The sequence below is a fragment of the Hibiscus syriacus genome, unplaced genomic scaffold, assembly GCF_006381635.1.
Source record: "Hibiscus syriacus cultivar Baekdansim isolate YM2019G1 unplaced genomic scaffold, ASM638163v2 tig00111504_pilon, whole genome shotgun sequence".
Classification (NCBI taxonomy): Eukaryota; Viridiplantae; Streptophyta; class Magnoliopsida; order Malvales; family Malvaceae; genus Hibiscus; species Hibiscus syriacus.
Genome location: NW_024063107.1, coordinates 176234 through 312632, shown reverse-complemented (window position 1 = coordinate 312632; position 136399 = coordinate 176234). Strand labels below are relative to the sequence as shown.

General features: G+C 34.1%; 8 protein-coding genes and 7 pseudogenes across 14 annotated transcripts; 6 read left to right on the top strand and 9 right to left on the bottom strand.

Moving 5' to 3' along the window:
- Positions 1-1452: 1452 nt before the first annotated feature.
- On the top strand, positions 1453-6391 carry LOC120164052 (pre-mRNA-processing factor 19 homolog 1-like). 2 transcript variants are annotated; one of them, XM_039173816.1, is made up of 18 exons: positions 1453-1564; positions 1678-1763; positions 1977-2048; positions 2136-2198; positions 2540-2626; positions 3183-3315; positions 3408-3523; positions 3628-3744; positions 4146-4241; positions 4336-4395; positions 4598-4672; positions 4759-4863; positions 5181-5297; positions 5395-5472; positions 5551-5647; positions 5888-5939; positions 6115-6185; positions 6271-6391. In XM_039173816.1, the coding sequence occupies exons 1-18, from the start codon at positions 1552-1554 to the stop codon at positions 6384-6386; spliced, it is 1554 nt and encodes a 517-aa protein (XP_039029747.1). In that variant the 5' UTR covers positions 1453-1551; the 3' UTR covers positions 6387-6391. The 2 variants fall into 2 exon arrangements, with proteins under 2 accessions (XP_039029747.1, XP_039029746.1); XM_039173815.1 differs by having other exon boundaries at positions 1454-1564; positions 3402-3523.
- A 429-nt stretch (positions 6392-6820) lies between these two features.
- Positions 6821-9179, bottom strand: LOC120164038. 4 transcript variants are annotated; one of them, XR_005519702.1, is made up of 6 exons: positions 8883-9179; positions 7906-8387; positions 7765-7837; positions 7332-7635; positions 6953-7040; positions 6821-6871 (listed from the first exon to the last, which is right to left on the bottom strand). XR_005519702.1 is itself a non-coding variant. In XM_039173807.1 (5 exons), exons 1-3 carry the CDS (start codon positions 8966-8968, stop codon positions 7830-7832), a joined length of 576 nt encoding a protein of 191 aa, XP_039029738.1. In that variant the 5' UTR covers positions 8969-9179; the 3' UTR covers positions 6839-7040; positions 7332-7635; positions 7765-7829. The 4 variants fall into 4 exon arrangements, 2 of the variants coding, with proteins under 2 accessions (XP_039029738.1, XP_039029737.1); XR_005519701.1 differs by having other exon boundaries at positions 6839-7040; XM_039173807.1 differs by having other exon boundaries at positions 6839-7040; positions 7765-7842; positions 7906-8382.
- Positions 9180-29359: 20180 nt separating this feature from the next.
- LOC120163982 (nuclear transport factor 2-like) lies at positions 29360-32567 on the top strand. The gene is made up of 10 exons (XM_039173764.1): positions 29360-29424; positions 29607-29657; positions 29810-29944; positions 30332-30638; positions 30790-31055; positions 31205-31388; positions 31584-31705; positions 31782-31847; positions 31936-32017; positions 32293-32567. The coding sequence occupies exons 1-10, from the start codon at positions 29413-29415 to the stop codon at positions 32493-32495; spliced, it is 1428 nt and encodes a 475-aa protein (XP_039029695.1). The 5' UTR covers positions 29360-29412; the 3' UTR covers positions 32496-32567.
- Positions 32568-33771: 1204 nt separating this feature from the next.
- On the top strand, positions 33772-34983 carry LOC120163997. The gene has a single exon (XM_039173773.1). It carries the CDS (start codon positions 33772-33774, stop codon positions 34981-34983), a length of 1212 nt encoding a protein of 403 aa, XP_039029704.1.
- A 2978-nt stretch (positions 34984-37961) lies between these two features.
- LOC120164050 (calcium-binding protein 39-like) lies at positions 37962-42648 on the bottom strand. The gene is made up of 11 exons (XM_039173814.1): positions 42416-42648; positions 41883-42047; positions 41684-41802; positions 41388-41462; positions 40579-40672; positions 40412-40471; positions 40073-40138; positions 39891-39989; positions 39242-39286; positions 38514-38613; positions 37962-38383 (listed from the first exon to the last, which is right to left on the bottom strand). Exons 1-11 carry the CDS (start codon positions 42536-42538, stop codon positions 38295-38297), a joined length of 1035 nt encoding a protein of 344 aa, XP_039029745.1. The 5' UTR covers positions 42539-42648; the 3' UTR covers positions 37962-38294.
- Positions 42600-43996, top strand: LOC120163996 (annotated as a pseudogene).
- A 5128-nt stretch (positions 43997-49124) lies between these two features.
- Positions 49125-53316, top strand: LOC120164078 (annotated as a pseudogene).
- A 6211-nt stretch (positions 53317-59527) lies between these two features.
- Positions 59528-82906, bottom strand: LOC120164085 (annotated as a pseudogene).
- LOC120164087 lies at positions 74163-75883 on the bottom strand. The gene is made up of 3 exons (XM_039173848.1): positions 75705-75883; positions 75436-75543; positions 74163-74531 (listed from the first exon to the last, which is right to left on the bottom strand). Exons 2-3 carry the CDS (start codon positions 75530-75532, stop codon positions 74407-74409), a joined length of 222 nt encoding a protein of 73 aa, XP_039029779.1. The 5' UTR covers positions 75533-75543; positions 75705-75883; the 3' UTR covers positions 74163-74406.
- Positions 77135-83335, bottom strand: LOC120164084. 3 transcript variants are annotated; one of them, XR_005519706.1, is made up of 12 exons: positions 83153-83335; positions 82920-83033; positions 82690-82803; positions 82181-82577; positions 81991-82047; positions 78839-81210; positions 78484-78753; positions 78325-78405; positions 78107-78218; positions 77955-78021; positions 77323-77529; positions 77135-77266 (listed from the first exon to the last, which is right to left on the bottom strand). XR_005519706.1 is itself a non-coding variant. In XM_039173846.1 (11 exons), the coding sequence occupies exons 3-11, from the start codon at positions 82750-82752 to the stop codon at positions 77373-77375; spliced, it is 3576 nt and encodes a 1191-aa protein (XP_039029777.1). In that variant the 5' UTR covers positions 82753-82803; positions 82920-83033; positions 83153-83335; the 3' UTR covers positions 77135-77372. The 3 variants fall into 3 exon arrangements, 2 of the variants coding, with proteins under 2 accessions (XP_039029777.1, XP_039029778.1); XM_039173846.1 differs by having other exon boundaries at positions 77135-77529; XM_039173847.1 differs by lacking the exons at positions 82690-82803; positions 82920-83033 and having other exon boundaries at positions 77135-77529.
- A 7395-nt stretch (positions 83336-90730) lies between these two features.
- Positions 90731-93869, bottom strand: LOC120164089 (annotated as a pseudogene).
- Positions 93870-98332: 4463 nt separating this feature from the next.
- LOC120163995 lies at positions 98333-100887 on the bottom strand (annotated as a pseudogene).
- Positions 100888-103069: 2182 nt separating this feature from the next.
- On the bottom strand, positions 103070-106224 carry LOC120164065 (zinc finger CCCH domain-containing protein 34-like). The gene is made up of 7 exons (XM_039173829.1): positions 106155-106224; positions 105927-106075; positions 105609-105674; positions 105323-105442; positions 104921-105238; positions 104515-104820; positions 103070-104029 (listed from the first exon to the last, which is right to left on the bottom strand). Exons 1-7 carry the CDS (start codon positions 106222-106224, stop codon positions 103643-103645), a joined length of 1416 nt encoding a protein of 471 aa, XP_039029760.1. The 3' UTR covers positions 103070-103642.
- Positions 106225-114008: 7784 nt separating this feature from the next.
- Positions 114009-123668, top strand: LOC120164088 (annotated as a pseudogene).
- Positions 123669-125382: 1714 nt separating this feature from the next.
- On the bottom strand, positions 125383-129912 carry LOC120164062 (annotated as a pseudogene).
- Positions 129913-136399: the final 6487 nt, after the last annotated feature.

The following is a 136399-nucleotide window of genomic DNA, read 5'->3' as shown; positions in this document are numbered from 1 at the left end:
CACATCCGGGTAACAAGTTTCAAAAAAATATTTTTTTATTAAAACTTGTCATACTCATATGACGAGTTCCAAGACACTATAATAAACCTCGTAGATTGCTAATTAATTTTTGAATCGCCCGAAAAACCTAAATAATTATTGCACCAGCATTATTGGACCAACTTTGCCTCATATTTTAATATTTTGTTATAATTTTATTTTTATAAATTATATAAAATCTATAACGATATAAATATCATAATATAAATACCTGAAATATGTTAAATTATTTTTGTCAAAAAGTTTAATAAAAAGTAGGAAATATTAAATTAACATAATATTTTTTAGAAAATATTCAAAGGAGTTTAAAAATAAAATTCAACAAATCATTTTGATTGAATAAAATTTGAGATATATATTTTGAATCAAATTTTAAAAAAAATATTTTTATTTTTTATTTATATGAAGTGATTATATGATAATATATGTTAAAAAAATTCTCAATCATTTTACAATAAATGTTTAAACATGTCTACATTGTACTCGAACTCGATACCTCTAAAAATAACAATCATTCCTTAATCATTCAAGTCGTTTGGTTTGTACGTATTTCGACTATTCAGATAAATAGTGTCTCGTATCGATATATATTAATCTAATATAATATTTCCTTTTTTGTATAATTAGGGTGCATTTGGTTCACATAATGTAAGATTACTAGTGAGAATAAAAGATTATCAGGGAATATGATTACTGGGAATATTGTATTTTGTGTTTGATTGGTTTAGCAGGATTATAAGATTAACGTGTTTGGTTAAAGAAATAAAAGATTATTAGAATGTATATTTGACCAAATTGTCTTTATTATATATTTATTTTTTTAACAAGTTAGAAAATATTTCTATATTTTCTTTAAAAAATTTAAATTTATAAAATTTATATAATTTTTTTTACAAAATTATTAAAAATATAAAAATGTTTAATAAAATGGTAAAATTTTATTTTAACCCTTGAACTTCATATAAAATTTTAATTATAGATTTTTTTGTAAATCTAAAATAGTTTAAGGATAAATTTGTAATTTAACCTTCGTAAAAATTTTATTATTCAATGACAGAATAAGGATATTTTTAGAAAAAAAATTATTTTAAGGGCAATTTAGTCCAAAAAGTCAGTAATCTAACGATACCTAAGGAAATAGAGGTAATGACATTTCCGGTAATATACACAAAAAAATCCACTATTAGTAATGTAAAATTACTGGAAATGACATTCTTGACCAATCAAACGGGAAATATGAATTCCATTCCCATGGGAATCTCATATTTCCCAACCAAACACACTCTTACATTTAAAAATAAAGTAAAATGATTTATTTGACCCGGCCATGACGACATTGACCCGACCCGAATTGTACCTCTCACATGGCTCCTCATTTTCTATCGGTCTAATTCTCCAGCTGCAGCTTAGTTTCGTCCATTCGATAAAATTTTCAGTTTTCGTTCTTTTTTTGTAGCGTTCACTTCCCAAACATAAGCAAAAATCAAAAACCCTAAATCGTTATTTTTCACCATGAACTGTTCGAGTAAGCTCTCTTCTTTTCTCTATCTCTTATTTCTTTATTTTTTTCTCTAAAATTTGTTGAACTCTGTCGGGTTTTTTTTATTATCTGAGACGAGAATTTGGTTCTCCGTGCAGTCTCCGGCGAGGTTCCGGAAGAGCCCGTCGTCTCCAAGAAATCCGGTTTGCTTTATGAGAAACGCTTAATCGAGAGACATATTGTGGTTCATCTCTTTTTATCTGCCCCTTTAGAAAACAGTTTCTAGCTTTTATGTTTTGTTTCTCACAAATTTCACATTCAAATTTATTTTATAGCAAAAAGAAGGATAGTTATGAAACTGGAAATCTGAAATTTCATTTTTTAAAAAAGATTTTAAAGTAATTTTGACGGAATTAGCTGCGTTTTGATAGAATGCTTGTTTTTCTGTTTTTATTAGGATTATGGCAAGTGTCCGGTTACAGGGGAGCCACTTACTATGGAGGACATCGTACCAGTCAAAACCGGCAAGGTGATTCTACTACTTGTGGTTTCATTTCTTGTTTTCTTTGCTTCTTTGTGAGCTGATCTGTTAGTTTTTTATTTTTGTTTGGTGCAGATTGTGAAGCCCAGATCGTTAACAGCTGCTAGCATTCCAGGGATGCTTGGAATGTTTCAGAATGTATGTTCTGATATGTAGTACCTACCATTCTTGTGCTGCTTTCTAAATGTCTAAAATCTTAATTAGTTCAAATAATTGCATGCTTAAAATTTGAATGTCATCACTTCCTGTTTTTTATCTGTGAGTCTGTGGTGGGGAGGTAGAGTTCACTTTTCATGTGTAATTTGTAATAGTCCCCGATGTATTTTACCATTGGAGTCTTACTATTTACTTTTATATATCTAGCAATGACTGTCTCTTTGCAATTCATTTTATCTTTTTATGGAGTAGTTTTTACTATGTTTACGTCGAATTCTCTTCAGTATTTTGTATCTAATGTTACATTGCTTCCGTCATTGCAGGAATGGGATGCTCTTATGCTATCTAATTTTGCATTGGAGCAACAGCTACATACAGCTAGGCAAGAGCTAAGTCATGCACTCTACCAGGTAACAATAATTGGGATATCGTTTAATTTTCTTTTTGACAGTTATGTAATGCATTTTTGTTTTTACTTGTTGGCTTTTGTATGTTGTGCCATATCACTGCACCAGAATGAACATAGCATTTTATATGTTAGTTTCCTTTTGTCTAGGTTGAAGCAAAAACTCTTCTTGATAATCTGGTGTGAGCTTGTTTTGTCAAAATCTATTTACTTTCTTACAAGTGATTATATTCCTTTTACCATTCACAACGAAGCTGAGTAATTTAGCATGATGGTTGTGTAAGGGCTTTTCTTTTGAGTTCTGAATTTTTCTTGTTTTATGTAAAAACTTTGTTGCATTTTTTTTTCTAATTGGGGATGCTTTGTTTTAAAATGTTTACCTTCTAACATAAAGTGAACGAACTCAAAAAATCTCTTCTAAAGATCCATGTGATTATGAAATCTGATAATAAAAGGATATTGAGTTTTAACTAACCCATTAGCTTTTGGTGTTCTATCTTTCCGATTCTTTACTTTTATTCGAAATATAAGCAATTCATTATATTATCCTTTATTTACAGCATGATGCTGCCTGCCGTGTTATTGCAAGACTTAAGAAGGAAAGGGATGAAGCTAGGTCATTCCTTGCACAGGCTGAGAGGCAGGCGCCTTTGCCTGCTTCGGCTGTTCCTGCTGTGAGCAATGGAAAGAGAGGTTCTTTCTCAGTATGCTTTTCATTAATGTTTATTTGTCTTTAATTAATTATGCATTTTATTTGAGATTTGTTTTCGTAATCATAGCTTCAGAGGAAGAAGATATGGGCACTGATGCGAAGAGAATGCGTCCTGGGGTTTCTGATAGTATTATCGCTGAGTTAACCGAGTGTAATGCTGCTCTGTCACAGCAGCGTAAAAAGCGCCAGGTACTTGTATATCTTTATTAATACCAACTGCTTCTTTGTAGATAACATCTTTGTATTGTCTTCTTGGCCCCTACTTCCAATCTTCGCATGTGTGTCCTTTTCAGATACCTCCAACACTGGCTCCCATTGATGCTTTGGAGAGGTATACCCAGCTTTCTAGTCATCCCCTTCACAAGACAAACAGACCAGGCATCCTTTCAATTGACATCAATCTTTCAAAGGTTTGGTGCTCCTTTTAGTTACCCCTTTAAAGAAATTATAGTTTTGCATGAACTTGTCAATACAGGAGGCGATTTTGATTAGGATTTTGCATGTGGACTTGCTACATAGCAGCCAAAATTAAGGAAACAAGAAATAGATCTGTTAGAAACAAGATTTGGATCTTAAAATTTGAAATTATGTAATAATTATTGCTAAGGTGATGGCTTAGTTCGTTTTTTTTTGTGCAACATTTGATGCTACAATTAGTAGTTTCAAATCTTTGCTTTCTATTCTAAGCCCATGTGGATCCAGCCTGTGGAACCAAAAGCCTGTCCACGTTTCAGTCTGTTGAATGCAATTATTTTGTTTTCACTTGGCTTCAAAGCTTGTCAATTTATTTGCTTTTACTTGTGGTTATCAGGACATTGTTGCCACAGGTGGGATTGATTCAAATGCCGTACTCTTTGGTCGAACATCTGGAGAGATCTTATCAACACTTAGTGGTCACTCTAAGAAGGTTTATTCAGTTTCCTCTTCTATATTCAAAAGGGAAGCTGTTGTCTACCTTTTGCTTCTGAAATTTACTGTTTGGTTCCCTTCTTCTTTGGTAGGTTACAAGTGTAAAATTTGTAGCTCAGAATGATGTTTTTTTAAGTGGTTCAGCAGATAAGGTAAGCCAATATTTTTCTTCTCAAGTTCCAGTTTTGTTCCTTTTTCATGGTCCTGATTTTAAATTTAAATTTATGCCCTATAAGAGTTGCTTTTAAAAGGGATCTAATATTCACATTTTAATCAGTCAACTGTAACCATACTGCACGCTCACATATTTATGATTTAGCTTGCCTCAGTAGGATTGATTTTTGAATGTTGCAGACTGTTCGCATTTGGCAAGGTTCTGAAGATGGAAACTATGATTGTCGGCATATTTTGAAAGATCATACAGCAGAGGTACTGACTGTTGCAATTATCAAGTTCTGGTTCTGTTTCATTTTTTGGATCTTGTAAACACTTAAATGTACCTTCTACTCTTTCAGGTGCAAGCTGTCACCGTCCATGCCACGAACAAATATTTTGTAACTGCTTCACTTGATGCAACATGGTGCTTTTATGATCTTGCCTCTGGCTTATGCTTGACACAGGTTCTAATCCATCTTTCTCTCTCCCTTTTCTTTACAATTCGTGTGCATCGTTGCGGTCACTTATTAGTTAACAGTAGCTTATATTAGTACTTGATCGTCTTTAATTGATCCTGAGTTCTGGGTTCTGACTTCTGGCAATAAATATAATCAGAGTTTAACTGTTTTGTAGCATTTTTTTTCAAATTTTAAAGTATGTATTGTAGGCACCATTTCTCTACTGGTAGAGGCCATTGTGAAATGATATTCTTTCTTCTTTGAACCAAATTTCTATTGCATTTACATTTCGGAGGAAACGAGTTAGATTTCTTTTTCTGCAGGTTGAAGACCCTTCAAATTCTGCGGGCTATACATCTGCTGCTTTTCATCCTGATGGTCTCATCCTTGGAACAGGCACCGCTGGAGCTACTGTTAGAATTTGGGATGTGAAGAGCCGGGTATTTAGAATCAAATTTTTTAGAGCGAAACTTTTGTTTCTAGATATTTTTTAGTTTTCCATTTCTTAAAACCACCATATATTCAATTATCCTGCAGGGAAATGTTGCCAACTTCGATGGACACACCGGAGCAGTGACAGCCATATCATTCTCGGAAAATGGTTACTTCCTTGCAGTAAGTACTTTACCAAAATTTCACATTAGGTTGGTGGTCATGAATTCAATGATCTGATTTAAGAAATTTTAACTACAGACTGCTGCTCATGATGGTGTTAAGTTGTGGGATCTGCGCAAATTGAAGAATTTCCGTTCTTTTGAATTATACGATCAAGACACACCAACTAACTCTGGTATGTAATATCTTGACAATAGGCATACTTCTATATTAGCTTGTCTCGTATCAACTCTTTTCAGGAGCAAGCAATATGCGTTGTTTTGTCAATGTAAACTAGTTCCGGAAACATTCTCGTTTTTTTAGTTAGAGCTAGGAATCAAAACAATAAGAAATATTTCATTTCTTGTGATCAGAGCTGTTTACCATATAGAGCTATGTTCATCAGCTGTTTTAATTCTGTTCTTTCTCCTTTCAGTGGATTTCGACCATAGTGGGAGTTACCTTGCAATTGCAGGCTCAGATATACGGTAGGTGCTCTTGACGTCTCATATTCGGTCTTGGCATAGGATAATTCCCTGAACTAAAACTAATGTAATCCCTTTCTTATGGTCACACACAAGCGCATAATCTCCAGAACATTATATGAAAATTTCCTTTTCCATATGATACTTGGTTGCTGCTCATTTAATTTTTGACTCCCAGAGTTTTCCAAGTAGGCAGCGTGAAAGCGGAATGGAATTGTATCAAAACTTTACCCGATTTGTCTGGCACAGGTTCATGTTCTCTTCCTGTTCCCCTAAGTAGATTTTTATTTCGATATCCGGCTGGATCCAAAGTGCCATATTCTCTTATCTGCAGGTAGAGCAACTTGTGTCAAATTTGGACCAGATGCAAGGTACTTGGCAGTCGGTTCAATGGATCGCAACCTCCGGATATTCGGACTTCCCGATGACGATGCTTCAACAGAATCATAAAAAAAGAAAGACCCCCTTCTGCTTATCATCCATGTGATGATAAGTTTATCTCAGAAAACTCCTGCAATTTTCTAATCAGACTGTTCTCTGTTTTTAGCCGTATGTTGAGTAACGATTAAATCATAGTTTTATGCGTCGTCAAAGATACTTTCGAGTCTAGGGCATGAATCCATACCGGTTTTGTTCATTCCTCTATTGATGTGCTACTGTATCATCTAAAAGCGTTTGAAGCATTGAAAAGACAATTCTTCCAGATTTGAATCCTACTTTCATAAATCTTACACCAATATCTAGTTTTATACGAAGATGGTACGGATTAACGAATAGAGAATGTCAACTTCGAATAAAAGATACAATCGATGTCTACTCGAACTTACTGAACACGTCCGAACATATGTACCTCGATGTTCTTCAGTTCAAACTCTTCGTCATGAGCCAAACATAAGTTCCCAAACGTTTCACAAGGTCCGCTTGTTCCACTTAAACTATTGTAAAGAGAATAAAATCTCAATGAAGGGAACTATTTTGGTAGACTAGAAAGAGAAATCGTCAAATGAGCAACTTACAGATCTCCGTCGAAGCTCAAAGCAAAGCTGCCACCGCCTCCGACTGCCAACATGTCATTCATACATATAAAATAATAACGATTTGCACCTGTTTAGATATAAATGATACAAGATCAGAACTCATAATGCAAGAAAAGTGAATTGGGTCAAAAGAACAGAGAATGAAATCACATCTTCCATCAGCATGCATGCAATAAATATATGTTGATACAAATATGACCAGAGATGCATGAAAAAACTTCAAGAAAATCGAACACGTTCGTGTTAGACATATCGATATCCTTCTCTTTATGTACCTCACTATTATGTGTAGGCATTAAACTTTGTCTAAATAATCTAAGAAATAAAGTAAACTAACTAATTCAACAAAATTGCAGACCGGTGGGTCTAAATAACCTTGGTTCACCATATTTGGTTGTGAATACAAACGTCTGGTTAAATTCTCTATCATAAAAACAAAGAGAAATAAAGCTAAAAATGGTAAAACTAAGGAAAGAAAGGGCATGGGAAAGCATAGTGCAAACATGCGACAAATCCAAAAGTGAAATCGTGTCATCATGTAAACAAAACAAGTTCAAAGCTTAAACAAGCCGGTCGCGTACTTGATATTTTCTCTTCGGTGTAGTTTTCAGAGGGCATTCTAACATCGCACCAAAGACGGCTCCTTGCTTATCTCCAATAATCTATTATTTAAACAACATGATGCAAACAATTCCAAGTATTAAAAACTAATCAATAGTTGTAAGATTCAGATAGATTTGTAGACCGATCCTAATGACAATTGCATTCTTTAACATACAACATAAACTTACCAGCAAACAAGGGCCAGGAAGCTCAGCACTCTTACGAACTAGTGTTCAAAGTGATATACCGTGCTTCAACGTACTGCCCTTCATTTGAAAGAGTTAATACCGAATCGAGATTAAAAACTGAAAGCAAACTGCAAAGCTTACCTATACAACAACATCCATCGACAGCCTTTAACGATATTGGGAAGGGAACACATTAAGAACTCGTACAAATCATAATTAATGAATACATATTCATCAGAAAGTTTTGGTGCAGCCTTCACTGGACTCTGTTCTTCTCTTGCTACCTGAAATTCTTCAGAATCAGTACTGCCGTTTGCAGAAAAGTGAACCTTACTAAGCTTAACAACCATTAGCTTATCGTCATCATGAATCCGAATTTTCTTCTTATCTTCATAAGCTTTTCTTGATTCTTCGGTCGCACAAGTAGTGGTGTATTCGTTACCGCTATTCGGAACTTCATGAAGCTTCTCGAATCTGTAATTTTTCCATCCAACGGGATGCGACTGAACCGGCTTTAGATTAGTTCCATCATAGTTCAATTTAGACTCTACACAGCTTAGTGAAGGGATGATGTAAGAAACAATTGAAGACAAAGATTTTGACCCTTTGGTGTACCATTTGGCCTACACATCCAAAAATTTCAACTCATGAAATCATTCAACTAAAATTCATAACTTTCAAAGCTTAAGACAATCAAGGTATTGTTTCTTTCATACAAAAAACCCCAAAACCATATATATCCTACATTGAGTAAAACTCTAGTTTATGATCATTTGATGAATGTAAATGGATGATTGAGATACACAATTGAAAACAAGCAGATTTAGTTTCACATTCATCCTATGAAATCAGTATAGAGAAAAATTACATACATTTTTATTATCTAAGCTATCAGAAACAGAATTATTCGTTATGATTATGAATCAAATTTAAAGAAAAAACATAAAACAAAGCCAGCAAATTTCAGTTATCTTTCAAATATCCCAAATAAAACAAAAAAAATGTATATATCACTGCCCAGTTTGAAAGAAGAAACCCACGAAAAATCAATAAATAAAAAACTAGCTACATTTCCAGATTGTTAACTACAAATATATTAGAGAAAATACATGAATTACCTGAGAAAGATCTGGTGGAGAAGACGGTGAATCTGCAAATAAACGTGAAAGATTTCCCGCAAACTTTTATCCTTCAGCGTGTGCATTTTCACCCCAAATATCCTTTTCTGGGATATACATATATATTCAGATTCTAACCCATAAATGGAGTTTTTTGTGTAGAATTGAAGGTTAAAAATTTAAAATTTTCAGGGTTTGAACATAGACGAGGAAGATGACAAAGGAAAATTGTCGGTGACGAAGCTAAGGGAAATTTGGAATGGAGAAAAACAACAAAGAGCGAAGTTGCGGCATTGATGATGATCGCTAAGCATTTTTTTGGGACTAAATTGAATTTGTATCCTTCTATTTGTGTATTTCTTGTGAGGTAAATTACGCGTCTAGTTATTAAATTATTAGTCTTGATCCGTTTTAATATTAACTTTTTTAGTTTTTTTCTTGTTGAGTTTTTAACGATGATTATTAAAATAAAATAAAAACTAAAATTTAAGTATGTTTTTAAAAAAAATTAAAAGTTTAAGTACTAAAACGGATAAAAACTAATAGTTTACCCTTTTATTATATGTATATGGGTAAAATACACAATGATCCCTGACTATAGGGTAAAGTACAAAAAAAATGACGAGTTTAAAATATAATGAATAGTCAACGAAATCGAGTGATCGTTTTATAACTTTTAATAGTGTTGAGATTTAATAAAACACTACTCTATAGTTAACAATATATAGACACTCAAATATATGTTTTAAAGACTACATCTATTTAACAATAAACACTCAAATATCTTACATTTATCGGTACTCGAACCTGAAATCTTTAAGGAATCAACCCTTTAATAAATATTTAAATTGACGTAACATGATGAAATTAATTGTGCATAAATACTATAATCCTCGTTCCTTTCTATGAAAATTAACAATAGTTCAATCAAACCTACCAATTACAATGATTTACCTATAAGCATAGTACATGAGTGTCTGTCTAGTTGAGTTGGTAGAGCGCAATAATTTTGATCTTATGATTATAGGATCGAGTCTCACTGAAGGTAATTTATAACAGAGATCCTTCACGGAAGCTGCTCTCAGCCTGACGTTGGGAGCAATCTATTATCATACCTCCCCTTACCCTATTTCAAAGTTTTTTTTAAAAAATTAAATCCGTATTAGATATATACTCGTATTTAATATTTAAATTCGAGTTCAAGTACGAGTCGAAAATACTAACTCAGCTGCACTTCTAGGGATCTTGCCAGCTTGGTCTTTCAGTTAAAAGTTTTTTCTTCTTCTCCGAGTTGAAACAGTCGGTCCCGATCCTTTCTTCCCTCTGATTTCGACATCACGGCGTCATCATTCTTGGACTTGGTCGTTCTTCCCGGTCCGGTAAAGACGTGTGTTCGGGTCGTGTGTCGGTTCTGAACCGTGCCATGATCCTTCGAAACTCTCCGTTGTCTCCCTTCGATCTTGTTTTTATATCCTATCACCGCATCGTTGTCTAAACATAGAAGAAAAATGCATAAACATCAATGAGCTCTAGACCCTTTTTTCGTGCACCTAATTATTCGTGTTTGACGAATGTTCGAATATAGATATGATCGTTCACGAACCCTCTGCTTATACGAGAAAGCTTTAAATCGAATTCGAATAACACGAGATAATTACCGGGACCAGAAATGACGGCCCGGGGACGTGGGGTTGAACTCACTCTAATATTTGGTCTAGCCTGCTCCTCTTCGGACTTTGTCTTGCTTTTCTCTGAACCTGCATATCAACTACATTGCGTTAAACCATAGCACATATTCGAATTCGATATGATCCTCTGAATATACGAAAAACTACGAAAAAGAAATTGCCTACGATAACAGACGCTTGAGGTGCCCGCGGCTGTTGCTCAACAGGAGACGGCGGAAGAAACCGCGCCGGTGGAAGAAAGTTCGGCGGAGGAGAAAGGAGAAGGTGAAGTTGAAGTTGAGAGTGTTGTGAACACTAAGCTTTACTTCGGGAACTTGCCTTGCAATGTTGACAGTGCTCAACTTGCAGCGATTATACAAGATTATGGCAGCCGACCCAACCTGGTCGGAGAATAATAGTATAATTAATCTTTGGGTAGATTACACATTTAATACATAAACTATTAGTTTTGGTTTGTTTTTAGTACATAAACTTTCAATTTGTTCAAAACCATACCTAACGATTAGTTTTTGTTTCATTTTAGTATCTAAATATTCAATGTTTAGATACTAATAGTACATATCTAAACATTCAATGTCTAGTTTTTATTACCTAAACTTTTAATTTTTTTCAAAACTTAATGTTAAATTTTGAACAGAGATACTAAAATGAAACAAAAACTAAATTTTAGGTATGATTTTAAAAAATTAAAAATTAAGGTACTAAATGAATCAAAATTGATAGTTCATGTGCTAAACATGTAATTTATCCTTAATCTTTATATATTTAAAGATAATTACTATAATATCTGTTTATCTATATATATTTTTAAATTAAGATCTTATTTTATCTAGTGAAAAAGAATTATATATATATATATATATATATATATATATGTCGGATTAGATTTCGATTCGAACGGAACTTTTTAAAATCTAGATGAAGAGCAATCTATCTTATTTTCGAGTGAGTCAAAACTTAAGTTGATTCGATTTATGATAATATCTATAAATAAGAAGAAATTTATATATAAATATTATATCAAATTTGTATAAAGAAGCCAAAATTTGATAGGGACCTAAATGTTATGAAACCAAAAATTTTGGGTCTAATTGCAGACATTATATAACACCATCCTTCTTCAACGTATACTTTCTTGACATTCATGTGTGCCATTTTAGGTTTAATTGTTTTTAGCCTCTCTTAGTTTTGAATTAGACAAATTAAGCCTCTCCCAATTATTTATCTGGATTTAATTGCTTTTCAGGAACTCTTAGTTTTGGAACCTCGTAAATTAAATATTAATTAACCCTAAGCCTAATGGTCCAATTGCTTTTTTAGCCCCTCTTAGTTTGAAACTAGGAAAATTAAGTTCTTGTATGAAGAAATAAATCACTCATTTTTGTTTATTGAAGTGCTAGGGACCGGAAGGAAGGGCATTGCGAGTGAGTCTGGCTCAAGGAAGTCGATCATAAACAAACTGAAGTTATGAATTTCGATTAACGTTCAGTTCACGGAATGTAAAATTATTTAAAATATAATTGATTAAACATTTTATAATATAAATTTTTGAGTATTATTTATCTCATGTTTTTTTGTCATCCAATTAATCCCCCTAAAATCATAGTTAACGTTATATTTTTTGGATAAACTACGTATTTTATCACATCCTGAATTTTTTGATTAATATCAGTAATTTTAATTAGCTTATTTGAGGGACTCAAACCATAATTGTCCCACCACTATTTGACTATTAGAATTAAAATTAAAAAAAATGTGTGGGTTTGGTGAGGTTTGAACCCACATTTTCCAAAACCATCATCCTAAATCTCAACCAACCAGACTAGGTTACTCTTCTCGATTAATTATGGAGAAATATTAATTAAAGAGACTAGTTTACTCAGTCCAACCTTTTCTTTCAACTGTCCCCGTGAAAATCAATTTACAAGAAAACATGCGACTTTTATCTACCAAAGCCGTTGCCCCACGGTTCACCCCACCTATGGCCAATGGTGGTGTACTCCATCGCCATGGACAGCTCCGAAGATCCGTCGCAAGTAAACCCCAACCGTCCGATCATCGTCATCGTCTATCATTCGTTAAAACCGTTAGAAAGACCGTTCGTACTCCTCAACTCTGATCGCCCGACAGTGTCGTGTACCGCCTACACTGGTGTGCTCACTGACACCTCGCGAGCAAAACCTTGGTGGCCGATTGAAGAGGCTCGTTTTCATCCGTCGTGAATGACTTCTCAAAGCCTCACCGAAGAACCAAACTATCACCCTTGATTTTCTTTGATTCGGGCCACCACATGTGTCCATTCATGTCACCGCCTCCACCTTTAGACTCCCCGACACCTTACGATCATAACCCAACTGGTGGGTCACTTCACTGTTGTCATTTTCATCATCCGACGTGCGTAAGCTCTTCAAACACATTTTTCGATCAGTTTACGTTATTTTGGTTGAAGTTTCAAGTGAATTTGGATTGTTACTGATGAATGGTTGTTTTCTGGTCAATCGACTGCCTTCAACCAACCCCATCGCCGCCACACGCGCCGCCCATGCGCATGGGACTTTATCTGCAGTACTAATTTTTTTATAAATAATCTGGTCAAACCGAACTGACCCAAACTGTTCTGCTACGGGTCTGCCCAAACCGGTCGGTCTGACTGAATTGACTTGTTGACTTTCTTAGACCATTGACTCGACTAAACTTTTGACTTTTGATATGATCGTTGACTTGACCAGAGTTGACTTTGACATTTGATCACGTTAACGGTTGGTTTAGATCAAAAAGTCAAAATTTTCTGAAAAATCATATTTTATGTTTTTCAACGTTTTGAGTTCGAATATAAAGTTCATTTCCCCAAATTCAAACTTGGTAAGCTAATTTTCAGGGTTTAATTTTTAGTTTCGATCCGTTTCACTCGATGAAGTTTCGTTACTGACTTAATTTGTTTTGTTATGTATCGGAAACTTTATGGGACATTGAATTCAAGCTCTAGGGCGATCAAATGGAGTTTAAATGATCGATATAGATTAGAAATCAAGGTAATACTCTACTACCTTTTGTATGTTTTATGGTACACATTGGTAGTTGGTAAATGCATGAATGAATTTGATTGATCTTATGGATACCGTTAATCAAGGTAAACCCAATATGATTATGATAAGAAGTTAGTAAACTGTATAAGACTCAGATGACTCACGTAAGAATTTAGAAGACTGATAAGAAATACAAAAATACCCTTAAGGTGTAAGAATGATATGTATTGACCCTGATAGTAGAATTACCCTGAGAATCTGTATTTTGACCCAATAAAATTATTGATGCACCTGTTAATTCCTGGTCTATTAAAAAAAATCTCTAATAATTAGTTCCTAATCTTAGAAAAAGCACAAGTCATATAATTTCTGATTTCTTGAGTTTACACCAAAATATTAATTCACTGAAAGTAATGCACATGGTTGAATGGAATGAAACTAATACCCTTGAATTCTGAAATGACGAGAGTACCCGTAAGTATCAAAATGACCTAAATACTTTCATGATCTGGATTTAGAGAATGCACATGGATAAGTTTTGAAAGTATGATAAAACTTTAAATGTTGTAATGCCCCTATAGATGTCGGTGTACAGTATGATGGCCATCCATATTACTATTACAATATCGAAAAGAAATATCGTTCATCTCCTCAAGATCCGTTCAATGATGATTTTAAAGGTGATCAATTCAACTAGTGCAGTTAGCATTAAGAGGTGAATATTTGTGAAATATCTTAGTTCGTATGATTGACAAGTATAACAGTGTTGGGATTTGTTTAGTTCAATTTGACTATGAATCTTGATAATTCGATATAAATCCTAAATATTGTAGATTACTGTTTTACCTTTATTGGGTAAAATTACTAAGAATTCTTCAAGAATTGAAATGTCAAAAATTATCTTTATGGGCTTGATCTATGGATTCACTCCCAATATATATTAATCCTAAATAATTCTGATATAAAGGTTCCCAAATATCTTTCCAATGCCCCTGAAATCCTAAATGCTCCTGAAGAATTAATTTTTGAATGTCTTATGCACATAAATATTTTCTCTAATTTTTAAAAAGTATAACTCTGATATTTGAAATAGCACATGGTTTATGATCTTTGATTTATGAGCTCTAGTTTTTGATATCTGGTTTCTAATCTCTAGCTCTTGATTATGATATTATTGTTTTATATGTTTTATAATGAGGTACTATTTGGGATTTGTTATGAAGTTATGCATGTTCAGCTCCAATCAAACTGGTAAATCCTTATGAATCTAAGGTGGCCCTTAGGTGGGTTCCTAAGCTCAATGGGCTTAGTGGTAAGACCTTATGGACCCTAAGGCAAGCCCTTAAGGTGGCTCATTTGCTTTGTGCTTAGGATAAATCCTTATAGACTTAGGGGATACTCCCCTCAGGTAGCTCCTATGCTTCGAATAGGGTAAGTCCTTATGAACCCAAGGTGTTCCCTTAGGTTGGCTCCTTCGTCCAATGGGCATATGATAATTCCTTATGGATGCAGTTATGAGGAACTATATATGGAGTATTCAGGTGGAGGGTATTACTGTTTTAAAAAAAAATATATTTTACTAATATAAACTACTATTTCTGGTTTTGTTGAAACACACTAGACTCCCAACTCCAACTTCTGAATCTGTCCCTTCCTATGAACTGTAAGCTTCCTGACTATTACCTGAAGAATTACTTAGAGAAACCTCAACTCATCACTATGTCCTATATATGCCTGTATAACTAAGGAAAGTTCATGCTTCCATATATTTGTTTGTCCTTTAGCATCATCTTTTATTATTGAGCTTCCTAAAACTCACTCTGTTACCTGTCATTTCAAGTTAAAGAAATTGATTATGTGCAGTTATCGACATCACTATTGGGAGTTCCTTCGGTGTTGCTTGTGGTGTACAATACATGTATAATTAGGGGGCATATATGTCATATTTGTTTATATAATGAGTCTGAAACTTGTATGGTACGATGTATAATTGAATTCTATTTTTGATATATATAAATGATTTTCTGAACTTGTGTTTTTATTTATAAATTATTTTATTTTTTATGGTTTATCAAAAAATTTAGTTTTCTCGTATTTTTACTCTGGGTCGTTATGGTGGCCCTAATGTGACACCTTAGATCGGATCGAGTCACTTGTATCGATCTAAGGGTGTTATATATTTAGTACCTAAATTATTAATTTTGGTATGTTTTAGTACCTAAACTTTCAATTTTTCACAACCATACATGACATTTATTTTTTGTTTCATTTTAGTACCTTAACCATTAAAAATTTAAACATTTAGTATCTAAACTATCAATTTTTGTCCATTTTAGTACCTAAATTAAAAAAAATTAACATTAAAATTTGAACATTAGTATTAAAATGAAATAAAAACTAAACTTTAGGTATGATTTTGAAAAAATTGAAAATTTAGATACTAAAATGGAATTTAGTTACTAGACACATAATTTACCCATTTTTTTACAATAATGTGACATGATATAATAGTAATAGTTTTGATCTTTAAAATTACATATTTTATTAAAATAATTGTAATTCAAAATAATTTAATAATTTTTTAATATTTAAAAATCCTATGACTTTATTTTTTTAATTTGAAATAATTAATAATTGATTGTTTATTTAATAATTTAACAAAAAAACGATAATATTTAGATATTAAAAATCTATTAAATCATTTTGAATTAGGACTAATACTATAAAATGATACTAAAAATGTTTGTCTTTTAAGGTTGCCGGACATGATGTATGTACAAACAATAATTAGATTTTTTTTATAGAAATCTGTTAGTTTTATTAAAAATAAAAAATATTTAAAATTATAATGAAAATATACAAGGATAAACATAAACGTAAATTAAATTATAATTATGATATTTTCTTATAACTATTGATACAAAAACTATCCACATAAATCACACAAGACCAAAGAAGGAAAATGTTAAAAAACCTAATCAAAGCTCAAACAAAATGAAGTTACGAATAAATCTGACTGCATCGGCAAATGAACCACAAAAGGGGATGGAACTATTGAAAGACCACCAAAAAATCGCAAATCAGAGTCAAATGACATGAGAAAACTATCAACGAAATATTAATTCTCAATATAAAATTATAACAAATAAGAGTATTTCACATAAATAAATTGTAAAAAAATATTTGGTCACAATAACATATTAAATTTAGTCAAAATAAGAAATTGTGTAAAATTTATTTCACCACGAAATAAAAGTAGCGAGAAATTAAATTTTGTTGTAATATATCTTTTTGTCATGAATTTTTTTATTCTATAAGTTAATTGTGAAAAAAATCATTTTTGTGATAAAATAAATATTTTAATTTAACAAATATTTTGTCTCTATAAATTACATATACTGACGAAATAGAAATTGTGAGAAATTATTTTTTATTGCAATATGTATTTTTGTAAAAAAAATCTTCTATATTTGATGATAAAATACAAGTTAACTATAACAAAATATATTTCTCGTGACAAAATAGTTAATTGATTGTGACAAATATTTTGTCGTTATAAGTTAATTATAGTAACAAAATTTCATTGTTACGATAACTAATATAAAATGGTAACAAACACAATTTCGTCACAGTATACTTTACATAACGAAGTTGTTCTAACAAATATTATAACAAATGAAATTCATCAAAATAAAATATATCGTGATAAATTTAGTACTAAAAGTGATAAATGATTTTGTTACACAATAGAAATTTCTTGTAGTGTATACAAATCAATCTGAGAATCCAAATCAGGGAAGACCAACATGATAACAAATAAGCGCCATTTTGATCAGTTATGGCAATGTCAAATCCAACCGTGACAAAAAAGATAAACGAAAACAACGACCAAACGACTGAAAATTACCAAAAGATAGATAAAAACGTGCCACAAAGACAGAGATAAATATGTCACAAAAGCATAATTATTCTTATTAAAAATTTAAAAAAGAAAGAAAGAAAGAAAAGACAACCAACGATCTACAATCAACATCAAAATCGATGTTGTCGTCTGTTAAACAAAATCAAAAGAAAAAAAATTAATTTAATCTATAGAAATTAACATAAATTATAAAGAGAAAAAGAGAGAGAGAGAGAGGAGGAGAGGGAGAAAATGACTAGGATTTAAACAATGATTAGAATTAGGGTAAATTGCACTTGATCACTTAACTATTGTCAAAAATTATTTTGATCATCGATGTTTTAATTTGATCAAACAGACCATCCAACTATCTAAATGCTTAAATCAAGCCACCCACCGTTAACAGTAAACAAAACAGGTGACGGGGAAGTTAAAAACATTTCGGTATAGTTACATAATCAGTCCATGTTATTTATATATTCTTTCAATTTGGTCCTCATTTTAATAAATTAAAATTAATGACACATGTCATCATTCGATTAGAGAAAAGTAAATCTATTAAATTATAAAATAAAATAAATTTAATCCTCCAATGGAATGATGACACATGCCTTTATTTTTAATTTATTAAAATAAGGACCAAATTGAAAGAATATATAAGTAACATGGACCGATGTGTAATTATACCAAAATGTTTTTAACTGCCACGTCACCTGTTTTGTTTACTGTTAATGGCGAGTGACTTGATTGAAGCATTTAGATAGTTAAGTGGTTTGTTTGATCAAATTGAAACATCATTGGTCAAATTAATTTTTGACTATAGTTAAGTGGTCACCCGTGTAGTTTACCCTTAGAATTATATACTCATGGACATGAGACAATAATTATTATCAGTTTCATATTTAGCATAATTTAAGGAATACAAACAATCATAATTTTGAATTTAATATAAAAAGAACATTACGAATCTATTAGGGAGACCCTATAATGATTAAAAACACTTTTTATTTTTGTTTTTGGTATACTTAACTTTTATTTAGTGTAATTAGATACTTAACATTATATATATATATATTCAACTATGAGTTCATACTTTTATTTTTTAAGGTCATATAGTTAAAGTGATATTTACTCATTATAATACAAAAATTAGACCCAAAAAGTTATTTTACTTATTTAGTTATTGTAATATAAACATAAAATAATTAAAACTACATATGACAAATAAAAATTAAATATAAAATTTTTACATTTAAAACGACGTTCTAAAACGATTGAGTATTAGTTTAATTGACATTGTTATTATTGTTTTAGGTAGGAAGATGTGAATTCGATTATATCTAAGTATATAATATTCTTTAATTTATAGATGGTTAAAGATGAATCCATCAAGTGATCTTAGTAGTAGAAGAGAGTATTGTTTTTCTCAGAGGTCTCGAGTTTGAATAGATGTGTTTACATGGTATGTGTTCATTGTTAATGACTATGAAAAAATTTAAACCGATAATGACTAAATTAAGAAAATTTGTCAAGTTCATGTATCAAAAGTTACTTAACCCCAAGAAAGAAAACTGCAAAACGTGTGGAATAACAGTATCATACAGATAACAAACTGCGCGTGTTTGCAATATGGGCTGTGTTCAGTGATAAAGTTCATATTTTTTCCCCAAAAAGTTGTTCTTTTTGCTTTTAAGAGAGCCCACAAGTAATTCACAGTGACGGCTACCAAAATTTGGTAATATATATTACAATGTAAACCCCAAGAATCCCCAGTAGACATCTGAGCCAAAAATACAGCAAAGCACACCCAACACTGTAGAAAAAAGCTTCCCTCAAATCTATGTTTTTAAAGGTGATCACTTTTCTTCTCTGATTTCTTCATATCCTTGCTGTTTTTTCTGGGTTTTAGTTGTCTTCTTCATGGTTGGATTATTCAAATGTGCGAGCTTTTCTCTTTTTAGTGGTGCAGATCTTGAGGCAGTGTTCGAATCTATATAAAAAAAGGGTTTATTTTTATATTTTTTTGTGGTTTTAGGGGGTTTCAGCAATGTCATCTCCTTATCCCATTCTGGTTACTGCTACTCAGGTACATTAAAAACCCCTTTTTTCTTCATTGCCTTTTCTCTTTTGTTCTTTAAAAAATTGTGTTTTGTTGTTTTTTTGAAATTGTATGGTTGAAATGAAGATAAATAAAATCTGGGTTTTTGTTGCTGTTGCTCGTTATGTTGTTGTTTTTAGGTTGGAACATATTTTGTTGGGCAATATTATCAGGTACTTCAGCATCAGCCACACTTGGTGCACCAGTTTTATAGTGCTTCCAGTACCTTGGTTCGCCTCGATGGCAATAACAGGGATACCGTCACCGGATTGCTGGTATTTCTCTAGTTTATCGAGTTTGCGTCGCGAAGTCTTTATGAGAAAACTAAGCTACTTTGATGCCCTTCTGTTGCAATTTTTATGGAGTATAGTACATGAGTGTCTGTCTAGCTGAGTTGGTAGAGCGCAATAATTTTGATCTTATGATTATAGGATCGAATCTCACTGAAAGCAATTTATAACAGAGATTTTTCACGGAAGTTGCTCTCAGCCTGACGTTGGGAGCAATCTATTATCAATTTATCATACCTCCCCTTACCCTATTTCAAAGTTTTTTTTAAAAAAAATTAAATCCGTATTAAATATATACTCGTATTTAATATTTAAATTCGAGTTCAAGTACGAGTCGAAAATACTAACTCAGCTGCACTTCTAGGGATCTTGCCAGCTTGGTCTTTCAGTTAAAAGTTTTTTCTTCTTCTCCGAGTTGAAACAGTCGGTCCCGATCCTTTCTTCCCTCTGATTTCGACATCACGGCGTCATCATTCTTGGACTTGGTCGTTCTTACCGGACTTCCGGTAAAGACGTGTGTTCGGGTCGTGTGTCGGTTCTGAACCGTGCCATGATCCTTCGAAACTCTCCGTTGTCTACCTTCGATCTTGTTTTTATATCCTATCACCGCATCGTTGTCTAAACATAGAAGAAAAATGCATAAACATCAATGAGCTCTAGACCCTTTTTTCGTGCACCTAATTATTCGTGTTTGACGAATGTTCGAATATAGATATGATCGTTCACGAACCCTCTGCTTATACGAGAAAGCTTTAAATCGAATTCGAATAACACGAGATAATTACCGGGACCAGAAATGACGGCCCGGGGACGTGGGGTTGAACTCACTCTAATATTTGGTCTAGCCTGCTCCTCTTCGGACTTTGTCTTGCTTTTCTCTGAACCTGCATATCAACTACATTGCGTTAAACCATAGCACATATTCGAATTCGATATGATCCTCTGAATATACGAAAAACTACGAAAAAGAAATTGCCTACGATAACAGACGCTTGAGGTGCCCGCGGCTGTTGCTCAACAGGAGACGGCGGAAGAAACCGCGCCGGTGGAAGAAAGTTCGGCGGAGGAGAAAGGAGAAGGTGAAGTTGAAGTTGAGAGTGTTGTGAACACTAAGCTTTACTTCGGGAACTTGCCTTGCAATGTTGACAGTGCTCAACTTGCAGCGATTATACAAGATTATGGCAGTCGACCCAACCTGGTCGGAGAATAATAGTATAATTAATCTTTGGGTAGATTACACATTTAATACATAAACTATTAGTTTTGGTTTGTTTTAGTACATAAACTTTCAATTTGTTCAAAACCATACCTAACGATTAGTTTTTGTTTCATTTTAGTATCTAAATATTCAATGTTTAGATACTAATAGTACATATCTAAACATTCAATGTCTAGTTTTTATTACCTAAACTTTTAATTTTTTTCAAAACTTAATGTTAAATTTTGAACAGAGATACTAAAATGAAACAAAAACTAAACTTTAGGTATGATTTTAAAAAATTGAAAATTAAGGTACTAAATGAATCAAAATTGATAGTTCATGTGCTAAACATGTAATTTATCCTTAATCTTTATATATTTAAAGATAATTACTATAATATCTGTTTATCTATATATATTTTTAAATTAAGATCTTATTTTATCTAGTGAAAAAGAATTATATATATATATATATATGTCGGATTAGATTTCAATTCGAACGGAACTTTTTAAAATCTAGATGAAGAGCAATCTATCTTATTTTCGAGTGAGTCAAAACTTAAGTTGATTCGATTTATGATAATATCTATAAATAAGAAGAAATTTATATATAAATATTATATCAAATTTGTATAAAGAAGCCAAAAATTGATAGGGACCTAAATGTTATGAAACCAAAAATTTTGGGTCTAATTGCAGACATTATATAACACCATCCTTCTTCAACGTATACTTTCTTGACATTCATGTGTGCCATTTTAGGTTTAATTGTTTTTAGCCTCTCTTAGTTTTGAATTAGACAAATTAAGCCTCTCCCAATTATTTATCTGGATTTAATTGCTTTTCAGGAACTCTTAGTTTTGGAACCTCGTAAATCAAATATTAATTAACCCTAAGCCTAATGGTCCAATTTCTTTTTTAGCCCCTCTTAGTTTGAAACTAGGAAAATTAAGTTCTTGTATGAAGAAATAAATCACTCATTTTTGTTTATTGAAGTGCTAGGGACCGGAAGGAAGGGCATTGCGAGTGAGTCTGGCTCAAGGAAGTCGATCATAAACAAACTGAAGTTATGAATTTCGATTAACGTTCAGTTCACGGAATGTAAAATTATTTAAAATATAATTGATTAAACATTTATAATATAAATTTTTGAGTATTATTTATCTCATGTTTTTTTGTCATCCAATTAATCCCCCTAAAATCATAGTTAACGTTATATTTTTTGGATAAACTACGTATTTTATCACATCCTGAATTTTTTGATTAATATCAGTAATTTTAATTAGCTTATTTGAGGGACTCAAACCATAATTGTCCCACCACTATTTGACTATTAGAATTAAAATTAAAAAAAAATGTGTGGGTTTGGTGAGGTTTGAACCCACATTTTCCAAAACCATCATCCTAAATCTCAACCAACCAGACTAGGTTACTCTTCTCGATTAATTATGGAGAAATATTAATTAAAGAGACTAGTTTACTCAGTCCAACCTTTTCTTTCATCTGTCCCCGTGAAAATCAATTTACAAGAAAACATGCAACTTTTATCTACCAAAGCCGTTGCCCCACGGTTCACCCCACCTATGGCCAATGGTGGTGTACTCCATCGCCATGGACAGCTCCGACGATCCGTCGCAAGTAAACCCCAACCGTCCGATCATCGTCATCGTCTATCATTCGTTAAAACCGTTAGAAAGACCGTTCGTACTCCTCAACTCTGATCGCCCGACAGTGTCGTGTACCGCCTACACTGGTGTGCTCACTGACACCTCGCGAGCAAAACCTTGGTGGCCGATTGAAGAGGCTCGTTTTCATCCGTCGTGAATGACTTCTCAAAGCCTCACCGAAGAACCAAACTATCACCCTTGATTTTCTTTGATTCCGGCCACCACATGTGTCCATTCATGTCACCGCCTCCACCTTACGATCATAACCCAACTGGTGGGTGCTTCACTGTTGTCATTTTCATCATCCGACGTGCGTAAGCTCTTCAAACACATTTTTCGATCAGTTTACGTTATTTTGGTTGAAGTTTCAAGTGAATTTGGGTTGTTAATGATGAATGGTTGTTTTCTGGTTAATCGACTGCCTTCAACCGACCCCATAGCCGCCGCACGCGCCGCCCATGCGCATGGGACTTGATCTCCAGCACTAATTTTTTTATAAATAATCTGGTCAAACCGAACAGACCCAAACTGTTCTGATACGGGTCTACCCAAACCGGTCGGTCTGACTGAATTGACTTGTTGACTTTCTTAAACCATTGACTCGACTAAACTTTTGACTTTTGATATGACCGTTGACTTGACCAGAGTTAACTTTGACATTTGATCATGTTAACTGTTGGTTTCAATCAAAAGTCAAATTTTTTTGAAAAATCATATTTTTTGTTTTTCAATGTTTTGAGTTTGAATCTGAAGTTCATTTCCCCAAATTCAAACCTGGTAAGCTAATTTTCAGCGTTTAATTTTTAGTTTCGATCCGTTTCACTCGATGAAGTTCTGTTACTGACTTAATTTGTTTTGTTATGTATCTGAAACTTTATGGGACATCGAATTCAAGCTCTAGGGCGATCAAATGGAGTTTAAATGATCGATATAGATTATAAATAAAGGTAATACTCTACTACCTTTTGTATGTTTTATGGTACACATTGATAGTTGGTAAATGCATGAATGAATTTGATTGATCTTATGGATACCGTTAATCAAGGTAAACCCAATATGATTATGATAAGAAGTTAGTAAACTGTATAAGACTCAGATGACTCACGTAAGAATTTAGAAGACTGATAAGAAATACAAAAATACCCTTAAGGTGTAAAAATGATATGTATTGACCCTGATAGTGAAATTAACCTGAGAATCTGTATTTTGACCCAATAAAATTATTGATGCACCTGTTAATTCCTGATCTATTAAAAAAATCTCTAATAATTAGTTCCTAATCTTAGAAAAAGCACAAGTCATATAATTTCTGATTTCTTGAGTTTACACCATAATATTAATTCACTGAAAGTAATGCACATGGTGGAATGGAATAAAACTAATACCCTTGAATTCTGAAATGACGAGAGTACCCTTAAGTATCAAAATGACCTAAATACCTTCATGATCTGGATTTAGAGAATGCACATGGATAAGTTTTGAAAGTATGATAAAACTTTAAATGTTGTAATGCCCCTATAGATGTCGATGTACAGTATGATGGCCATCCATATTACTATTACAATATCAAAAAGGAATATCGTTCGTCTTCTCAATATCCGTTCAATGATGATTTTAAAGGTGATCAATTCAACTAGTGCAGTCAACATTAAGAGGTGAATATTTGTGAAATATCTTAGTTCGTATGATTGACAAGTATAACAGTGTTGGGATTTGTTTAGTTCAATTTGACTCTGAACTTGATAATTCGATATAATCTTAAATATTGTAGATTAATGCTTTACCTTTATTGGGTAAAATTACTAAGAATTCTTCAAGAATTGAAATGTCAAAAATTATCTTTATGGGCTTGATCTATGGATTCACTCCCAATATATATTAATCCTAAATAATTCTGATATAAAGGTTCCCAAATATCTTTCCAATGCCCCTGAAATCTTAAATGCTCCTGAAGAATTAATTTTTGAATGTCTTATGCACATAAATATTTTCTCTAATTTTTAAAAAGTATAACTTTGATATTTGAAATAGCACATGGTTTATGATCTTTGATTTATGAGCTCTAATTTTTGATATCTGGTTTCTAATCTCTAGCTCTTGATTATGATATTATTGTTTTATATGTTTTATAATGAGGTACTATTCGGGATTTGTTATGAAGTTATGCAGGTTCAACTCCAATCAAACTGGTAAATCCTTATGAATCTAAGGTGGCCCTTAGGTGGGTTCCTAAGCTCAATGGACTTAGTGGTAAGACCTTATGGACCCTAAGGCAAGCCCTTAGGGTGGCTTATTTGCTTTGCTTAGGGGGTACTCCCCTCAGGTAGCTCTTATGCTTCGAATAGGGTAAGTCCTTATGAACCCAAGATGTTCCCTTAGGTTGGCTCCTACGTCCAATGGGCAAATGATAATTCCTTATGGATGCAGTTATGAGGAACTATATATGGAGTATTCAGGTGGAGGGTATTACTGTTTTAAAAAATATATATTTTATTAATATAAATTACTATTTCTGGTTTTGTTGAAACACACTAGACTCCCAACTCCAACTTCTGAATCTGTCCCTCTAAACGTTTCCTATGAACTGTAAGCTTCCTGACTATTACCTGAAGAATTACTTAGAGAAACCTCAACTCATCACTATGACCTATATATGCCTGTGTAACTAAGGAAAGTTCATGCTTCTATATATTTGCTTGTCCTTTAGCATCATCTTGTATTAATGAGCTTCCTAAAACTCACTCTGTTACCTGCCATTTCAAGTTAAAGGAATTGATTATGTGTAGTTATCGACATCAGTATTGAGAGTTCCTTCGGCGTTGCTTGTGGTGTACAATACATGTATAATTAGGGGGCATATATGTCATATTTGTTTATATACTGAGTCTGAAACTTGTATGGTACGATGTATAATTGAATTATGTTTTTAATATATATAAATGATTTTCTGAACTTGTGTTTTTATTTATAAATTATTTTATTTTTTATGGTTTATCAAAAAATTTAGTTTTCTCGTATTTTTACTCTGGGTCGTTATGGTGGCCCTAATGTGACACCTTAGATCGGATCGAGTCACTTGTATCGATCTAAGGGTGTTATATATTTAGTACCTAAATTATTAATTTTGGTATGTTTTAGTACCTAAACTTTCAATTTTTCACAACCATACATGACATTTATTTTTTGTTTCATTTTAGTACCTTAACCATTAAAAATTTAAACATTTAGTATCTAAACTATCAATTTTTGTCCATTTTAGTACCTAAATTAAAAAAAATTAACATTAAAATTTGAACATTAGTATTAAAATGAAATAAAAACTAAACTTTAGGTATGATTTTGAAAAAATTGAAAATTTAGATACTAAAATGGAATTTAGGTACTAGACACATAATTTACCCATTTTTGTTACAATAATGTGACATGATATAATAGTAATAGTTTTGATCTTTAAAATTACATATTTTATTAAAATAATTGTAATTCAAAATAATTTAATAATTTATTAATATTTAAAAATCCTATGACTTTATTTTTTTAATTTGAAATAATTAATAATTGATTGTTTATTTAATAATTTAACAATCAAACGATAATATTTAGATATTAAAAATCTATTAAATCATTTTGAATTAGGACTAATACTATAAAATGATACTAAAAATGTTTGTCTTTTAAGGTTGCCGGACATGATGTATGTACAAACAATAATTAGATTTTTTTTTATAGAAATCTGTTAGTTTTATTAAAAATAAAAAATATTTAAAATTATAATGAAAATATACAAGGATAATCATAAACGTAAATTAAATTATAATTATGATATTTTCTTATAACTATTGATACAAAAACTATCCACATAAATCACACAAGACCAAAGAAGGAAAATGTCAAAAAACCTAATCAAAGCTCAAACAAAATAAAGTTACGAATAAATCTGACTGCATCGGCAAATGAATCACAAAAGGGAATGAAACTATTGAAAGACCACCAAAAAATCGCAAATCAGAGTCAATTGACATGAGAAAACTATCCACGAAATATTAATTCTCAATATAAAATTATAACAAATAAGAGTATTTCACATTAATAAATTGTAAAAAATTATTTGGTCACAATAACATATTAAATTTAGTCAAAATAAGAAATTGTGTAAAATTTATTTCACCACGAAATAAAAATAGCGAGGAATTAAATTTTGTTGTAATATATCTTTTTGTCATGAATTTTTTTATTCTATAAGTTAATTGTGAAAAAATCATTTTTGTGATAAAATAAATATTTTAATTTAACAAATATTTTGTCTCTATAAATTACATATACTGACGAAATAGAAATTGTGAGAAATTATTTTTTATTGCAATATGTATTTTTGTAAAAAAAATCTTCTATATTTGATGATAAAATACAAGTTAACTATAACAAAATATATTTCTCGTGACAAAATAGTTAATTGATTGTGACAAATATTTTGTCGTTATAAGTTAATTATAGTAACAAAATTTCATTGTTACGATAACTAATATAAAATGGTAACAAACACAATTTCGTCACAGTATACTTTACATAACGAAGTTGTTCTAACAAATATTATAACAAATGAAATTCATCAAAATAAAATATATCGTGATAAATTTAGTACTAAAAGTGATAAATGATTTTGTTACACAATAGAAATTTCTTGTAGTGTATACAAATCAATCTGAGAATCCAAATCAGGGAAGACCAACATGATAACAAATAAGCGCCATTTTGATCAGTTGTGGCAATGTCAAATCCAACCGTGACAAAAAGATAAACGAAAACAACGACCAAACGACTGAAAATTACCAAAAGATAGATAAAAACGTGCCACAAAGACAGAGATAAACATGTCACAAAAGCATAATTATTCTTATTAAAAATTTAAAAAAGAAAAAAAGAAAGAAAAGACAACCGACGATCTACAATCAACATCAAAATTGATGTTGTCGTCTGTTAAACAAAATCAAAAGAAAAAAAATTAATTTAATCTATAGAAATTAACATAAATTATAAAGAGAAAAGAGAGAGAGGGAGGAGGAGAGGGAGAAAATGACTAGGATTTAAACAATGATTAGAATTAGGGTAAATTGCACTTGATCACTTAACTATTGTCAAAAATTATTTTGATCATCGATGTTTTAATTTGATCAAACAGACCATCCAACTATCTAAATGCTTAAATCAAGCCACCCACCGTTAACAGTAAACAAAACAGGTGACGGGGAAGTTAAAAACATTTCGGTATAGTTACATAATCAGTCCATGTTATTTATATATTCTTTCAATTTGGTCCTCATTTTAATAAATTAAAATTAATGACACATGTCATCATTCGATTAGAGAAAAGTAAATCTATTAAATTAAAAAATAAAATAAATTTAATCCTCCAATGGAATGATGACACATGCCTTTATTTTTAATTTATTAAAATAAGGACCAAATTGAAAGAATATATAAGTAACATGGACCGATGTGTAATTATACCAAAATGTTTTTAACTGCCACGTCACCTGTTTTGTTTACTGTTAATGGCGAGTGACTTGATTGAAGCATTTAGATAGTTAAGTGGTTTGTTTGATCAAATTGAAACATCAATGGTCAAAATGATTTTTGACCATAGTTGAGTGGTTACCCGAGTAGTTTACCCTTAGAATTATATACTCATCGACATGATACAATAATTATTATCAGTTTCAAATTTAGCATAATTTAAGGAATAAAAACAATCATAATTTTGAATTTAATATAAAAAGAACATTACGAATCTATTAGGGAGACCCTATAATGATTAAAAACACTTTTTATTTTTGTTTTTGGTATACTTAACTTTTATTTAGTGTAATTAGATACTTAACATTATATATATATATATTCAACTATGAGTTCATACTTTTATTTTTTAAGGTCATCTAGTTAAAGTGATATTTACTATTATAATACAAAAATTAGACCCAAAAAGTTATTTTACTTATTTAGTTATTGTAATATAAACATAAAATAATTAAAACTACATATGACAAATAAAAATTAAATATAAAATTTTTACATTTAAAACGACGTTCTAAAACGATTGAGTATTAGTTTAATTGACATTGTTATTATTGTTTTAGGTAGGAAGATGTGAATTCGATTATATCTAAGTATATAATATTCTTTAATTTATAGATGGTTAAAGATGAATCCATCAAGTGATCTTAGTAGTAGAAGAGAGTATTGTTTTTCTCAGAGGTCTCGAGTTTGAATAGATGTGTTTACATGGTATGTGTTCATTGTTAATGACTATGAAAAAATTTAAATCGATAATGACTAAATTAAGAAAATTTGTCAAGTTCATGTATCAAAAGTTACTTAACCCCAAGAAAGAAAACTGCAAAACGTGTGGAATAACAGTATCATACAGATAACAAACTGCGCGTGTTTGCAATATGGGCTGTGTTCAGTGATAAAGTTCATATTTTTTTTCCAAAAAGTTGTTCTTTTTGCTTTTAAGAGAGCCCACAAGTAATTCACAGTGACGGCTACCAAAATTTGGTAATATATATTACAATGTAAACCCCAAGAATCCCCAGTAGACAACTGAGCCAAAAATACAGCAAAGCACACCCAACACTGTAGAAAAAAGCTTCCCTCAAATCTATGTTTTTAAAGGTGATCACTTTTCTTCTCTGATTTCTTCATATCCTTGCTGTTTTTTCTGGGTTTTATTTGTCTTCTTCATGGTTGGATTATTCAAATGTGCGAGCTTTTCTCTTTTTAGTGGTGCAGATCTTGAGGCAGTGTTCGAATCTATATAAAAAAAGGGTTTATTTTTATATTTTTTGTGGTTTTAGGGGGTTTCAGCAATGTCATCTCCTTATCCCATTCTGGTTACTGCTACTCAGGTACATTAAAAACCCCTTTTTTCTTCATTGCCTTTTCTCTTTTGTTCTTTAAAAAATTGTGTTTTGTTGTTTTTTTGAAATTGTATGGTTGAAATGAAGATAAATAAAATCTGGGTTTTTGTTGCTGTTGCTCGTTATGTTGTTGTTTTTAGGTTGGAACATATTTTGTTGGGCAATATTATCAGGTACTTCAGCATCAGCCACACTTGGTGCACCAGTTTTATAGTGCTTCCAGTACCTTGGTTCGCCTCGATGGCAATAACAGGGATACCGTCACCGGATTGCTGGTATTTCTCTAGTTTATCGAGTTTGCGTCGCGAAGTCTTTATGAGAAAACTAAGCTACTTTGATGCCCTTCTGTTGCAATTTTTATGGAGTATGGTCATGTGGCATTATGAACTTACAAATCCTAATTGATACACTTATATGCAAGCTGTGATAGGGGATAGTGCTTTCATTCTTGTTCGGTGTTGTCTTCTTCGTGATATATGCGCTTAGCTATTTGAAATTCGTTTTTCGGTTCTCGATTGCGTACTTAAGCTTACTTTCATTGTTCATAACAACCAATTGTCATTCATGGTCTATTTCCCCATTTTAATGGCGGTTTTTATTGTTTATTTATGCATTGAATGAATGGAACTATATGCTTATTCTTTCCTGTTTTCATTTGGAAGCAAATTCATGCTCTTGTTATGTCGCTTAACATCACCGGGATTGAGATAAAGACGGCATGCTCCCTAGAATCGTGGAATGGAGGTGTTCTGGTGATGGTTTCCGGTGCGGTGCGAGTGAAGGATTTCAATTCCAGGAGGAAATTTGTGCAAACATTCTTCCTTGCACCGCAAGATAAAGGCTATTTTGTTCTAAATGATGTCTTTCACTACATTGAAGAGGAACAAATTCACCAACATCCTGCCGTCCTATTAGCCCAGCACAATCTTGATCTCAAACTCAATGCTTTCGTGACAAATCCCGAACCAGGTATTTCTCGTCTAGCTCATAATCTGAAATTTATGGTACCTCATCACTCAACCTGATATGAGTTTTGGTTCTGAAATTTATTGAAAACTTACATTTCTTTAAATGTACTTACCATCTTAGAGGAAGTACTGATCTGAAATTCTCGTCGTAGTTCCAAGCTATATGCTGGGAGGAGATATCCGCGGACAGGAACTTTTGGCTTCCGTCAATGCCAAAGAAAATGGTCTCATTGACAAGTATAGCTTCCCGGAGCAGCAACTACGACAAGCTGTGGAATCTGAAAGTATTGTGGAGAACAGTTGCGGGCATGAGTCCAACGGTTCACTTCTACATACGGTGAATACTGTCCTAGAGCATATGCCGCCTCCTGTTGAAGAACCTGTTGTGGAACCCCCAAAACAAACCTATGCCTCTATTGTATGTTCTACGTGTGGTGGTTAATTTCTTGTAATTCGTATGTTCATACACGAAATTTGTGTTTGTTGAGTTAGAATATTGCCTTCTTTTTGCGTTACTGATTTTGTTTTTTAATTTTTGTTTTGTGTGTGTGATTGTCTAAGTTACGGGTTGCTAAAGGACAACCTGCACCATCAGTTGTTTCTCAGGTTTCTGTTAACATGAAGACACCACCCGCTTCCGACTCGGATCATGATACTAATCACACTGCTCAGCAACCCGTTATCTCCTCTAATGCAGTTGAAGTGCCCAGCACTGATATCGTTGATGAAATTTCACCTGCAGAATATGAGGGTAAAAAAGCATATGTTTAATCGTTTTACTATAGGGGACGGTGGCGTGTATGAAATGTAAAGTCCGTCGAATCTCTACGAGATTTTGTTGCAAATCTCGAAACATTCCTCGTGTTTGCAACTTTAGAAAGGCACTTGTTGGCTAGAATTTTGAAGCTAAAATATATGTTGTTAACTTGCTGTTCATTTGTCTTAGGTGAAATAAAATCTGTTTATGTAAGGAACTTGCCTACCACTGTATCCAAGTCTGAAATTATGGAGGAATTCAAGAAGTTTGGTGAGATCAGTCCCGATGGAGTGGTGATCCGTATTCGCAAGGTTAACTTTCTATCTTCTTCGTCGGTCCGGTTATCGTATCTTGCTTTTAATGCTAAAATATTCCGTTTGTGTGCAGGACGTTGGCATCTGTTATGCATTTGTTGAATTTGAAGACATGGCTAGTGTTCATAACGCCGTCAAGGTCCGAATTTACTTCCAGGAAAAAAAATAAAACATTGGACTTTAATCTCGATAGATATTATATGCTAATTTAGTCAAGTCTTATGTAGGCTGGAAGTGCGGTGGTTGCCGGACAACAAGTGTACATCGAAGAGCGGAGACCGAACAGCTATATACCGTCTCGAGGAGGAAGTATGTATATCTTTCCCTTTTCTTTTAATGGATGTAATTCTTTCCTATCGGTACACGTTTTAGGCATCGTACAACCTCCGGTATAGCTTTCTAACAGGACCGGCAGTTGTGTCACCGGGTCAGCATCCGTGTGGTATACATACACACACATATCGTACAACCCCTGTATTGCCGTGAAAATAACCGATACGATTTGTTTCATAAATGACGAATGTGACATCAAGAACATCTGTTTTTGTACTCTTATCGAAGCCTCGTTAAAATGTTCCGGACAGGGAGAGGTAGAGGCCGAGGTGGCTATCCAATGGAAGCTTCAAGGGGGCGTTTCAGCAGTCGAAGTTACGGCAGGGGCAGTTCCTACGACGGGAACAACCAAGACTACACTCGATCACGAGGAAACGGATTTTACAGGCCGACTCCCCGTCAAGATCGAGCCCTGTCCGGGAATCAAGTATCTAGAAATGGACAAACTTCATAGATTCACAGCATCTTCTGCATCTTCTATTAAAGGATGAAAACTTCATACTTCAAATTTTGTTCTTTCAATATTTAATAGGCAAATATATTTGCAGTTTTGGGGCTCAGTTTTGCTCTTCTTGTACTTTGGCATGCCTTGAAACATTTTGGTCTATTTTCCAATATAGTATTGAAGGTTTGATCTTTTCTCTTTTTAGCCCCTATATTCGTCTCTTTTTGACTTTTTATTATTAATTGGAAGTATATTGTAAACTATTTAATATTGCGTTTTGTAGGAGTATTATTTATTTCTAAAATGTGTTTGGTTCAAGGAAAAATAATATTTTTTATCTATCCAAAAGAATATATTTTAAATTAATTCATTTTTTTATTAATTCCTTTAACAAAATATTATTAGCTAACATGATAAAAGGAATAAAATTTCAAGGGGTGAAATGAGAATTTTACTATAATATGTGGGTCAAAATAGGTATTGAATCTAATATTAATTATTCTTTTAGTAAATGATTTGTTAATAAGTTTTTTTTTACTAATATGAGATTATTTTAAAGTAGAATTTGTTCATTATCTTTATTAGTCATTTGATAACATATATCTTACACACGCAGTTAATTAGGAGATTAAAAACTTGAAAATATTCTCATCCTCGTAAAATTAATCATATTTTAACATAATTAATTTTTGGGTAAACTACATATTTAGTATTTAAATTATTAGTTTTGATCCGTTTCAATACCTAAATTTTTAATTTTTTCAAAATCATACGTAACATTTAGTTTTCATATCATTTTAGTACCAACCATTAAAAACCTAACGCTTTTAGTACCTAAACTATCAGTTTTGATTCATTTTAGTATCTAATCTTTTAATCTTTTCAAAATTTAATTTTAAATTTTGAACAAGGTACTAAAATGAAACAAAAACTAAACTTTAGGTGTGGTTTTAAAAAAATGAAAGTTTAAGTATTAAAATGGATCAAACTGATAGTTTAGGTACTAAACACATAATTTACCTCTAAATTATTCTCTCCAACGGTCCACATTTTAATTCAAGAAGCAACGGTTTCGTCTCTATCACCACAAATCTCGCACAATTTTCCCTATATTTTCTCGTTACCGATTCATTTTCCCCTGCCAGTTTTTGTCGTCGTAAATGGCTTACGACGGCAAAGGGCCGGCCTTTCATCATCAATAACGACCAAACGTCACCGTCAACATACAAAAACGGAACAGAAACATTAACTTACTAGGTTTTTGTCTTTCTTTTTAGACCAAGTTATGACTGTTTTGCCACCGCAATTCCACCTATTGGAACTCAATATCATCTCCGCCCAAGATTTGCAGCCGGTATGTCGTCGGAATATGCGAACCTACGCGGTGGCTTGGGTCCATTCGAAGCGGAAACTCTCAACTCGAATCGACACACAAGGCCACACCGATCCTACATGGAACGATAAGTTCGTTTTTCGGGTTGACGATGAGTTCCTCGACAGCGAGACCTCCACTTTAATGATTGAAATCTACGCCGTGCATTGGTTCCGCGACATCCATGTAGGGAGCGTTCGAGTCATTGTTAAGAATCTTATCCCGCCGGTTTCTCCTTCACGCGGCGGCCGCCAAGAACTCCCACTAGGGATGAGTTTCGTGGCGTTTCAGGTCTGGCGACCGTCGGGTCGTCCCCAAGGGATTTTGAACATCGGGGTGGCGTTGCTCGATAATTCGATGAGGAGCATGCCGTTGTATTTTCAGATCGGGTCGTCGGCGGTGGGTTACCGGCATTTGATGGGGGAAGAAGACGCGTTTCAAAGCTCTAATAATCTCAAGATCCTTTCGAGCACTAAAAGCAATGCCAATAACAATCACCTTTTGCTTCGTGACTCGATCAAACCCGAATTTCGACGAACGAAGAGCGATTCGAGTTCGATTTTAGGACCCAGGCCTAGACAATCGATGAAAGAATCGTCGATTGTCAATGGCGGGCCGATCGTTAATGATTTTGACCTATGGAAAAACAACTACAAAGTTAATTTAAGAGGAAATTCGTTGGTCAATTATGTGTTCGATAAAAGTAACGGGATAGAGATGAAATCAAGTTCGATTCTTAACGGTTCTAAAAAAAGGCCGAAAATTTGGACCGATTCCGAAATCGGTCCCTCGCCATCGGAAGTGGCCGCGGCGGTGGCGAGAAACATGAACCATAATAAAATGGGAGAGCTGGAGAGTTCGGTAGGTGAAGGGTGGAGTTTAGATGGAAGCATGGAAGGGCTCGATTCGAGACTAGAACGGTGGAGAACGGAGCTCCCGCCGGTTTATGACCGGAGTAATGAAATGTCGAGTTTACTTTCCGATGAGGTTCCGACGCCGACGAGTAAAAGGTCGAGGCATTCTAGAAAACGGGCTCACAAGAACAAGAAGGGATTGTTTTCATGTTTTGGCACCATTTGTGGATGTGAGATTTCCGTTACTTGTGGGCGTGGCCAAATTTGTTGAAAGTCGGATTAGTTATTCGATGAATTTGATTTGGTTAAAAATATAAATAATATTTTGATATATTTAAGTAAAAAATAATATATTTTAAATTAATTTAATCAAATTTTAGATAAATAATTTTTAATAATCTAAATCTTATATTTATGTAAAATTATAAATATATTTATCCCGTTTATTCGCAGCGAGAAAATATTTTATAAATAAATTTGTATTTTATCATGTTTTGTTTAAGATTTAAATATATAATTTTTATAATTTAAGAATTAAATGTATTATTGTAGATGAGATGACCCTATTGTGAGTTGTTCGAATTTGACTCGGCCAAAAGCTTGACTAATATTTAAATTGAATGGACTCGATTTGATTTGAGCTCGAACTCAACTCAAAATCTTAATGAGTCGAAACAAACTACTTGATACTCAATTCGAAAATTTCGCGAGCAACTCAAAAAGTAATATACTAAAATGTTAACTTTTAAATTAAATTATTAATAATATTAACATTTATATGTTTTTTCAAATGTAATATGAAACTTTCATGCACTTAAGGTTCAGGTTTGAACTTGAGTCGAGTTCGAGTTTTAGCTTCAATTGAAATAAGTATGAGAATGTTTCAAGTTCAAGTTATTCGGGCTCGAGTCGACCTTCGATTTTTGATTTCGAGTCAACCTTGAAAATTTTAAAGCTCACGAGCTTTCGAGTCGAGTCAAGCTTCAATTTCAGATTTTGAGTTTGATTCAAGTTTGATAATTTTAAGCTCACAAATTTTCTAGTTGAATTAAATTTAATTTTAATATTTTTGAGTCGAGTCAAACTCAATAATACTTGAACTTGACTCGGCTCACATTACTATTTTGATTTTAAAAAGAAAATACACTTATATATATATATATATATATATATATATATTATACTCAGAACTTTATGATTATGAGTATTTTATTAGGAGTTTAATATGTATCATTATTATATTTAATATTTATTAAATTAGTGATTTAATAATCATAGTAACTAAAATGCTTATTGAGTGAGTCAATTATGAGTTGGACAGTGCTCGACTCATGCTCGTTAAAGAAATTCATTGCTCGACATGTTGTTCGTTAAACTCGTTAAAGTTTTGCTCAACTCGTACTCGTTAAAAAAAATTTGTTGTTTGACTCGTTGCTCGTTAAGCTCGATGCTCGTTAAGCTCAATTCGAATTTAAGGTATCATTAGATAAGACCGCGAGGGATATTGGATTAATTTATTTATTGCAGATAATTTGTATATTTGTGTGGCATTTATAAATGTTTTTTAATATTTATAAATATTATGGATGAATAATTTGAATAAATATTATTTTGAATTCATTGTGATTTTATGATTTTTCAAGAGAAATTATGGCTTTTTTTATATAAACATTGAAAAACACTACGTGATCGGCCAAAATTAAAATTAATGACAATGAGTGTTGGTATAAGTGGTTGATATTTAGGAATTTGAGCTTGTAAGGCAAAGTTCGAATCCTACCACCGTCACTCTTGGTGAACAGTCTGTATATTCCTATATAAATCCTAATTGACTCTTCGGTATTCACTGGCCCTGTACTAGAGAAGCCACCTCTGACCTAAACTTTAGTATTAGCAATATATATATATATATCAAAATCAATCAATAATTAATCACATCAATCAGACTCGTCAACTTATAAGTAGTCAAAATGATCATACACTTAACACTAACACAAAGGGTTTACTAGAAAATATATCGACCAAAATCAAGAGAATAAGGATTATATATCTCCAAAATCCATTTTCTCCCCCGTATCTTAAACGCTAACATCATCAACAGGGATGAATCAAGAGGTGTTGAGAGTGCGGTCACACTCTTTAAAAATTTTGAATTCCTTTATATTTTAGATATTTTTCTTATATTTTATATAAATTATTTAATTTTGTACCTCTAAATTTTTAATATAATTTTTTGAGTTTACACTCGTGACTTAAATTTATACGTCCGTTCCTAATCATCACTGGATAATCACTTTTCCATCAATAATGACTCCCACTTAAATCAGAAACGACTTTAAAACCTAATTGTATATTGATGAATTAAGTTGAAAAAAAAAATTAACGTGTTCAAGAGAAACATTATACATTTTTGTAGTGTCGTCAACGTGTTTTGCCTGGATGAGAAAAAACCAGCACGACTTAGGATTTGGTGGCACAGCTATTGCTGACCACCTTGGTCTATGTCGTCGTCGTATTGTTGCCTCCGATCAACGACGTCCTCCGTGGAAACTCCGGCCTCTTGGTCTTCCTCTGTTTAATCCCCTCATTTGTATATTCCTTTCCCATTTCCTTCTCATCAAAGATAATTAATCCTGGTATTTTTCGTGAAATAATTAACTATTAGGTCCTTTGAATATCATAAAACTTAATTTTATATAGATTAGATAAATAAAAATAGAAAACTGAAATTAATGATAAAATTGAGAAAAATATTCGGTGAAAAAGAGACGAAGAGTTAATCTCATGTATATCTATATATAATCGATTTTTTATAATCATATACAATACATACATATATATATATATATATATATTCATACGCCATATATATATCATGAAGACTTGAAATGTTCGAATCAAATTAAAAATTAATTCATTAATTAATGAAAATTTTGAATTTTGTTTAAGGAGTTCCTTTACTATATGATGCTAATGTTCATCGTCAATGGATATCTAGAAATGCTCTTAGAAATTAAAATATCAATAATCACTTTTAACTCTTGTTTTTATTATTTTGATCCTTAATATTTTAATTTAAAACAAAAAGGTCCCTTCATAAGTGTAGTCAACAAAATATCAACGCTCTAGAATATAAGTTTTTTTTATCCTTTGTTAAGGAAATAATGTTTCAATTATACTTGAATACCTGGATCCGAGTATCGAGTACGACCAATCGACACTTATTATGAAAGCACAGAGACCGGTAGCTAAATGACTCGTACAATCATCTCACACCCCGATCCAGTTATCGGATTCGGACACACAATACTCGAATATATAAGTAAAGTACGAAGAACAGTAGCTGGATGACTCGGGGAATCGCCTTCGACGACTTGAAAATCAAATAATACCAGACTTCATTGACATTCCTAAACAAGATACTAGAAGGGCTTACCTTTTTATTATATAACTCTCTTATATCAAAGGTCAGATAATCCTCGATTGAAACTCTACTTTCCTTGGCAATCAGTTTCCACACCGCGGATGATCAATGCTCGGAACTAGCATTCGATAGAAGTAGAGCCAACAAGGAGAAGAAAATTAGCGTTTAAGATTATGCAACCGGGCTACTCGTTCGATTTCCTTGATAATTAGTTCTTTTTCCTCTTCGAATTCCTCATCTTCACCACCTGTGACAGATAATTGTTTCTTAACAGACGAGCATGACGACAATTGAAGAAATGGTTATGAATGGAAAGTTTTTAACCAAACCATATATCCAGTGTCATTCGTACAAAAAATATATGGCCAAAAGAGTACCTTTTACAGAGAGATTTTGAAGAAGATCTACCAATTTCTCATGGTTTTTTGCCAGAATAATCTTTATTTCTTTTGGCTTGTTCGGATTAGCAACAAAAACCTGCACGTTAATAGCAAAAATGAAAAAAAAAATAGAACTTAGAACAATTTTAATAAATTCTGAAATGGTTTTTCCCCCGCTTTCGTTTAGATCACATAAGTAGGCTAATAGTCCAAGTAATATGTTGAAAATGCAGCAGAATAATACCCTAATTCGTAATAGCCTGAGGTTAAATTTCAATCTCAATAGTCAAAATCGAACATTAGTATCTGAAGAGATGTCGGGCAGGACATCTTATCACCATCATGGGATGCAAGTGAGTTCACATTTACCACGACATATTAAAGTGAGAGAAAGAGTTGAGACATGGAGAACCATAGCCGAGTGGAAGGTGGTTAGCTTGAAATGATTTGGCTCGCCTCTTTAAGTTACTATGGTTAACAAAGTTTAGTGTGGTGCATAAGAGTGCTGTCACTATCAGTTTCAAACTCATATTTATCATCGGTCATCTTTTCGTGTCCGATTATTAACAAATAACACTTCCACGAGGCTTTCTTTATGAAGAGGCTTTCTAGAATTCGTGACTTAACATATTCATGGCCACGGGTAGGCCTGTGATGGGGACTTGCGAAAATGATGTGCAAGTGTGAGTGAGAGAGAGGCTGAAACAAGGGAGGTAAAATATCACCTTGAAAATGTGGAAAGCTGAAATCTGAATGTTTCTGCTTGAATCCTGCTTTGGAAAAAAAAGTACGAAAATAAAAATTCAAAGCATATAACCGACAATTGCAAACAAGTTACTCTCAACAGTTAAGATACTTAATGCTATATATGACACTTATGTCTGAGAAATTTTTAGATAAGTGTATGTGAATATGATCCTCCAAATACATGGAAAACTTTTGAAAGAATTGACGATACTCGTGTGCCACACCCGTATTTGACACTCATTCCCAAGTCCGAGCAACATTGATTTAGTAATGTAAACAAGGAAGCGGACTAGGACAATATTATCAAACATAGAAGTAAAACCAGAGAGCTTCAATGGTTAAACTAACTAGGTCCTATTTATTCAAAGTTGAATATCAAAATAATATATAATAAGTTCAAGTTATTTCTATAAAACATAAATACCAACTGACAATACTAGCTTTCACTCTTGCATCGCTAGTCTTTTATGTCTTTTCAGGCCCAGTAATCGAAAATGAAGCATATGGTGGTTGAACATAAGTGTAATAAGTCATTCCAACAAGACATCAGAACGGCCAGAGGATGAGTCAACCCAATTAACACTAAAAGAGTCATAAAGGAGCAAAAGTATAGTTAGTAAGAAGTACCCTCAGCAATGTCATCATGACTTTCAAATATCGAACTTCTAAAACATAGCGCTTCATTATATTGGAATTTGCTGGCTCCAAAATAAAGTCCGATAGAAGCTAAACAGAAAACATTGCAGCATTACCAATCAAAACATAGCAATAGAGAAAAAACTGGAAGAGAAAAAGAGCTTAGAACCTACCTTTAAAGACTGCCTTCTCGTGACATAGTTAGAAGATGTCAAGAGCTTTTCATACATATCGAAGAACTGAACAATGTTACCTCATTAGCAAGCCAAAAGAGAACATGGAAAAATCAATATTCCAACAAACTTAAGAAAAAAGATATCTTTACAGCTCTACACATCATATGCAGATTCATCCGGGGCAGTTTGGTGCCCTTTACCAAAAGGTATATATATATATATATATATTCTCAAAGAAATATGTTAGTTCAGCAGGTTATCTAGTGAAACCTTTGATCAGCATACAATTTTAAAGCAGAAACAGGCTATATGAGATAAAGCACTATGTAAGTGTACCTCATCATAGTGAGCAGTCAAATATTCAGATACCACTGTTCCATGTTTTGTAAGCAGATCCTGAAAAAAGTCGGTCAAAGATGTATAAGAGGAAGAAAGCATGGAGCCCAAAATGTATATACTTAACACAAAAGTACCATTAAGACTAAAAAACTAAACCATCTAACCTTAAATGTTGAAAATGAATCAGAAGCAACATCAAAGGTGGGCAGCTCCACATATTTGAAGAACAACACAAAGCTAGCGGAATTTAACATGTATCTGAAAAATCACTACAAAATTTAACTGGTGAAAAACTGAAACTTTCGTTTCAGTAAAACATTAAAAAGAAAAGACATGAGCTTAAAATGAAGAAAGTGATCTAGTAGCTAAATTTCCTCCTTTAGTTTACTTAGACTAGTTTGTAGAAATAAATCAGCGAATACATCCAATAAAAGCAGAAACTGGCACTTCTAAAATAAGTAAGTGTCACCAATCTCTTAACTTATCCAGTTCCTGAATTTTCCTATATGCAAGGTGATTTTACATTTGATCTTTTAAAGCATCCCAGTTTGTAACATGAAAAAGAAGTTTATGTGCAGTAATCTAATCTTCAATTAGAATCAACATAAGATATTGGAAGCCGTGATTACCCAGTATACTAAGAACTAGGCTTGTATCTGAATGTTAAACTTAAAGATCATATTTCATGCACGTTTTGCTTCCTCACTGCCTCACCTAAAATAAGTACATAAAATTGCACTTGTAAAAGTGCATACAAAAACCTTTAAAAAACAGAGTACAAATGAATGTGATAATTGGTAACATGCAAGTTTAGATGATATAAAACATAATTAAAAAAAATATCTCCTCCAATATCCTTAACAATTATCATTGGAGAAGAAGCAACTTCTATAACCATTGATAGCATCATTTCAGCAACATCATTAAGTATTTCAATCATGTGAAAGAAGGTCATAAAGATCATATGTCTTACTTTGCAAGCGTGGGAAACTTGATGCACTCCCTCAACATATTTCCGCAATGTAAAGCAATTTCCTTGTGATCATAGCTGCTTGCAAAAGATAGAAATCACTCTTTTACACCCAACTTTAATTAATTTTAAATGTTATTTCGGTATACAAACTGATCAATGCCATCCTATGAAGATAAACGACCCACTCTAAATAAAACAAATAGAGAAGAGAGAAAACAAATTATAGAGGTTTTCAAGTTGAAAAGGGAGACAAAAAGGACAAAGATGAACGCTAAAAATGGCATTCATAACCTTACCAAGCTACAAGAAAGTCGAGTAACTCCATATGGTTCTCAATGTACTCCACACAGCAATATCTGGAGTCAACTTGTTGCTTCAACAATATGGACCAGCAGTGTACTAAATCTTTTCTTGCCTGTAAACACACATATCATATTGTCACGCTCGTTAAATAACCATATATGATTTGAAATGGTAAAAATATGAAGAACTTACTTCCCATCCCAGAGAGGGTAACTCGTGAACAAGAAGAGAAAGGACATCCTCTTTAGAAATTTCAAGTGTCAACTGTAAGACTTGATCCACATCCGGTCCAACCTCCCCATCTCCGGAAAGCATGCATCTCATTGTCACGAAATTCTTTTCAACTTCTTCCATAGCCTAATACTTAAACAAAACTATCAATATACAAATTCTAATTCATTCTTCATGTATTTCCATTTGGAGGTCTCAGGTTCAAATCAAGTGGATTTCATTAGATGGAGAGCTACCTCAATTTCAATAGTTCATAGGGCAATGAAGTTTCTAATTTACAGAAACAAAAGGGGGGATTAACCATTTCTTCATTCCCAAAACCGCTACCAAATGAGATGATTCATGAAATCCATTTCATTATTTCAATATTAAACAAATCTAAGATTCACCCACTTCGTCCTAATCCAAAAAAAACGAAACAATGCATGAAATTAAACCAGCGAAAGAAGAAAAAAATAACCCAGATTAAAAAATAAAAAGAAGAGACGAAAGACCTTTTCATGAGATTTAACTTCAGAAATGGTTTTGATGTCGAGTGCCATGAGACTGTCCTTGATCGCCTTGGTTACCTCTTGCGGGGTTTTGGGCCGTGACGGCTTGAAGAATGAGAAGGACATGATGGATCACAAGCTCTGATGAATATACGATTCAATATTCAATCCCGTCGATTCCGTTCCGATGAAGGATTTGCAGATTGAGGAGGAAAAAAATCGTAATGGATCCGTTGATCACTACGAATTATGGGAATTAGAAAGAAAAAAAAATTGCTAAACAAAAGAAAAAAGAGAGTAAACTACTCCAATGGTCACTAATATTTGGATAAGTTTTCTTTCTGACCACTTATGTTTCAAAGTTATAAATATCTCACTAATGTTATCGTTTGTTACAAATTAATCAATTACCATTAACAAGCGTAACGAATACACACGTGACTTATTAACAACAGTTAACAGACTTACCTAATAGTATAATTATATAAATAATCTATGTTATTTATATATTCTTTCAATTTGATCATAATTTTAATAGATTAAATATATTTATTTTTAATTCTTATAAATAATGATATCAGTGGCAATCAAAACCCATGTTTTGTCATCTTCACTTTTGATTAACAGAATCAGAGGCTGTATTCGCCCAATGTGACGTTGTTTTGACCGTCGGAAATCATTTCTTCGATGCTTACGAGTTATCGGAATCGAGTTTGTTTGTGTACCCTACCAAGATCATCATCAAGACCTGCGGGACCATTCAGGCATTCAGCTTCTCAAATCGATCCGGCCGTTGACTTTCTTGGCGAACTATCTCGGCCTCACGTTATGCGGGTGTAGGTACACTCGCGGCAGCTTCATCTTTCCTAAATCACAGCCGTTCCCTCACGTTAACTTCAAGCAAGCAGTGGTTTACATTGAAGAGAATTTACCGGACAATCTTTGCTTCAGGAAAGCCTCCGTTATGCCCTCAAAACCCCCTTCGTGTTCGTGGCATGTTTTCTCCGCCGGATACGGTGGTCATTTCCTTTCCGGTGACACTTTCACTGTCGAAGTTTGCATGACGGAAGTCGAACGAGTCATGGCTCGGAAGTTCTTCAAAACAAGCCATGACTACTCGTCGGCTGCAAAGAGAATGACCGAGTTGGCTGTAATCGACGACATTAATCCACGAGTATTCGTTTGTGATTTCGATTTATATCCTTGTGGGTATACGATGAATGGGGTCGACGGTGATCGTTACTCGACGATCCGTGTTACGCCTGAAGAAGGGTTCAGTTACGCTATTTTCGAGTGCGTCGGGTCCGTTTACGATCACCCAGGACGACATTGTCCAGACCTTGAAGAAAGCGGTTCAGGTCTTCAAGCAGGCGGTGGTTTCGGTCTCGACGACGAGTCATCGACGTGAAGTTTGGAAGAGGGTGGCTCGTGCCATGGAACCGTTGGGACTCAGATGCCGAGCTTTGCTATGGACGAGTTTCCTGCCGCCGGTACGATTTTCAGACGTTCACGGCGGCTCGCAGGAAAATATACCGGAAAAAGGACGGCATCATCAACAACAACAAAAGGTGGATAAGATGTTAAAGGCTAAATTATGAGTTTAGTACCTAAACTATTAATTTTAGTCATTATATTATCTAAACTTTCAATTTTTTCATAATCATACCAAAAGTTTCGTTTTTGTTTCATTTTAGTATCACGCCGTTAAAAACTTTAGTTTTTAATTTTATTTTAGTACTCTCATTTAAAATTTAACATTAAGTTTTAAAATTGAAAGTTTATGTATTAAACGAGTCAAAATTGATAGCTAGGTAATAAACGCATTAAATTTTTAATGGTAGATACTAAAATGAAATGAAAACTAAACGTTAGATATAATTTTAAAAAATTAAAAATTTAAGTACTAAGGGTATGAGTTTGGGGTTGACACAAGTAGAAGGTAAGTGAAAAAGAATGATGGATGGTTTGGGATGATGACGTGGCAGCATTTGAAAGTTGGGGAATATTGGGATCACCATGATAATGCACCCCACTTAGGATTATGGATGCGCATGAGTCTGGTTTGGGTTGGGTTTTAGTTAATTTGATCTGATTCGAAAATTTTATATCCTTCACTTGATTGATTAGACTCGAAAAATATATATTCTCTACCAACTGAATTCAACCCGATTTTTGAGATAAAATCCGAACCCGACCAGACTCAACCTGAAATAATAATAAATATTATTTTTATTTAATAAAAAAATTATTTAATTGAAAAGTTAATATATAGATGAGTATTATTGTAATTATTTTTCAGACGGATCGAGTCGAATAATTTTCATCATAAATTCGAATCCGATTTTTTTTAAAACCGTCCTGATCAGGTAGGTTGAGTCTACGCCCATCACTACTTAGGATCGTCACGCCTAAGGGATTCTGAAGTCATATGCAGGGGAATATGCTCGTGGTTTAATTTTATTTTCTATTTATTGGTAAACAAATTAAAAACAAGATCGATATGTATGATGTTTTATCTCTAATGACCAAAAAAATATAATATATTTTACATAAAATCATAAAAACATAAATATATGATATCTTTAAGTATCAAAATTATATATAGAAATAGATATATAAGATTAAGATCCACCTATACTATGTAAAATTATTAAACTATTCATAACTATTAAATTTAAATAAATAAACAATTTAAATTAATTAAAGCATATAGCACATTAATATATATTTCTTTAATTCACTAAAATAATATTTCTTTCTTTCTAGGTTAAGGTTTAAGATTTAAACTTTAACATTTAGGGTTTAATATTTGAGATTTGAGGTTAGGGTTTATGATATAAGATTTAAGGGTTAAGATTTTAAATCGAGATAAAAAGAGAGATTATTTTACTGTGGCTTAAAACATATTTAACTGTGGATTTTAGAATTTAAAAGTAAGAACTCCTTTATTTGTTTATTTGGTGTAATTACTTGAGTTGGATGAGAGGAAACTCTCCTATTCGATTTTAAGGGGATCGTGTAGAACCATATCCTAATTTTTCTTTTGCTAGGTCCATTGTTAAAAAAACCTAATTTGTTAAACCCTAAACTTATTACGAAGTTCATTCGACTATGAAATTCAATCATGGAAACACAATATTTCACCTTTTTTTACTATTCAGTGTTTCGATACATTTTGAAATCACAAAATTTCTATTGGAGCAAGTGCTATTCAAGAACAATTAGCCGACTTAGATTCACAAATTCTTATCGATTATTCGGTGGTAGAATGGAAAGAATTAGGAGAAGAATACCTCACAAATAATAAACGGGAAGATCGAAAAATTGAAAGAAGAAAGGATTTTTTGGTTAGACGCATGGAATTGGCTAAGCATTTTTCGAACAAATCTAGAATCAAAATGAATGATTTTATGTCTATTATTGGTTCTTCCTCCTGAGTGAGACCGATCATTCATATAGTTGGGGTAAACTAATCAGTTCATATATTAATGAATTCTATAGAAGTGTTATTTGTCGAAATAACACTCTTACGGATCTATTAACAACAAGTAGATCTACGTCATGAGAATTGGTAATATGTCAGGAAAAGTTAGTACAAGAAGTCGTGGATACACTTCTTGATAATAGAATCCGCAGACAACCAATGAGGGACAGTCATAATAAGGTTTACAAGTCGTTTTCAGATGTAATGAAGGTAAAGAGGGAAGATTTCATGAAACTTTGCTTGACAAATGAGTCGATTATTTGAAAGATTCTGTCATTGTTGTTGGCCCCTCACTTTCATTACATCGCTATGAATTGCCTCGCGAAATAGCAATAGAATCTTTCCAGACATTTATAATTCGTTGTCTAATTAGACAACATCTTGCTCCAAACATAGGAGTTGCTAAAAGTAAAATTCGAGAAAAAGAAACGATTGTATGAGAAATATTGCAAGAAGTTATGCAGGGACATTTTGTATTGCTGAATAGAGCACCTACTCTGCATAGATTAGGTATACAGGCATTCCAACCTATTTTAGTAGAAGGTCGCGCACTTCTTTACATCTATTAGTTTGTAAGGTACTCAATGCAAACTTTGATGGGGATCAAATGACTGTTTATGTACGTATCAGATAATAAATTTAGTTGATAATGTGATTAATAGTGATCATGTTGAGGGATTGTAAATAAATGGAGCGAATGATGAAATTATCTCCGGGTGAATATTTAAATATCTTGAAAAAAAGCTTATATCACAAATAAGTACTTATAGTATATATTTTTTCATTTAAGTGCCTAAAGTATTTTATGCCAAAATAGGTACCTAAACTATTCTAACTTATTCATCTAAGTTCTAAATTTTTTTGACATGTTACAATAGTTAAAGAATACTTTAAGTACTTAGAAGAAAAATTGAACTCTTTAAGTGCTTATTTTGATTAAAAAATACTTTGGATACCTTTTCCGACTAATAGTATAACTTTAAATATTTATTTTGATAAAAAAATATTTTATATACTTAAATAATAATACGATGATTTAAATATTTTGATTATTTGATAATTTGGTAAAATGTTAGTGAGGAAAGCTATATCTATAGGTCGAACTAATTAAGTTGGGCGTGACACTTCTCCATTAATTATATTCACAAATATTATTTTAATAATAATAATAATGGAAACAATATTGAAAAATAGTAATGAACTTATCTAACCTCAATTAATTATATTAAAAAAGTGGCCTAAAAATATTTATGACTTTAGTAAACACAACAATGAAAGAGTATTTAATATTATAATTAAATACTTTTTATTTATCTAAATTAATTATACGATAATATACGTTTAAAAATTCTTAATTCATTTAATAATGAATGTTTAAACACACGTGACATACAATATGCTCAAACCCGCAAGTTCTAAGAATAACAATATTTCCCTTAACCACCGATGTAACTTGATTCATTATAATTAAATTTTTTATGAGTTAATGCAAAAATAAGTGCCTAAATTGTACCCAAATTGACTTAACAATCTTTCTCTTAACCACCGATGTAACTTGATTCATTATAATTAAACTTTTTTATGAGTTAATGCAAAAATAAGTGCCTAAACTGTACCACAAATTAACTTTTGATGCCTAAAGAATATTTATGTGTATAATGTTTTCTCCGCTACACTTTTAGGTGTCTATCGTTAAAAAAACTGTTAATTGACACATGTCATGTTTATAGCTTTTTGATTTTTTAAATAAAATATTATTTAAAAATATATTTTAAAAATCTAAATGTAGCACATGTCATATATCGAGTTTTTTAAAGGTGGGTATCTAAAATTATAACGAAAACGTATTAGACATTTATTTTTAAATAAAAATTCTTTATGCATCAAAAAGTTAATTATACATATAATTTAGATACTAAAAAGTATATTAAGCACCTTTTTATTAGATATATAATGGAGCACAATATATTAATTATTGGTAGCTTAAAAATGAAAAAGATGATAAATTGTCCAAGTCAATTCGTCATTAATGTTTCAAATTTTCCACAACAAAAAAGAATTAATTGCATCACATGTCCCTATATTATAACCTTTATTATTTCTCTTTAAACTTTTAAATATTTCAATTTCATCATCAAATTATGACTTCCATTTTAAATTAATTCTTAAACTTTTGAACATTTTAAATTACGATTTTATTAACGTGCAACATGATTAGCATATACTATTAGTTTCAGATGAAATTAAAATGTTCAAAAATTTAGAGACCAATTTAGAATAAGTGTTATAGTTTGCGATGAAATTGAAATGCTTAAAATTTTAGAGATCAATTTAAAACATGAATCATTTTGAGAATGGATTTAGAATACTTAAAGTTTAAGAGTCATAGCTAAGGATGGGCATGAGACCGAACTCGACGGGTTTCGACTTGACCCGACCCGTTTTTAAATGTGATGTTCGGGTTGGGTCGGGTTCGGGTTTCCGGTTTATTGAATAATTTTTTTTTTATTATTATTTCGGGTCGGATCGGGTCAGTAAAATCTTATTTTGGTCGGGTCGGATCAGATTTCAAGTGGAAGATTCCTTATTTTCGAGTCAGGTTGAATGGACTAATAATCTACCCATGCCCATCCCTAATCATAGTTGTTGTTGTTAGATAGTAGGAGTGAGAGAGATAACTGAAGTTGAAGAGGTAACTATTATTTTTTATGGCAATATTTTGGTTGAGTTTTGGTAAGTGGAAAAATTAAAATTGTAGAGGTGGGTGATTGATTTGATTAGTTATCAGACTCTCCAGTCTGATAATTAACGATCCAGTTAAGTGATTAACGGACAGGTAAGTTTTTGTCACTTACATTAACGGTGACCTTTAACGTCAAGTAATCAATTTGTTATAAATAGATAATGTTAATGATCAATTCGTTAATTTAAAACTTCAATGGAAAAAACGATAACCTATTTCAAACGTTAGTGACAATTTGTATATTTTACGTTATAAAAATTATTTCTTACATAATTGTAATATTCTGATATTTAATAAAAAAACCAAATATTCTATAAAGCCAAAAATAATTTTCTAGGGAGTGTCTGGGAAACATTCAATGCACAAAATATAATAATAATAATAATAATAATAATAATAATAATAATAATAATAATAATAATAATAATAATAATAAAGCTTCAGGAAAACAAATCGTCGCTTATATATATGATATGTATTTTCTTCCTTTTTACACCGATGCTATGAGATAGGCGAATTTTCTCAAACAAATAAGCTTTCAATCGGGTATGTTTTCGGGTCATCGGAATCTGATCGTTAATCTAATGATACGGTTCTATGTGTTACCTCTTCAGTGACTCAAATTATAATTATTTTGTAATATTTCGTTGATCTATTGATTTTTTTTAAATAGATTATAATTTTGGATACTGGTAGATTGAATTCAAGTTTTGTGGTTAGACTCGCTGGGTATGTTGTTTATGCCTCGATTAATTAGTTTTTGAATCTGAGCTATTTTATTTTTTGTTGATTTTTTTTTTTTTGCAGAATTTTGATTGTTGCTGTTGTCAATTTTGATAGTTGAGATTAAAAGGTACGATTTCGATTTTTAATATATAATATGAAATTAGCAGTACTTTTAGTTTGATAGTGAATGATCTAATGAGCTTATCATGTAATCCTTTCAAATTTGGAATTTGGATTCAGGATTGTGTTTTTGATTAAGTTTGGCGAAGGGGTAATTGGATAGTTTAGTTTTTGCATTGAGGATTGATTGATAGTTTGATATTGTTGTTCGTTCTTGATGCAGCTTAAAAATGGCATCAATGGTTCTTAAAGGTAGTAGCTGTAGTAGTCATGTATCTCCGTTGATGTCTGTTCAAGAAAAAGGTAGCCGGAATAAGCGAAAATTCCAGGCTGATCCACCATTAGGTGATCAGAATAAGATTATAACCTCGCCTCAAAATGGTTGCCCAAGTTATGAGTTTTGTGCTGAGAAGTTCGAAATCACCCCAGTCCATCATCAAGCTAGTGCGTGCGACATGTGTGGTGTTAGCCAAGACCATTATGACGGAGCAAAACTCGACCTGAGATTGTCTAGCACATTAGTTTCTTCTGAGGTTGGGCCAAGTCGGCCTAAAGAGGAACTTGAGGCAGATGAATTCCAAGATGCTGATTGGAGTGATCTCACAGAATCTCAGCTAGAGGAACTTGTTTTAAGCAATTTGGATGCAATATTCAAGAGTGCAATAAAGAAAATAGTTACTTTTGGCTACACGGAAGAAATTGCTACGAAGGCAGTTTTGAGATCAGGCCTTTGTTATGGTAGTAAAGACACTGTCTCGAATATAGTGGACAATACCTTAGCATTTCTTAAAAGTGGCCACGATTATCGTCCTTCAAGAGACCACTGTTTTGAGGATCTGCAGCCGTTGGAGAAGTATATATTAACGGAACTGGTTTGTGTTCTTCGAGAAGTTCGGCCTTTCTTCAGCACTGGGGATGCTATGTGGTGCTTATTGATCTGTGATATGAATTTGTCGCATGCTTGTGCTATGGATGGTGATCCATTGAATGGTTTTGTTGGGGATGGAGTTTCCAATGGGTTTTCTATTGCTTCGAAGCAGCCCCAGTTGAAGCCTGAAGCCAAAACCTCTGAATTGAATCTTCCAAATCCATGTAGACTGGTTCCGTCCTTTCCTTGTTCTCATAGTTCCCCACCTGAGGTACCGTCTATCGGACCTAACAACACTGAAAAATTCAAGAATTCCGTTGTTTCAAGTGGTGATGTCTCAGAGAAAGTGGGAACAAACTCCTTTGCTGGTGGCCCAGATAAAACTTTCAGTGCGGCAGGAACATCTCAATTTTCGACAATGGAAGAAAAGTTAGTGGGTAGTAGAAAGACTCACTCTACCAAGAGAGAATATCTTTTCCGGAAGAAATCGCTTCATCTGGATAAAAACTACAAGACATACGGATCTAAAGGGTCATCAAGAGGTAAACTGAGCAGCTTGGGAGGTTTAATCTTGGACAAGAAAGTAAAATCTGTCTCTGATCCTGCTGCTTTTAATATAAAAGGTTCTTTGAAAATTAAGGCAATGGGAGTCGATGTCCCTCAAGATAATGGGAGTCATCTTTTGGTTAATTCGGAGCCCTCATCTTCCACAACATTTTGCTTAGATAATGATAACAATATTTCTCCAGCGCCTAAGTCCGATGTAGCAACTATTTCTTCCCCGGTAAACATGCTACCTGAATTTCCACCTATGAATAACCCATCTGCATTATCAACTGCTGATACCGAGCTTTCCCTTTCACTTCCTACCCAAAGCAATTCACTTGTGGTGCCTTCTGTTTCTTGTTCAGAGGCTGCTAATCCAAGCTATGTTGGGATGCCATTTGGTAATTCCTTGGGGAATTGGGTCCCTCAGGATAAGAAGGATGAGATGATTTTGAAGCTGGTGCCACGGGTACAAGAACTACAAAATCAGCTCCAGGAATGGACTGAGTGGACTAATCAAAAGGTTATGCAAGCTGCTCGTCGGTTAAGTAAGGACAAAGCTGAACTTAAGACTTTGAGGCAGGAGAAAGAAGAAGTTGAACGGCTTAAGAAAGAGAAGTTGAGTTTGGAGGGAAACACTAGAAAGAAGCTCGTCGAGATGGATGTTGCTTTGTCCAAGGCTAGTGGGCAGGTGGAACGTGCTAATGCTACTGTCCGCAGGCTTGAGGTGGAAAATGCGGCAATAAGGCAGGAAATGGAGGCTGCAAAATTGCGAGCAGTGGAGTCGGCAGCTAGCTGTCAAGAGATATCAAAGAGGGAGAAGAAAACTCTGATGAAAGTCCAGTCCTGGGAAAGGCAAAGAACCTTGTTCCAGGAAGAGCTCATGACCGAAAAATGCAAGGTCACCCAACATCTAAAGGAACTAAAGCTGGCTAAGGTTATCCAAGAACAACTTGAGGTATGTCTTAAAGAATGTTTAATTTAGAATTTAGAAGCATTTCTTTTTCTTTTGTCCTTTCCCAGTTCTCTTATAGAAAACAGTAGTAATCCTTGATATATTTGATAAAAACTTACCAGCTGTTTTTACAAGTTCTGAAAAATAAGACTTGGCGAGGAAGGTATCCATTGCATGATGGATACTATAAAGTTGCCGTGTGACGTATTTTGAATGGTTAAAAGAAGTTACCAAACAACTCAAAGCAGAAATGTTGATCTAAAATCTTTCGTATGGAAGTTTTTAGGTGTCGTGTTTCATGTGGTCCTTTTGACATTTACATCATATAAGCACATCAAAGACAATAGGTAATCTCTTCTGATATGGCCGATGGATATGGTGAACACATGTACATGGTGCTTGTAATGGCCGATGGATATGGTGACATTTACGTAGTTTATCTGAATTTTGATGCAAAATCGATCAGAAACTAATATTTTCTATTCCCTATCTCCCATCTAATATTAGGTCTTAATGTTTGGTGGTTGTTGGAGTTGTCCTATAGCATATTCATTTCACCTTGTGCTTTTGTTCACCGTTTTTCTAGTTTTTCCGGTAAATATGTTTTTCGGACTGATTGTGTATATAAAAGTATGTATTGTATGATATCAACCCACCAATCATATCGGTATTTTCCGCTACGCTATAAGTTCGATAAAAACCGTCAGATTGTAATTGTGGCTTATGCTATGATGACTTTGTTCTCATTGAAAATTGAAAAACCATGGCAGGTTAAATGGCAACAGGAACAGAAGGCAAAGGAAGAAGTGCTTACTCAGGCTAGTTTGATAAGAAAGGAACGAGAACAAATCGAGGCTTCAGCAAAACTAAAAGAGGACATGATTAAGTTGAAAGCGGAAACCAGTTTGCAAAATACAAAGAGGATATTCAGAAACTTGAACAAGAAATCTCTCGATTGAGACTGAAGATGGACTCTTCAAAAATTGCTGCACTTCGAAGGGGAATCGATGGAAGCTACGTTGGAAAATTTATGGATAGCAAATATATCACGAACCAGACGGAATCTCGAACCCCTTTAATCTCAGAAGTCGTGAGGGATTTCCAGGACATCTCCGGGAAAGGAGACTTGAAACGCGAACGTGAGTGCGTGATGTGCTTGTCAGAGGAGAGGTCTGTGGTTTTCGTCCCCTGCGCGCATCAGATCGTTTGCACAATGTGCAATGAGCTCCATGAGAAGCAAGGGATGAAGGACTGCCCTTCTTGTCGGAGTCTGATCCAGCGCCGTATTCCCGTCCGGTATGCTCGGTCTTAATTTTAACATTCGAAGCGAGTCGAGTGAGTGTTCTGAATAATGTTTGTGGGAACTCTTTGAATTGAATAAATGCAATTTGAGCTGCATTTTTTGAGAGTTGAAAACCATAAAGAAGTTGCATTTACAGTGCAAGATGCTTCATTTCATTTTCATCCTCAATTTAACGAAATTAATGATCTATTTAAAAGTTGAGATTAGACCCACTGACCAAAATGGCCAACGGATCCCCCTTAACAGCAATCACATTCAATATTATAAACGAACAGAGGAATTGGGTATCGGGAAAGCAAGTGACATGTATTCAATGAAAAACAAAAGACTAAAAAAAAATCTACACCGATAGTCTAAAACACCAATATTCATGATACCCTTTATTAGAAAAAATATCAAGAGAAATTATTATTGAAAATACGATAAAAAAGAACTAAAAATGACAGGGTGGTGGTCGGAGACCGACCACCTGTCATGAAACAAAAAAAATTAAAAATTGTCCAGTAAACTATATAACTTCTGCATAACACTTTGTGGAAGAGAGTAAAAAAATATCTTTGATAGCATTACATAGGAAAAAATACAGTTTTAATTTGGAAAATTATGTCTATAGTCTCTTTGTTTTTAGTGATCTTTTATGGTATTAGTTCGTTCAGTTTAAATTCCTCAACTGTTAACTTATGTTAACCCATTAACGAAGTTTAAATTGACAGTTTAAAAAATATTTAAAAAAAACCCACGTGTAAATTCAAAACAAGTCACATATCTTCTTCTTCTTCAGCCCATTTTCTTCAACACCCTCCTCCATCCTCCTCCTCCTCCTCCTCCTCCTTATCCTTAAAAGAGTCCCACAACCCATTCTCTTCAATCTGATTGTTTCTTTTACAACAATGGGTTTGATTGTTTCAGTCGGATAATCCTTCTAACTACCCATCCCGTATCCCTTTCTCTCACAACTTCATAGATAATTACGCAGACAATGATGGAAGCCGATACAAGAGATGGGAAGAACGATGAAGAAGAATGGAGGGAGTTCGTGAGAAAGAATCCGTCGATCATAAAGATTATGACACTGTTTATGTTTTTCATGCATGATTCAGTCAAATGCTTTTTATGTTGAACTTGTATACCTATGATTCACATCGGAAGATATTACAAAAATCGATGGAAACTCGATCCGGACAACCGGAACGAACTTATACAATTGTCCCATATCGAAGTAATCATGTTGGCTGTAACACATGCATGAAACATACTGTTTCGCCACCGTTGAAGCAGTATCATAGCTTTACAGATCTGGTAACAAATCTCATTCAGACTGTAATGTATCTAGTTTCGATCTTTGTTTGTCGGTAACAAATTCCGGTAGCTAGCAGAGGAACTGAATGTTTTCCGAGCTTCATCGAAGATTTTATACGAGGTTGTTCGGGTTTTGGCTAAAGACCAATTTTTTTCCAGGTTCATAGGATACCACATTTCAGTGTGGCGGCTGCTCCACACATTGTCTGCTAGGATGGCATTCACTGCATCAGTGGGATGGAAATGCTCCCACCAGATGTGATCGGAAGCAATATGTATGGCATGCCATTTGCGTCGACATGCACATGATCCATCCGTTATGTCTCTCTAACCCACAGCAAGCATTGGCAGTTTCTTCAAAACCTGAATCAGAATCCACAAAAACCATCTAAAGATTCAGTGGTAATCAAGGAGGGACAAGAGGGAAGAAGAAACTAGTGGGCTTGCTGGGGAGGAAGAAGGTGGCGTTAAAGGACTATCGAAAATAAAGATTTGATTTGAGGAAAGATTGCAGAGTTCTTGAGGGAATAGAAGGGCTTTGGACTGTGAAACAATGGTTGAAATGATGAGAAAGATGGCAAGAAGGTGAGTGGTCACCATTTCTTTAGTTTCGATAGCCAATTTAGTACCTGCTTTGATTGTTCTTGTTGCTCTTCAAGTTCATGGATTTGTTCCATTTGATTTTGATTCTGAATTTCCTCATGATTCTACCGCTTCCAAATTTTCTTACGAACCTGAGTATTTTTCTGGATCAAAACCTTTGATTTTAGAATCTGGATTTACTCAAGATTCCCCAGAAACCCAATATTTTCCCCACTCGAACTATGATGCAACTTCTCTGTTTTCAGAACCTGGAAATCTTCCTAAGGGTTTACTAGAAACCCAAAATTTTCCCGAGAAAAGTTACCAGTCTTTGAAATATGGATTTGAATATCCCATTGAATCTTTTGAAACTGAACAAATTCCTTACGAAACAGATGCAGGTCACAGAATCAAATCTCCATCACCGTCGCCATCGCCGTCGCCATCAATTCCAGAAAACCCTTGTAAATACAAGTGTTCGACGAAATGTCTCAAAGAAAAATTCCCTCTTCTTCGCGAGTTATGCAACAGTCTCTGCAAGACGAAATGTTCCCTCCGTGTCGCGGAGCTGATCTACAAATGTACTAGTCTCTGCGCAGATTCCATGCCCGGTATCTTCAAATCTGGTAAACTAACATTCTCAGTTATAATGCCAATTTTCGTTTACATTTCTTCTCTTACGAGAGTTGTTTTCTTTCTTCTTTTTTCTTTTCTGCAGATAAGAAGTCATCCCGTTACGTTGAATACTGCTACAATAAGTGTTCCAAAAATTCTACAATTTATTAGTTTGCTGTTTTTCATATATTTATAAATGTATTAATTTTTATTTTCAAATATAAAATAAAATCCTAATGGGTCTATGAAACACTATCGACGTTCACTAATACTCTGGAGGCTTGGAATAAGAATATTTCTGGAAATATTATGCACGAGAAGAAAAGCTTAAGCAACATCTTTCAAGGGTGCAAGCTGCCATGGATTACCACGACAATGACAACTTAAAAGCTGTAGAGATGGACATCAAGGCTAAATTGGAGGACATTCTTGATAATGAAGAGCTCCTTTGGAAGCAGAAGTTCAAGAGCATTTGACTGCCGCAATACAAAATATTTCCATGGTCACGCTCTCATCTGCAGGAAAAAGAATCGTATCCAAGCTTTACGTATTAGCAATGAGAATTGGTGCTATGATGAAGAAATCCTTAGAGAGGAAGCTTCTAAATTCTTTGAAGCCCTTTATCGGGAAGACGGCTAGAGTTCGAATCAGTTTTCGATTAGAAATCATTTCCCTCGCCTCTCGTCTTCAGATTTCCATCTTTTTAACGGAGATGTTTCGAACGACGAAATCAAACGAGTTCTTTTTGACATGAACCCTTTGAGGTCTCCTGGGATTGATGGTTTGCATGCCTTGTTCTTTCAAAATCAATGAGACACTATTGGCAGCTTGGTATGTAGTTGGATTAAAGATATTTTTTCCGGAAATTCCCTAGAGCTTGACCTTAATAAAACCATCTTGGTCCTCTTTCCAAAAGTGGAAGGTCTCGAATCTTTTTTCGGGTTTCCGACCAATCAGTTTATGCTCGGTCATCTACAAGCTGCTCATGAAAATTATTGCCAACAGATTCAAGTTGATCTTTCCTAAGATAATTTCTCATAATCAAGTCAGTTTCATCGCTGGCCGAAGCATCAATGATAATATCCTTATTGCTTAGGAGGTTATTCACTCTATGAGGAAAAAGGAATGTAAGACTAAATGGATAACCCTGAAAATTGATCTTGAGAAGGCTTATGATCGATTCAGCTGGGCCTTTTTGTTTGATTCCTTAAAAGACATGAGATGTCTGGAGAATATTCATCACATTATTTTGGAGTCGGTTACTTCTTCCTCCTTTCAAATCCTTTGGAATAAGTCTCTCTCGGATGAGTTCACAGCATCTAGGGGCATTAGACAAGGGTGTCCTCTCTCCCCTTACATGTTCGTCCTTTGTATGGAGAGATAGACAGAGTATCCACTATGCATTAGATATGGGTATCTGGGATCCGATGATTCTTTCGTGATGGGGGCCTTCTCTTACTCATTTTTTGCAGATGACCTGATCCTTCTAAGCAAGGCGATATAAAACCAAGCTAATCTTGACCAGTTTAGTAGATTCTCTGAACATAAAGTGAATCCAAACAAAACTAAAGTTTATTTTTCCATCAACGTTGAAGGTGACATTGCTGACAAGTGTGCTTCTATCTAGGATGTCAACGCTCCAAGGAAATGGGCACTTATCTAGGTATGCCTTTGTTCATAGTAGAGTGACTAAGAGAACGTTTCAGTTTATTATTGACAAGGACCGAAACAAACTAAATAATTGGGTGGCGACTGATCTGTCTTTGGTTGGGAGGGTTACTCTCGCTAAAGCTACTTTTATGGCTATTCCGAAGTATTTTATGTAAACCGTGGTTATACTATAGGTGTCTGCGACCAAATTGCACGGATAACTCACCATTTCATTTGGAGAGGGACTAAAGACAAATCTAAGATGACCCTCATTAATTGGAAAAGCTGTTGTCAACCCACTACCCATGGAGGGCTTGGCTTAAGGCTGCTCCAATCCCAAAACGAGGCTTTCCTTTTGAAATTGGGTTACAATTGATTAATGCGTTCGGAGGCTCTGTGGGTCAAAGTCCTTAGCTCCAAATAGAAGGTGAATGGAACGCTCCCTCCTAGCATTGAGACTCGTTGCAGTTCTTTTATTTGAAGGTCTTTAGCTCGGGTTTGGGACTTCATAAAGGGAAAGAAGTGCTGCTCCATTGGAGATGGAAGAAGATCCAACTTTTGGTTTGATGCTTGGGTTCCAAGAATCGAGCAATTTATTTATGTCACCAAGCCTTCTCCCACGCTTGTTACTGACGTTGTAGTGTGTGATTTTGCTGATGGCCATGGAGATTGGAATACCGGCCTTTTGCGCTGTCATCTTGATGAAGAAACGATGCGACAAATCATAGCCATCCCTGCCCCCAATGATGATATGGGTGAGGACATACCCCATGTGGAGATGGAACCATAAGGAGGTCAGCACGGTTAGCTTGTCTTTCTGATTAATTTTTCGTCAAAAACTTTAAACATTTTTGAAACAATAGTAACAATGATGAAGTCAGATTTGATAGCCAATTTAGTACCTGCATTGCTTGTTCTTGTTGCTCTTCAAGTCCGCGGATTTATCCCATTTGATTTTGATCTGAATTTCTTCAGGTGTCTATAGCTTCCGAATTTTCTTATGAACCATAGTATTTTTCTGAACCAAATCTTGGAAAACCTTTGCTTTTAGAATCTGGATTTACTCAGGATTCCCCAAAAACTCAATTTTTTCCCGATTCAAACGATGAAGCATCATTTCTGTTTTCAGAACCTGGAAATCTTCCTCAGGATTCACTAGAAACCCAAAATTTACCCGAGAAAACTTATCAGTGTTTGGAATATGGATTTGAATATCCCATTGAATCTTTTGAAACTGAACAGGTTCCTTATGAAACAGATTAGCCCTCTAAAACCAAATCTTCTTCACCATCGCCATCGTATTCACCATCACCATCGCCGTCGTATTCACCATCTCCATCGTATTCACCATTACTATCGTATCAATTCCAGAAAACGCTTGTAAATACAAGTGTTCGATGAAATGCCACGAGGTAGAGTTCCCTCTTCTTCGCGAGTTATGCAATCATGTCTGCAAGACGAAATTTTTACTCTGCTACTCAGAGCTGAATTACAAATGTACTGGTCTCTACGTAGATTCCATTCCCGGAATCTTCAAATCTGGTAAAGTAGAGTTCTCTTTTTTTTTTTTGGCAGATAAGAAGAAAGCTGACGAATACGCTGATTCCTCCTATAAAATGTGTTCCAACAAATTTTACACTGTAGTAATTTGATGTTTTTAATTTATCAATAACTGTGTGAAATTTTTTGTTAATATATTAAATAAAATATTAGATTTATGTTCTTATTTTTTTTTATAAAAAAATATTTATGTTCTTATTTATATACTATAAAAATAGTTAAAATATATGTTAAAAATGATAATAAGAAATAATAAAAATAAAAATATTATAATTATTTTATTATGAATGGAAGTGAACTTTTCTTTAATAAGAGAAATAGATACAAAAAGTCCAACAAATAAGAAAATGTTTGTCAACAGTGTTGGCACAAATGGTTAAGATTTAAGAATTTAAGTTGGTAAGACCAAGTACAAATCTTATTACTGTCACTCTTGATGGACAATCTGTAAATTTCTATGTAAATCTCAATTGGGTCTTAGGTATACCTGACCCTTGACTAAAGGAGCTACCCTTGACCTAAACTTTTTTTTTACAAAAAATAAAACAGGAAAATGTTTGGCACTGAGTCCTTCAAAAATAAAAAAATAAAAAAAATAAGATTCTAAATAAAGAATATCGATAAAACATTCTATTATAAATTTTTAATTCAAGATTTACCAGCATGTAAATTTAGGGGCAATTGTTTTACATTTTATTTTTGAGAACATTGAGTAAATTTCAAGATATAATACACGTAAGCACAAACACCTAAAATAGCTTAACAATGTTCAAATTCAAGATTTACAATGCATATATAAAAGGGTACGTCATTGATACTGCATTCCACAACCTTAAAATTGCCATTCATGCTTGTGACTTACCAGCTCCGGATTCCCGAATTCATCGGATGCACTTGTCGACAGTGTTACTCGAAAGCCTCTTTCGATGCGAACTTCTGAAACTTCAGAACCAAGGGAAGCAGAGTACAATCACATGCTGAAAGCCTGATTTTATCAAACCTAACATGCATTCAATTATTTACAGATGAGATCGGTAGCACTCCGTTCCATTCGAGACCTTGCAGATTTAAGAGCGTATTCAACACCTACGACCTGTCGGCAAACATCTTCGTATCGTTACTGCAAACTCACCGACGGTGGTAGGGTGAAACAAGATTGCACAGATCGCTAAGCAAATAGCAGCAGTAGCAAATACAAATATAGCGAGATAAGATCTCAATGTTGTGGTGGCGAAAATGGGACTACATGATTTTCTCGGGCACTCTTTACTAAGATTCACATTCATGATAACTTCTTTGTTTAAAAGCGGAACGGCCTCGCTTCTAGTCAAAGTGGTCGATGCTATCGTTGTTCGGAAACTATCACTAATTCTTTCATCCAAATCCTGCAAATAAAACATCGCTGTAAGTACCACAACATGTTCTAATGTACAGTTATGAACTTATATAAATGACATCAGAGGTTTTCAAAACCTCTCATACTATCCTCAATGGTATCGTTCGAAATGAAACATATTAATTACTCGGTAACCAATAAGACAAAGCTTCACATTCCATGCATTAAAAATCAGATTTTGCATGGCGAACACCGTCAGAAATTTCTAAAGACATATAGATATGTAAAATACGATGCTACACAATATACACGATATATTCCAATACTTGTATCATAATAAAAGTTGAACATGGCTTTCGAACACGATGCTTCAAGAAAAACGAAAAGTCAAAGTAACATAAAAGCTTTTCTGCAGACGTATGGATATAACATGGATCATATAAAAACCTTGTGCATAATTTAGAAGCAAGAAATCAACATTGGTGTATTCAACAAAATTTTCAATCCTCACCTGAGAACCATTTGGAACAACCGATAAGCCATCATGTGTGAAGCTGCTTCGAGAAAACCATTTTCCCTCTCGCTCTATGTTTTCTGAAAGAAGCATTTGTCTTTCACCTTTTTGAACTTTGCTATCAAGTATATCTCTAGCACAATCCATATATTTCCTTAGTAACATTATGTCAGAATTGTTGGTTTCGTTAAACCCAAGCTTGTCCATCACAATCATCAGATTTTGTAATACTTCCTTCAAAATGACTGTTGATTCGATTTGTATGAGAAAGCTCAATAAACAATTGAATCTTTGAATTTGAGAAGAGGCCATAGTTTCTTGAAAAATCTCAGATTCAGGCTCTCTCAGTAACCATGCTATATCTAAAACAAGTTCAGAAGATGCTTTTTGTTGCGAAGTTGATGTTTCACATGACAAAACATTGGAAGAAATCTTTGATCCTCCCCGAAAAAGAGAGGCATCAAACTTCTGTTGAATTGCCTTCATCTCAGAACAAACCTCCTTTCCCCCAATTAGGACAGGAATAAAATTTGATAATCCAGACTGATTCTCAACCTACAAAGAAATCCATAATTGGAAGGAAAGAAAAAGTCACATTAAGTTAATTTATTAAACATATTATGTCAAAACCTCATTCAAATCGATATTAATTTGTTAGTCTGCAAACCATTTAATAGGATTGACAAGCATGGGTAGTAAAAAGTGTAACGCTTAGTTGATATTCTATTTAAGATGAGAAAACAACCGAAACATTTAGATAGAACTTTCACAGTACCTACCTCAATGAATACAGGACCAAAGAGATCTGGTTCAGTTTTTGGGACGTATATTTTGAATAATTGATGATCACAACTAGGAGAATCCTCTTTACCGTGGACATGTGTGGATGCAACACAATAATCATCCAGCAGATACCTTCCAGCAAAAGATACTAGAAACCTGGGATAATTATCATCTTTCTTAAGCATTAAATTAAAACAGTTGACCGTAATAAATATATATATAGGTCCAATAAGACCTTCAATCTCCCCCTGGCGGAAATATATATATGACAAAGGTAATATCTGTACCGAAATTTGGGCTGCAGCAAATTACTCCCGCAAGCAACAAACTCCATTGGCTTGCCCGCCTCAAAACATAAAGGATGGACATAATGAAGTCTAGGGGCCTGCACCTCCCCATCAATTTTCACCAAAGAAGTTCCACCTGCAAACAAAAGAGATCTTAATCACACTTCGAGTGCCAGGAGGACTAACTATATCAAATGCACCCACCTAGAAGCCTGAAGAATTTAAACCAGGAAGAAGGCACAGTAGAACAAATATGAAATCAAGCCTAGTCAATTGTAAAGAATATTAAATCCTGCAACTAGTATACAGGTTAGTTGATGGTAAAGACCCCGCACGGGGATAAAATTAACCCACTCTACAATACCTTCCAGAAATCTTAATCATCCACTTAAAGGCTTTTCAAAGGGAGGTATCAAATTTTAAAATAAAGTGGAAATCATGTGTTAAATTGTTAGTGAAATTATCATTTTTTTTCTTACCTTTCCTGGTACGAAAAATCATGTTATTAAGATGAATAGTCATGAAGCCTCTCCCATATAGCATCCTTCCAGGCGTAAAGACAAAGTCATGCATGTAGGTCATTGGATTTTCAGATAACTGTTTGGAAGAAAAAATGAGTTTAATTTCCTATGAAACATGCCAAAATCATGAAAGAGAAGAACAGAACTGTAAGTGCAAGAACATATTTTTTGACGAAATAAAATAATCAAAATGTTTGCCTGATTTGACATTGATTACTTACATTTAACAAAATACAAGCCAGGACATAAAAAATAGAGAACATGAAATATTTCTTAAATGTCTAAAGTAAATTTTCATGGGGTCATTTCCTGCTTCACATCCACAGTAAGCATCAAATTTCCACCATTACAACAAATTGCATTCTTATATACTTTCTAAGTTATTAGTGCATATACCATATAATAAATAATAATTATTGCTGGTAAATAAATGCAGGTTACAAATATAAATTAAAAACTCAAGACTTCTAGAAATCATGTAGTTAAGGAAATGAAAGTAAAATATATTTTTTGTCGAATGTTATTGGCTTCAAAATCAATTATTGATATGTGTGAGGACAAGTCTGCATAGTCAATATTATGACCTGATATAAGCTAAAATGATATTACATAAAAGCCATCTGATTGAACCATTACCTTTATCCACATATTCTTTGGCATTGAAATAAACACAGTCAAGATTGTGCAACCAGGGCGGATGTAGCCTTCCAACTCAACAGGCATATTGGCCAACCATTGAAAAATCTGCAAATTAATGAACCATATGTCAATCAATTCCTCAGATCTCTAGCCATGAAGATGACTCCATTTATTGAAATACTAAACTGTAAGATAATTCTTTAAAATACTTGGTGCCGAAGTCTTCGTGGGAATTCTGTCGGATTCCAATCATAAAGCTTGAATGAGATCCTGCCTGTAGGGCACTATAATGAAGCACAAAATCAATATATAATCATATGCATATTACTGGCAAGTTTCCTCCTATGAATAAAACTGAATACACAGCACAGCTAACTTGAACAATCAAAGAACCCACCATGGATGAGTAATCGATCTTATTGTCACAGTAAGAAGTAGAAATGGAAAACTTGGGGTTCTCTTTCCCTGCATCCATTTCAGGGTCAACAAGTGCTACAATGCTATCATTATTAACACTCTGCAACATGGGAGCAGAACAATGAGCAGAAACAAGCCCATCTTCAGACTCAACGGCAGGTTCCTCTTCAGCTATCTGGCCACTCAAGCTTAAATCATCTATATATCGCAAATAACCTATTATTTTCAACAAGGAAAACTTAAAGGAGCTACAAGAAAGGATCATTCAAGCCACAACAAGCTGTCTTAAATCAATTTATCAAACCTTTTCCTGCTTCACCATCACAAGCAATATATTCACTTTGCAAAGCTCCTCGACATTCATTATTGACTGCAGTCTTAGAACCGGCAGGTTTCCTTCGCCGTCTATTGTTGTGCCGCTCCAATTTCCTTCGACAACTCCTTTTTCCTTCATCAAATCCTTCAACAGGTGAAACCTGGCAAGTAATTGATAGGTAAAACAAACAGTTATAAACGATAATCCCCCCCAACATAAAAAAAAATAACTTCTAGTTCTATAGTCATCCATTGATCAAAAACAACAATGCAATGTTTGGGAACATGAATTTGAAGATTTGGATTTGGAATTCATTTACTGTAATAAATTCTGCGAAAGATATGCATGCATTATGCATTAATTAGGATTCAATATCATTAAATTTTTGAAAGTTAAACATGAATTTCAGAATCCAAATATCTATAAGAAGTTCAAATTCACTACTATATAACATCCAAAAAATCCATGGTTTTAAAATATAATCATGAATACTACCTTATTACACAACTTATACTATTTTTGAAGTCCAAATCCAATCCAAGTTCCCAAATACTACCTTATTACACTAAGCAAATTCCGGTGAATTCAACTTCATGGCTACATTCAATTGTTATGTTTTCAATTTATTTTTGCCAAAACCAAAATGTAACTGTAGATTTTTGCCTTCAATTATATGAAAAAAGCCTTAAATCAACAATTAAGCATAATTCATAAATCATAACCAAATAAACTTAAGTATAGCCTAATAAACAAAAGAAAAGCTTACTTGCCACACTGTTGGCAATATCTCTTGGTTTCACCATCGATCAAAACGGTTCTCGAGTTCGCACATTGGAGACAAACTCTGTGCCTCTTATGGTAACCTTTAAGTTCCGTAATATCAGCTCCGCAACCCGGAACTTGGCACCGAAACGTCCCTGACCGGACACGTCCGGTTCGGGCTCGCTTCTTTCCAGCTACCCCCGCCTCTTCTTCTTCAAGCTTCTCCATTTGCGCGTCGATCTCGGGGCATGCACACGGGACCTGACCAGCTAGAAAATTCGAACAAGTCATCCTCGGGTCCCGCTTCCTCACACGATCGGGTCTGGGAACTGGTTCCGGATCCGGATTCGGACCATGATCTGGAGCTGGAGTTGAATGTTCTAATGGAGGAGGAGATATGTTTTGGACGTCAAAGGCGATAGAGAAGTGATCGTCTACGGTGAGGTCCAGGAGATCATCCCAGTCCCAAACGGAGGAAGTCGGGTCGGCTTCGGTCGCCGGAATATACACGTCCATTTCGGGATCCTTAGACCGGTGAGAGACACGTGGCGTGTTGTTGGCAGGAGATGCGGGTGGTTCCATTACAACGGAAACCCTAAAAATCGAGATGATTAGGTTCGGTTGGTGGTTCGATTAGTTGACGGAGAAGCTACGATATAAGCGGAAAGGTCAAATCCAAGTAATTAGGTAATTTTTTTTATTAAAAAATAAAAAAAAATTCCTTCTTATTTCAACGTTTTTTAATTATATTTTTATTACAAAGAATAATAAATATATAATCTGATACTTGAATCTGACCTTAAAAGTAATTTGATATTTTTCCTAATCCAATTAGGTATATAAATTTGAGTTTTAGATTTAAATTCGTAACAAAATTTAGTTTTTAAGCTCAAATTGATATCCACTATTTTGGTATTTATAAAAAAAATAAACATTTATATTTTCAAATCACAATTACTCGATTCATATTTATATTTTTTTCTTTAAATTTTATTACTTTTTCAAAAAAAATCAAGTGAAAAAAAACTTAAAATTTTATAATTTAATTGAACAGTGAAATTATAATTTTTAAGGAAAACAATTTGTTTATAATCAAACATTAATATATTCTATTAATTTAATTTTAGTTTTAAATAGATCTAATTCTTATATTTAAAAATATTATTAATTTGATCTTAAATTTTAAATTTTAATATATATGTATATATAACTATAAAAGATTTTATCTTTTTTTTATCTTATTACAAATTCTACAACTTTATAACAAACATTAAATAATGTCTGGATAAACAAGATAGTTCCACATATTAAGACACATTCTTGAGAAACTTCACTCCAAGGCCTGGCCGGACATGAGTCCAATGCCAATTTTGAGGAGGCTGCGATTTCTTCCTCCTGCAAAAGCATGGATCTTGGTGTCGTACTCACGCATGATTAAACTGTTAAAATTTATAAAACGGAAGAGCAAGGTGAACTTACCGAATCGAGCGAATAACTAGTGTGAGCAACGAATATTCCCCATCAACCTTTGAATATTCACTCATGGATTTGGCACAATAAGCATGGAGATACAGATCAGACTGCACGCAGCCATGGCCTATTTCTGCTTCTAAATAACCTTTGCAGGCGGGACAATCCCCCTATGGTGGGTTGAAAAGAGGGTGAAAAGTGTGTAGCAGATGAAATTGGATTTGCATCGATCTCCCTTTGGATTCCAACACACCTTTCATGAAGATAATATCCACACTCATTGCATGCGAAGGCCGGACCCGAAAGCTTTAGACCAAAAAAACTACAACGTGGATTGTGTTTCCATATCCTTTAGCCTTTGAACCTCATTTTTAGGCACCCATGATGACGTAGCACATGTCACATCCAGTTCGAAATCACACGAATAACATACGTAAGCGAACCTTCCATTCGCGTCTCGACATCCTTGGCATATGACAAAAGGGCTCCAAGGGATCAACTTTAGAGAATGTTGGGAGTGAAGAGGACTTAGCACTTGAGAGGGTAATCTAATGCATGTTTTGTGTATGTAGGTCCTGCAGCTTTTACATGATAAGCTTCATCTGAGATGCAGGGCCGTGGCTGAGGCGGCGCGAACTACGCGACCGCACAGGGGCTCCAAAAAAAAGTATATATATAGTGGCGTTTTTCCAATAAACGCCACTATAGATGGACCTATTGCGACGTTTTTAAAAAAACGCCACTATTATTGTGGCTTTATTGGTAAAACGCCATTATAGATGGATCTATCGCGGCGTTTGTCAAAAAAACGCCACTATTGTTGCCCCGAAATCGAATATATCTAAAAAATAGAGGCCCTTTATAATAATTTGTACAGGACCCCCAAAAACCCAACCACGACCCTGCAGAGATATCAAGCCAACAAACAGAGCCACTAGCTCCCCATCTAATATCCTCATAAAAGGTCAGCTCATGTCCTTCCTTACACGATATATATAATCAAACTTTGAAAATCACACTTTTGTTTTTGAAACACTTTAAAATAAATTTAGTTTAAAAAACAAAAATAATATAATAGTTATATATTATATAATTATTTTAAATTACATGACACTTTAAACATTTTGTTATTTTGAATTGATATCCTAATATATATATATATATATATATATATATATATATATATTAAAATATAATACTTGTCTCAAACATGACATAAATTATTACATTAATATTAACAATTGATACTAAGTATTTTCGGTCTAACAGGCTCGATCAGGGGCTTTCGCGTTAGAATTTGGAAAAAATGGGTCACAAAATTAGAGTTAGGACGTCGAAAAACGTCAAGAGGCAGGTTTTCAAAAAAGTTAACGGTCAATGTCGGCAGTCAATGGTTAATGATCAACAATCAATTGTCAAAGGTCAACAGTCAACTGTCAATGGTTCATTTCAGTTGGACCAGTTTGTTTGGGCTGGCCTGGTTGGGTCGGTTTAGATTTGGGCCGGTTTGGATTTTGGGCTGGATGGGTCAACGGGTCGGGTCAGACGGGTCAGTGGGTCGGTTTGACTCGCTTCTAGAAGCCTACTAGAGTGGTGGACGAGCCCACGTGCAACAACGACGCGTGGGGGCGTGGTCGGGGCCTCAAGGTGTGGGAAAATTTACGAAAATTTTCTATAATCATCCAGGTCAGTGGCTCGATTCACAACGATGAACGGCAGAGAGCTCGGTTCTATAACATCGAAAAATTTATACTGTCTCAGCCCTCCACACATCAACGACGAAGACAACAAGACGACTATCATTAGACTTAGGATAACGCAAGGAACACGATGATATGAAAGGTGTCAAAACGGAGTAAGAATCAACGATGATTTTAAGTTTTCCCGGGATAGGTTTCTTAAAAAGGAAAGCTTGAAGAGAGATATAGTTATAGTTTCCGGAAATGAAAAATAAAAATTCCAGTTAGGGAAGCTTTTAAACTACCAAAAAGGAAAATGGTAAAATCATGCCATAGGTGCTTCAAGTTTTATTATTTTTTATTTGGACCCAAATTTGATTAAAAATTCATTTTGGTCCCTAAATTAAACTGAAATTTCAATTTAGTCCTCAAAATAAAATAAAAATTAAAAAAATTTAAACCGTATTTTGGGGTGTGACACATACTTGTTTTTAATTACATTTTCCCCTTTTATATATCTTAATTGATACGTATTTTAAAGGGTGAATCATGTGTTTAGTACCTAAACTATCATTCTTGGTCCATTTTAGTACCTAAACTTTCAAAATTTTCAAAATCATATGTAAAGTTTACTTTTTTTTCATTTAACAACGGCGTTAAAAACTTTAGTTATTGCTTCACTTTAGTACCTCTGTTAAAATCTTAACGTCAAGTTTTGAAAAATTAAAAGTTTATGTACTAAGATAGACCAAAACTGATAGTGTCAATACTAAACGCGTTAAGTTTTTAACAGCGGGGTAATAAAACGAAATAAAAATTGATAGTTTAGGTACTAAGTGCGTAGTTTACCCTATTTTAAAATGAATTCAATTAAAAGATAAAAAATGTTAATTTTATGTTATATAAATAATTTAAGTTATATGATGATCTCTGTCGCTTTACAAACTACAGTAATTTTGTTCGTTACATAGAATTCATTATTTTAAATTTACGTATTAATATTCATTATTCTAAATTTACGTATTAATATGTGTATTAAATTATAATACTTGTACTAACCTTTTTTTAAGGAATTGTACTAAACATAGTATAAATTATTACATTAATATTCTTTTATAGTACTATCAATATTCGATTTATATCAAATTTTAAACTGAGATGATTATAAAGTAGTATTTATTCCAAATACTCTCAATTATTTGACGATGAATGCTCAGTCACCTTGTTGCAGTTGTCGGTGTTAAAACTCGTGACCTTTAAGAACAACAACAATTCCTTTTAAGTTTTCTTTTTATAGTATTAAAATGGTATAAAATTTATATGTTGAGGACTAAATTTTTGAAACTAATGAACAAATTATAATAATGTATAAAAATAATGACCAAATTTATTATCATGTCAAATTTTTACCTAAAAATTAACGATCAATAATTCAAGTGATCAATTTGTAATATTTTATACTCGGTGACTTAATTAAAAAGCATCTTATAGTAAAAGGACTGTTTGTGTAGTTTACCCAAAATTTACTTATAGGCATTTCCCCCCAAAAATATACTTAACAGTAAATTATATTTTATAGAGCTAGAAATATGAATTTATTGAATAAAGCCGGGGGAAACTGATGATTCATCCTTACAAATATCTTTAGGGTAAACTATTTTGATGGTCACTTAACTAAAGGTAAATTTTCAGTTAGAATAGTTTACTTTAACCAATTATAAATTTATCACTAGAATTTTCAGTTAGATAAGTTATAAAAAAATCATGGACAAATTTATAAAATGGGTATATCATCGTATAGTCCAATAAAATATATTTATTACATATCTCAACACAAATTTAATACGGATGGAAACGGGCCTGTTTGGAAAGAAAGAAAATCAAGAAGGAAAAATTTTCAAACCCAAGGGTATCCAACTGCCATGCAAGTCTCCCAGAACAGCCTATCTTCCATTCTATCCATTGCTTCTCCACACAAATCGATACCCGAATCGGGTTCTTCCTCGACTCGATCTTCATCGTTGCAACCAATCAAATCTTCATCACCGTCATCATCGAGAAGTCGAAGGATTGCTCCGTAAAAGTCGTCGTGTCTCTCGGTACCGATCATGTCGCAGCTACATGATTCCGCATCATCTTCGTCGCCGCCGATAACCGCCGTAGCCATAGTTATATCCATCGGTGATTCGGAATCGAGCTCGGAGTCGCCGCTATGCTCGAAGAGGAAGAAACGAGAAACATCGACTAATCCATTCTTGTGGTCCATGTATGTAGTACTGTTGTATTGAGAGTTATAAGTTATGGTGTTTCAGACCGTTTAATCCATTTAGTATTTATAATAAGCATACTTGAAACTACACTTTTGTTGAGGTAAAATTCTTTTATTAGTAGTTGTACTATACGTAAATTGCGAATTCAGTCCATGTATTTTTCAAAATTTAAAATTCTATTCTTAAACAATAACTGTTATAGTTTTATTTTATACATACTTTGTCAAATTTTATCCATTTGGGATGAGTACATGGTACTATCTGTTTAAGATATTTTTAATCGTTAGACAATAAATATTTAAATATCTTTGCATAAGTTGTGCTCAAACCTGGAACATCCGGGATTAACAATTATATTTTTAATCACTAAGATCACCCGATTCGTATTTTATTAAGAAATAATTGAAGATCGAATCATTGACCAAAAAAAAAAATTAATGAGTGAAGAAATGACATCAAATTAAAGATAAGATATTGGATTGACTATGTCCATAAACAAGATTAAGTCACTAATTAATCACATTGAAACGTGTCAATTTCTCTGCTTAATCTTCTAATTCATCTGGAACCTTGTAGTAATAAGACCTGGGTATGATGCTAGGATGACTCAAGCATGAATGCTCACGAGTGAACAAAGGGTTAATTTTTTGGTTGATTTAATTAATTATTTTATATAAGAATTGAATTAAACATTTTTCATGGTCATAATCAAATTAAAATAAAAATAAATAATGTTAACATGTGAATGAAGTTCTTAAACTTTTGAAAAATTAATTAAGTCTTTTAACTCTCGAACTAAGAAACCAAATCGTTAAATCACCGATGTGAAAAATTAAATTAACTATGTCTTTTAACCAATTTTGAAAGTTATGTACTAAAACGGATAAAATTGATAGTTTAAACACTAAATACGTAATTTATCCTAAAATTTAATTATTTTAGAAATATCACCGGAAATTATCGTGATATGACATGTTACATGTGATATAGATCGATTTAAAAACCTATTAGATTTAATAATCAAATGGTGAATTAATAAAATTTTGAAGTAAAAAATTAAAAAAATATACTTTAAATAAATAAAATTAATATATATTAAGTTGATTGAGATAATTAATTCTACGGATAATAAAATAAATTGATTGAACCAATATTATTATCGATTTAATCAAAAAAATGGAATTAACCGAAACCAACTCCTAATTTGGAGACCTGATTAAGACCACTAACTAAGGTTTACCAACCTAGTTATCTTCGAACGGTTATCATCTTGTATTCTTAGGGTGTGTTTGGTTGGAGGAATGTGAGATTCCCATGGGAATGAAATTCACATTCCTCCGTTTGGTTGGCCGGGAATGTTATTCCCGGTAATCTTACATTACCAATAGTAGATTTTTTAGGTATATTACTGGGAATGTCATTACCTCCCTTTCCTTAGGTATTGTTGGATTACCGGCGTTTTGGACTAAAATGTCCTTAATTTTTTTTCCTTTCAAAAATATCATTATTCTGTCATTGAATAATAAAAATTCTACGAAGGTTAAATTACAAATTTATCCTTAAACTATTTTAGATTTACAAAAAAATCTATAATTAAAATTTTATATGAAGTTCAGGGGTAAAATAAAATTTTACCCTTTCATTAAACCTTTTTATATTTTCAATTTTATAAAAAAATTATATAAATTTTATGAATTTAAATTTTTTAAAGAAAATATATAAATATTTTTCAACTTGTTAAAAAAACAAATATATAATAAGGATAATTTGATCAAATATACATTATAATAATCTTTTATTCCTTTAACCAAACACGGTAATCTTACATTCCTGCTAAACCAACCAAACACAAAATACAATATTCCCAGTAATCCTATTCTCTGGTAATCTTACATTCCCACTAGTAATCTTACATTCCGTGAACCAAACGCACCCTTAGGGGTGGCAGACAGAGCAAGGACGGTTTTGCATTACTCAATCCGTGCAAACACTTGCGGGTATAGTTTTGGAGAATCTCTATAATAAGTTTCAGAGATTTTTTGTCTCATGCCTATCCCTTATGGATCCCTGCAGGTTTCGTTTAATCCTCATCCCAAAATATAAACAATTTTTTTTAAATCAATGTAACACTTAAAACTTATAAGATATATCAGATTGTCTCAAATTGGTATCTATCTATACTATGAAAGTTTCAAACGTCAATATTCATCTAATACACAATGTATATGTACAATCTTAATCATTTTCAATCTAAACAAATCAATATATATTAAATGAGAAAATATCTAAACTTCAATTTTAGTTCATTTGAAATGTAACGACAACACGTAATCTCACAATTTTATTGTATATATTTTTTATTAAAATATATATTAAATGTATATAGGTAAATGATTATAAATATATTTTTAAAATTTTGTAAAATATCAGGGATTCTTACGGAAATTTTTCGGGGATCCTCACGGTTATTCATACAGGTATAGTTTGGTTATTCCCATGGTTCGGATATAACAATCCTCGTCCCTATCTCCATTTGAGCTTCGGAGATAAAACTTCCTCTATCCCTGTATGTAAAGATTTTAATTATTCATCATTCCCGTCAGTTCGAATCCTAATAGTTTTAGTTTTTTCCCCCACACGATTGTCACCCCTATGTATTCCAGATTAATCAAATATATATATATATATATATATATATATATATATAGAAATACAAGAATAAAAGTGGCCTTAAATACCAACATATCAGCTTCTGGGTTCGACCGACGAACAGGACAACCATAATGTTCAGAGAGTTTATTTTAATTCCCTATTTGAAATGTATTTTGTGATTAAATTTTCGTTTACATTATGTCGTCAAATTAATACTTTAAATATTATGTCATTAAGTCAATATTAAAAAGTAACAACTATATCAATAGACACTATTAATATATATATTTATTAATTTCCTAATTAATAGATTAACGTCCAGCTCAAACGACTATCATTTTTTTAACAAAAAATGAGTTTGAAATATATAAATAATCAAGTGATTATTTTATAATTTTTAATAATCGATAGACTCAAAAAAATAATATCAGATAATTTGAAAACCAGTTTATAACTTTGAAAGATTCAACAAAACAATATCTATAATCAAGAGACAATTTGTATACTTTACCTTATAAATTATAACCATCCAAAATAATAGTATGATCTAATAATAAAGCGTATTTTATAAAATGTATTTTTTATTTCTCAATTAAAATATAACGACATATTAAATAAATATATGGTAAACTGCACTTTTAATACTTTAATTATTACTTTTGTTTATTCTGATCACCCAACTATTTTTTTCAAAATCATATCTAATATATTACATTTTGATTTCATTTTAGTCACCCAACTATTTTGATTTTTTTCAGTGATAACATAGCATTACCTTATTGTAACACATGGGCATTACTATTTTTTTTAACGACGGGTGGTCAAAATGAAACAAAACTAAACGTTATGTATGATTTTTTTTTTAAATTAGTTGGATGACCAAATCAGAACAAAAGTGATAATTGAGTACTAAAAGTGTAGATGAGTATGGCAATTCATGTTGAGAAATGACAAGTGGTAGATGAGTATGAACAAATGAAACAAATTGAATTACTTATGAAAAAACTCAGCCTTGAAGCAATTCTTGCTCAACACTATAACATGATCATGTTGCCATTGTCAGTCACTGGCCGGTAACTATTAATGCTGGACTATCTAACTAGGCTGCTAGAAAGTAGAGGTAGTAGATTTTGTCTTCTAAGACCTTCTAGAATATTCACGATAATTCGAGAAACTTCATGTAACTCGCGAGCCTCAAGGATCGGACGAGCAACTATGAACATAAACCGTGAAACGGATATGAACCAAATGGAGCACAGAAATCTATCATAAACTGTCTCATAGTAAATGAATGGCATTGTAAACTCACTTGCTCAAAGTATTGTTCTTGAATATAGTAATGCTCTAATGCTCTTTCTTTCCGTTGATGCTCTTCAGTCTTCACTAGAAAACCTATGTTACTCGGACTTATGGGTGAGTTCTGATGAGCTAAATGTTTCAGTCTACCTTTGATGAGAATACCGATAAATGGAAGGCAATTGCTTCCAAAGTACCTTTAATTGTCCAGTGACACGATCGCAAATAAGGGATCACAGCAGTGTCCAACACAGATATGTTCAAATTTTACAAGTTTCATGTATCTTTGGAAGTTCATATTCCTATACCCATGTTCAAATATGAGTGAGGAATGTGCCTCTTAGGATGCTGATCACATGAACAAAGATGAAGAAAATGAAACATAAATCAAGTTTCATGACTGTATTCATTCCGAAATTCGGCCTATCAATAAATAATCTACAAGACAGGTGGCAAGAAAGTATCTAACCGGAATAATGTCCAACCAGGCCTCGAAGCTCGGAAGGATCGGTTAGTTCTTGATGCCAGAAAATGTAATTAGTTACTCACCGAACTTCGTGCCGCGACGACTACTATTCAAAACAAATCATATGTGACTCCATTAGGAACTTTTTCTTTCTTGTGCATCGTGATTTTTCCAAGGATTAAGAGCTTCTCTCATCGCCTGAGCTTCAGGGGAATTCTCCCAAGCTCGCTTCTCAGACTCTAGAACAGTCACTTTGTCATCTACAACATAAAAATGGCAACGGTTCAATCAAGAGCTACATGCAAAAACGTGGTGACTGACTCGACGAACATTAGAAATCGTAAATACAACTATATCATAGCTATACTTGGGCTATAATCTTTCCTCGAAATAGTTAGATATCTTACTCATCTCCCTTTGCATTTACCAAGGATTGCAGATAACAGATCAAACCAAATCTCTTTCAACCCATCATTAAGCATCCATTGAAACTAACTTTCACCAATGTTTTTTTGTCACTAATCATACAGTCATAGACTAATAGCAGTAAGACATTACTTTAAATTATTAAGACTGAAATTAACCTACTCTTAACATAAATATGGGAAATTAGCACTTAGAAACAAGAATATCAGATCCTGTGTATGCAACCGGCTTTCGTATCCATTATATGACCTAGATTTTAAAACTAACAGTACATAACAACGAGAAAATTTTGAAAATGTTGAAAATAAAATCACCCTAGAGCTTAAAAGTTTAATTTGATTAGCATTAAGACTTGAGACAATCAAAATAACTCCAAGAAAAATCCAGCAATTAACAACAATAATATGGTACTAATATACAACTTTGCTCCATCATTTTTCTTTAAGTACGGTATCCGAATGGGGATAAAATTCTCTAAATATACGAAAGAAACTTGAAAGAGACGAATTGAACATACTCGAGTTGGATACATACTCGTATCTGTCACACATATCGCTAAGTATCAGTAACATAACTAATATCTTATGAAATTTAAAGATATGTATCAAATTAACAGGCAACCAAAGAAAGGGAAAATCAATGACTACAATTTTTAGGTTTTGAAGAATAAAATCATAAAATGCTGAAATGAATCAATTTAAATAAACGATAGGGAGAGAAAATGGAGAGTTCTCACACAGAAGCCAGTCTTGATCATGAATAACTCCATGGAACCTCCAATTAGAGCCGACCCAAATGCAATCTTTAAGTACCAATCAAGAAACTTTATTGCCATTTTTCTTTTAGCTGCAAATATATATATATATATTGCTTAGTTAGAACATTAACGATAGAATCAAAACTCTGATCAAGCTAAAATGTACTAAGTAGAGAAATATAAACTATGAGCACTGATATTTATTACTTAGCTAAAACTTCAAAAAAAACAAAGAAAAAAATGAAGTTACCTCGAGTAGCTTGAGAAAGAGGATAAAACAGGAGTGAGGCCGGAAACCAGGAATTGCGAACTGAGGTTTCCCTTCAACCGGACAAGTCGTCTCGCTAGCCTCCGGCGGCGACGATTGAGCCCTTTTCGGCGATACAAAATGAACTGATGGGTGGGCGGCTGGCTCTTGGATTCGCAGTGTAGAGAACGGAAAGAGAAACGAAAAAAAAAGGTTTTCAAGTTTTACATATTGAAAAAATAAATGTATTAATTTTTTGGGTGAAGTATACAAATGATCTCTCGACTATATGATATTATTTTTTTAGTTTCTCAAATTGTTAAAAGTTACAAAATGATAATCTAACTATTCATATGTTTCAGACTTGTCATTTTGTGTTAAAAGTTAACGATCGTCCGAACTGAACGTTAACCTATTAGCTGTGATATGATAAAATATGATCTCAAAATCTCAAACGACTATACAATATAAACGATTCTAAGATTAGATTTTATCATATCTCAGTTAACAAATTAACATCCAACTCATATGACCGTCGTTCTTGAATGAAAAAGGACGCGTTTAAAACATATAAATAGTTAGATGATTATTTTATAACTTTTAATAGTCAAATGACTCAACAAAGCAATAACCTATAATCATGGGATCATATCACAGTCAACAGGTGATCGTCAACTCTAGGACATTACTAGATCTCAAAGACTATACAATATAAATAATTCTAGGATCAGATTTTATCATATCTTAATCAACATGTTAACATCCAACTCAAATGACCGTCATTTTTTTGAACAAAAGAGGATGAATTTAAAACATATGAATAGTTAGGTGATTATTTTGTAACTTTTAATAGTCAAAGGACTCAACAAAGTACTACCTATAGTCATGGGATCATTTTATAACTTTTTATTAGTAAGATGACTCAATAAAGTAATGCCCTAGAGTTGAAGGACCATTTATGTACTTTACCCTAATTTCTTTAAAAAAACATGGCAGATTTTACCACATGAATAAAAAGATTATGTTAAAAATGTATTAAAAAAAAGAAAAGAAAGATTAATACATTTTTCATTTTAAAAAATAATGGATAACCAACTGTATTAAGTCACTTGAATTAAGTGGCAATGATAATGAGTTAGATTTTTTAAAGATATAAATGTTAATTTAATTATTTATTGTCAATTTTTAATAGTTATTGATATTGTTGATGAATTTAAATATTATTTTAACCATTGTACTTTGTTAAGATTTAAAATTTAATCTATTTTAATAATCGGTAATATTATTAGTAGATACAAATTGATAATATAATTTCTTATCGTAAAAAATAATAGCTAATTACGGGCAGTGGGGGGGGGGGGTAGAGAGTGAAACAAGCATTTACCATATACAGCTAACTGATTCCAAGACAGCAGATCAGGATTTAAATTGTGATTATGGTCGTATTTTCAGTAGTATTGCATGTGCTATTGCAGTCAATATGGGTATCGCGATCGTGAAATAATAGTTTTGGGCGGTATTTTTACCATTATATAGTGGCTGCTATTCCGATAGCGAATCACTATCTAAATCCCTACTGCAGATAACCATGTTCCAAATTCAATGCCTACCAAAACTGTACCGGAGAAAAATTCAGATGAAACTTAAAAAGAAGAAAACAGGAACCTTCATTTACACTTCTGTCACGAGGAGGAACTTATTGTCTTTGTCACACCCTTGGAACTTCGACGCCTCGGAACGTGCGGCCGTGGGCTCTTGGTGTGTGACATCTTTCTTCAGCCATACGGTTGATCGGGTTCGTCGAACATGATCTTCAAAGAGACGATGCCTACAAGTATATACATATATATATATATATATATATGATAGGAAAGCAAATTGTTCATCATATCTTAGCCAATGCAGAAAAATGAAGAACCAATCATCTGATAAAATAACCAACACAATGGTACAAAATTTTGGGTCTGCATAAAGAACTTTTCATCCAATGTGCATGGTTGACATATGTTGCTCGGAGTAAATTGAGTTTCAGACATGGTACACATGTATGTTTTTTTTCAAAAAGAAGTTTTTTCGTGAATTTGAAAGGTTTTCAAAGGGTTCAAATCCTCGTACCCATGTCTAGATTTATAAATTGAACACGAGTACTTTAAAGAAGAAAAAAAGAAAAATCGGAGCAATATAGTCGAGTCGTGCTCCGTTGTAACAAAAGCAACCGGGAGAATGATGTTTTCATGATGATATGGTACGAACCTTTCATAATCCAGCTTCTGAGTAACTATTCCATTTAATAGCAACTCTGAACTGTAAATCTCTGCCCCTGAAAGCGTAACGGCAAAACGTTCGAATAAAAACTGAATTTTGCCGAAAAGCCATGAAGGAGCTCATTTACAAACTCTTATTACCTATTTCGAGGAAACAAACAGAAAATTCAAAATCTTCTTCACACGATAGAACCAACAAATCATCTGGGAATTTGTCATCCTCCATAGCAGATCTGCCAATTCTCTCAACTACCTGGAATTGTTGATCCAGATAACATAAAAAGGGAAATGATTTTTCATGACAAAACATCCATACATATGTATTTTAGAGAGAATTTTGAAGGGAACCAACCATATACCTGACCGTGAACTGCAGTCACCAAACGTGAGATTGTTTCTTTACCAGGCTTCGTATTTGGGGTGATTAAAACTCTTTGACCCTGCATAACTTCTACTATATTGTGAAAATCGAGATGGAACAAGCGGCCAAGGCAATAGGTAAATATAAAAAAATTTACCTGTAGTAACGGTCGCTTGCGTGCACGTGCTAAAGAAACTAGCATGCAAAAGCCAAGCTCTTTCTCTTTTTTGATATCCCTCAATACATAAGCTTCTTCATCGATGTGATTATTAACTTGTCCGATGCTTTCAAGCCATAAATGTGTGACAACTGGTTTGCCAGAAGCAATTGCTTCCAACATATTCCTGGTGCGCACAAAATTATCAGTTACAAAATGTGTCGCATCCGAAATAGATGATGCCTCGGAGATACTTAGGCGAGCCAAGATCTGCTTAAAAAATCGAGGAATAAGATTTAGCTAAACAAGCTTTTATACCTTTAGAGAGCGATTGAAATTACAAAATAACTAATACCTTTTTCTGCTGTTTAAGTATGTCCTCGTCTAGGTGGTTACTGAACAAGACTCGAACATCAGCTAAATCCTTTCTCTTCCTCGTATCTTTCAAAGGGGAAATAGGTTCAGGCTCGATCGGGCATAAGCTTCTGAGTTCTTTAATAAGTGAAGATTTTAATAGGTTCTTCCGGCATGGCTGTTTAAAGTATTCTTCACCCATACAAACAGGCGATGTGGTATTGATTGGTGTTGAACGGTTAGCTGGCGTAGTGCATAGAGAACCAGGTGACCTTAATTTCTCTTTTGGTGATTTATCAGAAGCAACATCCACAGCTAAATTTTCAGCATCTGACGAAGATATTGTATCAGGATTTCCACCAGCGTGCTTGATTGGTTTAGCTGCCTCGGGCCCAATTTTTCTCTTAGATATCACCCTGCCATTCTTCTTGGTAAGATTAAAATTGATATCATCATCACCTGAAACCTGTTTATCGGAACTTTGATTAGAGAATTTTCCTTCGAAATTCTGGTTTGCAAAATGCGAAAGCCAACAAGTATTAACAAATGATTGTGTAGTCCTCCTAGTGGATGATGGAATGCATGTGTTTTTATTGCTTCCTCTCGACCTTTTCGGCACAGCAATCAGACGTCCATTGTCATCTGACTGAACAGGTTTTCGGGACTGTTCCTCCCTTTTGTCAGACACACCAAGATCAACAGGCTTTTTCTGGGAGGATCTTCTTCGTTTCGGATAGCAAGTTACATGATAGCCAGTACTTCTCGCAATCAGCTCCAGATGAACATCAATACTTAATTTAACATTTCCATTTCCATGTCCTTCGGATTGATTGGAATGCAATATAGAAAGTCGACCTGTAGCATTTGACACTTCAGAAAGCTCAACATCCGTAGTCCCAGATCTATTTTCTTGAAGGAAACCAGCTTCTTTGATCCATTTTCTACCTTTCCTACTATCACTTACTAGAGTCTCATCCATTTGCATGTTTTTGACTGACTGCCCAGTTCTATGAGCAATGGATGTAGCAGTATGAACCTCTTCAGGATGTTGCCTCCTTATTGATCCACCACCACGAAGTTTAGCTTTCTTCGATTTTGGCAGAAGCAACTCCATGTCACAATCCTTCCCTACACTCTTGGAGTGTTTCTCCATCAAATCTGAAGACTCTTCGCTTGGCTTAGTTCTCTTGGATCGTTTCGTAAGTCGAGCTACAACAGAACAAGAAACACCCTTTCTTGACTTGGAAGAAATTTTCTTCCCAGTTTTTCCCCTAAATGAACGTTTAGAGGAGCCGCCCTTGGATATGCTTTGGACACCTTGATTAGCTTTCGGGTCAGTAGCGGCCTCCCCATAGAATAAGGCTTCTATAGCTTCAGCAGCCATCTGCGTGTCAAAACCTACATCATTTAGTTCTTCAGCAGCACCTATCTTTGTCCCGGTGGCTTCCAATTGCCCTCTTGAGGAATCCGAATTAAACTGTTCATCTAACTCATTGGAAAGATTTTTTCTAAAATTCATTTGACCTTCTCGTTCTTTCTTGTCATTATCTTTCGACTTGCACAAAAGTAATTTTGAATCAGAATGAACTGTCATTTTATCAGCAGACTTCGGTTGGTCTCCATTACAAGATTCATCTAGTTTCCTTCCTTTATGCTTCTGGGGGCGGGTAGAAGATTTCCATGAATGGCTTCTATTACCATAGAATTCTTCCTTCATTCTACGATAAATATCACCCCCTCCATCATCCTCCAGAAAGTTATCCCATTCAAAATTCCCCGCATCACCAGCATTGCTTCTTTCGATAGTTTTCTTGGCCAAACTTTGTGGCCCTTTTGCACATGAGATAAGTTTCGAGTTCCGCCCCATATTCTTTCCCAAATCAATTTCATCATCAAGTTCCATCAAATTATCATTTACAAATCTTTCCACGAAATTAAGTGCATTAGCTTGTGATAGCTCCCCAGGTTCTTGAGAGTCAATATAACTTAAACCTGCTGATGGACCATCGCAATTGGGAACCTCAAGCAAGTCTTCTCTTGCATCTGTGTTTTCATTGTTCCCAGAAATTCCTGGATTTTCAGTAAAACAATCCTCGACAAAAAGTTTTCTTGCAGTTGCACAACCAACCCTGGAATCGATTCCATAACTTGAATTGATAGAGTTCTTATCACAATTACCCTGATCTTGTGCTTGACTAATGTTTTCTATGACTTCCGGATTTAAACTATCGACTTTGCACTGGTCCGAAAACTGACTACCAGTCAGGATAAAACAAGACTCACTGTTCATTTGCCGTAATGCCACACTGAGAGCTGCAAGACCAGAGGCCCGCATGGACGCTGCACGGACTGAAGTAAACCTTCGGACAGATCCTACACAAAACAAGCAGTGTTAATAGAGAAATTGAGGGACTGTATTTAATAAAATTGACAAGCCGATAGTTCCCAACATCCTACGATATTTGAAGATGAAATGATAATGCTTCCAAATGAGAGTTAAGTTAGAAAATAAATTGCTTTAATATGACTCACCATCACATTCGATCTAGATTAAAAGAGGAATAACGTGCAACCATTGATGAAAAACATAACTTATCAAGTAATTTTCTCGCCATTGACTAATGAGGATAGCTTAATCTTGCAATAAGTTTGCGGAAACAGATGCAGGATGAACACAAAGGATAAGCAAAAGTTCTTCAGTGTTTATCAAACCGCTAATCAAAATCAACTGATCTTGCAAATAAGTTTTACGGCAACAGATGCCGGATGAACACAAAGGATAGGAAAAAACGCTTCAAAGTTTATCTTTTTTTTTTGATAAGAATGGAAGGCCTCGTTAAAAACCTCCCTCTTGATTAATGGAGCTTGAAATCGCTTCAAAGTTTATCAAACCACTAATCAAATTCAATTGATCCCCTAAGACATTAAATAGTAGTTGAATCAAATAGAGCCACAACGTATCAAGAAAGTCGAGCATTCCCTACCATGAACAATTGAACATGCCATAGAAAATTACCAGGTTCAAAGTTTATCAAACCGCAAACCAAAATCAATTAATCCCCTAAGACATTAAATAGTAGTTGATTCAAATAGAGCCACAACGTATCAAGAAAATCAATCATTCCCGACCATGAACAAGTGATAGAAAATTACCAGGTTCCTGTTCCAACACAGCTTTGACATCCGGTGTTGTTGTAGAAACATGGATTCCTGAAGAAACATGCAGCACAAATATGATAACTTCAGTTGAGACAACAGGATCAACTTCCTGGCATACAAAACATACTTATATTCGTAGCCAATACTACAACATTTGCCCAAAAAAACTAAGAATAAAACATACCCGAACTCCTCTGCTGGTTGGTAGGTGTATGAAATTGCTCTGAAGATTCCTTCTTCTCCTCCTGACCAAACGATTGATCACGATCACTAGTTACTACCCCATTGTCCCAGACCTCATCACCATCATCCAAAACCTCAGTTCCATCTGTCCCTTCAGCTTCACTATCAAGAGCAACTCCAAAATTGAATTCATCCAACAATTGGGTCTCCATATTCTCATCGCAATCTAAATCATCCAACACCTGTGTTTTGTCGCTGATGTTCACCATTTGAGTTTCCTCACCAAGGTTCAGACATCGAATCTCAAATTCATCCTCAATTGAAACATTGTTATCATCTACAGGAACCGTATCTTGTAGAAAGTTTAATTCAACACCATCCTCGTTATCATCTGTCACCTATATGTATTTTTTTCAATCCCATAATTCATATAAATTGCAAATGATTTAAAAGCATAAACAACCAATACTAAAATATTAAGTGAAAAAACAAAGATTGAGATAAACATACCACGAAAAGGAGAATCGGGAAACTGAGAATCAAATTCATCTTCAATTGGAACATTGTTATCATCTACAGGAACCGTATCTTGAAGAAAATTCAATTCGTTATCACAACCGTCACCTATATGTATTTTTTTCAAACTCGTAATTCACATAAATTTCAAATAATTTAAAGCGTCAATAACTAATAATACTACAATATTAAGCCAAAAAAATCAAAGATCGCGATAAACATACCACGACATGGAGAATCGGGTAACTGATAGTCAAATTCATCTTCAGTTGGAACATTGTTATCATCCACAGGAACCGTATCTTGTAGAAAGCTTAATTCATTATCACAACCGTCACCTATATGCATTCTTTTTAAAACTCGTAATTCACATAAAATTCAAATGATTTGAAGCGAACATAACTAATAATACTAAAATATTAAGCGGGAAAAGAATCAAAGATTGAGATAAACGTACCAGGAAAAGGAGAATCGGGAAACTGAGAATCAAATTCAAAGGGCTGGGTCTCGGCATGTGCAGAATCGGTGCTTGGGCTCATTTCAGAGGGTTTGGTTTCGCCATCGATGTCTCCGATACTGCCCATTTTTCACTTCAATTCATCTGCAAATTCAACTCAAGCTTTTTTATGGTTTTGGGTGATGCACTGAGTGACAGAATATTCTGCTGCTTTCAGGTGGTTTGTAAAAAAGGTATATGAAAATAGGAATACCTTCATTTTAGGAAATTCAATGGAATTTGCTTTAATTTAATAATTGCTTGTAATTAACATAGTATAATTAAATATAAATTGTATATTGTATATTTTTAATATTTATATTCAACTTTTTAATTACTTTTTATATTTAAAATTTATGACCACCCTTACCAATAAAATAAATAATAACCTAAAATTCAAGAATAAATTTTTTTTTTTGATAGGAATAGATGGCCTCATTAAAAACCTCCCTCTTAGAGGTCCTTTACCATATGGTAAGAACCAACTAGCGGAAGGAGGAAAAGAGTGCCAGACTTTATTGATTGCAAAAGAATTACATAAGACTTAAAAACAGTCTTACAAGATACATAAAACTTAAACACACTGCTAAAAATCATAACTACTGAACACCACAACTCGCTAAAACAACAAATCCCATCACCCAATCCCCTCCTTTGCTAACTTATCAGCCTCGCAATTACAGCACCTCGGAATCCACCTCACAATAATCTCGTGCACATACATTGTATAAGCTATCTCCTTAACTAGATTAGTAAGAAAAGTAGGGACAGTTGCTTGATCTTTCAACCATTCCACTGCTAGTTTACAATCAGATTCCACAATTAACCTTCCCTTTTGTGCCCATTCTGAAGAAACAAATAAATCTATTCCTTTCTTGATTGCTTTCAACTCTGCTACGATGATAGGAGTAGGACCAACATTTTCTGAAAAAGAAATCAGCTTTGTCCGATTCCAGTCTCTGAGAATACCCCCAATTCCAGCAATTCTCCCAGCAGTACAAACAGCTCCATCCACATTCATTTTATAAAAGTCAGTTGGAGGTGGACTCCAACTAACCACCGGCCTGTTCAAATCTTTTATAATTGAGCAAGTGTCTGCCAATGAAGGATCACCAATTAACGAATCCACCTGAATAGAGCTTTTTGGATACTTTGCTAAGAACCATTTCGCTAACCTTAACCGAACTGTGAAAAACAAAGTAAATCTGTCCAGTTTACCTCCATTAAAGATGATATAATTTCTAAATTTCCATAGAGACCATAGGATTGCCGCTGGAATGAACTTCCACATGTCAGAATAAAGCTTCAAATATGTCCAAGAGCTAAGGAGGGAGGGAGGATCAGAGGGTAAAACACATGAAATACCCCAAAAGCCGATAATTTTATTCCACAATTCCCACGAAACTTGACAAGAAATAAAAAGATGTTGAACAGATTCTTCACAAAGATTGCAAAGAGGACATAAAATATCATCCCCTAAGGGAACCCCCGGTTTCTTCAACTCCACTCTCACCGGTAATTTTTTATAGGATACTTGCCAAAGGAAAGCTTCATCTCTTGGATGAACTAAACCCATCCAAACATATTTGTTCCATAAAAATGAATTGTCATTAGAATAGGGAAAAGACTTCCTACAAGCTTTAACCGAAAATAACTCCTCCCCCACTCCATCCCATAGCAAACAATCCTCCAAAGATTCGGTTAATTTAATGTCTTTGAGTCTATCCAATAACTCCACCAACTGAACCACCTCCCAATCACAGAGATTCCTCCTCGTTCTAATATTCCACTCCCATCTATTCGAATTGAAGCTCCCAAAATCAGCAACCTTGCCCCCTTGGATTGGAGAAAGAGCAAAAATCCTAGGGAAGAGCATTTTCAAAGGAACATCCCCTAACCAAGAATCATTCCAAAATGAGATCTATTTGCCATTCCCTACTTGTAACTTCGCATGGGCTCTAAGGCAACCTCCAACAACATCATCTTTGGTGAAGTTATTAACAATTCCCTTACAAATCCAAGAGTCCTTATGGGAGAGGACTTTGGTAATATCCATGGAATAGCAACTAACATCATGTTTGGTGCATATGAACCGCTTCCACAATGAACTTTTTCCATTAGCAAACTTCCACACCCACTTTCCCAACAAGGCTCGGTTAGAATATTTCAAGTCGGCAACTCCCAAACCTCCACAACTCGAAGGATTGCAAATCTTATCCCAACTGACCCAATGCATTTTCTTCTTCTCGGCCCCATCACCCCATAAAAAAGCCGCCATCAAAGAATTTAACTTCTTGCAAATAGTAGGAGGCATCTTGAAAAGTGATAGAAAGAAGACATGTAAAGATGACAAAACCGACTTAATAAGCACCAATCTACCTGCCAATGACAAGGAAGAGGCTTTCCACCCCGCTAGTTTCTTGTGGAAATTATCAAGAACCGGCTCCCACAATTTCTCACAATTTCTTTTTGCCCCTAACGGAAGTCCCAAGTAGACGGTCGGAAATGAACCTACAGTGCATCCAATAGCCGCAACCCAATCTCCCATGATATCATCCTCCACATTGATGCCAAAAAGTTTGCTTTTAGCTAAATTAAGATGAAGTCCCGTCATTAAGCTATAAATCCTCAAAACTCGTCTCACATTCTTTATCTGAGTAATGGAAGCTCCACAGAAAATAATAAGGTCATATGCGAACTGAAGATGTGACAAAGTGAAATTATTTTGGTTTTTGCCAAACGCAAACCCTTGAAATAGGCCAATTTCCACAGCTTTGGATAACATCATGTGAAGGAGTTCACCAACCACGTTAAACAAAAGAGGAGAAAGGCTACATCCTTGTCTCAAGCCTTTAGCTATTGGGAACTCCTCTGTAGGCGACCCATTGACTAAAACCGAGATTGAGGCAGTGGAAATACACTGTGAAATCCAAGAACACCACCTTTCACCGAAGCCCATGAGATTCAAAAGCCTTAGAAGAATTTGCCAGTCAACTGTGTCGTATGCTCTGCTGAAATCGACTTTAAAAACAACTCCTCTAAGCCCTTGTTTCCTCCAAAAATCAATGTCTTCATTTGCTAAACAAGCACAATCCAACAATTGTCTCCCCGGAATAAAAGCAAACTGAGTTGGGCTTACAATATCATTAACACATGATGAAAACCTCTTAGACAGAACTTTTGACAGAATCTTATATAGGCTGCCCACAAGGCTGATAGGTCTGTAGTCTTCAATACACTATGGATTACCTTTTTTAGGAATCAAGGTAATAAATGCATGATTTACCCTATGAACCCATTCCTTTCCTTTGTAAAAATCAGAAAAAAACTCCATGATCTGGGCCTTCAGTTTCAGCCAGAATTTCTTATAAAAACCCATGGTAAAACCATCCGGGCCAGGAGCTTTAGAACTTTCAGAAGAAGCAATTGCTTGCCAAACTTCATGCTCTGAAAATTCTGCCTCAAGACAATCTCTTTGAACTGATGTCAATTGTTTAAAATCAAAATTAAAGCCTGCAACTTCCAGAGTTGATTTGTCATTATATGCCTTCTTAAAAAAATTGAAAACAGTTGCTTTTATCCGATCTGGATCTGAAATAACTTCCCCTTCAGACTTCAATGCATGAATGGAATTTATTTTGTTTCTCCTTAATGCAGTAAGGTGGAAGAACCTTGTATTTCTATCTACATCTTTAATCTATCTTGTTCTAGACTTCTGAAACCAGATCCTCTCTTCGATTCTCAACAGCCTCCATAACTCTCTTTTAAACTCAATCAGCTGATTCCACTCCCCTGAAGACAAAATTCCACCTTGAGATTTTCTGTCCAAAGCACTGATTTTAAATTCCAGCTGCGAGATGGATTCACCCAGTCCTCTGTGACAACTACCAGGCCAGATTTTGATTTTATTTTTTGCAGCCTGTAACAACCTGAATATACCCCCTCTATTCTTCTTCTTTTTCTCTACTGCCAGTGATTCTTCTACCAATTCATCCAAACCTTGTTCTTCTAAAAGAAAATTAAAGAACCTAAAGGGTTTAGGCCCCCAATTAATAGAAACATCCTCCAACAAAACTGGATTGTGATCTGAAATCGACTTCGGAAGAAGACTTTGAGTAACATTAGGAAAACTGTTAAGAAATCTGGCACAAATTAGGAACCGGTCCAGTCTCACCCAAGTTGAAGATTCTCTATTATTGCACCACGTGTAAGCACCTCCTGACAAAGGCAAATCAATGAGATTCGCTTGCTGCACAAAGGATCTAAGAATATCGATTGAATTCCAATTTTGTGATTTCCCTTGCTTTTCATCCGTATCAATATACGCATTGAAATATCCCCCAATACATACTGGTAAATTCTGAGAAATTACAAATTGCAGCAGCTCCCCATAAAACTCTTCCTTTTCTGATTCGATAGAAGGCCCATACACATTTATAAAAACACACTCCATTTGCCCATTCATCAATTTCCCCATTACTGCCAAAAACCTACTGTGAACCTGCTGGTGAAAGACTTGAACCACACTTTCATTCCACATGGTAATCAACCCCCCCGAAGATCCTTGAGCTGGAGACACCAGGACTCCCTTTAGTAAATTACCCCCTATCCTCTTAATAATCGACACATGTACTTGATCCAACTTTGATTCTTGAATGAATAGAAAAACTGGTTTCAACTTCCTTACTTGCCTTGCAACTGCTACAGATTTTTCTCTTCTTCCAAGGCCCCTTATGTTCCACGTTAATATACTTAAATTATTCATTAGAGATAATTAACACCCAAACAACAAAATACCAAAACTGCAGTCAGCACATCCTGACCACCAGTCAAGACTCCCTTACTACCTCTGCATGTTGTTCCAGACTTAATATTTTTTCAATGAAAACCTCCTTCTCTTCGTTAAAAGAAATCCCTAACATTTGACAAACATGCCAAGTAGCTAACGCTTCCTCCAACAACTTCGAAAAAGTGAGTGAAGTAGCTGTATAGATATTAACCCGGTCCATGACTTCAGAGATTAAATATCTTTTCTTCCTTCTAAATTCTTTACTTGACCCTGAAGTGGAAGAAGAAGCTACTGCCACATTTTCTGAGAATTGACTACGGACTAAAGGAGCCGAAGATGAATCTTGTAAATTGGCAGAACAGAAAATGACCTTGTCCTGTTCACCTCCACTGAAAATTGGAGACAGTTTCTGATAAATAGTGAGCTCAGCGGCATTCTTTTTCTGTATCAGAATACCCTCTGCACAAGTGACAACATCTTTCAAACCCGAGCACTGACATATACGTCTATTCCTTGTTCTTCTGTATACCCTTGCATAACAAGATTTACCTCTCCTACCATCGAGAACACTTCTTAAAGACAAACATTTAGAAACAGGAAATCCCAGCTTCCACTTCTTAGTACTCTTAACATTATTTTCACAGACTTCTTCCTGTGTCGGATTTCCTCCTTCTTGCTTTCCAGGGACATGAGGCTGAACTGCCTGAACACCCTCAGTAATGTCCTCAGATAAGATGTCTCTTTCATCTTCAAATGATTTAGGAGGAGATCGAACATTTGGATGAAATTATGTCCCGTCCCAATTTAATTTCACAGCAGGCCCAGCTGGAATTAATTTAGTAACTGGGGAATAAGACTCCCAATTAGAGTCTGAATGGGCTGAACTACTTTGATCCACCACCTTTCTCAGCCCAATACCCGCAAAATCCCTATTAGGACTTGAACAAAATTCAAAATTGTCTGACATCCCATTAATGTCGGATTGTGTGAGAGAGTCTTTTTCCAGATAATGTTTCCCACTACCCACCATCATCCCACTACCTTGACCTTTGTGAACGCACATGTCCCACTTTGACCCAACTCCTTCAGCTAATAGCCCCCTATCTTGACTATTCTGAAGCCATGTGTCTACCTTTGACCTAAATCCATCTGTTGGGACTTCCCTATTGTCTTCTTCCTTCTCTGTATTTCCACCATTGTCACTGCTGCTGCCATATGCAGAATTCTGCCTCATTGCACCAAAAGCTTCAGAAATAGATTTAGAGTTGGATCCCACATTAATTGTAACTTTAAACGATCTTCCATAAGATCCTACAATAACAGATTCTTGTACATCAAAAGGGCTTGCAACCCTTAACATCATTCTGGCCGAAGAGAGGTCATCCCTATTTCTTGTTTCCTCCATTATACTAACAACCTTTCCCCACTTACCTCCAAGCTTCTCCAGAAAAGGTACACTCCAGCTAAGAAGCGGTAAACCAACTAACTCGACCAAGCAATAGGCCAAAGGGACTCCATCTTCACTCAACAAAGGATCTACCCAATCAAACCAGCAGTGGAATTTCTCTCTAAGACTTGACCACGCCTTTACAAACTCTTCATTTGTATTGAACATAATAATACTGGCATTCCTAACATATCCCCACCTTACTATCTTAACCTGGAAACCCTCTTTTGCCAAAGCTCTCACCACCATATCAGGCTGAAAGGGATCTTTAATAACCCCTGTTAAGGAGTTTTTCACCCAGCAAAAATCTTCTGATGGGATGTGCATATCCCATACATTTCTCACTCCATTTGCTATATTCTGGCCACCCCTATTCTCCATTCGATGTTGATCCAAACTCCTACTGTTAGCCACACTCACAACCTCCTTGTACGTTCTGCCATCTCTCAGACTTGGTGATTTCTCCAAATCAGCCTGCTGTCTACCATTAGCCTCTCCATATGGCTTAAATCCTTCCAGCTGAGATCCTTTTACATCTGCTTCTCTTTTCCTGCCCCTCTTGTACTTTGCAACCCCCACTATGACTCTCTTCCCATCAATCAGCGTTCCGTTGACATTCTGAACTGCTATTCTGCAACCTTCCTCCTTTGCATATTGCACAAAAGCAAACGTGGATGACTTATAATTCGGTTTACTCATAAAACTTGGAATAAAGACCCTCATTATTCTTCCATAATGAATGAAAATCTATCTTAACTCACCTCTAGTAACTCTCATACTAAGATTTCCAACAAAAACAGTCCATTCCTCACCGGGAAATGAACGACCAAAAGCACTCGCTCTCCTTCTCTCTCTATTTTTCTCACTCATGTTTACATGCATATTTACCAACTTCAAATCCTTGGTTGGCCCTATTCCATCACAAGGAGTTTTCAGCAGCTTACTGTCAGCTCGTAAGTATAAATTCAAGATTAAATCAATATTAAAAACTTATTAAGTAAATATTAAGTTTTAAACCTTTCAAATAAAATTAAGGGTCAAACTCCTAAAAATGTAAGGTCACTCTAATAATGAATATTTACCCTAATCAATTAATCAGATAAATTTATTCCATTTTGATCATCTCAATTAATGAATGGATCGATTAGTCCAGTCCCAACAAAAGTAAAGTTTGAACAATTAAGGACAAACGCATGTTGTAATGACAAAAGTCTTCTATTCAAATGGCTACAACAGAATTAACATTAAGTCCACAAAATCATATTGATGTTACAATTGTTTCACATCAGAACATGACTCAATGAAGATTAAGAGCATCCTTTTACACCTACACAGAATAAGATATTAACCAAAAGCTGTTGTGTTTTTTAAACCACTGACCTGTCGAGCATCATGTAATGTACACATAATGTAGAAAAAAGAGGATACACCGTTAAACTTGATAATCTTGCTACTCAAAATCCTATTAGGAATAATAATGTGGTGGCAATGCTGCAGGATCAAGTTCCCAACATCCCCTTAGACTGCCGTTTCTCTCGTTGGTTAGCTGGAAACACGGAATCTGATGAGAAAACCGAAGCTGATTGACCCGAGGGATTTCGAGTGTGACATTCGTTCTTCCTTTTACTTGGGGCTTGAAAACAGAGTTGAAGCCGTCAACTTTGTCTAAAACGCATACCCTGAAGAGAAAATAATTATCCTCTAATACCTGCACTATGTCATATTCCCAGTTCTCCAAGTCGGAACATTTGATGTCGCGAGTCCAGTTGCGATACAAGGCCCAGATTTCCCCTCTTCTAGGTACGATGGTGTATTCGCCTTTCAAACCAGTAGGCTCGGCATTTAACAAATGGGAAAAGGAATCGGTGGAGGTGTAGGCCTGGGAGCTGTTTCTAATGTTAAATTTCCCGCAACAAGTTGGCATGTCCGGATCAGACCACTCGACTGTGTCCGATGGGACAGGGAAAAGCCATCTCACATATATTTTGAAAACCGGGTGGGAGTCGATTTTCTTGATCTCGCCATAGTACTTTGGCAAACCATCCTCATCACCATACAGTGCCCAGATCTGACCAATGCGGAATTTTTCCTTGGTTTTGTCAGCATCAAAACTGTAGAATTCTGATTCTGGAATTTCAAAGGATTTCGAAGTCGAAGCTGAAGGAACAGAATTATTTGATCCTACCATTGGCTTCCCCGTTTCTGAATCACTGGGACATGAACTACTAGGATCTCTGCCATTACCTTCCTCCTTCAAGTCTTTGGAAACAAAAATTTCTCCAGGTAAAGAAGCTGGATCGAGTTCAAACGATCCTTTCGGCACCCCTTGTCTCTCTTCACCAGTCAGCACAAAAGACGGCACCCTGTGTGAAAACCTGAATCGTTCACCGGGCGGGATTAGAAATGGATCCTTATTCATTGGAGCGAAGACACACACAAATCCTTTGACCTTAGTCAAGTAAGAAACCTGTATTCCTACACCTTCAGCATTCTCTGATAAGATCTCAACATATTCATAGTCATATTTCTGGGCACCAAGCTTCCATTTGATGTTCCAGTTCTTTAAAAAGGGCCCAAGTTTCTCCTTTTCTTGGAAATATCTTATAGGCATCTCTATATGCTCCTTTTTCCCAATATATCAAATGGGAAAACATACTATGCTCTTCAGTGTTTTCAGACGCCCCGTGTTTGAAGTTACCACAAGAAGCGGGTAAACCTTCACTGACCCATTGTATTTCATTCTCATCATCTGGATCTGGTTCTAGCCAAATTATCCTCAGTTTGAACCCAGACAAGAAAACTTTTCTGATCCGAGCATAGAATCTAGGCATGGCATCTAACGTATCATACAAAGCCCAAATCTGCCCAACTGAAAAACACTCTTCTTTCTTCTCTTTGTCATAGTCATTAAACTCAGGGTCGGGGAAATCAAAATGCTCGGGCTCTTTTGTTTCTTTCAAACTTGAATCTGACAGAGAACCATCAACAGCTGGTTTTGAATTTCCCTTGATACCATCAGCAGAAGCTTCCCAAGTATTCTTTCCATTGGGTAAGCCCGCCTCAAAACGTGTACCCTCTCTGTGGTCCGTTGCTTTCTTATCTTCTTTCCCTTGACTTTTGTGTACAGGCTTGTCTTCATCAGCCATTTCTTCAGTGGCAAAGTGCGATCCACTTCCCTTGGCCTTTTTTGCAGGATTAATTGTGTTCTCCTCGTCACTTAAATTTTCCTTATAAGAAACATGTTGCTTATGCCTCCCAGATCTCCGCACATTCTGCGGTACTTGAGAATCAACCTTCTTTCCAGACAAAACTTCATCATCGCCATTGATCACCACATCCTCATCTGACTCGATGCTACTTTCACTGTCACAACTTTCACTGGATTCAACAGTTTGTTTTCTTCCTCTTTTACCATTCGTTTTTTGTGTTTGGGCATCTGAAGTGCTAGCTGCCTTTGGAGTAAAAGCTGTAAAAACATTCTCAGTAGTGAACTTCCTTTGAGATCCTTGATCAACTCCGCGAGTACTCTGATTCTGGACAACTCCTTGTCGAGGAAAATTTGACTGATTCAAATTAGTTGCCTGTGGAACCGCGCCTGAGTCATAGGCAACAAAGTACTTGCTGCAATTTTGACAACAAAGAGATCTATTAAGTACGTCTGTATAATACTGGAACCTAACTGCACAGTACGGACACTTGGCCCAAAAAGTGCGCTGGCCATTGGAGAACCCTGCTTGAGTTGGTGGTTGTCGCTGTTGTTGAAAATTCAATCCAGAAAAGTTGGGGATATTATTCTGGGCAGCTGTGTATGGGTGCCAACTTGGATTCTGCGGAGGGTGAAATGCTGCTGCCGGAGCCGGTCTATTAACAGTCACTTTGCTCCTCATGTCATGTGCAGATCTTTTGCCCTGATCCAAAAGAGTCCGCTGAGCATCCCCAATCAACTTAAAAGCAGCTTCTGTTCCCGGAAACTTATTCTTATCTGGGTGAAGTTGGAGGGCGAATTTTCTATACTGCTTCTTTATAGTACCTTCATCAGCTGTCTGCTCCACCTTAAGTATGGCATACCAATCCTTCTCATTACCAAACACCGGCTTCTCAGCAGCACAATGCACATCACACACCATTATCATCTGAGAAATATTCTCCAGATCCCGGAAAAGTTGTTGGGCCTTGTTTGCAATTTTAAGAGCCCCAGAAAAATCCCGATTCTGCATCTTCTTCTCCGCAATGTTTTTGGCTCTGATGGCTTCTTCCCTGTTACAATCCATCACCAAAAAAGTCCAAACAGGAGCTGGCTGGATGTGCTTCAGACACACACAAAAAAGCTAATGATTGGTCCAGTAAACTAATTTAATTGAATTATAACAGAATCCGGTACTCTTCCTCCAAGACCTGTCAAAGATCAGACAAGAAACTCATCTCCCGCCTCCTCATGGTCCCTGCAGTAGTTTTATCATCATTAGAATGAGGGTAAAATACACCATTCCTTGCTGAACTTTACTCTCTCTACTATTTTACTCACTGTACTTTCAATTTTTCTAATTTACTCACCGAACTTTCGAATTACTCCTGTTTTGATCACTCTGAATTATTTTATTATTATTTTGTATGACATTTCATTTTTTATTATTATCTAATATAAAAATAATTTAAAATATAAAATAAAAATAAAAGGTGGTCGGACGCTACTGGCGACCTCTGTAGGTGATGGCGGTTCGGTCCCATATATGACAAAGCCGGGAATCCGAAGACATCAAAATCTTATCTATCATTATCAATATCACATTTAACATTCTTTGAGAAACAATGTACTTGCAGCATTCTTTGAAATGCATTGAAAAGATAATCCAGTGGAACATAAAATTAAGGGATCAAATTTTTAGATTAGAAGCTTCGGGAAAATTAGGAATGGTAGAAAAAATTGAAGTCTTCATAATTCTGCACTGAACAAACCATCCAACCAAATTTCCTGCCGGAATATATAACTAAATTTTCCGAAAATATCTTCGCAAATAAAGCCAAAATGATACCATGGACACACACACGTAAGAATAAGAACAATTCAGTGAAAACAATACAAAACCATTCATATCAACACGAGTTATAACGTATAGTTCTCCATTAACATTGTTTCTATAATGAGAGAAACCGAATAAATTCCCTCTTCCGTTCTAGCATTGAGACTAAAACCCTAGTTTGTAACAATTTCAAACCGGTAAAAACAATTAAACGTAAATAAAAACCTAAAACCCAAATTCTAACCCACAGAAATGAACTAACGTCTACGAAAACAAAAATATACCAAATCCATACGAGCATGAACAAACATGAACGACGAAGAAAACACACGCATTTCGGTGATGCAAAACCCAGAATGACGCAAGTCATCAAAAATTCAAGGAAAACCCCTAAAATTTGAAAGAACAATAAATTGAAGAAACAGAGAAATACAACTTGCCTGTTTCTGAAATTGCAGAAGAGAGGAGTGAATAATTCTCAACAACGTCCAAAAAAAGAAAGGTTTTAGGGATTTGAGGGACAGAAATCAGGGGGAGGAAGGAGTACGAAATTGGGGGAGCACACAAAGTATGTGGGGGTATGACTTAATTTCTCAATCGGAACTGTTTTTGTGATCCAATTCTGGACATGATTGTCATTTTGGACAACTTTAGGGGCATTTTTGGGGAATTAAATTACATAAATGCCCCTAAAATTTTATAAATTTATAATTCTACAATAAGGGTAAGTACCTGATGAATCGAGTCAAATTGAGTTGGATATTTTGTGCAAGTTGAATTGATGAGTTATTCTTATTACTCAAATTTTATTTGAAATTTGTTTGAGTCGATTCGAGTTTATGAGATTCGCGTTAATTCAAGTTGTTCGAGTTTATATTTAAATTTATGGTAAACTACACAAATGTTCCTCTAATTATAAGGTATTGCTTTGTTGAGTCCCCTAATAATTGAAAGTTACAGCATAGTCTTTTTTTACTATAAGATGTTGCTTTGTTGAATGTCTCGACTATTGAAAATTATAAAATGTTCACTCGACTATTCATATGTTCCAAACTCATCATTTTATGTTAAAAAGTTCATGATCGTTTAAAGCAAGACATTAACATATTGATTGAGATATGATAAATCCTGATCTCATAACTATTTGAATTATATAATCATTTGAGATTCTGAGATTATATTTTATCAATCTCAATTAGCATGTTAACGGCCAGCACAGAGGGTCATCAATTTTTAGCGGGAAATGATAAGTTTGGAATATATAAATAGTCGGGTAACCATTTTGTAACTTTTATTAATCGGGAGACTCAACAAAGTAGTGACATATAGTCAATGAATTATTTTGTAAATTTTAATAATTAGAGGAGTAAACAAAGTAATATTGATCCCATAGTCATGAGACCATTTATGTGTTTTTTTCCTTAAATTTAATTATAAATATTTATAATATTGTTGTACTAATTAAATTAATTTCAATTTAAATCGATTTCTATATTTATACGATGTACTAATTGTTAAAAATTTTAAGTTATTTTAATAATATTTTATAACTCTTACTTTGTTTAATTTTGACTTAATGACTGCTTTTGTCATTGTGATGGACGTAATTTATCATTTCCGTTCCTATTATATTTTAAACCTTAAATCTCAAGCCTAAACTCGAAACCCAAATCTTAAACCTCAAGCCTTAAATCCCGACTTAAAATCCTAAACAATAGTAAATATTTTAAACATTGATACAATTAAACAACTTCCAGGATTAAATAGATACAAAAATATCATAGGAAAGAAAATGAGAAATTAGATATGCTAAAAGGAAAAAAATAATCCTTAAACCTATTTTTTTTATCGTCGAGTCAAACTTTGTTAATCTCTATCCTAGATAGGACTTATCTACGAGTCTGATCACACTCGAATTTTTAATCTCTTACAATGCTAATTCGAGCATGTTGAGCATAAATTATCTATAATTAATTATTAATATATAATTTATTCACCGATTAGTTCAGATAAAATATATTATAATAGCTCAGAAACCATCCTTACAACTTAATTCATTTCATTCATAATATATATATATATATATATTATTTGAAAAATAACGATAAAAAAACCAAACATTAAGTCAATAATACAATCTCACTATTGACAGTTAAACACAAGAACAAATACAGGAATAAAACCAAAAAAAAACGGCTAATGCTGGACAAAACTGATGTTATAATCAATTTGCAAAACTCTTAATTTATAAAACTGCTGTTATAATCAATTTATATCAACAATTGCCTTTTCAGCTCAGTTGGTAGAGCGCAAGACTCTTAACCTCGTGGTTATGAGATCGAGTCTCACGGTAAGCAATTCATAATTGGAGGTCTTCCACGTAAACCACTCTCAACTTGGCGTTGGGGGCAGCCTAGTATCATACTTTCCCCTTTCCTCATTACATATGGGAATAGGGTTAGCTAATTTTTATTAATTTATATCAACACAACCTTCACGCTAAAGTCCGACTTTTGAGCTGGTTTCTCTATGAATTTACGAAACTAGCAATGCTTTAGTATCCGGTTAAATATCGGCTTCGAGCCTCTTTTTTCATTGCCATTGATGACCTTTTGTTCGAGGCATAGTATAAAATAGCGGTTGCAGCATCTGTCGCGGTTGCGGATGCTACGGACATTACGTAACGTGTTGCGGCTGTCGCGGGCGTGATTTCTTCCTCAAAAATTACAATATTTCTAAAATATTTTATCGCGTTGCGTTAATACTGCATCGCGGTGACCTTCAAAATCGTTACGATGCGGCCGTTACACTGCGTTGCGGCCGCAATTTAATACCATGGTTCGGTGGGTGATCCGGGAACGAAGCACCTTCCGCCGAATACAGGCCGCATGAAGGCGTCATCGAATTTCCTCCAATAATAGTGCACGGTGTGGGAAGGAGTGGTCAGGAGCATTCTTAAGCTGCTTGGTCGGATTATGTTTCGGTTTCCTTGATCGGCCTCGGATTCTTGCCCGTTGTCGGGAAGTAGCACGATGAATGATTTAGGAGTAGATGGTTCATATGAAACTCATACCAGCTGTTTGAAACCAAATTTCTTATACGGAACTTTCTTCGTCAAGTTGGATATGAAGGACAAAGGGAAAACAAAGGCTGCTTTTCCGAGAAGAATCGATCCCAACAGAATCGAACTCACTCCAATCGATTTTTCGAGGCTGATATAAAAAAAAGATTTCGGCAACAAATGACAGCGTGGCAAAAGCATGTCCTTATCTCTATCTCTACTCTAAAGATAAAACAGTAATTCATCTCCAGTATTATCTCTACATTACCATCAACTCTATTTTATTCACAAAATTTAACTATTATAATATTGATTTTGTAAATAACAAATGAAAAATAACAAAAGGAAAAGAAAAAGAAAATAACAAAAGAAAGTAAAAAAAATAACAAAAACAAAAAATCAAATATATATATATATATATATATATATAATATGTAGTGCAATTACACTGCAACGCCAGTTGTAGTGTGTAACTGTAGTTGTCGTCACAATCCAGCATTAAAGTGACGATGGGTTGGAGTTGAAATTTATCTCCAAAGTGGAGATTGCAGCCACTCCAACGATGCGTTGGAGTTGGTCTAACAACTAGACCGAAAATTTAAATTGCAATCACGTTTTCGATTACGTAGCATATCGTAGTCGTACAATAACAATTTTACAAGACACTTTTATTGCTGGCCGCTATTCCGATACCCTTAGTTTTGCTCAACAAATAAGCCTCTCGGCTCTCGGACGCAAAAATATTACGTCCAAACTGTTAAGTCTTAAATTTGAGTAAATAAAACCATGGACAAATACGTATAAATTAGGGTATAAACTATACTTACACGAGAGCTGGTGAATGGTTGAACTTGGCTTGAAGTGGGAGTCTAACTCCAGGCAAGCCCGGCACCGGAACCACCTCGGTTTGCTTGCTAGTAACCATGACCTCCACAGAACTTAGAGCCGCCGCAAATACTATGATCCGAAGAGCAACATCGACGACCGAATAGTCAAAAGTGAACTTAGCCGGCGCCGTGTCTGCTGCCGCTTCTGCTGGGGCGGCTTCGGACTTCGGTGCCGAGTCCGAGACTACAGCGGGTTTATCAGCGGATGCCTTTTATCGAACCTATGACCTCAAAACGGAACCAAGAAGTTGGTAGCTGTCCATTTGGGTAACCTTCGAACCATGAGTTTCTGTATTAATTGATAAAAGGGTAAAGTTTTATAGGGTACTACTTTATTAAGTTGGTTTGAGTATTAAAAAGTTATAAAATGGTCCTCTAGAATGTTGTTTGTTTAAGTCATTTGACTATTAAAAGTTACAAGATGATCATCCGACTATTCATTATGTTCTAAACTCGTCTTTTTCTGTTAAATTGACAACTATTTAAGTTGGACGTCAACATAAAGACTGAAATATGATAATTTTTTGAGCTAGGATACAATTGGATAACGATGAGTATTCAAGTGTCTCATTTTCATAAATAATGTGTAATTATTAATTCTCATTAATTATACAATTCTCTTTTTATAATGATTAGTTCTTCTTGTAACTATTATTTCCATTGAAACTAATACTGCAATAAAGGATGCGGTTATCTTCAAGGGCCTATTTTCAGTTTACGACCCTTTTACGATGATACGAATATCGGTTCCCTACCATGATTCCTCTTCCTGTAACTCGGAGAATTTCCGAGAGGAAGGCGAGCCATGTTCACGTTCATCCGGGCCGTCGATTCCGTCTCCCGTACTCCTTCATTCAGCCTCGAGTCTCAGTGGACCACCTCGGTCGCTTTGATTGCCGGATGAATCCAGGTCATAAGTTTGTGAGGCTAAATATGTGAGGGCCGTCACGACTTCACCTATTGGAGGCCTTGCAGCAGCAGCTTCCTGCAAACACATCGCTGCAACTGCGAGAGGCTGGTATAATCCCCGCATCGGATAACGACCTTGCAGTAGTGGATCAGCCATTTTTGGAAACTTCCTTCGATCTTCAAGAAGCGGCCGCGCCTACAACCCCGATTTTCACGACAATAAGAAATTGTTTCAAGTTCAAAACAGTAATAAACAGAACAAAACAGTCGAACTTCGGAACATTTCGGATGTTTGGAACCCTGCGGGTTAGAAGAGAAAAGATACTTACCCATGCAACAAGATTCTGTTCTCCTGGAGCGCGCATATTATCAATGGCTTTGCGCCCCGTTATAAGCTCGAGAAAGACCACTCCGAAACTATAGACATCGGAGTTTAGACTGAGCTGTCCCGTCATTGCGTATTCTGGAGCACAATAACCATAAGTTCCCACCACACGTGTGGACACGTGCGTTTTTTCACCGGGACCCAGTTTCACCATCCCAAAATCCGATAACTTAGGGTGATAGCCCTCGTCAAGAAGGATGTTGGATGGTTTTAAGTTCCTGTATAAAACAGGAGGATTTGCCTTGTTGTGCAAGTATTCCAATCCCACGGCTGCACCAGCTGCAATCTTCATTCTCGTATTCCAGTCCAGAGGTTCCTTGTCCGGTGGAAGATCTGACAACAAATATAAAACACGGTAACTCATCACGGTCCGTTTATTGGCATAGCCGAAAGACGGAAAAGGAAACAATAATTCACGCAATCACACCGACGTTGACATGCTATACAATTCACTTTCAGGAGTACTTCAAATTGACAGTGCAAGTATCATGAACCCCGAAAAACCCATCCTTACCGTGTAAATGCGCCTCCAATGACCCTAACGGCATAAACTCGAAGACAAGGAGCCGTTGGTCGCCATCGGCGCAATAACCAATTAAGTTCACAAGGTTTGGGTGGTGTAAGAGGCCAAGCATGAGAACTTCAACGAGAAATTCTCTGTTTCCCCGAAGGCCATCTCTATCAAACTTTTTGACAGCAACTACCTGCAAACATAGAACAATTACCAAAGATTGCAATTGTACACAATGAACATATTTAACGTCACTCGGATCCCGAGTTTATGGGACAAATCTTTCTTGCTTTGCTCTTTCACAACGTTCCCGCCATCATTACGAGTCCCTCCTTGTTTGATGAATCAAAACAAGGAAAACACCCACCCATGATCAAATATCAGAAGAAACCCAGAATTCAAAACCCAAACTTCAAAGAAAATTCTTCAAAAAAGTTACTTCAAACAATCTTCACTTCCACACTTTTCCCAGGAAACTCATCTATAAATTTCCTCGTAAAGACCATCTAAACTTCCTATATAAGACAAAAGACCGAGACCCCCCAAGTCGCCGGTCAACGAATTGATAAAAACCTAAATCACTGGTAAACCAAAAATTTTGGAAGCTCCTCCCACTCCCTGTATAGTTTGTCCTTGCATGCCATCCCCACTACATGATATGTCTTGCATTTCCTTTGTTCAGCCATGCTTGAATTGTAGTTAACGTGTCACATCTTTTTCATCCTTCAAAATGATACCACGTGATCAAATGATGTTAAAAAAGTCAGATTAACATGTCACGTTAGTGTTGTGTTATTTTAGTAACGATTGTTAAAGGTCGAATAATTAATTTATTATAATAGATAAGTTTAATGATCAAATTATTATTTTTAAAATATTAATAAGAAAAAAATATTCAAACATTAATCATCATTTATGTAATTTACCAAAAAAAACTTACAGAAAAAGAAGAGAAGTAAACGACAGGCTCAAGAAAATATTGGACGTGTGATCATCCATCTTGAATCGGGTCAAGTTGAATCGGGTTTTTAGTTCAAATTCTGGGTCAGATGTAGGGTCGGATGGAACCCTTTAAAATCAGAGGCAGGTCGGTGATAGGTAGAGGATAGAACTTCTCAAGTCGGAGTCGGAATACTCATGCCTATCCTTAAACATAATAGTTAACAAAAGGGTAAACTACACTATATACCACCAAACTTTAGGCGTTGCATCATTTATAACAATGAACTTTTAACTTTGTCAGATATAGCACTGGACTTTGATTTTCTTTTCAATTATACTGCTGGACCGTTAAATCGTTAATAGTCAAATTAAAACGTCATTTTGGTGAATTGTCCATGTGACAGACAACAGTCACGTCATTATATCGTTAACGATTTAACGGTTCAATAGTATAATTGAAACGAAAATCAAAATTCAGTGTTATAATTGACAAAATTAAAAGTTCAATGGTACAAACAATCCAATGCCTAAAATTCGATGATATCTGATGTAGTTTACCCTTAACAGAATTAGTATAAGCATATACTTGGTCTTCGTTACTTATATATACTATGAACTAAAGAAAAAAAATGAGGCACCCCACAACTACTAAATTAGTATAAGCGTATACTTGCTCTTCATTATTTATATATACTATGAACTAAAGAGAAAATGAGGCACCCCTAGGATAGGCATGGGTCGGGTTGGGTCAGATTTTTGGTCCACCCGAAATCTGACCCGACCTACATAATATATACCCTCCCCTCAACCCAATCTGACTTTTTAAAATAAAATCCGACCCCGAATCGACTCAACCCAAAATAATAATAAAAATATTATTTTTATTCAATAAAAACAATGATTCAATTGAAAAAATAATATATAGAGGGGGGTATTATTGTAATTATTCTTAAATGTATAATGTAAAATTATATTTTTTTCCTTTTCAGGTCGAGTATTTTTCACCCTAAATTCGACCCGACCTGACCTAAACCTAAATTTAAAAAAAAACTCGACCCGATCAGGTCGAAACCCGTCGGGTTCTAGTCCCATGCCCATCCCTAGGCACCCCACAACTACTAGGCGAATCTCACTCTTGTGACATGAATTACGACATTATTTATAAAATTTATATTGTAATTAATGACAACAAAAGGAAGAAAGAAAAAGAACCATCAAGGAAGCACCTAAATCACTAAACCAAATTTAATAATTTATTTAAATTTGGAAAGATTTTTTATATATTTTAAAATATATAAAAAAATAAAAATAAGTTTAAGATTTTTATAATTTTAAACCAAATTTAGTTTTTTTTCTTTTAAGCTAAATTTAAGATCTTTTTAAAAAAGAAAATTGTAATAAATAATAATTATTCTCTCATGTTGTTGAATTAGACAGCAATTACTATAAACACCAAGATCCTCTATCTAGCTTTTGCGGCTATTTGTTCTGCTTTTTATCAACAAAGTCCTAAAGCACTTTACATAGAATTCATGCAAAAACACAACCTTAATTATTACATGGTGATTTCATGGTTTAAACATCATCATCCCTGTCGGACTGTTGCATTGTCGTTCTATTATTGCTCTGTTTCTAAAAGCATGTGGACACATTTATCATTTAAGCACACTCCCAGACAGCTAAAAAAGGTGTTAAAATGTGGAAAGAATCGACAACTACATAACACAATACCATCAACACTGTTTCTGTCTGTGTTTGTGTTCGTGTGAGTGGAGACAATACATGTTTCTTCCTTTTTAGGAAGAAAGACAAAAATCGAAGATCCCATGTTATTTCACGAAGATGAACGCTTGCATGAGCAACTTTTCGATACGAAAAATATCACAGCATGACAGAAACGGAGACCATCTAAGGGTGACTACGTGAACAAACCGAATTAAACCCTAATTCGAGCAATATTCGAAGAGAACTCTCGTATTTTCGTGTTTCATAAGAAATTCATGAAGCATTTCAATTGTCAAAACATAAAATATGTATCTAAAGATGGTCACATTTTGACGCTTCCTATAGGGGTTTTCTTGAATTCTTTTCTCCACAACAAGCTCTGATAAAAATGTTCATCTAAAGGGAAGAATGGTGTGCAGATCAATCTTTTCGTTTTGAGAAAGATCGGATCGCAAACAAGCCTATCAGATTCTGGAAACTGGATGGCTCGACACAGTTTTCCTTAATGTAACTGAGTTCTCTGAGGGTTTTTCGGTGGTTATTCGAAAGCAAAAGTATAATGGTTTCGCTAAAGTTTTCAGGGTATTTGCCATGGGCTTATTCGAGATGGAAGAGACGGCCATACAAGGGTTATACGAACATAGATGATCAGAGCCGGCCATGATAACAAAATTAAGCCCTCCTATTTTTCGAAAACTTGCATAAAATAATAATGTGTAGGTTCATGACCTTGATCAAAAATATGGGGATAGAGGCTGTTGCTTCTCTTATCTATTAGCTTGAAGTGTGAGCCTTGGTGCTGCCGCTGCCGGTAGGAGGGGCAGCACTCTGACTAGACTGTTGTATGCTTGAATGATGAACGACTGCACCTTCAGGAAAAACCAAACCAACTGTTTCACTAGACGAGCTGGCCGATGATGACATTATCGTGGGTGAAGGGTCCTTGCTGGAACCAGATTTTAGTTCTGGTCGTAAATTCAAAGAGGAGGATGAAGGGGGTAGTGTACCAGTCCTAGATACCACCGGATGGGGTACAGGCATATCGGAAAGGGAAGACGTTGACGGATTGTAACTTAGTTTTTCCTTAGGATGATCAAATTTGCAAGCAGGTCCAAACTTGCATACTCCACGTTGTGAAAAATGAGTACAAGTTGGTTCCCCCTGATACCATAAGAAAAACAACAAATAAGCAAATGAAAAATAACTAACCGGGAAGAGACTCGAGTTATTTTATGCGTGATTAACATCAATAGGTCCTATCAAAGATACATGTTGAACACGTAATGTAGTAAATCGAAACCATATAATAAAAGATTCAAAGACATTCATGTAACTGGACTATACCACCGAGTCTAAATATCAACTAGCTTTGTTAAAAAGTTCCGGCAGAATGACATCAAGAAAGAAGTTCCAATTCAATGCAGCGACTGCACTGATTTCGTCTGATACATAGTTTGTTAAATATAGATGAAATTCAGAACATGGCATTTTATGACCAACCTTATTACGGAAACATAATCGAGTTGTTGCAAAAGCAGTTTGAGCAAAGAAAACTACATTTTACGAGCAGATTTATTATAGGACATTTTTAAAATCTAATCTTGTATAAAGCATCACATTTATAGTACATTTCGTGAAATTCTTACCGGACGTAGAGGAAGACCAAGAGGGCTGAGGAGGACATCTCCTTTCGGTGCAATCACTTCAGGTGGATGATGATATCTACAGGAGGATCCATATTTACAATCACCCATTTTCATATAATACTGACATTCAGGTTGGCCGGGTCTCTCGGGAAATTGCTGCTCTTCCAGATTACTGCTTGAAGGTCCAACACTATATGGTACAGGTTGAAAAGACCCGGTATAGGCAGGCGCTGAAGGAGATAATGGTTTTACCCGGAAAATTGAGCTTGATCCAACAGCAGGTTGAGTACCAGAAGTAACAGGTCCCTGCACACCAGGTGCATTACAAACATTAGAAATAAAAGTTAATGAAGTGTAATCACTTTTGAGGTTAACTGAATAAGGATTAAACTTTAAATTGTCCTACCGGGTAGGTATTCCAACTCGGAAAAGGAACCATGCCCGGGAAAAGTAGCAAAGGACCATAGGGGCCTTGCACATATGAGCCTGGCATTAGGGGAGGTCTAGCCATTACAATTCCATATTGTTGAGAGGAAGGGCCGGACGGTGACTGCACCGTGGAATACAATGTATGCGCATGAACTGATATAGGCACAGATGGAACTTGAGGAGCAGGAGACAGTGTCGGAACCTGCACAGCAGGTGGTGCAGGATGATGGAATTTACATGTCGCACCGAACTTACACCGCTCCGTCTTCACGTAGTAAGAACACTCCTTTTCACCCTGTTTTGCAGTATTCAACTATTAAGCAAAACTTAAGAATGCACGTCTAAAAACACTTGAGCACTAATGTCGAGTGATACAAACCGGACGTAATGGATATCCATAATAATTTAGTGGCACGTGGATAGAAGATCCACCTCCCTCCTTTGGATGATGGTACTTACAGTAAGAACCGAATCTGCAAGTCCCCGTCCTCATATAATACTGCAAATCAATAAAGAAAACAGAAACCATTCACCGAAAGTACATGACCCTAACTCGATATCCTTCAAACTTAACACAAAGTAGCATCAAGTTATCTAAGCAATGCACATTGTTGAAATCGTACGATTTCGGCATTCTTTTAACAAAGAATCTCATAAAAAAGTACCTGGCAAACCGGCTGGTCGACTCTCTCCGGATACTCCCCTACATCGCCTCTTCCAGCTCTCATAACCTAAGACAATCAATCAATGTCACCGTTTTCGGGTTTCGTTCACCGATCAAAACAAATGAGCATCCAAAATCAAGATCACCAATTTCACTAGATCTCATATGATTAACCGAAAAACTAGGATATTTTACTCTAAAATTCAAAACCCCATCATTCTAAAGACGATCAAGCAAAAAAACCAATCAAAACCCTTCAAGGAAACATTCAGTCAGATCAAAAACAAAGTACAATTCAATCAAATTATGATAAGTTTACCATAGCAGCACGGTCGCGTGGATGATTGAACCGACACCGAGAATCGTAGCCACAAAACCCGGTCCTCAAATAGTAAACACAATCAACTTCGTCGGGTCTCTCCGGGTATGATTCCGGTCCATTCCCTAATCCCAACCGCCAAACTGGCTCTACATGTCAAACAAAAAAACATGTATCACATCCCACATTACACAAAAACGAAATCAAAACTCGGGTTCTTCTTCTTACCTTCAAGCCCGGTTTCGGGTCCCGGAGCCGTCCATTCCGGTTCCGGATAGGACTCGGGGCCCCGCTCCATCAAACGTACGGAGAATTAACCCAAAGTATAATACGATCAAATTGGTATCCGTGTATTCTTCTCTAAACTACAAATAAGCAAAACAGAAACAGAAACTCTCTCTCATATTTTCATTACTTCCTTAAATAAATACGACGAAAACAGACACAGAGACACACACAGAGACGATGTTTTGTCCGTTTTTCTTTTGGGGTTTGTTTGCTCTCTCTCTCTCTCTCTCTCTCTCTCTGCTTCAGTTTCTCAAACTCTTGTTGTTTGATTTTGTGATTTCTATGAGTACCTAGTTTCTTAATGGATCGGTATATATATACACGCCAAATAGAGGGAAAGGATTACCGTAAATAAAAAAATTAATTACTTTAATCAATTGAGATTCTCTGATTATATTTAATGACAAAAGTATTGTAAGTGACATATATATCCTCGGCATTGAGAGGTTTGTTGGACGTGGGGGCGAGCGCGTAACGAGGGTAATACTAAAATTTATGGTCTATTAATATTTTGGCCAAACTAAGTATTTAGTCACTTATAATTTCCGTGATTCCGTTTTAGTCACTCATATTTATTTCTTTAACGGTGAAACTCACATATTACCATAAGATAATATCATATTATTATTATAAAAATATTACATCAGTAAATTTTATTTATTTTTAATAATGTTATCTAAAACAAATTAAAAATATAACATTATTTATGATTTAAAAAAATAATTAGGAGACCAAAATAAAACTGTAAAAATATATGATGGGTAAATACATAGTTTATCCTAATACTTTTTATACCTCAATTTTTAAAAGATATTTAGGTAAAGAATGCAAATGGTTCCTCGACTATAGAGTACTATTTTATTAAGTCTCTCGACTATTAAAAATTATAAAATGATCATTCGATTATGGAATGTTGCTTCGTTGAGTCTTTTGACTATTAAAGTTAAAAAATGGTCACCCGATTATTCATTATGTTCTATACTCGTCTTTTTTCCATTAAAAATGACAGTTATTTAAGCTGGATGTTAACATGATAACTAAGATATAATTAAGTTGTTTGAGATTTTGAGATAAAGTTTTCTAATGTCACAATCATCAAGTTAATATTCAGCTCAAACTATCGTTCATTTTTTAATGAAAAATATAAGTTTATGACATAACGAATACTCGAATGACCATTTTATAACTTTTAATAGTTAAAAAACTTAATAAAATAGTAGCCTATAATATGGGACTATTTGCATTCTTTACTGAAAAAATATTTTACCCTTTAAGTTATTAAAATTTATCAAATTAAATTAACCGATAAAAGATAATAAACATATTTATTAAACAGGTAAAAGTACTTTTTGTTCGACTTGGACAAGTTTTGGCCACATGCGGGCAACCGTATCTTATCAATCAAATGTCGGCGCGGTTCAAACTTCAACCTTGAACCGGACAGTTCGTTTTGTTCTTTAAAAATTTTAAAAAAAATATTAATTATGTTTTTATAATAATATAATTAAATGCAATTAAGACAAATATTTGTTGTTATTAATTGAAATTGTTTGTCCATCTGCATTATTTAAAATAAACTGTTAAGTACTATTTTGATATTTTTTAATTAATTATTGGTATCTGATCTATTGATCGACTAATCCAGATCGGGTACTGCATAGACGAGGACGACCCTCCCAATACAGTTTGTTCCATTCGCAAACGTCAGGATTTGAACCCCTAATCTTACTTAAGAGACCTAATGCCTCATCCCACAAAACTGATTGTTGGTTGTTTTGATATTTTATTCGGTCATATTTTTGGAATTATTTAGTATTTTGATAAGTATTAAAGTTCAAGTCTATTATACCATTTTAATTATATTTATCTGAAAGTCTCGTGTTATAACATCTAATCACTTCATACTATTAACTTTCAGGGTAAAGTATACAGATGATCATCTGATTATAAGACGTTATTTTGTTGAGTCTCTTAACTATAAAAAGTTATAAAATGATCCATCGACTATAGGATATTATTTTGTTGAGACCATCGACTATTAAAAGTTACAAAATGGGCATCTGACTATTCATTATGTTCCAAATTCTTCTGTTAAAATGATGCAGTTTGAGTTGAATGTTAATATGATGTCTGAGATATGATAAAATAATCTCAGAATATCAAATGATCACATCTCAGGCATCAATTATCATAACTCAAAATGTCATTAATGTTTTAACGGAAAAATGACTACTTTGAAACATAATGAATAGTCGGATGGCCATTTTGTAACTTTTAATAGTCAAATGACTCAACAAAGCAATATCCTATAATCAGGGACCATTTTGTAATGTTTAATAGTCAAACGGCTCAATAGAATAATATCATAAAGTTGGGGGACCATTTGTGTGCTTAACCCTAATTGTTAATTATCCATCAACAAAGTCAAGTTATGAAATTAATGACCCATCTGATTTATAAAAATAAAAAATTATTTATTTAAAAAAAAGGTACCTTCGTTGATAAAATTTAGTGGCTAAGTAGAATAATTGTCAAATATTATAATGTTGATTTATGATTGTCTAGGAAAGATTCAACCGTCAATGTTATGAAAAGTTGGTACACATTTGTTTTCTAATTAGTGCAAAAGGACAAGATGTTTACTCATGTTTTAAATTGACCAATGGACACATGTTTGCTTTGTTAATAAAAGTATTACTAAATATATAGTTGTCGGCTTTTCTCAAAACAAAATCAACCAATATTATTTATTTTGTTTAATTGTTTAAATAAATTTGGGATTTAGTTTATAATTTTAAATAGATATAATGTTTTTATAATTTTAAATTCATTAGTTAAATTCGTATTATAACGCATAGGACTGTAAATGAGATAAGACAGATCGTGACTATTCGAGATCAGCTCGATCAACACTCGAATCGAATGAACTCGACTCGAATTCTTAACAAATTAAAACGAGCTATTTAATACTCGATTCCAAAAGCTCGCGAGCTACTAGAAAAAATGTTATATTATAATTTTAGATTTTTTAAAATTATATTATTAAAAATATATTATTGATAATTATAAATTTTTAAAATATATTTTTAAATGTAATATAAGATTTTTGTAGGTTCAAATTCGAGTTTGAGTTCGAGCTTGAATCGAGTTTGAATCGTGTTTGAATCGAGCTCGAGTCTCGAGCTTCAATTGAGCTCCTGAAATTTTGTTGAGTTCGAGCCTTTTTTGAGTTCGAGTCGAGTTTCAATATTATATTTCAAGTTCGAGCTGATCTTGATAATTTTTACCTCGCGAGTTTTCGAGTCGAGTCGAGCCTAATTTTAAACTTTTCGAGTTCGAGTCGAGCTCGAATTCAACTCAGCTCGTTTACAACCCTAAACGCATCAATACATAAATTATCATGTGAATTATCACATTAATTATATATAAAATTTAACAATATTTGGCAATGAATCGCAAATACTCTTGTAAAAGTCATGTTCAACTCTCAAGTCCCAATATATATAATAATCATCCATTTAACCATTAAGATCGCTTTATTCATCCATGCTTAGACGTGTTAAATAAGCCTTAAAAATGATAGATTTGTTTTTTAAAACCCAAGTTTTTTGGGGCCTAATTTGACATAGCAAAAAACTTTATTTATAATTATTTGCTATTTAAAATTATTATATCTTTTAGTAATTAAAGTTTAATTGAATTAATATTTATTGTTGTTACATTATATAATAAAAAATTAAGTGGACATTATTCTTAAGTTTATTAATTAAAAAAGATAGATAAGTAATCTGAATAGATATTGTACATGTATAATGTCAAAATTAGTTTCCGATGTTATTAAAATAATCATTTTATCATTTTTTTTAAATACTTTGACTTTCAACGTTTTATTTTGGGGTAAAAATTTTTCTAATTAGATGAAAATTATTAGTTAAAATACGATTTGCGCTTTAAAATAGAGACTTTTACCCTAAAATAAAACGTTGAGAGATAAAATATCCCAAAAAAATAAGGGTTAAGGTAACTTAAGTGAGTAAAATATAATTAATTATAAAAAATGAAAAGGATAAAATAAATTAAAATAAATAAATAAATTTTATTTTATTTTAAATTATCTATATATCTTTTTAATAATAATAAATAATAGGACAGTGACCCTGAGACGAAGCATAACTTCGTCTCTGATTAACCTTCATAGAAGCACTTTAATTTTATCAGGGACGGATTTATTAAGGGCATGGAAGGGCTGCCCCCAAGTCAACAAAATTTTCCCCATATTTGATTTATATATAAAATTTAAATATTTATGAGATAATTATGAAATTATCCCCTTAAGTTTAGAAAAGTTATATTTTACTCCCCTCAAGTTGAAGTCCATACTACATTCCTGAATCTTATACGGCGTCTCACGACCATGCTTGACCGTTGTGGTTTGATGCAAGTTAAACTCGTTGCCAGGGAAACTTTGATTGAGAAATTAAGAAGTCACGGTGCTGAAAGCTTTAGAGGCTTATATTAACGACGATCCACCAATAACTGTAATTTTCATGACTTCTACTTTTTATACGCTTCTGTCATTGGAATTTATGAAGGCTTAGAACTAGGGTAGCGGAGTAGTGTTGTCTTAGTTTAGGTTTTTAATCCATTTGACTTTATTCCTTCTAGTCGCTTGCTATCGCTGACTTCTGATTATCATTCTCTTCATATTTCCTCTTTTTAAATTTAGCTGAAACTTACGTTTATGTATATATGCAGAGATTTTTACGCAGGAATTTATTTGCAGGGATTACTTCCCAATACAGACGCGCATATGAAGACTGCATATGAAGACTGTTCTACTATGTATTTATTTATTTATTTATTTATATATAAATTGTATTTTATCTTTATTTTTAATTTTCTTACTGCCGGAGGTCTTCCACGGAAGCTGCTCTCAACTTGGCGTTGGGGGTAAAGTATACAAATAGTTCCCTAATTATAGGATTTTTTTAAGTCACTTAACTATTAAAAGTTATAAAATGATCATTCGATTATAGAATGTTGTTTTATTGAGTCACTTGACTATTAAAAGTTACAAAATAATCTTCTGACTATTCATGTGTTTCAAACTCGTCATTTTTCGTTACAAATTTGACGATAATCTAAGTTGAACGTTAATCTACTGATATTGATATAATAGAATTTAATCTTATAATATCAAACAACTATCATATTTCAATCATCATGTTAACGTTTAGCTCAGACGATTGATATTTTTTAACGGAAAAAGATGAATTTGGAACATAATGAATAGTCAGGTGTCTATTTTGTAACTTTTAACAGTTGAGAGACTCAACAAAGCAACACTCTATAGTCAAATGATCATTTTAAAACTTTTAATAATTAAATGACTTAATAAAGTTATTGAAACCGTTTTTGGGTGGTTCGAAAATAGTCAAGAAAAAGATAAATGCTTTTGAAAGCGGAAGTCGCCATCGGTCGTTTTGGGTTAGGTACGATCGAATACCTTTGAATTGGGTCTGCATTTTAAACCAGATAAAACAAGATTCGAGAGTCGGTTACATATGAGGAAGGTTAGAGCACCCCTACAACGCCTAAAAAGATTGATACCTTTAAAAACACACAATGTTTATTTTTACAATAATTACGAATACAAATTTAACCTAATTTTAACCTCAAATATGAAGCAATTTTTAAAGAAATATAATAGACCTCGTTTGGAAGTAACAATTTACGTTTGCACCCATAAAAAAAAAAGGTCCACATTATTTGAAAAAGATGTCATCTTATTACACACAAACTAAAAAGGTTGTAATTGTAGGGGAAATGATAACGTGCGACACCTTAATACACAGTTAAAAAAAGATGATATCGGTTTTATTATTATTTAAATAATAAAATCGGTAAAAAAATTATTGAAAACATTATTATTTCTACATGTTTAGTTATTATTGGGCGCTTTACCGGGTTTGTTAACAAAATCGGTAAAATGCTATCGGTTTTGTTATTTTTTTTACTGATTTTGTTATTGTTAGACATTTTACCAGAAATGTTAAAAAATATTAATGTTTTAAATAAAAATAATAATGTTTTAGGTAATTTTTTATCATTTTTATTATTTAAATAATAACAAAATCGATAATATTTATTTTAGTTATAGATTAAGAGTGACACACTCTATAACTTCCCGTAATTCCTCAATTTTCGAAAGACAAAAGCAATTTTGATGAAAATTATTTTTTAAAAAAAGGATAAATACTGCATGGAAAACACATATAATTAATAACCATATAAAAATAAATACATAATCAGATATGATAATTAACATGAAAAAAATAAGAAATTCATCAATGAATTAATCCCATTATTAATTAATATTATTGGTCTAAACATGCCTAATTTAACCTTCTTTTAAAATGCATTTCATGAATTAATCCCATTATTCTTTTTTTTATAATTTTATTTGTAGGCCAAAAGAAAATGATATAATTATTTTGTTAATTTTTAAGTTTTTAGACTTTATAATTTAAAATATAAGAAATAAAAGAAAAATAAGAACAAGGTAAACGATCTTATAAACAAGTCGATAAACGAGCTTGTTTGGGAATGTATTGAACTGAGCACATATATGTTTGTGTTTGTTCATTTATTAAATGAATATAAAAATATTGTCCATACCAATTTATTTAACTTAATAAAAGAACATTGTACGAATTATTTACGAGTACTCTGTTCATTTACATCCCTACGGTTTTTACTATAATCTTAAGATTTAGGGTATTTTAGTTAATAAACCTAAACATTAGGGGTCTTTCTTACCCCCAAAAAAATGTGTCGAGTTGAAAAACAAGTAAATATTATTAGAGGTAAAAATATTGATTCAATGTAAGTTAAAACATAACTAATTTAATACAACAACAAATATAAAATTTTTAAAAAAATATTTTATAATGTTTTGATATTTTCAAGTATCATTTTACAACAATTTGGTAGAATTTAATGACCATTTTGTAATCATTTGAGAATTTTAGTGACCATTTATATTTTTTTAAAATTCAATGACTATAAAAATCGTGTTAGTATACTTTAGTGACCATTTGTTTGTTTCACCCTAATAATAATAATAAACCGAGAACCAATGAAAAAGGGTTTTGCATTAAGCCATTTTCAATTGATAAAAATAGTATTAACGTTTGTATATATATGATAAAATTATCGTCGTATAAAAATCGATAGTCGAATAACGATCAACACATATAACTGATGTGATATTTTTATATATATTTAATTTATGATGTAGTACATGTCACAACGTCACTTTAGGTGATATAACGTATGCGACATTATAACTTTGAGTGTTTTGACACGTGTCATGCTATCAATTAAATACATGTGAAAATGTCATATCAATAATACGTATTAATTATCAGTCAACTAACTATTTTCATCCATCAGGAATTATTTTGACTAAAAATTGAAACGTTGGGTTAAAGTGCTTTAAAAACATTACTTTAGGTGATATAACGTATGCGACATTATAACTTTGAGTATTTTGACACATGTCATGCCATCAATTAAATACATGTAAAAATGTCATATCAATAACACATATTGATTATCGGTTAACTAACTATTTTCATCCGACAGGAACTGTTTTGACCAAAAAATTGAAACGTTGGGTTAAATTGCTCTAACAAAAGAATAGAGGCAAATTAATAATTTGTGCAAACATTGAGTACTAATATTTTAATTATGCCTTTTCTTTTTAATTTTTTCTTTTTGAAGTTTCGCGATTATATCCCCAAATTCTCCCATTTTTCTTCTTTATCTCCTTTCCTATTCAATCTTCAAATTCCAATCATAAACCTCAAAAATTAACGGGAAAATAGACAAAAAAAATTGCTCATCGGAGAAGAAGCTCGCGTTTTACTTGATCGCTTCTTCATCTTCTTCATATATATGTTTTTCTTCAATGTTCTCGATCGGTACATGGTAAGCTTTTTCGTTTCCGTTTTTGAAATTACTTTTATCTATTTCGATTTCTTCTTCTCGATTTGGTTTCCTAAAGAAACACTTATTTTTTCTTTCATTTTTTAGTTTTAATTGAAGACAGTGAATTGAGTGAGTTTTTTTTGGTGTAACTGGTGATAACTTTTTGTTTTTGAACTGCTAATTTTTTTCCTTTCCAGTGTTTTTTCTTCCTCTTTCTCGGTGACCTGTGAACCAAACATCACTTAATCGCGGTGGTGCTTTGATTAAGTAAGCATAGCTGACCTGATCTCTAGAACTGTCTTCTTCTGTAATTTTATTGTTTATTGATTTTTACTTTCGTAGAGTATGGATTCTTCGTTTTTGACAAAGCTTGAGTTTTTTATTTCCTTCGCTTTTCTTTTTATAGCTAGAAATGAATTTTTTGTGAGGTCAAATTTGAAATTCATATTGAATATTTTATTTAAGATCTTTCGTTTTTATTCTTTATTTTTATGCAGGAAAAAAGGTTGAGATAACTTTGTATTTCGATTCTGGAAATTGATTCAGTAATTAGTTGTTCCGATTTTTTACTATGTTTCAGGTAGTTGAGGAAGTCCCCGCATGGCTCCGTCTAGGAAATCTAAAAGTGTAAATAAGAAGTTCTCTTATGTTAATGAAGTTGCTTCTAGTAAAGATGGAGTTAGTAGTTCCAAGAGAAGTGGCAAACGGGTGAGTTCTTGATTAGTTTTTGAAATATTTTTGTTTTGATGCATTTATCTTTTTATTTTCTATTCTTTCATTTCGTTAGGTTAAATGGATTAAGATTTTTTTGCTCATTCTTCTTCTTGTTTGATTACATTTTTTTACCATATACTGTTCTTGGAGTTGTTTTCTTTGAGACTTTTTGTAATCAGTTCTGGATTTAGTTTATTTATTACTGGTCGACCTTGATGAGTTTCCACCTTTTATATGTTTTGATTTAAGCTCATTTGGTTGCAAACTTTAAATTAGTTTTGAGTACAAGGAGGATTTGATTAAGTTGTTTTGTTAAGATGTTATCAACTGTGAACTATTAAGTATTGTTCGTAGAAGAATCAACCACTTACCGGAAGTTTAAGAGTTGCCACTGTGAGGTTTGCAATTCAAATTTCCTTTTTGTCTAGTGTCTATAGATCTGGTACCATTGCTAGATGGGATTTAGAAAACCAGAGAATAACCATACACTCTAACCAAGTGCCAATCAGATAATAAAAGGAAGAGGTTTACTTTGCATGTCAATATATTTCTTTAATATTTTGTTTAGATCTTTGTACACCATCAAAAATGACGTGTGAAAAACTTTAATCTGGTATAAGTTATTTTTATAATGTTAATGTCTTATGTGCAGAAAAGGAAGTTATCTGACATGTTAGGGCCTCACTGGACCAAGAAAGAGCTTGAGCGTTTCTATGAAGCATATCGTAAGTATGGAAATGATTGGAAGAAGGTTAGTTGTGATTAATTTACTGGGTTTCTTTATTGTTTGTTGACTTGTGATTATACTTTGTTTAGATGGCACATGTTCTAGGTATTTCTACTCTAATTTTCTCTATATATATATAATTAAAAAATCTACTTCATACAGTTGCTTTTATGGTCATGTAGTTGGGACTTCTGGCTTTTGGTTGTTGTGGTTTTACCATTTCAGCTTTTGCTTCTTTTGGTTTTCTAGGTTGCTACTATGATACGCAATCGATCCGTGCAAATGGTTGAAGCACTTTACACTATGAACAGGGTAAGCATCATTTGAGTATCATAATACTCATATATGTATATTTTTCTTTATTTTGTGGTACTTCTTTGCCTTATGCCTGTACTCTTCTTTTCAACAATATTTTTTTCGTTCCCTTTTTAGCTCTCAAGTACAAGACATTTGAGTTGCATTAGCTTTTCCATATTGCCATCTAACCATCATCAATAAGCTCTCTCTTCTGACACAAATACTGAAGTTACACATCACATTTGACACATTTTGTCTTAAATAGCATTACTATCTACTAATGAATGGATGCTATTTTCATCTTAATCATGTGTGACTGACAATATCATGAAATTGCTTGGATGTTTTTAAGTTAAACTCAAGAATAAAAATTTCACCATATTTTCAGGCCTACTTATTTCTTCCTGAGGGCACTGCTACGATGGTTGGACTGATAGCAATGATGACTGATCATTATTCTGTTATGGTGAGTGTCTAATTTAACCTGGCCGTCCTGGCGTGGTTATTCATAATTTGCATGGATCTGAGTTTTTTTTAATAGATTTGGACTTATGCTCTGCAACTTTGACTATTTAGTCCTCTGTCTGTCACCTTTGTGACATTGGTATAGTTTCTTATTTCCCAATGGTATACTTGTCCAGCTCTTTAGTTGACTGGATTGTACTTTATAGTCTGGGATTTTGGATTCTATCAATGGAGCATGGATGCATCTAGGGAATGCAACCGATTATGGAAATGAAGTTAGGAAATATAATATTTTAAAGGTATAATATTTTCGGTATGGCTTTTATGGAACTGAAGTTTCTGGATTGTGAGATGGCAGGGAGGAAGTGACAGTGAACAAGAAAGTAATGAGGGCATGGGAGTTTCTCGGAAACCTCAGAAGCCTAGCAGGGGAAAACTTCGAGACCAGCCTTCTAAAAGTTTAGATAAGACTAAGTCGCTTCCAGATCTATTGAAATTTCATTCATATGCATCAAGTTGCATGTCATTGTTGAGGCGGTATTTGCATTTTGGATTTAGAAGAAGAAATTAGGCTAGTGTACTAAAGCTCTACTTTTTCAGCAATGGATATGATGCTTTGAAATTTAATCTCTTAATCTTAATATTAGACTGCTGTACTTGTTTCTTACTAGTAGTTTTTACTTGTTTTGCTCAATTAATTCAGAAAGTAGGCCCCGTGCTGTTGGAAAAAGGACTCCCCATGTTCCTATTTCTTTTTCTCATGACAAAAGCAAAGCGGAAAGGTATTTTTCACTTATTCGGCAAGGAATGAAACTAAAGGAGGATTCTGTTGATGATGATGTTGCTCATGAGGTAGCACTGGCATTGACGGAAGCATCACAAAGGGGTGGCTCTCCCCAAGTTTCTCGGACACCAAATAGAAAAGCAGAGACACCATCACTTGTCATCAACAGTGAAAGGATGGTAATATATTTTTGTTTGATGTTCCCAATGCTTCCTCACTACTTTATCACATATTGAGGTTAATTGATGTCTTTCTTCAGAATGCTGACTCAGAAACTACTAGTGCCAAGATTCATGGTAGTGAAGTGGATGAGGATGCTTGTGAATTAAGCTTAGGAAGCACTGAAGCAGATTATGCAGATTATGCTAGAGACAAAAACTATTCCAGGATTATAGAAGGCACTGGTACTGTTGAAGTTCATCAGAAGGGTAAAAGATACCTTAGAAGGAAGCCGGAGGTTGAGGAAAGTGTAAATAACCATTTGGAAGACACAAAAGAAGCCTGTAGTGGGACTGAAGAAGGACAACAATTATGTGATTTCAAGGGAAAGTTCAATGCTGAGGTTGCGGATGCCAAAACTTCTAGAGCCTTGATTAAGGGTCCAAGGAAAAGAAGTAAAAAGGTGTTGTTTGAAGGTATGATAATTTTTGCCTTTAAGAAAATTATTCTTCCCCTGTTTTCTTTTGACTTTTATTATTGCTGATTTGTTTTAAGTATGATGGTTATGCTTCTTGTTCCTATGTTATCTGGAGATTGAATGATGGTTTGTTTCTCTCAGAAAATATTTTTCTCAGTCTTGTTTCTTAGAAAAAACAATTTTCTACACCCATATCCACATTGATTTCCTTGCAACATTCAAAGACAATTTTGTCAAAACCTTGTTATACTATTAATCGTACTTGATCATTTTTTCCCGGATTCTCATTGTGAATTTATTTAAGCGTGCTTCGGCTTTAACCTTACTGTTTATTTTAATCTTTGGAACTCTATGTCTTGTTTCATGAATTGTGTTTGACTCTTATTTTATTTTATATTGTAGTAGAAGACACTTCCTTTGATGCCCTGCAGACTCTAGCAGATCTGTCCTTGATGATGCCAGAGACTGCCCCTGACACCGGTAAGATACAGATCAATAAACAGAAACTTTTAAATAATGGGCCTTGTTAGATGCATACATGGCTTGTTAAAGAATTGTCTATCTTGCAGTTTAGTCCAACAACTGACAATTAATGCATCTAATGAAACACCAAGCTATTAGATTGAATTTGCAGTGTGTCTTGTTCCATTATTTTTATGCATGTGATAACCTCTATAGCTAACAGCTAGTGAATACCAAGTTTGCAGATTCTGTCTATTTAGTAATCCTGAGTTGCTACCTTGTTTTTGCCAGATTCAGCTCGGGCATACTTTATAGATCTGAGTTGAAGTGAGTAACGTAATTAAACAATACCTGCAAGAGAAATATTATAACTTAGAAGATTTGAGTGGTCAACTTGGGTCATTTATAAGCAGTATCTTGTAGCCAAACGTATTTTTTCTTCCAGGATTGTAGGTGTGACTCAAGTAAGATTTTCAAATGATATTTTCATTCTCCAGATAATCTTTTCATTTAAATGCAAGTTTGTGATCTTAGAAAAATATAAAAACCTATTCTAATTTTGAACATAAGATTTCCATTTGTTCTCTCTAGTTTGAACTTCCACCATATGCCCCTTCTTGTTGAGTCAAACTTTTGAATATCTCTCTGTTTGGATGTGTTTATGTAATGTCATATCCCACCTGTTTTTTTTTCTGTGTCAGAATCATCTGTGCAGTTTAAGGAAGACAAAAATGAAGTTGAGAAGACTAAACTGAAAGGAAATCATCCTGTTCCTGGAGCGAAAGGCAATGCCTCCAGAACATCTAGACATGGAAAAAATTCTGGTCATGATGTTCGTGCTACTGCAGAAGCAAAGGAAGAAACACATCCGGGTAATGTTGGAATGCAGAAAAGAAGACAGAAATCCTCACCTTATAAAGTAAGAGTTGATGATATTTGTTTGGTTGTTTTTATTTTTGTAGGAAAATTCTTTACTTTTTATTGAATTTGTTTGGAAAAGAAAATTCCATTGGGTTTATAACATGAAACAATGACCATATGCAATTTGCACTCTAGTCGCAGATTCCAAAAGATGAAAACGATGATGATTCTCAGTTGGGTGAATCTCCAAACATCGAGGTCTGTATTTTTCACTTGTTCAGCTTCAAAGAGTTAAGATGGCTCACAATAATATGTGGCGCCTACAGCTTGAGTTTGAAGGGAAAACAGAATAAGCAATATAGTAATAAATGTTACAAGAGAATGTTATGGAAGTATTAAATAAGTCATTTACTAAGTGAAGATGATGGGGGGATAAATTGGAAAGGAATAGTCCTTTCAACATGAAGCCTGGAGGAAATGAATAAATTGGTAAAGTTTTGAGTTGATGATGGAGACCATTCAGGAAGAATGTCTATTTTAGCCCTAAATTTATGAAATAAGTAAATGATCAACTCAGTTTAATTTCAACTGAGATGTGGGTTTGCCAAGGGCACTCTATGTTGGTATAGATGTCTAGCCTGTTTAGTAATTGTTTTTTTCCTCCCTCTTTCAACCATTGCATTTGAGGTCTACCAATTTGAGTTAAATATCTACCAATTTGTTCGCGTAGAAAAATACATAAATTCATATGTTAGCTTCATGTTCTTTCGTTCATCGCATATTACTGTTTGTTGATATTGCTATTTTTATCTGCATTTTTAGGTTTCCGATCGGGTAAAGAATCTTCTGAGCAAAGGTAAACGGTCTAATAATATTGGGCATCCTAAGCAAGGGAAATCTTTGAGACCTCCAGAACATGCATCCTCTAGTACAGATAAAGTATGGGGCTTGAACAGTTCAGGTCCATCTACTATACATGTTTCATCTGTTAACCAGGTCAATCTACCAACAAAAGTCAGGAGTAAGCGAAAGATGGATGCACAGAAACCAGCAATTAGGAAGGATATACAGTCTGATAATATTGTAAAGGGAAAAACTAGTGTGCCAGCCACGTTATTCCATGACAGAGCACTCAATCTGAAGTTAACACTATTTACTTCAACTACTGTGAACTTGAGTTTCTATATATTGGGTTTTTTCTTCATGTATATGTGTATTCTGTATGACAGGAAAAGCTTTGCAACTTCCTAAATTCATACCTAGCACGGAGATGGTGTATCTTTGAATGGTTCTATAGTACAATTGATTACCCATGGTTTGCTAAACGGGAGTTTGTGGAGTATTTGGATCATGTAGGATTAGGGCATATTCCTAGATTAACTCGTGTTGAATGGGGTGTAATACGAAGGTATAACTTTCTACTTTGGAATCTTTGTAAGGTTTTTCATTGTGGTGCTCTACTTATACAATATCACCTTGATGCAGTTCCCTTGGCAAACCACGGCGATTTTCCGAGCAATTTTTAAAAGAAGAAAGGGAGAAGCTTAATCAATACCGAGAATCAGTTAGAAGGCATTATACTGAACTCCGTGCCGGAATTGGTGAAGGACTTCCAACTGATTTAGCTCGACCTCTATCAGTTGGACAACGGGTCATTGCCATTCATCCAAAAACTTGGGAGATTCATGATGGAAGTGTGTTAAGTGTTGATTATGGTAGATACCGAATTCAGTTTGACAACCCTTAGCTAGGAGTGGAATTTTCATGGTAACTTTCTATTTTATAGGGTTGCTTCATCATTACACCCTCAGCCTGAACTGCTGATGTAGACTATCATCATTACACCCTCAGCCTGATGGATTAATGACTGGCTGAGGCTTTGGGTGGTTCCTTAGATCTTTTCTGTCTAAATACACAAGTTGATGTACTTATACCCCTTTGGTTATTTGTGTTTACTATATAATTCTCTGCCTTTTTCTAAATTTACTTAGCTTGTTCCCATTATACTTTGTCCTTCTTTCCTTTCAACTTTTATGAGTATAATGTTTTCTATTGCAGGATATTGATTGTATGCCTTTAAATCCTTTGGAAAATTTACCTGCTTACCTTTTGAGACAAAATGCTGGAATCCGTAGACTTGTTGAGAACCACAATGAGCTCAAAATGAATGGCCAGTCAGAAGAAAGCAAGATGGAAGAGAACATCAAATTTATGCAATGTGATAGCCTGGAGAATGCTAGTCCCTCTCGTACTTCCCCATCAACTTTCGGTGTTGGCAATTTGTCACAACCAGTTAAGTTATGACTGCAAAACATATCTCACTTTGCCTATATCAAATATAATCAATTCTAGATTGATTATAGCTAAAAGTTTTGATATGCAAAACAATATAGAATCAGAAAAACTGCTATCTAATGTAATAATAAATTGCTTTGGCCAGGTTGATTCATCAAGTCCTAATTTACAACTTAAAACTGGGCCTGCTGAAACTGTTTATAGTCAACAAGCAATGAATTCTCAGCCTTCTGCCCTGTTGCTGGCGCAGTCTAGGGAGGCTGATGTTGAAGCTCTTTCTCAGTTGACTCGTGCTCTTGACAAAAAGGTTCCTATTACCTGTTATGCATTAAACTTAATCCATGGGCTAACCATTCTATCTCCCTTTCTATTTTTTAAGTTCATATTAGTCTTGTGCAGTTTATGCTGCATACTTCTAATACGTGGGCATATTCTTTTTTCCTTCTTGTTTCGACCCTTTTAATAAAATGGTGTATTTTAACCTCTCTTACCTCCAAATTGATGCTTTTCTGCGATGTTGAGGCGTCAATGTTGTGTAATTTAAGTTCCATGTCTATTGTACTATTATTTATCTGAGGCGGACGTAGAATCTTGTTGAAATCATTTTGTTCAGTAATGTGAGAGAAGTGAACTGTGACGTAAAATTGATGAGGTGTTAGCATTTGCAGGAGGCCGTGGTGTCTGAACTGCGACGTATGAATGATGAGGTGTTGGAAAACCAGAAAGGTGGAGACAACTACCTGAAGAATTCAGATTCTTTCAAGAAGCAATATGCTGACGTTCTCTTACAGTTAAATGAAGTCAATGAACAGGCATGAGACGCCAGTAAAGTTGTTTTCCTTTAAATCTCTACACTAGTGTCATTTACCATTTCATCCTAACTTCTGCATGTAGGTTTATTCCGCTTTGTTTTGCTTGAGGCAACGTAATACATATCAAGGGGCCTCCTCGGGTAAGTTGCTGAAGCCCTTGGCTAAAATTGGTGGTGAGCAGGGCTCTCATTTGAGCTCTTTCGGTCATGCTATGCATCATGTCCAAGAATCAGTATCCCATGCAGCTGAAATTGTTGAAAGTTCAAAAAGGAAAGCTCGGTCAATGGTTGATGCAGCTGTGCAGGTAAAAAACGGCATTGCGCTGTTATATATCCACTTTGTTCGTGTCTAAACTTTTTGCCCCTTCTTAGCTTCCAAGCGTTTTGAATATTGTCCATATCATTGGAACTTTTCGTATGGTCTTTTATATATACATCAAATCATCTGTCTAAAACCAACGAGCCGTTTGTGAAAAGGCCCGAAGTAAAATACAAGGACACAGCAATCCTCGAGCTAAACCGTAGAGATAGCATCACGCAACGTTGTAAATCATATTAACGTGTTCTTTGGGGGCAGAGCTTGCCTCTATTTTAGTAGAATGTTTTCATTGCATTTGTAGGATGGACACGTTCTGATCAAATTTCGATTACTATCTCAGGCTACGTCATCTTTGCGAAGAGGGGGGAAAGCATTGAGGTGATTGAGGAGGCGATAGATTTTGTAAATAACCAGCTTTCACTGGACGAGTTTAGCGTGCCTGTGCCGAGGTCTGCTGCCCCAACAGACTCAATCCGCAGTCACGATCATCCGTCGTATCCTTCCGCAACTAGTCATATACCCGAGATGAAGCTGCAAACTTTGTCCGACCAAGACGAACTCAGAATCCCTTCAGACCTCATTTCACAATGCGTAGCCACCTTGCCAATGATACACAGGTAATTACCCGAATGACTCCGTGTTGGCGGTTCTTAGCAGAAACATTTTTCTCTTCGCTATAATGGTAGGGCTTTAATCATCCGATTGCAGTAAAAATCCAACAAAGCATTCTTTAATACGCGAGTAAATTACATTTTTGTCGATACAAAGTCCGATTCCGATCATCTCACTCCCGTCCCCAAATATGCAGAAATGTACAGAAAGACAGTTTCCATCAGGAGATGTTGCAGAAGTGCTAGATTCAGCTGTTTCGAGTTTGAAGCCATTTTGTTCACAGAATCTACCAATTTACACAGAGATACAAAAGTGTATGGGAATTATTAGGAATCAAATATTTGCATTGGACCCTGCATGAAAACCACCAGGTATGTTGTAATTTCTCCATTGCTGTAAAAACTCTCAACACTCTTATCCATTTTTTTTATTTAGTCCTTTTTGACCCTTTTAATATGAATAAAAAAAAGATACATGTATCAGTTATTGTCAAATTAACCAGTAAAAAACTCAGCCTTTCCCATTTTGTTTAACATGGGTAAATTACATCAATCGTTTACTCTCTCCTATTTCACTCATTGTCTTTTAAATCCTCAAGATATGTAAAAGAACTCTGGAAATCTTTGCGTATACTCGTGTTGAACATATACCCATATCCGATACTCATAAGTCCGGGCAATCAAATTCCCATATAGAAGTTAACAAATTGTGATTGTGTGAGCTATGAGCTCAAGCATTCCCAATTTGTACTCTCTTCCATTCTTTTCTCAAATCAACCAATCCAACACCTTGTTCTTCCCCTTCAAATATCTAAAGAAACATAATTAAAACCAAATCCAAGTCCATTTAACAGTTAAAACAAACCAAAATCAGGGCAAATTTCAGCACATGAATAATTTTCAAAGAACCAAGGTCAAATCTTTCATGCAAATTTCAGCAAATATTCCAAAAAAAATCATGTAAAAAAAAGCCCAAGTTAAGATAGAAAGTAGAAAGGTAAAAGCCAGAAGAAAAGGTACTTTGAAAGACGGTAGTTTTAGCGTTATTGACAGCCGATTCAAGAAGTTGGGGGTTGATTGAATTCAAGCCGTTGGGATCTTGGAGTTTCCTTTCGAGGAATTTAGCCAAAGCAGCTGCTTTATTAGTTGTTAAAGGTCCTCCTGGATGAGCCAATCTGCAATTCTAATTACAACTCAGAAAAGAAGAAGGATTTTGAACCAAATTCAAGATTAGAAAGAAACCCTAACCCTAACCTGGGTTTGGAAAGGGAAGGAGGAATATATTATCATTCTCCATTGTATATTTGCTTATGACCAAAATATATGATTTGGTATTTTATTTCACAGGCTTAATATTTAAGATAGTCCTACTTCATTGAATATTATATTTTAGTCCTTTTCATTATCCTTTTTGTCAATTTGACCTCTTAATTTTCAATTCATTACCCTCTGACATTTTTCAATAAAAAATGTATGATAAATATTCTTTTAACTTTTTTACATGGGATGGAATTTAATTGGGCCACATCATCATTATTTTACGGAAAACTATCTAGGGGTAAAATTAACAACAATAAAGAAGTTGGACCAAATTGACTGAAAAAACAATAAAAGGTCCAAAAATGATAATATCTTTGAAGTAGACGAGTAATGCAACATTACAGACGCATACTCATGCTACGCTTGTTTCGGCTTAAACATGGGCGAGTAATGCCAACATTATACTTTGTAGCAGCAATGCACATTGAGAGAATAAGAAAACAGAATCTAAGCCCGATACTCGCATTACTCGAACGTAGATGGTGTCGGACACACGTATCAAACACGTAACTCGAGCTCGGTTGGTGTCGGACACACGAATCGAACACGAGTAACAAAGCATTCCTCAAACTCGACGTGGTGTCGGACACACATATCAAACACGAGTAACAAAGCATTCCTAGCTCGAGGTGGTGTCGGACATACATATCAAACACGAGTAACAAAGCATTCGATAAATAATTCAGTAAAGTTATATCTCCTCTCGAAATATTTACTTGTAACTTTGAAGACAACAATAAACTAAAAACAATTACAAGTCATGTATTTCTCACAGCAGATTATGGCCATCTACCTACCATGGTGAAACAATTGGTTTGTCAAGGGAATGATAGATGAACAAATTTCGCAGAAAAAATATGAAAATCATCTTAAAATTTACAAATGATGCCCCTACAGTTCTAAAAAATAGAAATAATAATTGTGCAGGCAAAAAAGCAATAGGTGTCATTCCAATGGTTGAATAAGATTTTGGTTCGACTAAGATTTGATTCGCCGGTGTGAGGTATTGCAGTCACTTCGGGACAATGGGGGGCTCAGAATTGCACCTTCAAAACATGGATAGGGGTCCAAATGCCACTGCAAAACCTCACCCCACCTACATATTTCATCTGAATATTTCGGATTAACCAAGCAAGAACCTGAAAACATCGGTCAGCGAGATAATGCCTTCTACACGATTACTTCCAGCTTCCACGATGACAATCCGTCTGACACCTGAAAATCAGGTCATCGGAAAATAACATCATATGCCAATACATTTTCACATATGTACCACACGATTTATCGCAGAATAGATTGCAACACTCGATCAAAATGAAAAACACGTGATGGAGTTTAAGAGAGAGTTACCAGGGTTTGCCAATTGTTCCATCACTTTAAGCAATGTATCGGTACGCAAACACATCAGACATCTTTGACTTCTCATCTCAAAAGGAGAGCTGGAATCTTGTCCCAATTGCAACGCCTAATGAATAAATAGAGAAAAAGGATTACAGAACAAGTTTTCCGCAGTATACAAAAATGATCAGTTTCCAACTAGTTAGGATCAGCAGATTCCAACTAGTAGGATCATCCATGCTATTCGGGCACTGAGGTGAATGCAGATATGGGTATGTAACCAGACAGGGACATGCTCAACTTTTTCTAAACCTTCTTGTATGTTTAGAAAATTATACCCTCATATCCATGCCTGAATATATGTTAGAAATTAATGTCAGACATGGATACCTAGAGGAAAATGAAGAATCAAAACAACATAGGTGGCCGAGACAAAAGAAGATCAAATTAGAAATTTGGGGTAATTGAAGGAGCAAGGGGGTCAAAGTCCTTGCATGCCCCACATTATATCCATTCTTGCTCTCAAATTTCGTCAACACATCCAAAGCCATAAACAAGAGAAAAGGAAAAAGACCAAAGTTAAAACAGTTACCTGATAAACAGTCATGTCATTTAGATTATGTGTATAAGCTCTGCCTTTTGCCAAAGCTGTTATGTCACTGAAAATAATATTATGAACGGCAATCACCTTCAATCCAAGCTGGTTGTAAGTTTTGCATTCTAGAAAGATGACCAATCAAGAATGATATCTTACCTCCGGGAATATATGTCCACTAATGAGTCGTTATCGTCAACTATAGGTATTGAACTTACTCGAGCTGAGAAGAAAAACAGCAAAATCTTATCATAACAATATATAACACAAAAATAGAAGAATGTCTTATAAATTTGAGGTGCCCCCTAGAGGAACTAAACCTAACCTAGTTCTCCTTATTCACTCTTATACATCCATAAAATGTTGACAAAACATAAACCATACCTTGAACTAGCATATTTAAGGCTGATCTAAGAGAAGCATTAGGTTTTAGCATCGCAAATGGACGGCAGTTGGATTCTCCAATTCTCGGAACCCATGTACCCAAAGGGATAGCACAAATTGGTAATTGTAGCATGGGAAAGGAGCCAGAACCATGTCTAAAATACCTGCATACACCTAGAAATCAAACCCCATTGGTTAGGGAGAAAGAAGCCATTTACTTCTCAACAAATAAAGAGAAAAAAATTGTTAGTTGACAACATTATTAAAAAACGCACATTTTAGTATTCCAGAAAGGGATGCAAGATGCAATAATTGGGGCAATGAACCATCTTCAGAGGATGAATGGATGACAGGAATCCGTGGCAACTCCATTTTGCATAAATTTCAAAGCTAAATCCTTCAAATTATCACTTGGCCCAGCCTGCATGACCAACAAGAGGGTCAATAACACCACTCGATAACGCCCCTCACAAATGGCATGGCACAACGGAAATAAGAGATGAGGCAGAAAGGCATGAAGTTGTTTTCTTGCTGGATATGATTCGTAAAAATGCACTACATCCGCATTGGAAGTTGAGCAGAAATAAGGTTCCGGCAAGACATCATAACAAAACAGATATCTAGATATAGTGGTCACCATCCAGATCTTGACTCACACTTCGCCTGGATAATGTATGCATGTCTATACTATGTCCATGACACAAACAGAAAAACATGAATGGATAAACAACTCGCTTCATCCGTACAAACAGACAGACAATACGCATGCAAGTGCAAAAAAACATCTTTCTTAAGTTATTATCCATGGAAAAGCATTAAAAAACTGACAAAGATGATTTGTCTTGGAATTGGTCTTCCGTGCCCATCAACTTGCCCATTCAAGTATGCCTTTCCTTCTTTCCAGGCAGAAATAGTGTGTGTTTCAAGCTCTTCCTCTGTCAAATTTGATCCATGATTTCCAAGCTGCATAACAAAATGAGTATGCAGTCGGTGAAATACACCAAAAATATATATCAAAATATCAGACTATTATTTATTTTAATATTAAGAAACTTTCCGAGCCCAAACAACACTTGATTTAGCATTATAAACATACCTCTCTCAGAATCAAAATAAAATCCGAAGCACTAATAACTCCAACAAACTTCCCCTTGCTGAAGTCCCAAAGCGGAGCCACAGGGATGCCCTGAAAACAGCTCGACTCAGAAAAAGATATATATACAAGCTCTTTATCAGCAACAATCAAATAGGCATGAATGTTACCAAGAATGCAAGTAATGTCCATGGAGAAATCTAGATACATCTACAGCTAGAAAAGGCTATAAGAAGCAATGATTAGCAAAGGAAAAGTAGACATTTCCTCTCTATCTTTGGGAACATGTATCTTAACCAACAAAAAGATCAGGAACGCACAGATATCCCGAAAATAATAACTAAACTCTACTCTCTGGGTGAACCAAACAGATACCTGCTCAGCCAGAATATGAAATGCTTGTTTTACGGGCAAATCAACGGCCAAGGCAACAACCTGCAGGGAAGATCTGTCTAATTAGCAAACTGGAAGTAACATGCAGAGAATCATGAATATCATGGAGGAGGGACAATGGGAATGCATCCAAACCTTGCCTGACTCAGGAAGTAACTCATAAGCCGTATGTGCTGCCAAGAATGCAGAGATTTGACTGCGGGCGGCCTGTACATCCTCTTCTGAAATCCTAGGCATTATTTGATTTAATATAACTGCAGAAAGTTGCTGCTGGCATTGCAAAAAGGTATCAAAATCCACTTACATGAGAAAGTAAAAGGAAACAATATATGAAAAAATAAATAGGTTAAGTACGTACTGAGCATGCATTAAGAACTAAAATGAAAGCACTAAAACAGAAAATACTACAGTGTTGGCAATGCCCATCTAATCTCTGAAGAGTTAAATCGATATATAAAAAAAATACCAAATCATTAGTGTCCATTTGACATTGTGATTAGAATTGCATTTGACTGCAAACTTATGCCAAACTAGGTCAAATTTTCAACATCCATCTCAAAACTAGGCTAAAGAACAAAAAATACTTCAGGAAAATGTTATGTATCAATCTATACCATGACACTGTTAACCACTTGCATGTTATTAAGGACCTCTGAATGAGGTTGTACCTGAGGGATGACCTCTGCAGGTACAGGTCGGGTGTCAAAAGTGTTGACCACTCCATATTTGCTGGTCCTATAAGGTTGTTGTTCATCATGTCGCCATTCACCATCGACAAGAAACTTGTACTACATGTAAGAACCAACACAAACAATCAAATAAAGTCACCCAAACCTAAATATCCACTCATTTCAACATATAAAAGCGATACAGCAATTATGTAAGAGCACTGAACATATTAAAAATCGAAGTTACTCAGATTCAAGTGTAAGCATCAACACGGGTACATTTCCAAAATGTGTATGTTCAATTTCGATGGAGCAAACTTGGAGAGTAATATCTCCATGAGTATATAAGAAAATTCGTCAAATATAGGTGTCAGAAACGGATAAATCAAGAAAAATGACAGTCACAGGCTCACAGCAACAACGTTAGAAATTACCAATATTTCTAAAAGTTTGAATGTCCAATTCCTATAGAGCTAACTAACCACCAACCTCATGAGAACCGTGCGGCACGGCACAAACGGCTTTAAACACATTGGGGCATCCTTCAACCTGTGACATTCGCACGAGCTCAGTCCACCTTCAATATCAAACGATAATCCATTAATCCCATTACTAATCATACGCCTAAATACCATATCAATAGCATGTTAAAAAAATAAAGAGAAGTAGATTATTTAAAGTATCACCCATTGAAAGAGCCGGATACGGAGACACTTCTTCCACCATATGGCCATGTAAATTGAATTGGAAACAACACCATGCCAGCCGTGGAAACTCTTCCGGCATCCCTCGCCGGATTCATATCGGAAGCAAACATTTGGCAGCCGCCTTTTTTAATCGAATCAATCCTTTTAACAACGAAAAGAGGGGGAAAGAAAACTTTCTCAGCAATCAACTCCCTTTTTAAAAAAAAAATCTCTTCTTCAATCACTGCAAATAAAGAAAATAAAATAAAAAAGCTCAATAAAGCAACAATAATACCACCAAAGACTTACCTTTAACTTGATTGCACGGACAGAAAGTGAAAATTGGGACTCAACAAACAATGGAGGCAAAAGGGTCGAATTTTGTGGGGGAAAAAACTGTTAAATTGAGAGTGAGAAAAATAAAAATCCAAATCTGAAAAGGGATTGCCAAAGGAAAAAAAAAACAAAAGTTGGATTTTTTTCCTGAATTTATTGAATGTGGGTGAAAAGATCGAGATTGGGGTTTCTGTGATATGCAATCCGCTTTTCTTAATAAAAATAATATTCTTTTATTATTAATAATAAAAATTTTGCAAACCCTAAGGAAGAACAGATGAAAGCTCCGAAAGGGACATTGTCTTCGGGTAAAATATAAGGAGGAGATTTCGATGGTGAAAGTGAAAGGGTATTTATATATACGTATATATTCATTATTGTTCTTTGTTTTACCATTTGTTATTTCATAAGCATATTATAAAATTTAGGGTAAATTACATTTTTAGTATCCAACTATCACTTCTGTTCTGGTTTGGTCAATCAACTAATATTTCTTTTCAAAATCATACATAATATTACGTTTTGATTTTATTTCAATCACCCGATGTTAAAAAAATTAACAGATCTAATGATGGGTCATTTTTAATTTCTTTTCAATGATGATGTTATATTATCTTATGACGACATACCAACATCAACATTTAATTTAATGATAACTGATCAAAATAAAACTAAAACATAATATTAGATATGATTTTAAGATAAGAAATAATTACTTAATCCAAACATAGTAAAAAAAATAAAGTACTAAATATGTAGTTTAGTCTAAAAAATTTCTTTTAAAAGTTTTCTTTTACAATTTAAATTAATTTCATCTGATATTCTAAATTGTTAAATTAATTGATAATTAGTATATTTTTATTATTATTTTAATTTAATTTTGATTACTTTTATACATACATATAATACGGCACATTAAATGAAGTTAACGATAATAATTATTGATTGAGTTTAATTTTGTTTAATCAATTTTATAATTAATGTAATATAATGTGAATATATAAAATTAAGTATATTTTAATGTTTAATATTTTTTTAGAGTAAATTCTATAGATAATGTTTTTCGTTTTTTGAAAAAATTATTTTTTATTACTTTTATTTTTTTATATATGTTATTAGATTATTATATCATTAATTCTCATTAATTTATTGATGTGACACGTTAATAATTATGATTAATTTTAAATATAATTCTTGTATTTTAGACATATTACTAATGTGACTTTGAACTTTAAATAAAATATTAATTTAAAATTTAAAAATATTAATTTGTTCTCTTAATCTAATTAAAATTTATGTCACCATTCATTATTATTATTGATCACCATGGATGTTCTTTATTATTACATGTATTGAGAACATAATTATGAAAAATATTGTATTTAAGTAAGAGTTCAAGGAAAGATCGAGGGACCTATCCATGTATAAGTTTATTTTTTTAAATTTTTTTTAAAGGAATAAATTTATTTAAATTCCAATAGTGTCAAGAAGAACTTAAATAATTTGGTTCATCTAAAAGAAACTAAAAGAAATTGGTTCTTGATAAGGCCCAATGTGTTAGATTATGAGTAGTTTGATTCAATTCAAAAAATTAATTTTTTAACTCGATTCGAATTGACTTTGAGTTAGAATTTTATAAACTCGACTTGAAATAATTTTTTTTGTGGGATAAAATGCTATGTATTATCCATAAAAGCAGAGAACCTGCAACAAATACAAAAGAGGGACCTTCAAACAAAAACCTGGGAAATACCCCAAGAATCACAAAGTCTCCTATTTACATTGTGTGTGATCTATACAACGCTTTCTAGCTTTAATTCTAAGAATATCTCTAATAGTATCAAAAACCTCATCCCTGAATAAATCTTCCCTCTCCCAAATATAAGCACCCTAAGCAATCCTAAAGATATAAGCTAACAACGACTTACCCCTTATCTGAGTGCAAGCCCAAGCTAACTCGTGCTCCTAATCCACAACTGGCTTGCCAATGTTGCAAAGTTGAAAAATACTCTCCCAAATGCATCGAGAGAACGGGCAAGCAAAAAAGAGATGATCTCTCAACTCCAAACCAGAACAGAAAACCCAAAGAGAGTCAACAACAATACTCATCTTTAGCAATATATCCTTGGTATTAAGTCTACCAAGAATAACTAACCAAGCAACTTCAGAATGTATAGGAACATGCAAGGGAAACCATATAAGCCTATGCTAAGGGACTTGAGGATATTTATGCCTAATCTTAACCTAAATCCAAGATACTTTAACCTCCTGACTGCTCGGAATCGAGACAAAGACAAAGACATAGGCAACTTCATCCCTTATTTTAATCAGTTTTCACAAGCTCCAACTAGCATTGATTTTATAATCACAACCCTAAAAATCATCATCCTTAAGCACATAGTCCATAACCCAAGCCACCCACAGAAAACCTTCATCAGCTCGGAGCTTCCTCATGAGTTGTAGGATACACGCTCAGTTCCAGTTTGGAATACCCTTTAACCCAAGGCCACCTTCATATTTAAGGGAACACACAACTTGCCACCTAATTTTAGCACAATTGGCCTTAGTGTCATCACCCTTCCAAAAGTAACACATATAGAGCTGATTGATCCTACTAGTCACAGATTGAGACAAGATCAATTGCCTACACCAAAAAATTCGAAATGCTCATCAAAACTAACTTAATCAACTGGAAATGATCAGCATAGCTCAGCAAACGATTCAACTAAAGCCTCAATTTCGCCTTGATCTTCTTTAGTAAAGGTTGACAATCCTTCTCATAAAACTTTCTAGTCATACGGGGGACCCCTTTAGTACCTCTCAGGTAACATACCAATCTTAAAATCAAAAATTGCCTTATTCGAAGTCACCAAGGATCCCAACAGAGAACATCTCACTCTTAGAGGAATTAAGATTAAGACCAGTCAGTCTATAAAACTCCTCTAAGACACAAGTAATCCCAATAACCAAGTCAAGAGTACCCTTACATAAGATTAACAAATCATATGTGAAACAAATGTGAGTAAGATTGATCCTCTTACACTTTTGGTGGAACTGAAAGAGCCTACTCCCCGCAGCCAGATCCAAAATCTTAGAAAGCACATTCATTGCAAGGACAAACAAATAGGGAGATGGGTCCCCCTATTTTATTCTTCTAGCTCCCTCAAACTTCCCTACAAGGTTGTCATTAAACAAAATAGAAAACTGATGAGAGGATAAGCAAGCTTAAATCGATTCTTGAAATTCAACAGGTAACCCCATGGCTTCCAAAATAGCCAAGATAAATTCCCAACTCAAGGAATCAAAGGCCTGGTTGAGGTCAATCTTGAGAGTAATCCTCGAAGATAAAGACTTCATAATATAACCCTTTATAATTTCCTGGGCTAAAAGGATATTATCAACAATGCACATCCCTTTAACAAAAGTCTTTTGGTTAAGAGAGATCATAGCAGGGAAGAAACGAGCTAACATGTCCACAAGGATACGAGTAACAGTCTTATATACCACCGAGCAATACGAAATGGGGCGAAAGTCCTTAGCCGAGCTCTGATTGAGAAACTTAGGCACCAAAACTACATAAGTGGAATTGAAAGCATTAGGTATCTCAATAAAGCTAAAAAAGTACTTCACAACAACATTGAAGTCTTCCCCCACAATAGACCAGACAGACTTAAAAAAGTAAGAGGTATAGCCATCAGGTCTTGGGGTTTTGTCTCCAACCTGTCCAAAAATAGCATCCTAAATTTCCCCATCAGCCACCTCATTAGTCAACTCCTCAACTGCACCATCAGGTAGGGCATACTAAAGAAGATCCATAAGGTTATTCACATCACAACTACAAACATTAGGATCCCTAATACTAATGAGCCTAATAAAAAAGTTTTGAATCTCAACAGACATATCCTTGAAAGAATCTAATATGCAACCATTCTCATCAAACATAGTCCTAATAGTGTTCTTTTTGTGCCTAGAAGCCACATTAGTATGGGAAAACTTAGTAGATTGATCCCTATATGTAAACCAATTAACCTTAGCTTTTTGCCTGTAAAAAAGCCTCTCAACCTGCTTAAGATCACACAATTCATCAATAAGAACCTTCTACTAAATATCAACTTGCCCAGACAGATTTAGAAGTTATTGTTGCTTTATTTGCTCCTTTTTAAGCTTCACATGCAGGGAGATATCCTCAAAATGAGTTATATTTAATCTCATAAGAGCCATTTTCAACCTTTTTAACTTCAAGAAAATGAGATACATATGATTATTGCTTCAAACCCCAAGCCTCCAAGAATTATCAACAACAGTTAAAAAGTCAAGATGTCCAATCCAAAAATTAAAGAACTTAAAGGGTTTCAACTTCTTTATCGGATTGTCTTTATCCATCCAAACAACTGTAGGACAATGATCAGAAGTACCCGGAGCAACAAACTCCATAAAAAGACTAGGGATCTTAGTAACCCAATTAGAGTTAACAAGTACCATGTCTAGTTTTTTTAGCTAAGAACCCTACCTCATGTTTGTTAGTCCATGTAAAAAAGAAACCAATATGAGGATGATCATCCAAAGCCAAGCCTCCAATACAATCCTAAAAATCCCTTATGTCAACAGTAGACTAGAACCCAACCACACCAAAATCAGAGGACTCATTCGAATGAAGGATGACGCTAAAGTCCCCTCCAACAATCCAATGATCATAATCAACAATACCTTATAACTCTAGAAGTTGCTGCCATAAGTGTTTACGAGAAACACCATAATTAATGTCGTAAATAGCAGTAATAACAAAAGTATAACCCTTAAAAAATCACAAACATAAATAGAATGATTAGACACTTTACAAACAACCATGGTCAAATGCTTCCTCTAAAGGATGCAAATCCAACCATTATCATAGCACCTATAATTCAAAAAGTAATCTCAATCAGCAAAAGTAGAATCAAGAATACCTTGAGAATTAACAACTTTTACCGTTGTTTCTAACAAACACACCACATCAACCTAAAGCACATTCAACCTATGAAGAGTTTACTTCTGCCTATAGGGGCTATTAAGTCCTATAACCTTCTAGAAACAAACAACAATTGAACCATACTTACGGGAGACCACTAAACTATGGTCAAAAATCAATTTGACCACCGAATTTTCAATTGAATCAATCATACCACCCAACTATTTAAATGTTTCAATCAAGCTATCGGCCGTTAATTTTTAACAGAGGTGGTGACGTGTCCGTTAAAACATTTTGGTATAATTAACAATTAATCCCTATAACTTATACATTCTTTCAATTTGATCCTAATTTTAATAAATTAAAATAAATTTAACCATCGAATCAGAATGTACCACGTGTCATTAGTGCCACCTGTCATGACATGTGTCTTTATTCGATTGGATGACTAAATTTATTTTAATTTATTTTTAATTTAATAAATTTATTTTCCACCAATCAAAGGATGACACATAATAATATATATATATTATAAATCAAACCATTGAGCTAAGGCAATCATTTGATATATTTTGGACAACAAATAATATATATATATATATATATATATATTGTATCTTAGTATATAAATGCTTTATTCAAAATTAAAGAATATTTTATATATCTTAAATTTTAAAATTATATTTTATTTTTGTTTTAACTTATTAAATATATTTTAATTTTATTTTACTATAAAAATATATGTTTTATCTTTATCATCAGTTAAAATATATTTTTCAAAATACCTTAACTTAAAATATATTTAAATATTTTATTATTAATTTTATATAAAAATATATATTTTATTATTATCTTAACTTTTAAAATTTATTTTTTTAAATATCTTATCTTATCTTATCTTAACTTAAATTATACTTTTTTTTTTAAATTAAAATAAATTTTTAAGTTAAGATATTTTAATATATTTTTAAAAATTTAGATAATGGTAAAATATATTTTTATTTTAAAATAAAAATAAAATATATTTTTAAGTGAAGATAAGAATAAAATATATTTAAAAATATATATTTTTAAGTGATGATAAGATAAAATATATTTTTTAATTAAAATAAAAATAAAAATATTTAATAAGTTTATAAAAAATAAAATATATTTAATAAGTTAAAACAAAAATAAAATATAATTTTAAAATTTAAGATATATAAAATATTCTTTTATTTTGAGTAAAGCATTTATATATTAAGGTACAATATATATTATTTGTTGTCCAAAACATATCAAATGGCTACCTTAGCTTAATGACACCCTCTGATTGGTGTAAAATAAATTTATTAGATTAAAACTAAATTAAAATAAATTTATTCATCAAATCGAATAAAGACACGTGGCACCTCCTGATTTGATGGTTAAATTTATTTTAATTTATTAAAATTAGGATTAAATTAAAAG

What these genes read in the sequence shown, in the direction of transcription:
- LOC120164052 (XM_039173815.1), top strand. An exon ending in TAAGTCATGCACTCTACCAG is followed by an intron (nt 2,627 to 3,182) that starts GTAACAATAATT and finishes CTTTATTTACAG; the next exon opens with CATGATGCTGCCTGCCGTGT. An exon ending in TAAGTGGTTCAGCAGATAAG is followed by an intron (nt 4,396 to 4,597) that starts GTAAGCCAATAT and finishes TGAATGTTGCAG; the next exon opens with ACTGTTCGCATTTGGCAAGG.
- LOC120164038 (XM_039173806.1), bottom strand. Translation starts at nt 8,968, where the DNA reads ATGCACACGCTGAAGGATAAAAGTTTGCGGGAAATCTTTCACGTTTAT. An exon ending in CTCCACCAGATCTTTCTCAG is followed by an intron (nt 8,383 to 8,882) that starts GTAATTCATGTA and finishes TGTGTAGGCCAA; the next exon opens with ATGGTACACCAAAGGGTCAA. An exon ending in CGATGGATGTTGTTGTATAG is followed by an intron (nt 7,838 to 7,905) that starts GTAAGCTTTGCA and finishes AATGAAGGGCAG; the next exon opens with TACGTTGAAGCACGGTATAT.
- LOC120163982 (XM_039173764.1), top strand. An exon ending in ATACCGTCACCGGATTGCTG is followed by an intron (nt 29,945 to 30,331) that starts GTATTTCTCTAG and finishes TTCATTTGGAAG; the next exon opens with CAAATTCATGCTCTTGTTAT. An exon ending in TTCACCTGCAGAATATGAGG is followed by an intron (nt 31,389 to 31,583) that starts GTAAAAAAGCAT and finishes CATTTGTCTTAG; the next exon opens with GTGAAATAAAATCTGTTTAT.
- LOC120163997 (XM_039173773.1), top strand. Translation starts at nt 33,772, where the DNA reads ATGACTGTTTTGCCACCGCAATTCCACCTATTGGAACTCAATATCATC.
- LOC120164050 (XM_039173814.1), bottom strand. Translation starts at nt 42,538, where the DNA reads ATGTCCTTCTCATTCTTCAAGCCGTCACGGCCCAAAACCCCGCAAGAG. An exon ending in AAGTTAAATCTCATGAAAAG is followed by an intron (nt 42,048 to 42,415) that starts GTCTTTCGTCTC and finishes TTTAAGTATTAG; the next exon opens with GCTATGGAAGAAGTTGAAAA. An exon ending in TCATGATGACATTGCTGAGG is followed by an intron (nt 39,287 to 39,890) that starts GTACTTCTTACT and finishes TTTCCAAAGCAG; the next exon opens with GATTCAAGCAGAAACATTCA.
- LOC120164087 (XM_039173848.1), bottom strand. Translation starts at nt 75,532, where the DNA reads ATGGCAATAAAGTTTCTTGATTGGTACTTAAAGATTGCATTTGGGTCG. An exon ending in CATGATCAAGACTGGCTTCT is followed by an intron (nt 74,532 to 75,435) that starts GTGTGAGAACTC and finishes TTTATGTTGTAG; the next exon opens with ATGACAAAGTGACTGTTCTA.
- LOC120164084 (XM_039173846.1), bottom strand. Translation starts at nt 82,752, where the DNA reads ATGATAACAATGTTCCAATTGAAGATGAATTTGATTCTCAGTTTCCCG. An exon ending in TCCCGATTCTCCTTTTCGTG is followed by an intron (nt 82,578 to 82,689) that starts GTATGTTTATCT and finishes AAATACATATAG; the next exon opens with GTGACAGATGATAACGAGGA. An exon ending in GCAAGCGACCGTTACTACAG is followed by an intron (nt 78,406 to 78,483) that starts GTAAATTTTTTT and finishes GAAGTTATGCAG; the next exon opens with GGTCAAAGAGTTTTAATCAC.
- LOC120164065 (XM_039173829.1), bottom strand. Translation starts at nt 106,224, where the DNA reads ATGGAGCGGGGCCCCGAGTCCTATCCGGAACCGGAATGGACGGCTCCG. An exon ending in CACGCGACCGTGCTGCTATG is followed by an intron (nt 105,675 to 105,926) that starts GTAAACTTATCA and finishes TGATTGTCTTAG; the next exon opens with GTTATGAGAGCTGGAAGAGG. An exon ending in CGAGTTGGAATACCTACCCG is followed by an intron (nt 104,821 to 104,920) that starts GTAGGACAATTT and finishes CCTGGTGTGCAG; the next exon opens with GGACCTGTTACTTCTGGTAC.